The 106,291-nt window shown below is 54.8% G+C and overlaps 3 protein-coding genes and 3 long non-coding RNA genes across 24 annotated transcripts; all 6 read right to left on the minus strand.

Moving 5' to 3' along the window:
- Window positions 1-10,370: 10,370 nt before the first annotated feature.
- On the minus strand, window positions 10,371-37,883 carry LOC129476769 (uncharacterized). 13 transcript variants are annotated; one of them, XR_010119778.1, is made up of 7 exons: window positions 33,415-33,840; window positions 32,710-32,793; window positions 29,968-31,949; window positions 26,516-28,470; window positions 21,386-21,582; window positions 15,456-18,188; window positions 10,371-14,694 (listed from the first exon to the last, which is right to left on the minus strand). XR_010119778.1 is itself a non-coding variant. In XM_063635401.1 (5 exons), the coding sequence occupies exon 4, from the start codon at window positions 27,493-27,495 to the stop codon at window positions 26,521-26,523; it is 975 nt and encodes a 324-aa protein (XP_063491471.1). In that variant the 5' UTR covers window positions 27,496-28,470; window positions 29,968-31,949; window positions 32,710-32,793; window positions 33,415-33,840; the 3' UTR covers window positions 25,008-25,048; window positions 26,516-26,520. The 13 variants fall into 13 exon arrangements, 10 of the variants coding, with proteins under 10 accessions (XP_063491467.1, XP_063491464.1, XP_063491468.1 ...); XR_010119777.1 differs by having other exon boundaries at window positions 18,990-21,582; XR_010119779.1 differs by lacking the exon at window positions 21,386-21,582.
- Window positions 37,884-38,808: 925 nt separating this feature from the next.
- LOC134736082 (uncharacterized) lies at window positions 38,809-54,882 on the minus strand. Its single transcript, XR_010119781.1, has 2 exons — window positions 54,361-54,882; window positions 38,809-39,187 (listed from the first exon to the last, which is right to left on the minus strand). It is a non-coding gene; the product is annotated as an uncharacterized lncRNA (long non-coding RNA).
- On the minus strand, window positions 42,421-45,075 carry LOC134736083 (uncharacterized). The gene is made up of 2 exons (XR_010119782.1): window positions 44,437-45,075; window positions 42,421-42,799 (listed from the first exon to the last, which is right to left on the minus strand). It is a non-coding gene; the product is annotated as an uncharacterized lncRNA (long non-coding RNA).
- On the minus strand, window positions 49,694-53,929 carry LOC134736081 (uncharacterized). Its single transcript, XR_010119780.1, has 2 exons — window positions 51,490-53,929; window positions 49,694-50,110 (listed from the first exon to the last, which is right to left on the minus strand). It is a non-coding gene; the product is annotated as an uncharacterized lncRNA (long non-coding RNA).
- A 6,512-nt stretch (window positions 54,883-61,394) lies between the features above and the next one.
- On the minus strand, window positions 61,395-70,277 carry LOC134736079 (uncharacterized). The gene is made up of 3 exons (XM_063635391.1): window positions 70,262-70,277; window positions 69,146-70,211; window positions 61,395-64,160 (listed from the first exon to the last, which is right to left on the minus strand). The coding sequence occupies exons 1-2, from the start codon at window positions 70,275-70,277 to the stop codon at window positions 69,151-69,153; spliced, it is 1,077 nt and encodes a 358-aa protein (XP_063491461.1). The 3' UTR covers window positions 61,395-64,160; window positions 69,146-69,150.
- A 17,696-nt stretch (window positions 70,278-87,973) lies between these two features.
- On the minus strand, window positions 87,974-98,184 carry LOC134736080 (uncharacterized). Of its 7 annotated transcripts, XM_063635404.1 has the most exons (4): window positions 97,710-98,184; window positions 94,102-96,084; window positions 93,394-93,477; window positions 91,951-92,478 (listed from the first exon to the last, which is right to left on the minus strand). In XM_063635404.1, the coding sequence occupies exon 2, from the start codon at window positions 95,192-95,194 to the stop codon at window positions 94,253-94,255; it is 942 nt and encodes a 313-aa protein (XP_063491474.1). In that variant the 5' UTR covers window positions 95,195-96,084; window positions 97,710-98,184; the 3' UTR covers window positions 91,951-92,478; window positions 93,394-93,477; window positions 94,102-94,252. The 7 variants fall into 7 exon arrangements, with proteins under 7 accessions (XP_063491478.1, XP_063491474.1, XP_063491479.1 ...); XM_063635408.1 differs by lacking the exons at window positions 91,951-92,478; window positions 93,394-93,477 and adding an exon at window positions 87,974-88,977; XM_063635409.1 differs by lacking the exon at window positions 93,394-93,477.
- Window positions 98,185-106,291: the final 8,107 nt, after the last annotated feature.

The raw sequence follows: 106,291 nt of genomic DNA on the forward strand, positions 1-106,291 counted from the left end.
CCATCCTGGCCAACATGGTGAAACCCCGCCTCTACTAAAAATACAAAAACTTCTCCCGGTATGGCGGCGGACGCCTGTAGCCCCAACTACTCGGGAGGCTGAGGCAAGAGAATGGCTTGAACCTGGGAGGCAGAGGCTACGGTGAGCCGATATCACACCACTGCACTCCAGCCTGGGCAACGGGAGCAAAACTCCGTCTCAAAACACAAAAAACAAAAAGAATCAAGTAAGTCGAAGTCACACTGATGACAGCCAATGGTTGTGAACCAAGGAAGTGTCAATTCAAGAATTAACACAGATTTTGACTTTTGCTACCTCTTCTGTGCCAAGCAAGATACAGGCTCTGGGGAATCAGAAACAAAAGGGACTCACTTGTTCCTCTCACAATACTGAGTACTTACTGAGATAAGGACAGAAGAAAATGTCCTGTCTGGAATGCAGGGAAACCGGAACTTCAGGTCAGGGGATATTTCCGTTGAACTGTATGGAGTTGAAGCTTAAAATAGTAACGAGTGTATGGGAGATTCACTTTGCCTTGACTTTCCGCAGCCATCACAGAGAGATCACGCAGCGGGCACCCACGATCGGTTTCATCATCGCTCGCTTCCATTAGATCACCTAGAAATCAGCTCAGATGAGAGTGCTGAGTCTCAGAGGATGGACATCTCACCGCCTGCCATACAGAGAAGTAGAAAGGGTGGTATTCCAAATTCATGGCCAGACTCTAAGTCCCGGGTACTCTACTTCATGGTCTTCCAACTCTCAAAAAGTTGTGGTTTGGGTTTTGTTTTTGTTTTTGCTTTTTTGAGACGGAGTCTCGTTCTGTGGCCCAGGCTGGAGTGCAGTGGAGTGATCTCGGCTCACTGCAGCCTCCGCATCCCAGGTTCAAGCTATTCTCCTGCCTCAGCCTGCCGAGAAGCTGAGAGGACAGGCGCCCACCACTACGCCCGGCTCCTTTTTTTCTATTTTTAGTAGAGACGGGGTTTCCCCGTGTGGTCTAGGCTGGTCTCGAACACCTGACCTTGTGATTCGCCTGCCTCAGCCTCCCAAAGTGCTGGGATTAGAGGGGTGAGCCACCGCGCCCAGCTTCCAAAAGTTGTAAGCAGAGCTCAGAGGTCTTAACCACGGGCGAGTCTGAGGAGCATTTTTTGAAACGCTTTCCAGCTTCCTCAGTAGGAATGGAAGCCAAACTCCGAATCGATGACTCCTTTGAGGCAGCCGAGAGCTGTAAGGAAAGCCAGGAACAGGGGCAAGGGAGAGATGCGTCCCGAACGATCCTGTGCCCATTCTTTCTGGAACCTTTGATGTGATCTCAGCTGCCCTTTCTCTACTTGACACAGTGATTGTGGCACCCACTGGTCTAGCTGTGGTCTACAGGGAACCCCCAAAGGGAAGGGCACAGTGAGCAGGGGCATCGGCCTGAGTGACAAGGATTTGAGAGGGCAGGATGGATGCAGGGAGAGGATCGGCCAAATGCCATGTGTCCGGACTTAGACTGCCTGGTTCAAATTGGACTTCACCCTTTTGGACTTCATGATCTGGTACAAGTCCTATGAAAATGCGTTGCTCCTTCTCTAGTCCGTAAAATCATCATGAAATGTGCACTCGTAACTGGGAAACTACGCAGATGAAATGAAACAAGCTGCATAGAGCACAGAGCTCAGAGCCTGGCCTTTAGGAAACCCTAAGTGAGGGTTCATGATGCCCTGGTGTCTGTCTTCATCCTCTTTATCCTCATCATCACCTTCATCATCTTTGTTGTTCTTAGGGAATAGTTTAGAGGGACTCATTCCCTGCTATCTTGGGTGTGGTGTCTATGAAAAGGACAACTCAGTGGGGGAGGAAGGCAAAAGTTTGAATAAGATTTCTGAGGCCCCCTCACCACAAGCAAGAACAGAAACTCCACAGTCTGCTGAGCTGACAGGTTGCAGCTTGGTCTCCTCCCATCTGCCCACCGCACTGTCCTGTTTGTCCTGAGGATGAGGAAACAAAGCGAGGCTCCCGAACGTCCCTCAGCTGAACTGCCCTTCCCCCCTGCCGGGCCATGACCGCGGAGAACAGGTCCACTGCCCTCCCTGCGTGGTGCACGATGGAGGCTCAGACTCCGTCCTCAAGGCTGGCAAGAAGACAGGGTGAGACATGAGCCTCCTGATACAGGTGATGGGTGTGGAGCCCCCAGGACTGGAACCTCAGACTGCAGGGCTGGAGGCACAGACTGAGTATTGACTATTCTATGGCCTGGGGGGCTCAAGGCACAGAGCTCCTCATTAGCCAAAGTCGCCCAAGCTCCCCAATCTCTAAAGATTTCCTCATAAGACTGCAGGAAGAAGAAGAGAAAAGGGAGTGTCCAAAGAAGCTTTGGGGCTCTCCTGTAATCAGGAGGAAGCTTGTGTGTATTCTTCGCTTCTTTCTTTTCTTTCTAAAGATCCAACTGCTTTCATTTTCATCTTTTATTATGGGAAAATATACCACGTATCAATACTAAAAGTTGTAAATAGATATGATTTCATCTAGAACGGCCGGTATAAACATTGACAATTTCCACTATTTTTCAGTTGACAGTTGAATGACATTAAGTACGTTCACATTGTTTAGCAACCATCACCGCCGTCAACTCCAGAACAGTTTTTTCCTTCAAAATGGAAATGGCACCCATTCACCAAACTCTCCATTCCTCTCTCTCGCCCACCCCGGGGGCCACCATTCTGATTTGCAACTCTATGAGTTTAACTACTCTAGGCACTTGATAGAAGTGGAATCATACTGTGTTGAATTTGTTTTTCTGTTTTTTTTTTTTTTGGAGACAGTCTTTCTCTGTCGCCCAGGCTGGAGTGCAGTGGCGTGATCTCGGCTCACTGCAAACTCCACATCGTGGGTTCAAGCGATTCTTGCGCCCCAGTCTCCCGAGTAGCTGGGATTACAAGTGTGCGCACCCACGCCCAGCTAATTTTTGTGTTTTTAACAGAGACGAGCTTTCAGCATACTGGCCAGGCTGCTCTCGAACTCCTGACCTTAAGGGATCCGCCTGCCTCAGCCTCCCAAAGCGCTGGGGTTACAGGTGTGAGCCACTGAGCCTGGTCGTGTTTATCCTTTTGAGATTTCTTTATTTCACTGACGATAATGTCTTCAAGGTTCATCCATGTTGCAGCCTGTGTCAGAAGTGCCTGTCTGGTTTTGTTTTTTGGTTTTGTTTCATTTTGTTTTGTTTTGTGTTTACATGGAGTCTCACTGTCGCACAGGCTGGAGTGCAGTGGCACAATCTGGGCTCACTGCAACCTCCGCTTCCCGGGTTCAAGCGATTCTTGTGCCTCAGCCTCCCGAGTAGCTGGGACTATAAGCACACGCCACCACGCTGAGCTGATTTTTTGCATTGTCTTTTTTTTTTTTTTTTTGAGACAGAGTCTTCCTCTGTCTCCCAGGCTGGAGTGCAGTGGCACGATCTTGGCTCACTGCAAGCTCCGCCTCCCAGCTTCACGCCATTCTCCTGCCTCAGCCTCCCAAGTAGCTGGGACTACAGCTGCCCGCCACCACGCCCGGCTAATTTTTTGTATTTTTAGGAGAGACGGGGTTTCACCGTGTTAGCCAGGATTGTCTCGATCTCCTGACCTCGTAATCCGCCAGCCTCGGCCTCCCAAAATGCTGGGATGACAGATCTGAGCCACCACATCTGGCCAAGATTTTCTTTTTTGTTCCCATATCTAAGTGAGGACATGTAATATTTGTCATTCTGTGCCTGCCTTACTTCACTTAACATACAGACCCTGCAGTCTCATCCATTTTTTCTGCAGTGGAGAGGATTTTATGCCTTTTTAGGCTGGATAATACCACATAGTGTGTGTATACCACACTTTCTTCATTGAAACAAAATTCTAAAAAGCAAATATTCTTAAGATGTCTCGGAATGTGAAACTTTAGGGATATTGTGCCCATTTTATTCTTTTGTATTTCCCACTTTATTTATATGTAAGTGTATAATAAGGCAGCAATCAATGTGTGTAGAGATCTGTGACTTCAACAAATGTAAAATTAAAATGCTAAGTGGTGGATGGGCACCGTCGCTCACGCCTGTAATCCCAGCACTTTAGGAGGCCAAAGCGGGCGGATCACCTGAGGTCGGGAGTTCAAGACCAGCCTGACCAGTATGGAGAAACAATGTCTCTACTAAAAATACAAAAAAAAAAAAAAAAAAGAAAACTGAACGGGGCGTGGTAGCACATGCCTGTAATCCCAGCTACTCGGAAGTCTGAGACAGGAGAATCGCCTGAATACGGGAGGCAGAGGTTGCAGTGAGCCGAGATTGTGCCATCGCACTCCAGCCTGGGCAACAAGAGTGAAACTCTGTCTCAAAAAAAAGAAAAGCAAGAAAGAAAAAGAAAAAGAAAAGAAGAAAAAAAAGAAAATATTACTCCCATTATCACAGGGGTGTTCAGCCCTGATGATATTGTTTTCTAATATCCAGGGAAGGAGAGTATGATATTACTCCCAGTATTGCAGGGGGTGTACACCTTTTTGTGATATTGTGTCTAATATCCAAGGAAACAGAGGATGACATTACTCCCAATATCGCAGAGGGTGGACAACCCCTTGGGATATGGTTCCGAATATCCCAACGGGGAAAGGATGATATTACTCCCCATATCAACCCTGGAGGGTTATCTTCCGCCCCTACTCTTGGCCACCACTTAGCCGGAGCTGGTCTTCTCTCTTGGCCTGGCTCAGTGAAGAAAAGTCTCCATTCCTGCTCTCGGGGGACCGTAAGGGTCATAGTGACTCCCTTTCCAGGTAGCTTTAGCAGCAAAGAGCCGTGCTCTGTCAAAGAGACAGTGGCTCTCAGCTTGTTAAGCAAGTCCCTCCCCAACAAGGGCAAGGGACAGTCAGGCATGGACAAAAACTGATGAGTCACTGTATGTCCTCCTACAGTGCAAGTCCCAGGCAAGCAGAAAGCTTGCTTTGCTGAAACCCCCGTGGCTCCGATGATGTCAATAGTCTTTCCGGAGAAGGGGGCGACCGGGGCGGTTACTAGCGAATGTCCTGCACCGGTATCTATGAGAAAATCAACGCCTCTACCCCCGACTGTCATTCTGACCATGGGCTCTTCGGGGACACTTGAGCCCGCTCTCCCTCGGTCCAAGAACCCTTCTGCCAGGTTCAGCAGGGCACCTTCCTTGTCCGGGGCCTCCTGCTCTGAGTCACCTTGTTTTCTTTTAAGCTGAGGGCATTTGTTCTTCCAATGTCCTATTTCTTTACAATAAGCACACTGGTTACGCTGCCAACTCTGACAGCCAAGCTGAGTTTCTTTCCCAGGGCCCCCCTTCCCTTGCCGCTTTGGGGGGACCCCTCTGATTCCTGCAGCTAACAGGCAGGTCGGCGTCTCGCCGGGCCTGACGTTCATTCTCTGTGCGGTGTTCCTTACCGCTTACTGCATCCCTGTTTACAAACACCTGCTTAGCTCTTTCTAATAATTGTGATGTATTCGTCCCTGCAAGCCCAGCCTGTTTCTGCAGTTTTCTTCTCATGTCTTCTGCGCTTTGACGGACTCAAGCCATGTGAAGCATGTGCTGATTTTCAAGGCTATCGGGATCAAAGGGAGTATACATATGATAGGCCTCACACAATCTCTCATAGAATTGTGCTGGACTTTCTTCTTTTCCCCGAATGACCTCAGAGACCTTGTTAACGTTTGTGGCCTTCTGAGCTCCCCTCTTGAATGCTTCCAAGAGAGCTTCCCTGTCTCGGTTTAGCCTTTGCGTATCCTCTCTTTCATTTGGGTCCCACTGGGTGCCGTTTACTGGTAACTGGGTCCTTCCATACTCTTGGGGGTTTTGATAATCAGCTGGTGCGTGTTCCTCTAGCCACTTAGTTGCTGCTAGGAGCGCTCTCCCCCTTTCATCTCTGTGAAAGAGAAACATGAGCAACCGGTGGCAATCAGCCCTGGTGGGGTTGTGGGTCTGGATAATAGTTGGGAGCAAATCAATTCGAGCTTGTGGCTTTTCAGTATAGGACGGGGTATGGTTTTTCCAGTTGAGAAGGTCGGCACAGGTGAAGGGCTGGTAGAGAAAAACACGCCTCTCCACCACGTGACCATCCTCATCTATCCCAGTATACCGCTGCTCTGTCAGGGGCATTTGTATCCCCGTTTTGGGTCGTCAACGAGCTGCCAAGGGAGGGGTTTCTCCCGAGGCCTCACCCCCTCTCTTGTCTCCTCTGGGTGGCCTAGGGATACGCTTGTCTTGTGGAGGCGCAAGCACTGTGGGCTCAAGAGTGGGGAGCCTCTTTCCCTGGTAAGGGGAGGGCACCACTGGGATCACTGGTGCCATCTCCTGCAATGGATCTTCTGACGTTGGGTCGAACAGAACTTGAGGAGTTGATTTCCCTGGGCAGGTGGAGCGGGATCCTTCCTTAGCTGTCTGTCCCTTGGCTACTAGTATTGCTGCTGCCTGCCCTCTTAGCCACTCTGGGGGGTCTAGCACCAGCTGTCACCAAGTGTCTATGTATGGGAAGCGGTCTAGGTATCCTTTCCCAGTTACCTTGTGCCACACTTGAGAAACCAGGGACCTGTCCAGGCTTACTTCTGACAGCCAACCCACTTCTAATGTTGGGCAATCTATTGCCCACAAAGTTTGAAGTTCCCCGGTGGTCTGCTGGTTAGGAGTCGGCGCTCTCACCGCCGCGGCCCAGGTTCCATTCCTGGTCATGTGAACCAAAAAGTGGAGCAGGACGAGCCGCAGACAAAACCCCTCAGACGCCGGATTCAAGAAGGAAGAGGTTCCTTTTAATCAGCCGGGGGCGTCAGCAGACTCGCATCTTAAGAGCCGAGCGCCCCGAAGGAAGACAGACTTCCTAGGCCTTTTCTCAGGGCTTACAGCTCTAAGAGGTTCCACGTGAAAGGGTCCTGATGGATTCAGAGCACATGTGCTTAGAGTGGGGGAGGGGGTTCATCTTTTCACCTCAGGCCGGCTCATCAGTGGCAGCGGCTGGTCTTGCCACTGACTTCAATCCTCTTGGTTTTCAACTTTTACTTCCTCCTCCTCCTCAGAGACAGGAGACAGAAAGAGAAATGCCTTCTCTCCTCAGGGCCACAGGATGATATGACTCCCAATAATACTGTGGGGAAGGTCACAATATTACTTATCACAATTAATAATATCAATTATTAATTGACATTAATAATTATCAATATTAATAACTGATCGTATAATTTTTAAAATCAATACTGATAATAATGATAATTAATATTCAACAGTCATACTGACGATAACAATAAATTATTAATATTAACTATTAATAACGCCTGATGTTAACAACTGGGACTGATCACATTCAGTAGAACACAGTAATATTAGCTCCTAATAATTAATATTAACATTAATAACCCGAAAACTTTTCATTAGCAATTATTTCTTAACATTAATATTGGTAATTCATATTAATGTGAATCGTAAATGAGTAACAAGTAATACTAATATGACTCCTAATACCGCAGTGGGTGTACCCCCACCTGCGATAGTGTTCCCAATGTCCAGGGACGGAGAGAGCATGGGATTACTTTCAATATCGCAATAAGTGTACACCCACCTGCCGATATTGATCCGAATAGAATCTCCAGGGGAAGGAGGACCCCCATCACAGGGGGACGAGGTGCCCCCTGCGAGGCGGGGCATAGGAGCCAACACCTCTGCCCCCCGGGCTCTTAGGACCCCCATCGCAGAGGGGCAAGGTGCCCCCCGCGAGGCGGGTGTAAGAGACAGCCCCTGTGCCCCCCGGGCTCTTAGGACCACCATCGCAGGGGGGCGAGGCGAAAGAGCCAGCCCCTCTGCCACCTTGGCTCTTAGGACCCCCGGTGAACTCACAGCCGGTTTATCATATTGTGAGTAATATCATCTCCCCCTCTGGAAATTGTCAACAATTGCACAGACGGGTGTACACCGGCTTTGTACAGAGGACGTACACCCGTCTGTATAGGAGTAATATCATCCTCTTCCTCCCTGAAGATTAAGAATAGTATCACAAGGGTGTTTCTACTCCTTGAGATATTCAGTGTCACGTCCTCCTCTCCCACGTTACAATTAGAACGCTAACCCTAACCCTAACCCTAACCCTAACCCTAACCCCTAACCCCTACCCTAACCCTAACCCTAACCCCTAACCCTAACCCTGACCCCTAACCCCTAACCCTAACCCCTAACCCCAACCCCAACCCCAACCCTAACCCTATCTGAGGGACAAACACTCAGATGCTCGAAGCAGTTTTCTGGAATCCTATGTGAGGGACAAACACTCAGAACCCAACAGCAGTGTCCTGGAATCGTATGTTGATGATCCACTCGGTGAAGCCAGCTGGGCTCCGGAGTCTAGTCGGGACTTGGAGAACCTTTATGTCTAGCTGAGGGATTGTGAATACACCAATCAGCACTCTGTATCTAGCTCAAGATTTGTAAATGAGCCAATCAACACTCTGTGTCCATCTCACGGTTTGAAGATACACCAATCAGCTCTCTGTATGTAGCTAATCTAGTGCGGAGGTGGAGAACTTTTGTGTCTAGCTCAGGGATTGTAAATGCACCAATCAGCACTGTGTCAAAACGGACCAATCAGCTCTCTATAAAACAGACCAATCAGCTCTTTGTAAAATGGACCAATCAGAAGGATGTGCGTGGGGCCAGATAAGAGAATAAAAGCAGGCTGCCCGAGCCAGCATTGGCAACCCGCTCGTGTCCCCTTCCACACTTTGGAAGCTTTGTTCTTTTGCTCTTTGCAATAAATCTTGCTACTGGTCACTCTTTGGGTCCACACTGCCTTTATGAGCTGTAACACTCACCGCGAAGGTCTGCAGCTTCACTCCTGAGCCAGCGAGACCACGACCCCACCAGAAGGAAGAAACTCCGAACACATCTGAACATCAGAAGGAGCAAACTCTGGACACGCCACCTTTAAGAACTGCAACACTCACCGCGAGGGTCCGCGGCTTCAATCTTGAAGTCAGTGAGACCAAGAACCCACCAATTCCAGACACACTAGGACCCTGAGACGGCCCCTGGAGGAGCCCCTGGGCGATAACCCAGTTCACATCTGGGATTTAGGTGACCTGGGACAGTCCAGTAGATGAGCTCCTGGTCTTTAACCCAGTTCCCCTGTGGGGATTTAGGGACCTGGGTCTTCTGTCTTTGGGATCTACTGTCTCTGGGCCACACAGATGTGTCTTCCAACTTCCCTTCACAGGGGGGACCTCAAAGACTGCCTTGAGCTGTTCTGGTGGTTGCTTTTTTGTACTGTTATTTATCTTATTTTTTTCATTGTTAGGGACTGATGCAAACATTTTCTAGGAAAAGGTCTTTTTCATCCACGGAGTCCCCGTCTTTTTGTCCAGGACCCTGTTGACCCAGTCCCTGGCAGGAGCCCCTTCTGCATCTCGAGATCTTACCACTCACTGTCCATCCAGGCCCAGCTCTGCCTGCACCCACCCACCCCTAGGAATCGGGCCTCCCCTCTCTAGCGGTCTGGTCATCAAGCCAGGGGCACGTGGAAGAAGGTATCGTGGCAAAGGGAGCAGTCGTACCCCCAAAATCTGTCGTTGGTTTACCATCACCATGGAAACCGCAGGGTGGGGCTCTAGTTTGGGGATGGAGCTGAGCCCTGTCAGGAGGGAGCTTTCCCCAGCTATGGGTTCTTGGGCCCCTGTGCCCTGAGTTCCTGAGAACTAGGTCTATGAGGAGGGGGGCTGGGGGCTGTGTCTGAGGCTGCCCCACGATTCAGGTATCTCATGGACGGGTCACCACCCCAACCCAACTGTTCATTTGAAATGATGGCTCCAGGTGAAATAATAGGGAGGCCAGGGCTGAAGAGGGAAGGGCAGTCACGGGACAGGAGGGGCGGCTGAGAGGCTCACTAGGGACAGCAGCTTGGGGAACCTCCTTGTTACCCGCCTAGAGCCGGGAAGCAGAAAGGGCAGGTTTGAGAAGTCAGTGTGCAGCGCCTGAGGCCAACAGAGGGGCTGGGCATGGCAGAAGGGTCACCCGCTCTGCTCCTCCTCCTGCTCCTGTCCTCTCCTGGAAGTCAATCCTTGCACACAGAAGGACAACCAGGCACTACGCAGGCTGAAGTGTGTCTGCAAAGGAAGGGCCACTCAGGGACTGAGAAAGAGGAGTTGGCCCTACACCACGTGGGGTCAGGGCATGGGGGCACAACCAGGCATGGAGGCCACACTCAGCCCATTTAGGCACAGTTCAGGGGTCTCCCAGCGTGGGGGCCCCGCCGTGTGCATGGCTAGTTCAGGCACAGTGCCATGATGCCTGCATGTGTGAGGGGGGCCTGGGCTGAGGGCTGGGAGTCCTTTGTGTCTCGTGGCCATGATTGTCCTTCCGAATATGATATGGTGGCCAATTTCTTTTATTCTGTTGTTGAGAGTGAGTAAATGACGCAGAGTTCACACAGAAAAAAAACAACAACAAAAACCAAGGGGATCTAGAATTGGAAAATGCATCACAGCAATGAGTGAAGTAGGTAACACATTTCATCACTTGAAGAAAGACTTTGAGTTGCAAAAGTGCCTTTTGAGTCTTCTTTAAAAAGTAGCAAAATTCACCCCTGAAGAAGCATCTTGGACTTTTTCACGTACTCAGAGTGCTGGTGAAGAACATAAAGATTGCTGAAAAACTAGATAACAGGGTTACAGGGCGTAAAGAACACAGTGGAAAACCTGGTGGTTGCAGTGGACACATTCCAGGAAGTCCTTGCCTGACGTTTTCCCAGTTATGGAATCGTTTCAGACTGGAGGAGGCGATGGAGGGTACGACAGTAATGCCCAACCTCATTTTTACTCACCCTGTTTTTAGACTCTCCCTTTCCTTTAATCACCTAGCCTTGTTCCCACCTGAATGGACTCTCCCTTAGCTAAGAGAGCCAGACAGACTCCATCTTGGCTCCTTCACTGGCAGCCCCTTCCTCAAGGACTTAACTTGTGCAAGCTGCCTCCCAACACATCCAAGAATGCAATTAGCCCATAAGATACTGTGGTGAGCAATATCCACAGTTCCCAGGAATTCGTCCGATTGATAACACCCAAAGCCCCGCCTCTATCACCTTGTAATAGTCTTAAAGCCCCTGCACCTGGAACTGTTTACTTTCCTGTAACCATTTATCCTTTTAACTTTTTGCCTACTTTACTTCTGTAAAATTGTTTTCACTAGACCCCCCCTCCCCTTTCTAAACCAAAGTATAAAAGAAAATCTAGCCCCTTCTGCCGGGCCGAGAGAATTTTGAGCGCTAGCCATCTTTTTGTCCGCCAGCTAAATAAAGGACTCTTAATTCGTCTCAAAGTGTCGCGTTTTCTGTAACTCGCTTGGGTACAACACAACGAGGTGCCTCCAGGATACTAAGCTCTGAGCCGGCCCTGGATCTGATTCTGACCTTAGCCTATATTGCCTCCCCACCGCCCTAAAACTAACCCTAACCCTATTCCTTAACCCCTGCCTGGAACTCCGACCCACACCCTAAGAACCCCAAACCTAAAATCTATAAACCATGTATCTTAGCCCATTTCTGTTGCTATGACAGAATACCACAGAGTGCTTCATAAACGAAGTGTAACCCTTCCAGTTCTCGTGGCTGGGACGGCCCAGAGCATCACAGCATAACAGAGGGCGGCACACGCCCGGGGAGGAGAGAGCGAGACTGTGTGGGCGAGGGTGGGGAGTGCAAGAGTGCGTGTCCGCTCCAGTCTCTCTTCCTCATCTTTTAAAACCACCAGGCCCATGACAGGGGACCCACCCTGATGACCTTATTTAATCCTAATTATCGACCAAGGCCACATCTCCAATCAGGACATGAATTTGGGGATTAAATTGCCAATACATGGCTGGGCACCGTGCCTTGTGCTTTTAATCCCAGCACTTTCAGAGGCCGAGGCGGGTGATCACCTGAGGCCAGGAGCCCAAGACCAGCCTGGCCAACATGGTGAAACCACAACTCTACTAAAAATACAAAAAAAAAAATTAGCCAGGAATGAGGCCCGGTGCCTGTAATCCTAAGGAAGGAGACCACCACTTCTCCTGCTGCCCTTCCCTTCCCCACACCCCTTCTCTAGTTTACAAAACAGGGAAAAAGGGAGAAAGAAAAAGTTAAAAAAAAAAAAAAAAACAGAAGTAAGATAAATAGCTGGACGACCCTGGCACCACCACCCGGCCCTGGAGGTTAAAATAATAATATTAGCCCCTGACCTAAACTATTTGTGTTATCTACAAATTCCAGACACTGTATGAGGAAGCACTGAAAAACTTTCTGTACTGTTATCTGATGCATGTAGCCCCCAGTCACATTCCCCACGCTTGCTCCATCTATCACGACCCTTTCAGGTGAACCCCTTAGAGTAATAAACCTTTAAAAGGGCCAGGAATTTCTTTTCGGGGAGCTCAGCTCTTAAGACGCAAATGTGACGATATTCCTGGCCGAATAAAGCCCGTCCTTCTTTAACCCGGTGTCTGAGGAAAACCACCCCCGGACCCCCGCTCCACCCCTCAGAACCACCCCCGGACCTCCTGCTCCTCCCCTCGGGACCACCCCAGAACCCCGGCTCCTGTCCTCCGGACCACACCAGACTGCTCCTTCCCTCAGGACCACCCCCAGACCCCCGATCCTCCCCTCGGGGCCACCTCCAGACCCCATCCCCGCTCCAAACCTTGGAACCACCCCAGACCCTCCCCCCGCCCCTCCCCTCGGGATCACCCCGAGACCCGCTCACCACCATCAGTCAGGCCGGGTAGTGGGGAGAGGCCTCTCAGGAGAGACCAGACCCAGGAGTGAAGGGAGGAGGACAGAGTCACGGGCAGACCAGAAATAACCGGGGACTGAAGAGACAGCAGGATCGGAGAGTGACGGAAAAGGACTAAGGGCAGGAAAAGTCCCTGAGGCTTTCTCCATGGAGTGCGGGGTAGGGAGCAGCCGGAGAGTGACGGAGAGTGACGAAAGTAGACGATGCCTGACGGAGATGAGCCGAGCGGAGCTAAAGGGCGGCGGAGAGCGACGGAAAGTGGCGAGAATTGACGGAAAGTGACGGGGACTGACGGACAGTGACGAAGAGTCACGAAATTTATCAGAGAGCGACAAAGAGGAAAGCGAAATGGTGAGATGAAGCAGGCCGAGCCTAATCGGAGTTGACGGAAAGTGACGGAGAGGAACGAGGAGCAAAGAGGGGTGACGAAAAGAGCCGAAGCTGGTGGAGGTGAAGAACTGAGTGAGGAAAGATAGCCGAGATTAGCTGGTGAGCTGCAGCCTGGGCAGTCGCCCGAATGGGCGGGACCCCACGGAGTTACCGAGAGGATGCGAACAGCGGCAGCCGGGCAGGACGCGAGCGAGGGAGGGCGTGGAGGGCCGTGGGTCCGCCTGCCCTGATGCAGGCATGGGTGGCACCGAGGTGACCCGGGTGGGAGGTGCACCGCCGCCCCCTGGCAGCCTCTGCGGGGAGCCCAAGCCCGTCGTCTCCGCCCCTTTGCAGACCTCGGCGCCCAGCCTGGACCCTGACCCCCACCCGCGGCCCCACCCAGCGCCCGGGCCCACGAGGCCGAGAAGCAGCGGAGGCTCGCGGCCCCTGGACCCCAAGCAGCACGTGGCCCAGAGCATCCCCGCCCAGTGGAGGGCGGCACATGGCGGGAGGACGGGAGTCCGTGTCCACTCATGGCCGGGGAGGGGAGGGCGAGTTCTGGTGGCTGGGGAGGTCTGCACATGGCAGGGGAGGGGAGAGCGACAGTGCGGGCGAGGGAGGAGAGGGCAAGAGTGCGTGTCTGCTCCAGTCTCTCTTCCTCATCATACAAAGCCACCCACCCTGATGACCTTATTTAATCCTAATGACGTGCCAAGGGCCACATCTCCAATCAGGACATGAATTTGGGGATTAAATTGCCAACACATGGCTGGGCGCCGTGCCTTGTGCTTTTAATTCCAGCAGTTTCAGAGGCCAAGGCGGGCGATCACCTGTGGCCAGGAGTTCAAGACCAGCCTGGCCAACATGGTGAAACCCCATCTCTACTAAAAATACAAAAAAAAAAAGAAAAATTAGCAAGGAATGAAGCCCGGTGCCTGTAATCCTAAGGAAGGAGACCACCACTTCTCCTGCTGCCCTTCCCTTCCCCACACCCCTTCCTTAGTTTATAAAACAGGGAAAAAAGGAGAAAGCAAAAAGCTAAAAAAAAAAAAAAAAAAAACCAGAAGTAAGATAAATAGCTGGACGACCTTGGCACCACCACCCGGCCCTGGTGGTTAAAATAATAATATTAGCCCCAGACGTAAACTATTTGTGTTATCTGTAAATTACAGACACTGTATGAGGAAGCACTGAAAAACTTTCTGTACTGTAATCTGATGCATGTAGCCATCAGTCACATTCCCCACGCTTGCTCCATCTATCACGACCCTTTCATGTGAACCTCTTAGAGTCGTAAACCCTTAAAAGGCCCAGGAATTCCTTTTTCGGGGAGCTCGGCTCTTAAGACGCAAGGGTGCTGACCCTCCTGGCCGAAGAAAGCCCTTCTTTCTTTAACCCGGTGTCTGAGGAATATTTCTGTGGCTCGTCCTGCTACAATGCCAGCTACTGGGAGGCTGAGGTGGGAGAATCGCTTGAACCTGGGAGGCAGAGGTTGCAGTGAGCCTAGATCGCACCATTGCAGTCCAGCCTGGGTGATAGATGACAGAGTGAGACACTATCTAAAAAAAGAAGAAAAAAAATTGCCAAACCATGAAATCCTGAGAACACATTCAACCAATAGCACCATATGAATCTGTACATACCTTGCAAACACTGTAAACCTGTCGTATCTCACCTGAGACCAACCCCCAACCACAAAGCCCAGACCTGGAATTTTCCCAGGACCAAACCCATTTAGATTCTATAACCCGAAACCTCAAAGCCTAACCCTAACCCTAATCCTAACCCCTACAGTTCAGGTCCCCCCGTCCCTGTGGCTCCACGTCAAGACAACCTGCCCCTCCATGGGTTTGCCGGCCCCTTGCTGGGGGTGGGAGCTGGGGACCACACACAGCTCTCTTAGCTTAAGCCATTTTCTTTCTTTCTTCATTCTTTCCTGCATCCCTCCCTCCCTCCGTCCCCCCCTCCCCCTCCCCTCCCTCCTTCCTTCCCTCCCTTTTTTTTCAGGGTCTTGCTCTTTCACCCAGGCAGGAGTGCAGTGGCATGATCACAGCTGACTGCAGCCTCGGCCGCCATAGCTCAAGTGATCTTCCAGTCTCAGCATCCAGAGTAGGTGGGACTACAGGAGTGTGCCACCGCACCCGGCTAATTTCTTAATTTTTATTTTGTAGAGATGAGGCCTCCCGATATTGTCCAGGCCTGGAAGTATTTTTTGAAATTCAAGAAGATCTAGAAGTTCTGGCCTCCTGTCAATATCCCTTTCTAAGACGAAGTGTAAAATCCTCTAATGACCCCAGGATACCTTTTCCAGCTATATTACCATTTCCTTTCAGCCGAGTAGAGTGGAATGTAGGCAAAGAACGGAACTATGCCGGCACAGAGGCAGCTTTCAACTCATTGAGATCTATAGAAGAATTTTTAAAAATTTGCCACAATGAAGAAAAAGTATTTCCAGTGAGCCTCGAGGACAGCCAGGGAAGGCAGCTACTGGGCCCTGCCACTGGCCAGGAACGGGGGAGTCAGAGGTGTCCATTCTCCTATGGATGGGTCGCACATCAGAACTGAACCATGAACCTCTTTCCTACTCCCTTTGGGAACAGGCCGTCACTGCTTCCTTCCCCTCACCTTGACCCTCCCATGCTGCCCCACCTGTCAGGATCACAAGGACCCCCAGCTCAGCAGATGGGAACCGGACCAAAAAGAGAAATAGCCCTGTCCCGCCCATAAGTACCACCCCAGACCCCCTGCTCCACCCTCCAGACCACGGGGAGACCCCATGCTCCACCCCTGAAAACCAAACCGAGACCCCCCGCTCCTCCCCTCGGGACCAACCCCAGACCCTCTCTCCATCCTCCGGACCACAGGGAGACCCCATACTCCACCCCTGAAACCCACACCCAGACCCCCCGCTCCTCCCCTCCGGACCCCCAGACGCCCTGTTCCTGTCCTCCGGATCACACCAGACCGCTCCTTCCCTCGGCGCCACCCCCAGACCCCCGATCCTCTTGTCGGGACCCCCACGGGGCCACCTCCAGACCCTCCTCCCGATCCTCCCCTCGGGACCCTCTCAGGACCACCCCCAGACCCCCGCTCCTCCCCTCGGTATCACCCCGAGACCCGCTCACCACCATCAGTCAGGCCGGGTAGAGGGGAGAGGCCTCTCAGGAGAGACCAGGCCACTCTCCCTGGAGTGAAGGGAGGAGGACAGAGTCACGGGCAGACCAGAAATAACCGGGGACTGAAGAGACAGCAGGATCGGAGAGTGACGGAAAAGGACTAAGGGCAGGAAAAGTCCCTGCGGCTTTCTCCATGGAGTGCGGGGTAGGGAGCAGCCGGAGAGTGACGGAGAGTGACGAAAGTAGACGATGCCTGACGGAGAAAAGCCGAGCGGAGCTAAAGGGCGGTGGAGAGTGACGGAAAGTGGCGAGAATTGACGGAAAGTGACGGAGACTAACGGATAGTGACGAAGATTCACGAAATTTATCAGAGAGCGACGAAGAGGAAAGCAAAATGGTGAGATGCAGCAGGCCAAGCCTAATCGGAGATGACGGAAAGTGACGGAGAGGAACGAGGAGTAAAGAGGGGTGACGAAAAGAGCCGAAGCTGGTGGAGGCGAAGAACTGAGTGAGGAAAGATAGCCGAGATTAGCTGGCGGGCTGCAGCCTGGGCAGTCGCCCGAATGGGCGGGACCCCACGGAGTTACCGAGAGGATGCGAACAGCGGCAGCCGGGCAGGACGCGAGCGAGGGAGGGCGTGGAGGGCCGTGGGTCCGCCTGCCCTGAGGCCGGCATGGGTGGCACCGAGGTGACCCGGGTGGGAGGTGCACCGCCGCCCCCTGGCAGCCTCTGCGCGGAGCACAAGCCCGTCTTCTCCGCCCCTTTGCAGACCTCGGCGCCCAGCCTGGCCCCTGACGCGCACCCGCGGCCCCACCCAGCACCCAGGCCCACGAGTCGCGGGCCCTGGACCCCAAGCAGCACGTGGCCCAGAGCATCCCCGCCCAGTGGAGGGCGGCACATGGCGGGAGGGCGGGAGTCCGTGTCCACTCACGGCCGGGAAGGGGAGGGCGAGTTCTGGTGGTTGGGGAGGGCTGCACATGGCAGGGGAGGGGAGAGCGAGAGTGCCGGCGAGGCAGGAGGGCAAGAGTGCGTGTCCGCTCCAGTCTCTCTTCCTCATCATATAAAGCCACCCACCCTGATGACCTTATTTAATCCTAATTACCTGCCAAGGGCCACATCTCCAATCAGGACATGAATTTGGGGATTAAATTGCCAACACATGGCTGGGCACCATGCCTTGTGCTTTTAATCCCAGCACTTTCAGAGGCCGAGGCGGGCGATCACATGAGGCCAGGAGTTCAAGACCAGCCTGGCCAACATGGTGAAACCCTATCTCTACTAAAAATACAAAAAAAAAAAAAAAATTAGCAAGGAATGAAGCCCGGTGCCTGTAATTCTAAGGAAGGAGACCACCACTTCTCCTGCTGCCCTTCCCTTCCCCACATCCTTCCTTAGTTTATAAAACAGGGAAAAAGGGAGAAAGCAAAAAGCTAAAAAAAAAAAAAAAAAGAGAGAAGTAAGATAAATAACTGGACGACCTTGGCACCACCACCCGGCCCTGGTGGTTAAAATAATAATATTAGCCCCAGACGTAAACTATTTGTGTTATCCGTAAATTCCAGACACTGTATGAGGAAGCACTGAAAAACTTTCTGTACTGTTATCTGATGCATGTAGCCCTCAGTCACATTCCCCACGCTTGCTCGATCTATCACGACCCTTTCACATGAACCTCTTAGAGTCGTAAACCCTTAAAAGGGTCAGGAATTTCTTTTTCAGGGAGCTCGGCTCTTAAGACACAAGGGTGCTGACGCTCCTGGCCGAAGTAAGCCCTTCTTTCTTTAATCCAGTGTCTGAGGAATTTTTCTGTGGCTTGTCCTGCTACAATGCCAGCTACCGGGAGGCTGAGGTTGAACCTGGGAGGCAGAGATTGCAGTGAGCCGAGATCACACCATTGCACTCCAGCCTGGGTGATAGATGACAGAGTGAGACACCATCTAAAAAAAAAAAAAAAGACAAAAATTGCCAACACATGAAATCTGGAGAACACATTCAAGCAATAGCACCATAAGAATCTGTACATACCTTGCAAACACTGTTAACCTGCTGCATCTCACCTGAGAACAACCCCCAACCACAAAACCCAGACCTGGAATTTTCCCAGGACCGAACCCATCTAGATTCTATAAACCGAAACCTCAAAGCATAACCCTAACCCTAACCCTAACCCTAACCCTAACCCTAACCCCGACAGTTGAAGTCCCCCCGTCCCTGTGGCTCCAGCTCAAGACAATCTGCCCCTCCGTGGGTTTGCAGGCCCCTTCGTGGGGGTGGGAGCTGGGGGCCACACACAGCTCTCTGAGCTTAAGCCATTTCCTTCCTTCCTTCCTTCCTTCCTTCCTTCCTTCCTTCTTTCTTCCTTCTTTCCTCCCTCCCTCCCTCCCTTACTTCCCTCCTTCCCTCCCTCCCTTTTTTTTTCTTTCAGGGTCTTGCTCTGTCACCCAGGCTGGAGTGCAGTGGCATGATCACAGCTGACTGCAGCCTCGGCCACTGTAGCTCAAGTGATCTTCCCGCCTCAGCCTCCAGAGTAGATGGGATTATAGGAGTGGGCTATCGCACCCGGCTAATTTCTTAATTTTTATTTTGGAGAGATGAGGACTCCTGATATGGTCCAGGCTTGGAGGTATTTCTTGAAATTCAAGAGGATCTAGAAGTTCTGGCCTCCTGTCGATATCCCTTTCTAAGACGAAGTGTAAAATCCTCTAATGACCCCAGGATACCTATTCCAGCTATATTACCATTTCCTTTCAGCCGAGTAGAGTGGAATGTAGGCAAAGAACGGACCTATGCCTGCACAGAGGCAGCTTTCAACTCATTGACATCTACAGAAGAATTTTTAAAAATTTGCCACAATGAACAAAAAGTATCCTCCAGTGAGCCTCGAGGACAGCCAGGGAAGGCAGCTACTGGGCCCTGCCACTGCCCAGGAATGGGAGAGTCAGAGGTGTCCGTTCTCCTATGGATGGGTCGCACATCAGAACTGAACCGTGAACCTCTTTCCTACCCCCCTGGGACCAGGCCGCCACTCCTTCCTTCCCCTCGCCTTGACCCTCCCATTCTGCCCCACCTGTCAGGATCACAAGGACCCCCAGCTCAGCAGATGGGAACCGGACCAAAAAGAGAAATAGCCCTGTCCCGTCCATAAGTACCACCCCCAGACCCCCTGCTCCACCCTCCAGACCACGGAGAGACCCCATGCTCCACCCCTGAAAACCAAACCGAGACCCCTGCTCCTGTCCTCAGGACCACACCAGACCGCTCCTTCACTTGGCGCCACCCCCAGACCCCCGATCCTCCTGTCGGGACCCCCACGGGGCCACCTCCAGACCCTCCTCCCGATCCTCCCTTCGAGATCACCCCGAGACCCGCTCACCACCATCTGTCAGGCCGGGTAGTGGGGAGAGGCCTCTCAGGAGAGACCAGGCCACTCTCCCAGGAGTGAAGGGAGGAGGACAGAGTCACGGGCAGACCACAAATAACCAGGGACTGAAGAGACAGCAGGATCGGAGAGTGACGGAAAAGGTCTAAGGGCAGGAAAAGTCCCTGAGGCTTTCTCCACCCGGAGTGTGGGGTAGGGAGCACCGGAGAGTGACGAAAGTAGACGATGCCTGACGGAGAAGAGCCGAGCGGAGGTAAAGGGCGGCGGAGAGCGACGGAAATTGGCGAGAATTGAAGGAAAGTAACGGAAACTGACGGACAGTGACGAAGATTCACGAAATTTGTCAGTGCGCGACACAGAGGAAAGGAGATGCAGCAGGCCGAGCCTAATCCGAGATGACGGAAAGTGACGGAGAGGAACGAGGAGTAAAGAGGGGTGACGAAAAGAGCCGAAGGTTGTGGAGGCGAAGAACTGAGTGAGGAAAGATAGCCGAGATTAGCTGGTGGGCTGCAGCCTAGGCAGTCGCCCGAATGGGCGGGAGCCCACGGAGTTACCGAGAGGATGCGAACAGCGGCAGCCGGGCAGGACGCGAGCGAGGGGGGGAGTGGAGGGCCGTGGGTCCGCCTGCCCTGGGGCAGGCATGGGTGGCACCGAGGTGACCAGGGTGGGAGGTGCACCGCCGTCCCCTGGCAGCCTCTGCGGGGAGCCCAAGCCCGTCGTCTCCGCCCCTTTGCAGACCTCGGCGCCCAGCCTGGCCCCTGACGCGCACCCGCGGCCCCACCCAGCGCCCGGGCCCACAAGTCCAAGGAACGGCGGAGGCTCGCTGCCCCTGGACCCCAAGCAGCACGTGGCCCAGAGCATCCCTGCCCAGTGGAGGGCGGCACATGGCGGGAGAGCGGGAGGACGGGAGTCCGTGTCCACTCATGGCCGGGGAAGGGAGGGCGAGTTCTGGTGGCTGGGGAGGGCTGCACATGGCAGGGGAGGGGAGAGCGAGAGTGCCGGCGAGGGAGGAGAGGGCAAGAGTGCGTGTCCGCTCCAGTCTCTCTTCCTCATCATATAAAGCCACCCACCCTGATGACCTTATTTAATCCTAATTACCTGCCAAGGGCCACATCTCCAATCAGGACATTAATTTGGGGATTAAATTGCCAACACATGGCTGGGCGCCGTGCCTTGTGCTTTTAATTCCAGCAGTTTCAGAGGCCAAGGCGGGCGATCACCTGAGGCCAGGAGTTCAAGACCAGCCTGGCCAACATGCTGAAACCCCATCTCTACTAAAAATACACACAAAAAAAAAATTAGCAAGGAATGAAGCCCAGTGCCTGTAATCCTAAGGAAGGAGACCATCACTTCTCCTGCTGCCCTTCCCTTCCCCACACCCCTTCCTTAGTTTATAAAACAGGGAAAAAAGGAGTAAGCAAAAAGCTAAAAAAAAAAAAAAAAAAAACCCAGAAGTAAGATAAATAGCTGGACGACCTTGGCACCACCACCCGGCCCTGGAGGTTAAAATAATAATAATAATATTAGCCCCGACCTAAACTATTTGTGTTATCTGTAAATTCCAGACACTCTATGAGGAAGCACTGAAAAACTTTCTGTACTGTTATCTGATGGATGTAGCCCTCAGTCACATTCCCCACGCTTGCTCCATCTATCACGACCCTTTCATGTGAACCTCTTAGAGTCGTAAACCCTTAAAAGGCCCAGGAATTCCTTTTTCGGAGAGCTCGGCTCTTAAGACGCAAGGGTGCTGACCCTCCTGGCCGAAGAAAGCCCTTCTTTCTTTAACCCGGTGTCTGAGGAATATTTCTGTGGCTTGTCCTGCTACAATGCCAGCTACCGGGAGGCTGAGGTGCGAGACTCGCTTGAACCTGGGAGGCAGAGGTTCCAGTGAGCCGAGATCGCACCATTGCACTCCAGCCTGGGTGATAGATGACAGAGCGAGGCACTATCTAAGAAAAAGAAGGAAAAAAATAGCCAAAACATGAAATCCGGAGAACACATTCAAGCAATAGCACCATACGAGTCTGTACACACCTTGCAAACACTTTAAACCTGCTGCATCTCACCTGAGACCAACCCCCAACCACAAAACCCAGACCTGGAATTTTCCCCGGACCAAACCCATCTATATTCTATAACCCAAAACCTGAAAGCCTAACCCTAACCCTAACCCTAACGTTAACCCTGTAAACCTGCTGTATCTCACCTGAGACCAACCCCCAACCACAAAACCCAGACCTGGAATTTTCCCAGGACCAAACCCATCTAGATTCTATAAACTGAAACCTCAAAGCCTAACCCTAATCCTAACCCCTACAGTTGAGGTCCCCCCATCCCTGTGGCTCCAGCTCAAGACAACCTGTCCCTCCGTGGGTTTGCAGGCCCCTTGCTGGGGGATGGGAGCTGGGGGCCTCACACAGCTCTCTGAGCTTAAGCCATTTCCTTCCTTCCTTCCTTCCTTCCTTCCTTCCTCCCTCCCTCCCTCCCTTTTTTCTTTCAGGGTGTTGCTCTGTCACCCAGGCTGGAGTGCAGTGGCATGATCACAGCTGACTGCAGCCTCGGCCGCCATAGCTCAAGTGATCTTCCCGCCTCAGCCTCCAGAGTAGGTGGGACTACAGGAGTCTGCCACCGCACCCGGCTAATTTCTTAATTTTTATTTTGTAGAGATGAGGCCTCCCGATATTGTCCAGGCTTGGAAGTATTTTTTGAAATTCAAGAGGATGTAGAAATTCTGGCCTCCTGTCAATATCCCTTTCTAAGATGAAATGTAAAATCCTCTAATGACCCCAGGATGCCTTTTCCAGCTATATTACCATTTCCTTTCAGCCGACTAGAGTGGAGCGTAGGCAAAGAACGGACCTATGCCTGCACACGGGCACCTTTGAACTCACTGAGATCTATAAAAGAATTTTTTAAAAATTGCCAGAATGAAAAAAGTATCCTCCAGTGAGCCTCAAGGACAGCCAGGGAAGGCAGCTACTGGGCCCTGCCACTGGCCAGGAATGGGAGAGTCAGAGGTGTCCATTCTCCTATGGATGGGTCACACATCAGAACTGAAGCACAAACCCTTTCCTGCCCCCTTGGGACCAGGCCGCCACTCCTTCCTTCCCGTCACCTTGACCCTCCCATGCTGCCCCACCTGTCAGGATCGCAAGGACCCCCAGCTCAGCAGATGGAAACCGGACCAAAAAGAGAAATAGCCCTGTCCCGTCCATAAGTACAACCCCAGACCCCCTGCTCCACCCTCCAGACCACGGGGAGACCCCATGCTCCACCCCTGAAAACCAAACCGAGACCCCTGCTCCTGTCCTCAGGACCACACCAGACCGCTCCTTCCCTTGGCGCCACCCCCAGACCCCCGATCCTCCCGTCGGGACCCCCACGGGGCCACCTCCAGACCCTCCTCCCGATCCTCCCCTCGAGATCACCCCGAGACCCGCTCACCACCATCAGTCAGGCCGGGTAGTGGGGAGAGGCCTCTCAGGAGAGACCAGGCCACTCTCCCAGGAGTGAAGGGAGGAGGACAGAGTCACGGGCAGACCAGAAATAACCAGGGACTGAAGAGACAGCAGGATCGGAGAGTGACGGAAAAGGTCTAAGGGCAGGAAAAGTCCCTGAGGCTTTCTCCACCCGGAGTGTGGGGTACGGAGCACCGGAGAGTGACGAAAGTAGACGATGCCTGGCGGAGAAGAGCCGAGCGGAGGTAAAGGGCGGTGGAGAGCGACGGAAAGTGGCGAGAATTGACGGAAAGTAACGGAAACTGCGGACAGTGACGAAGATTCACGAAATTTGTCAGAGCGCGACACAGAGGAAAGGAGATGCAGCAGGCCGAGCCTAATCGGAGATGACGGAAAGTGACGGAGAGGAACGAGGAGTAAAGAGGGGTGACGAAAAGAGCCGAAGCTGGTGGAGGCGAAGAACTGAGTGAGGAAAGATAGCCGAGATTAGCTGGTGGGCTGCAGCCTGGGCAGTCGCCCGAATGGGCGGGACCCCACGGAGTTACCGAGAGGATGCGAACAGCGGCAGCCGGGCGGGACGAGAGTGAGGGAGGGCGTGGAGGGCCGTGGGTCCGCCTGCCCTGAGGCAGGCATGGGTGGCACCGAGGTGACCCGGGTGGGAGGTGCACCGCCGCCCCCTGGCAGCCTCTGCGCGGAGCCCAAGCCGGTCTTCTCCGCCCCTTAGCAGACCTGGGCGCCCAGCCTGGCCCCCGACGCGCACCCGCGGCCCCACCCAGCGCCCAGGCCCACGAGTCGCGGGCCCTGGACCCCAAGCAGCACATGGCCCAGAGCATCCCCGCCCAGTGGAGGGCGGCACATGGCGGGAGTCCGTGTCCACTCATGGCCGGGGAGGGGAGGGCGAGTTCTGGTGGCTGGGGAGACCTAGAGCATCACAGCCCAATGGAGGGCTGCACATGGCAGGGGAGGGGAGAGCGAGAGTGCCGCCAAGGGAGGAGAGGGCAAGAGTGCGTGTCCGCTCCAGTCTCTCTTCCTCATCATATAAAGCCACGAGTCCCATGACTGGGACCCACCCTAATGACCTTATCTAATCCTAATTACCTCCCAAAGGCCACATCTCCAATCAAGACATGAATTTGGAGATTAAATTGCCAACACATGGCTGGGCGCCGTGCCTTGTGCTTTTAATCCCAGCACTTTCAGAGGCCGAGGCCGACGATCACCTGAGGTCAGGAGTTCAAGACCAGCCTGGCCAACATGGTGAAACCCCCATCTCTACTAAAAATACAAAAAAAAAAAAAAAAATTAGCAAGGAATGAAGCCCGGTGCCTGTAATCGTAAGGAAGGAGACCATCACTTCTCCTGCTGCCCTTCCCTTCCACACACCCCTTCCTTAGTTTATAAAACGGAAAAAGGGAGAAAGCAAAAAAGCTAAAAAAAAAAAAAAAAAAAAAAAATAGAAGTCAGATAAATAGCTAGACGAACATCATGCCACCACCCGGCCATGGTGGTTAAACATAATAATAATATTAACTCCTGACCTAAACTACTTGTGTTATGTGTAAATTCCAGACACTGTATGAGGAAGCACTGAAAAACTTTCTCTACTGTTATCTGCTGCATGTAGCCCTCAGTCACGTTCCCCACGATTGCTCCATCTATCACGACCCTTTCAGGTGAACCCATTAGAGTCGTAAGTACTTAAAAGGGCCAGGAATTTCTTTTTCGGGGAGCTCGGTTCTTAAGAGGCAACGGTGCCGACACTCCCGGGCGAATAAAGCCCTGACTTCTTTAACCCGGTGTCTGAGGAATTTTGTCTGCGGCTTGTCCTGCTACAATGCCAGCTACCGGGAGGCTGAGGTGCGAGAATCGCTTGAACCTGGGAGGCAGAGGTTGCAGTGAGCCGAGATCGCACTATTGCACTCCAGCCTCGGTGATAGATGACAGAGCGAGACACCATCTCAAAAAAAAAAAGAAAAGAAAAAAAATTGCAAAAACATGAAATCTGGAGAACACATTCAAGGAATAGCACCGTACGAATCTGTACATACCTTGCAAACACTGTAAACCTGTCGCATCTCACCTGAGACCAACCCCCAACCACAAAGCCCAGACCTGGAATTTTCCCAGGACCAAACCCATCTAGATTCTGTGACCCGAAACCTCAAAGCCTAACCCTAACCCTAATCCTAACCCCTACAGTTCAGGTCCCCCCGTCCCTGTGGCTCCACGTCAAGACAACCTGCGCCTCCGTGGGTTTAGAGGCCCCTTGGTGGGGGTGGGAGCTGGGGACCACACACAGCTCTCTTAGCTTAAGCCACTTTCTTTCTTTCTTCCTTCTTTCCTGCATCCCTCCCTCCCTCCTCCCCCCCTCCCCTCCCTCCTTCCTTCCATCCCTTTTTTTTTCAGGGTCTTGCTCTTTCACCCAGGCAGGAGTGCAGTGGCATGATCACAGCTGACTGCAGCCTCGGCCGCCATAGCTCAAGTGATCTTCCAGTCTCAGCCTCCAGAGTAGGTGGGACTACAGGAGTGTGCCACCGCACCCGGCTAATTTCTTAATTTTTATTTTGGAGAGATGAGGACTCCTGATATGGTCTAGGCTTGGAAGTATATTTTGAAATTCAAGAGGATCTAGAAGTTCTGGCCTCCTGTCCATATCCCTTTCTAAGACGAAGTGTAAAATCCTCTAATGACCCCAGGAAACATTTTCCACCTATATTACCATTTCCTTTCAGCCGAGTAGAGTGGAATGTAGGCAAAGAACGGAACTATGCCGGCACAGAGGCAGCTTTCAACTCATTGAGATCTATAGAAGAATTTTTAAAAATTTGCCACAATGAACAAAAAGTATTTCCAGTGAGCCTCGAGGACAGCCAGGGAAGGCAGCTACTGGGCCCTGCCACTGGCCAGAAATGGGAGAGTCAGAGGTGTCCATTCTGCTATGGATGGGTCGCACATCAGAACTGAACCACAAACCCTTTCCTGCCCCCTTGCGACGAAGACGCCACTCTTTCCTTCCCCTCACCTTGACCCTCCCATGCTGCCCCACCTGTCAGGATCACAAGGACCCCCAGCTCAGCAGATGGGAACCGGACCAAAAAGAGAAATAGCCCTGTCCCGTCCATAAGTACAACCCCCAGACCCCCTGCTCCACCCTCCAGACCACGGGGAGACCCCATGCTCCACCCGTGACAACCACACCCAGACCCCTAATCCTCCCCTCCGGACCCCCAGAGCCCTGTTCCTGTCCTCAGGATCACACCACACCGCTCCTTTCCTCGGCGCCACTCCCAGACCCCCGATCCTCCTGTCGGGATCCCCACGGGGCCACCTCCAGACCCTCCCTCCGCTCCTTCCCTCGGGACCCTCTCGGGACCACCCCCAGACCCCCGCTCCTCCCCTCGGGATCACCCCGAGACCCGCTCACCACCATCAGTCAGGCCGGGTAGAGGGGAGAGGCCTCTCAGGAGAGACCAGGCCACTCTCCCAGGAGTGAAGGGAGGAGGACAGAGTCACGGGCAGACCACAAATAACCAGGGACTGAAGAGACAGCAGGATCGGAGAGTGTCGGAAAAGGTCTAAGGGTAGGAAAACTCCCTGAGGCTTTCTCCATGGAGTGCGGGGTAGGGAGCAGCCGGAGAGTGACGGAGAGTGACGAAAGTAGACGATGCCCGACGGAGATGAGCCGAGCGGAGCTAAAGGGCGGCGGAGAGCGACGGAAAGTGGCGAGAATTGACGGAAAGTAACGGAAACTGACGGACAGTGACGAAGATTCACGAAATTTGTCAGAGCGCAACACAGATGAGAGAAGATGCAGCAGGCCGAGCCTAATCGTAGATGACGGAAAGTGACGGAGAGGAACGAGGAGTAAAGAGGGGTGACGAAAAGAGCCGAAGCTTGTGGAGGCGAAGAACTGAGTGAGGAAAGATAGCCGAGATTAGCTGGCGGGCTGCAGCCTGGGCAGTCGCCCGAATGGGCGGGACCCCACGGAGTTACCGAGAGGATGCGAACAGCGGCAGCCGGGCAGGACGCGAGCGAGGGAGGGCGTGGAGGGCCGTGGGTCCGCCTGCCCTGATGCAGGCATGGGTGGCACCGAGGTGACCCGGGTGGGAGGTGCACCGCCGCCCCCTGGCAGCCTCTGCGGGGAGCCCAAGCTCGTCGTCTCCGCCCCTTTGCAGACCTCGGCGCCCAGCCTTGCCCCTGACGCGCACCCGCGTTCCCACCCAGCGCCCGGGCCCACGAGTCCAAGGAGCAGCAGAGGCTCGCGGCCCCTGGACCCCAAGCACCACATGGCCCAGAGCATCCCCGCCCAGTGGAGGGCGGCACATGGCAGGAGGACGGGAGTCCATGTCCACTCATGGCCGGGGAGGGGAGGGCGAGTTCTGGTGGCTGGGGAGGGCTGCACATGGCAGGGGAGGGGAGAGCGAGAGTGCCGGCGAGGGAGGAGAGGGTAAGCGTGCGTGTCTGCTCCAGTCTCTCTTCCTCATCATATAAAGCCACCCACCCTGATGACCTTATTTAATTCTAATTACCTGCCAAGGTCCACATCTCCAATCAGGACATGAATTTGGGGATTAAATTGCCAACACATGGCTGGGCGCCATGGCTTGTGCTTTTAATCCCAGCACTTTCAGAGGCCGAGGCCGACGATCACCTGAGGTCAGGAGTTCAAGACCAGCCTGGCCAACATGGTGAAACCCCCATCTCTACTAAAAATACAAAAAAAAACAAAATTAGCCACGAATGAAGCCCGGTGCCTGTAATCCTAAGGAAGGAGACCACCACTTCTCCTGCTGCCCTTCCCTTTCCCACACTCCTTCCTTAGTTTATAAAACAGGGAAAAAAGGAGAAAGCAAAAAGCTAAAAAAAAAAAAAACCCAGAAGTAAGATAAATAGCTGGACGACCTTGGCACCACCACCCGGCCCTGGAGGTTAAAATAATAATAATAATATTAGCCCCAGACGTAAACTATTTGTGTTATCTGTAAATTCCAGACACTGTATGAGGAAGCACTGAAAAACTTTCTGTACTGTAATCTGATGCATGTAGCCCTCAGTCACATTCCCCACGCTTGCTCCATCTATCACGACCCTTTCATGTGAACCTCTTAGAGTCATAAACCCTTAAAAGGCCCAGGAATTCCTTTTTCGGGGAGCTCGGGTCTTAAGACGCAAGGGTGCTGACCCTCCTGGCCGAAGAAAGCCCTTCTTTCTTTAACCCGGTGTCTGAGGAATATTTCTGTGGCTTGTCCTGCTACAATGCCAGCTACCGGGAGGCTGAGGTGCGAGAATCGCTTGAACCTGGGAGGCAGAGGTTGCAGTGAGCCGAGATCGCACCACTGCACTCCAGCCTGGGTGATAGATGACAGAGGGAGACACCATCTAAAAAAAAAAAAGAAAAAAAATTGCCGAAACATGAAATCTGGAGAACACATTCGAGGAATAGCACCGTACGAATCTGTACATACCTTGCAAACACTGTAAACCTGTCTTATCTCACCTGAGACCAACCCCCAACCACAGAGCCCAGAACTGGAATTTTCCCAGGACCAAACCCATCTAGATTCTGTGACCCGAAACCTCAAAGCCTAACTCTAACCCTAATCCTAACCCCTACAGTTCAGGTCCCCCCGTCCCTGTGGCTCCACGTCAAGACAACCTGCCCCTCCGTGGGTTTGCAGGCCCCTTGGTGGGGGTGGGAGCTGGGGACCACACACAGCTCTCTTAGCTTAAGCCATTTTCTTTCTTTCTTCCTTCTTTCCTGCATCCCTCCCTCCCTCCGTCCCCCCCTCAACCTCCCCTCCCTCCTTCCTTCCCTCCCTTTTCTTTCAGGGTGTTGCTCTGTCACCCAGGCTGGAGTGCAGTGGCATGATCACAGCTGACTGCAGCCTCGGCCGCCATAGCTCAAGTGATCTTCCCGCCTCAGCCTCCAGAGTAGGTGGGACTACAGGAGTGTGCCACCGCACCCGGCTAATTTCTTAATTTTTATTTTGTAGAGATGAGGCCTCCCGATATTGTCCAGGCTTGGAAGTATTTTTTGAAATTCAAGAGGATGTAGAAATTCTGGCCTCCTGTCAATATCCCTTTCTAAGATGAAATGTAAAATCCTCTAATGACCCCAGGATGCCTTTTCCAGCTATATTACCATTTCCTTTCAGCGGACTAGAGTGGAACGTAGGCAAAGAACGGACCTATGCCTGCACACGGGCACCTTTGAACTCTCTGAGATCGATAAAAGAATTTTTTAAAAATTGCCAGAATGAAAAAAGTATCCTCCAGTGAGCCTTGAGGTCAGCCAGGGAAGGCAGCTACTGGGCCCTGCCACTGGCCAGGAATGGGAGAGTCAGAGGTGTCCGTTCTCCTATGGATGGGTCGCACATCAGAACTGAACCGTGAACCTCTTTCCTACCCCCCTGGGACCAGGCCGCCACTCCTTCCTTCCCCTCGCCTTGACCCTCCCATCCTGCCCCACCTGTCAGGATCACAAGGACCCCCAGCTCAGCAGATGGGAACCGGACCAAAAAGAGAAATAGCCCTGTCCCGTCCATAAGTACAACCCCCAGACCTCCTGCTCCACCCTCCAGACCACAGGGAGACCCCATGCTCCACCCCTGAAACCTACACCCAGACCCCCTGCTCCTCCCCTCGGGACCACCCCAGACCCCAGCTCCTGTCCTCAGGACCACACCAGACCCCTCCTTCCCTCTGGAGCCACCCCCAGACCCCCGATCCTCCCCTCGGGGCCACCTCGAGACCCCATCCCCGCTCCACACCTCGGAACCACCCCAGACCCTCCCACCGCTCCTTCTCTCGGGACCCTCTCGGGGCCACCCCCAGACGCCCGCTCCTCCCCTCGGGATCACCCCGAGACCCACTCACCACCATCAGTCAGGCCGGGTAGTGGGGAGAGGCCTCTCAGGAGAGACCAGGCCACTCTCCAGGGAGTGAAGGGAGGAGGACAGAGTCACGGGCAGACCAGAAATAACCAGAGACTGAAGAGACAGCAGGATCGGAGAGTGACGGAAAAGGACTAAGGGCAGGAAAAGTCCCTGAGGCTTTCTCCATGGAGTGCGGGGTAGGGAGCAGCCGGAGAGTGACGGAGAGTGACGAAAGTAGACGATGCCTGGCGGAGAAAAGCCGACCGGAGCTAAAGGGCGGTGGAGAGTGACGGAAAGTGGCGAGAATTGACGGAAAGTGACGGAGACTAACGGATAGTGACGAAGATTCACGAAATTTATCAGAGAGCGACAAAGAGGAAAGCAAAATGGTGAGATGCAGCGGGCCAAGCCTAATCGGAGATGACGGAAAGTGACGGAGAGGAACGAGGAGTAAAGAGAGGTGACGAAAAGAGCCGAAGCTGGTGGAGGCGAAGAACTGAGTGTGCGAAGATAGCCGAGATTAGCTGGCGGGCTGCAGCCTGGGCAGTCGCCCGAATGGGCGGGACCCCACGGAGTTACCGAGAGGATGCGAACAGCGGCAGCCGGGCAGGACGCGAGCGAGGGAGGGCGTGGAGGGCCGTGGGTCCGCCTACCCTGGGGCAGGCATGGGTGGCACCGAGGTGACCCGGGTGGAAGGTGCACCGCCGCCCCCTGGCAGCCTCTGCGCGGAGCCCAAGCCCGTCTTCTCCGCCCCTCTGCAGACCTCGGCGCCCAGCCTGGCCCCTGAGGCGCACCCGCGGCCCCACCCAGCGCCCAGGCCCACGAGGCCGAGGAGCAGCGGAGGCTCGCGGCCCCTGGACCCCAAGCAGCACATGGCCCAGAGCATCCCCGCCCAGTGGAGGGCGGCACATGGCGGGAGGACGGGAGTCCGTGTCCACTCATGGCCGGGGAAGGGAGGGCGAGTTCTGGTGGCTGGGGAGGGCTGCACATGGCAGGGGAGGGGAGAGCGAGAGTGCCGGCGAGGGAGGAGAGGGCAAGAGTGCGTGTCCGCTCCAGTCTCTCTTCCTCATCATATAAAGCCACGAGTCCCATGACTGGGGACCCACCCTGATGACCTTATCTCATCCTAATTACCTCCCAAAGGCCACATCTCCAATCAGGACATGAATTTGGGGATTAAATTGCCAACACATGGCTGGGCACCCTGCCTTGTGCTTTTAAACCCAGCACTTTCAGAGGCCAAGGCGGGCGACCACCTGAGGCCAGGAGTTCAAGACCAGCCTGGCCAACATGGTGAAACCACATCTCTACTAAAAATACACACAAAAAAAAAATTAGCAAGGAATGAAGCCCAGTGCCTGTAATCCTAAGGAAGGAGACCACCACTTCTCCTGCTGCCCTTCCCTTCCCCACACCCCTTCCTTAGTTTATAAAACAGGGAAAAAAGGAGTAAGCAAAAAGCTAAAAAAAAAAAAAACCCCGAAGTAAGATAAATAGCTGGACGACCTTGGCACCACCACCCGGCCCTGGAGGTTAAAATAATAATAATAATATTAGCCCCAGACGTAAACTATTTGTGTTATCTGCAAATTCCAGACACTGTATGAGGAAGCACTGAAAAACTTTCTGTACTGTTATCTGATGCATGTAGCCCTCAGTCACATTCCCCACGCTTGCTCCATCTATCACGACCCTTTCATGTGAACCTCTTAGAGTCATAAACCCTTAAAAGGCCCAGGAATTCCTTTTTCGGGGAGCTCGGGTCTTAAGACGCAAGGGTGCTGACCCTCCTGGCCGAAGAAAGCCCTTCTTTCTTTAACCCGGTGTCTGAGGAATATTTCTGTGGCTTGTCCTGCTACAATGCCAGCTACCGGGAGGCTGAGGTGCGAGAATCGCTTGAACCTGGGAGGCAGAGGTTGCAGTGAGCCGAGATCGCACCATTGCACTCCAGCCTGGGTGATAGATGACAGAGTGAGACACTATCTGAAAAAAAAAAAAAAAAAAAAAATTGCCGAAACACGAAATCTGGAGAACACATTCAAGGAATAGCACCGTACGAATCTGTACATACCTTGCAAACACTGTAAACCTGTCACATCTCACCTGAGACCAACCCCCAACCACAAAGCCCAGACCTGGAATTTTCCCAGGACCAAACCCATCTATATTCTGTGACCCGAAACCTCAAAGCCTAACCCTAACCCTAATCCTAACCCCTACAGTTCAGGTCCCCCCGTCCCTGTGGCTCCACGTCAAGACAACCTGCCCCTCCTTGGGTTTGCAGGCCCCTTGGTGGGGGTGGGAGCTAGGGACCACACACAGCTCTCTCAGCTTAAGCCATTTTCTTTCTTTCTTCATTCTTTCCTGCATCCCTCCCTCCCTCCTCCCCCCCCTCCCCTCCCTCCTTCCTTCCATTCCTTTTTTTTTCAGGGTCTTGCTCTTTCACCCAGGCAGGAGTGCAGTGGCATGATCACAGCTGACTGCAGCCTCGGCCGCCATAGCTCAAGTGATCTTCCAGTCTCAGCCTCCAGAGTAGGTGGGACTACAGGAGTGTGCCACCGCAAGCGGCTAATTTCTTAATTTTTATTTTGGAGAGATGAGGACTCCTGATATGGTCCAGGCTTGGAAGTATTTCCTGAAATTCAAGAGGATCTAGAAGTTCTGGCCTCCTGTCAATATCCCTTTCTAAGACGAAGTGTAAAATCCTCTAATGACCCCAGGATACCTTTTCCAGCTATATTACCATTTCCTTTCAGCCGAGTAGAGTGGAATGTAGGCAAAGAACGGAATTATGCCGGCACAGAGGCAGCTTTCAACTCATTGAGATCTATAGAAGAATTTTTAAAAATTTGCCACAATGAACAAAAAGTATTTCCAGTGAGCCTCGAGGACAGCCAGGGAAGGCAGCTACTGGGCCCTGCCACTGGCCAGGAATGGGAGAGTCAGAGGTGTCCATTCTGCTATGGATGGGTCGCACATCAGAACTGAACCACAAACCCTTTCCTGCCCCCTTGGGACGAAGCCGCCACTCCTTCCTTCCCCTCACCTTGACCCTCCCATCCTGCCCCACCTGTCAGGATCACAAGGACCCCCAGCTCAGCAGATGGGAACCGGACCAAAAAGACAAATAGCCCTGTCCCGTCCATAAGTACCACCCCCAGACCCCCTGCTCCACCCTCCAGACCACAGGGAGACCCCATGCTCCACCCGTGACAACCACACCCAGACCCTGCTCCTCCCCTCCGGACCCCCAGACGCCCTGTTCCTGTCCTCAGGATCACACCAGACCGCTCCTTCCCTCGGCGCCACCCCCAGACCCCTGATCCTCCTGTCGGAACCCCCACGGGGCCACCTCCAGACCCTCCCTCCGCTCCTTCCCTCGGGACGCTCTGGGGACCACCCCGAGACCCCCGCTCCTCCCCTCGGGATCACCGCGAGACCCGCTCACCACCATCAGTCAGGCCGGGTAGAGGGGAGAGGCCTCTCAGGAGAGATCAGGCCACTCTTCCAGGAGTGAAGGGAGGAGGACAGAGTCACGGGCAGACCAGAAATAACCCGGGACTGAAGAGACAGCAGGATTGGAGAGTGACGGAAAAGGTCTAAGGGCAGGAAAAGTCCCTGCGGCTTTCTCCATGCAGTGTGGGGTAGGGAGCAGCCGGAGAGTGACGAAAGTAGACGATGCCTGACGGAGAACAGCCGAGCGGAGCTGAAGGGCGGCGGAGAGTGACGGAAAGTGGCGAGAACTGACGGAAACTGACGGACAATGACGAAGATTCACGAAATTTGTCAGAGAGCGACACAGAGGAAAGGAGATGCAGCAGGCCGAGCCTAATCGGAGATGACGGAAAGTGACGGAGAGGAACGAGGATTAAAGAGGGGTGACGAAAAGAGCCGAAGCTGGTGGAGGCGAAGAACTGAGTGAGGAAAGATAGCCGAGATTAGCTGGCGGGCTGCAGCCTGGGCAGTCGCCCGAATGGGCGGGACCCCACGGAGTTACCGAGAGGATGCGAACAGCGGCAGCCGGGCAGGACGCGAGCGAGGGAGGGCGTGGACGGCCGTGGGTCCGCCTGCCCTGAGGCAGGCATCGGTGGCACCGAGGTGACCCGGGTGGGAGGTGCACCGCCGCCCCCTGGCAGCCTCTGCGGGGAGCCCAAGCCCGTCGTCTCCGCCCCTTTGCAGACCTCGGCGCCCAGCCTGGCCCCTGACGCCCACCCCACGGCCCCACCCAGCGCCCAGGCCCACGAGTCCGACGAGCAGCGGAGACTCGCGGCCCCTGGACCCCAAGCAGCACATGGCCCAGAGCATCTCCGCCCAGTGGAGGGCGGCACATGGCGGGAGGACGGGAGTCCCTGTCCACTCATGGCCGGGAGGGGAGGGCGAGTTCTGGTGGCTGGGGAGGGCTGCACATGGCAGGGGAGGGGAGAGCGAGAGTGCCGGCGAGGGAGGAGGGCAAAAGTGCGTGTCCGCTCAAGTCTCTCTTCCTCATCATACAAAGCCACCCACCCTGATGACCTTATTTAATCCTAATTACCTCCCAAAGGCCACATCTCCAATCAGGACATGAATTTGGGGATTAAATTGCCAACACATGGCTGGGCGCCGTGGCTTGTGCTTTTAATTCCAGCACTTTCAGAGGCAGAGGCGGGCGATCACCTGAGGCCAGGAGTTCAAGACCAGCCTGGCCAACATGCTGAAACCCCATCTCTACTAAAAATACAAAACAAAAAGAAAAATTAGCAAGGAATGAAGCCCAGTGCCTGTAATCCTAAGGAAGGAGACCACCACTTCTCCTCCTGCCGTTCCCTTCCCCACATCCTTCCTTAGTTTATAAAACAGGGAAAAAGGGAGAAAGCAAAAAGCTAAAAAAAAAAAAAAAAAAGAGAGAAGTAAGATAAATAGCTGGACGACCTTGGCACCACCACCCGGCCCTGGTGGTTAAAATAATAATATTAGCCCCAGACGTAAACTATTTGTGTTATCTGTAAATTCCCGACACTGTATGAGGAAGCACTGAAAAACTTTCTGTACTGTTATCTGATGCATGTAGCCCTCAGTCACATTCCCCACGCTTGCTCCATCTATCACGACCCTTTCATGTGAACCTCTTAGAGTCGTAAACCCTTAAAAGGCCCAGGAATTCCTTTTTCGGGGAGCTCGGCTCTTAAGACGCAAGGGTGCTGACCCTCCTGGCCGAAGAAAGCCCTTCTTTCTTTAACCCGGTGTCTGAGGAATATTTCTGTGGCTTGTCGTGCTACAATGCCAGCTACCGGGAGGCTGAGGTGCGAGAATCGCTTGAACCTGGGAGGCAGAGGTTGCAGTGAGCCGAGATCGCACCATTGCACTCTAGCCTGGGTGATAGATGACAGAGTGAGACACTATCTAAAAAAAGAAGAAAAAAAATTGCCAAACCATGAAATCCTGAGAACACATTCAAGCAATAGCACCATATGAATCTGTACATACCTTGCAAACACTGTAAACCTGTCGCAACTCACCTGAGACCAACCCCCAACCACAAAGCCCAGACCTGGAATTTTCCCAGGACCAAACCCATTTAGATTCTATAACCCGAAACCTCAAAGCCTAACCCTAACCCTAATCCTAACCCCTACAGTTCAGGTCCCCCCGTCCCTGTGGCTCCACGTCAAGACAACCTGCCCCTCCGTGGGTTTGCCGGCCCCTTGCTGGGGGTGGGAGCTGGGGACCACACACAGCTCTCTTAGCTTAAGCCATTTTCTTTCTTTCTTCATTCTTTCCTGCATCCCTCCCTCCCTCCGTCCCCCCCTCCCCCCCTCCCCCTCCCCTCCCTCCTTCCTTCCCTCCTTTTTTTTTTTTTTTTTTTTTGAGACGGAGTCTCGCTCTGTCGCCCAGGCTGGAGTGCAGTGGCGCAATCTCGGCTCACTGCAAGCTCCGCTTCCCGGGTTCAGGCCATTCTCCTGCCTCAGCCTCTCCGAGTAGCTGGGACTACAGGCGCCCGCCACCACGCCTGGCTAATTTTTTGTATTTTTAGTGGAGACGGGGTTTCACCGTGGTCTCGATCTCCTGACCTCGTGATCCGCCCGCCTCGGCCTCCCAAAGTGCTGGGATTACAAGCGTGAGCCACCGCGCCCGGCTTCCCTCCTTTTTTTTTCAGGGTGTTGCTCTGTCACCCAGGCTGGAGTGCAGTGGCATGGTCACAGCGGACTGCAGCCTCGGCCGCCATAGCTCAAGTGATCTTCCAGTCTCAGCCTCCAGAGTAGGTGGGACTACAGGAGTGTGCCACCGCACCCGGCTAATTTCTTAATTTTTATTTTGTAGAGATGAGGCCTCCCGATATTGTCCAGGCCTGGAAGTATTTTTTGAAATTCAAGAGGATCTAGAAGTTCTGGCGTCCAGTCAATATCCCTTTCTGAGATGAAATGTAAAATCCTCTAATCACCCCAGGATACCTTTTCCAGCTATATTACCATTTCCTTTCAGCCGACTAGAGTGGAATGTAGGCAAAGAATGGAACTATGCTTGCACACAGGCAGCTTTGAACTCACTGAGATCTATAGAATAATTTTTAAAAATTTGCCAGAATGAAAAAGTATCCTCCAGTGAGCCTCAAGGACAGCCAGGGAAGGCAGCTACTGGGCCCTTCCACTGGCCAGGCATGGGAGAGTCAGAGGTGTCCATTCTCCTATGGATGGGTCGCACATCAGAACTGAACCACAAACCCTTTCCTGCCCCCTTGGGACCAGGCCGCCATTCCTTCCTTCCCCTCGCCTTGACCCTCCCATTCTGCCCCACCTGTCAGGATCGCAAGGACCCCCAGCTCAGCAGATGGGAACCGGACCAAAAAGAGAAATAGCCCTGTCCCGCCGATAAGTACCACCCCAGACCCCCTGCTCCACCCTCCAGACCACGGGGAGACCCCATGCTCCACCCCTGAAAACCAAACCGAGACCCCCCGCTCCTCCCCTCGGGACCAACCCCAGACCCCCTCTCCATCCTCCGGACCACAGGGAGACCCCATGCTCCACCCCTGAAACCCACACCCAGACCCCCCTGCTCCTCCCCTCTGGACCCCCAGACGCCCTGTTCCTGTCCTCAGGATCACACCAGACCGCTCCTTCCCTCGGCGCCACCCCCAGACCCGCGATCCTCCTGTCGGGACCCCCACGGGGCCACCTCCAGACCCTCCCTCCGCTCCTTCCCTCGGGACCCTCTCGGGGCCACCCCCAGACCCCCGCTCCTCCCCTCGGGATCACCCCGAGACCCGCTCACCACCATCAGTCAGGCCGGGTAGAGGGGAGAGGCCTCTCAGGAGAGACCAGGCCACTCTTCCAGGAGTGAAGGGAGGAGGACAGAGTCACGGGCAGACCAGAAATAACCAGGGACTGAAGAGACAGCAGGATCGGAGAGTGACGGAAAAGGTCTAAGGGTAGGAAAACTCCCTGAGGCTTTCTCCATGCAGTGTGGGGTGGGGAGCTGCCGCAGAGTGACGGAGAGTGACGAAAGTAGACGATGGCCGACGGAGAAGAGCCAAGCGCAGCTGAAGGGCGACGGAGAGGGACGGAAAGTGGCGAGAATTGACGGAAAGTAACGGAAACTGACGGACAGTGACGAAGATTCACGAAATTTGTCAGAGCGCAACACAGATGAGAGAAGATGCAGCAGGCCGAGCCTAATCGTAGATGACGGAAAGTGACGGAGAGGAACGAGGAGTAAAGAGGGGTGACGAAAAGAGCCGAAGCTGGTGGAGGCGAAGAACTGAGTGAGGAAAGATAGCCGAGATTAGCTGGCGGGCTGCAGCCTGGGCAGTCGCCCGAATGGGCGGGACCCCACGGAGTTACCGAGAGGATGCGAACAGCGGCAGCCGGGCAGGACGCGAGCGAGGGAGGGCGTGGAGGGCCGTGGGTCCGCCTGCCCTGGGGCAGACATGGGTGGCACCGAGGTGACCCGGGTGGGAGGTGCACCGCCGCCCCCTGGCAGCCTCTGCAGGGAGCCGAAGCCGGTCTTCTCCGCCCCTTTGCAGACCTCGGCGCCCAGCCTGGCCCCTGACGCCCTCCCGCGGCCCCACCCAGCGCCCAGGCCCACGAGTCCGAGGAGCAGCGGAGGCTCTCGGCCCCTGGACCCCAAGCAGCACATGGCCCAGAGCATCCCCGCCCAGTGGAGGGCGGCACATGGCGGGAGGACGGGAGTCCGTGTCCACTCATGGCCGGGGAGGAGAGGGCGAGTTCTGGTGGCTGGGGAGGGCTGCACATGGCAGGGGAGGGGAGAGCGAGAGTGCCGGCAAGGGAGGACAGGGCAAGAGTGCGTGTCCGCTCCAGTCTCTCTTCCTCATCATATAAAGCCACGAGTCCCATGACTGGGACCCACCCTAATGACCTTATCTCATCCTAATTACCTCCCAAAGGCCACATCTCCAATCAGGACATGAATTTGGGGATTAAATTGCCAACACATGGCTGGGCACCGTGCCTTGTGCTTTTAACCCCAGCACTTTCAGAGGCCGAGGCCGACGATCACCTGAGGTCAGGAGTTCAAGACCAGCCTGGCCAACATGGTGAAACCCCCATGTCTACTAAAAATACAAAACAAAAAGAAAAATTAGCAAGGAATGAAGCCCAGTGCCTGTAATCCTAAGGAAGGAGACCACCACTTCTCCTGCTGCCGTTCCCTTCCCCACACCCCTTCCTTAGTTTATAAAACAGGGAAAAAGGGACAAAGCAAAAAGCTAAAAAAAAAAAAAAAAAAAAGAGAAGTAAGATAAATAGCTGGACGTCCTTGGCACCACCACCCGGCCCTGGTGGTTAAAATAATAATATTAGCCCCTGACCTAAACTATTTGTGTTATCTGCAAATTCCAGACACTGTATGAGGAAGCACTGAAAAACTTTCTGTACTGTTATCTGATGCATGTAGCCCTCAGTCACATTCCCCACGCTTGCTCCATCTATCACGACCCTTTCATGTGAACCTCTTAGAGTCGTAAACCCTTAAAAGGCCCAGGAATTCCTTTTTCGGGGAGCTGGGCTCTTAAGACGCAAGGGTGCTGACCCTCCTGGCCGAAGAAAGCCCTTCTTTCTTTAACCCGGTGTCTGAGGAATATTTCTGTGGCTTGTCGTGCTACAATGCCAGCTACCGGGAGGCTGAGGTGCGAGAATCGCTTGAACCTGGGAGGCAGAGGTTGCAGTGAGCCTAGATCGCACCATTGCACTCCAGCCTGGGTGATAGATGACAGAGTGAGACACTATCTAAAAAAAGAAGAAAAAAAATTGCCAAACCATGAAATCCTGAGAACACATTCAACCAATAGCACCATATGAATCTGTACATACCTTGCAAACACTGTAAACCTGTCGTATCTCACCTGAGACCAACCCCCAACCACAAAGCCCAGACCTGGAATTTTCCCAGGACCAAACCCATGTAGATTTTATAACCCGAAACCTCAAAGCCTAACCCTAACCCTAATCCTAACCCCTACAGTTCAGGTTCCCCCGTCCCTGTGGCTCCACGTCAAGACAACCTGCCCCTCCGTGGGTTTGCAGGACCCTTGGTGGGGGTGGGAGCTGGGGACCACACACAGCTCTCTGAGCTTAAGCCATTTTCTTTCTTTCTTCCTTCTTTCCTGCATCCCTCCCTCCCTCCTTCCCCCCTTCCCCCTCCCGTCCCTCCTTCCTTCCCTCCCTTTTTTTTTCAGGGTCTTCTCTCTCATCCAGGCTGGAGTGCAGTGGCATGGTCACAGCGGACTGCAGCCTTGGCCGCCATAGCTCAATTGATCTTCCTGCCTCAGCCTCCAGAGTAGGTGGGACTACAGGAGTGTGCCACCGCACCCGGCTAATTTCTTAATTTTTATTTTGTAGAGATGAGGCCTCCCGATATTGTCCAGGCCTGGAAGTATTTTTTGAAATTCAAGAGGATCTAGAAGTTCTGGCGTCCTGTCAATATCCCTTTCTAAGATGAAATGTAAAATCCTCTAATCACCCCAGGATACCTTTTCCAGCTATATTACCATTTCCTTTCAGCGGACTAGAGTGGAACGTAGGCAAAGAACGGACCTATACCTGCACACAGGCACCTTTGAACTCACTGAGATCTATAAAAGAATTTTTAAAAAATTGCCAGAATGAAAAAAGTATCCTCCAGTGAGCCTCGAGGACAGCCAGGGAAGGCAGCTACTGGGCCCTGCCACTGGCCAGGAATGGGAGAGTCAGAGGTGTCCATTCTCCTATGGATGGGTCGCACATCAGAACTGAAGCACAAACCCTTTCCTGCCCCCTTGGGACCAGGCCGCCACTCCTTCCTTCCCCTCGCCTTGACCCTCCCATGCTGCCCCACCTGTCAGGATCACAAGGACCCCCAGCTCAGCAGATGGGAACCGGACCAAAAAGAGAAATAGCCCTGTCCCGTCCATAAGTACAACCCCAGACCCCCTGCTCCACCCTCCAGACCACGGGGAGACCCCATGCTCCACCCCTGAAAACCAAACCCAGATCCCCCGCTCCTCCCCTGGGGACCAACCCCAGACCCCCTGCTCCACCCTCCAGACCACAGGGAGACCCCATGCTCCACCCCTGAAACCCACACCCAGACCCCCCGCTCCTCCCCTCGGGACCAACCCCAGACCCCCTCTCCATCCTCCGGACCACAGGGAGACCCCATACTCCACCCCTGAAACCCACACCCAGATCCCCCGCTCCTCCCCTCCGGACCCCCAGACGCCCTGTTCCTGTCCTCCGGATCACACCAGACCGCTCCTTCCCTCGGCGCCAACCCCAGACCCCCGATCCTCCTGTCGGGACCCCCACGGGGCCACCTCCAGACCCTCCTCCCGATCCTCCCCTCGGGACCCTCTCGGGACCACCCCCAGACGCCCGCTCCTCCCCTCGGGATCACCCCGAGACCCGCTCACCACCATCACTCAGGCCGGGTAGTGGGGAGAGGCCTCTCAGGAGAGACCAGGCCACTCTTCCAGGAGTGAAGGGAGGAGGACAGAGTCACGGGCAGACCACAAATAACCAGGGACTGAAGAGACAGCAGGATCGGAGAGTGACGGAAAAGGTCTAAGGGTAGGAAAACTCCCTGAGGCTTTCTCCACCCGGAGTGTGGGGTAGGGAGCAACCGGAGAGTGACGGAGAGTGACGAAAGTAGACGATGCCCGACGGAGAAGAGCCAAGCGCAGCTGAAGGGCGGCGGAGAGCGACGGAAAGTGGCGAGAATTGACGGAAAGTAACGGAAACTGACGGACAGTGACGAAGATTCACGAAATTTGTCAGAGCGCAACACAGATGAGAGAAGATGCAGCAGGCCGAGCCTAATCGGAGATGACGGAAAGTGACGGAGAGGAACGAGGAGTAAAGAGGGGTGACGAAAAGAGCCGAAGCTTGTGGAGGCGAAGAACTGAGTGAGGAAAGATAGCCGAGATTAGCTGGCGGGCTGCAGCCTGGGCAGTCGCCCGAATGGGCGGGACCCCACGGAGTTACCGAGAGGATGCGAACAGCGGCAGCCGGGCAGGACGCGAGCGAGGGAGGGCGTGGAGGGCCGTGGGTCCGCCTACCCTGGGGCAGGCATGGGTGGCATCGAGGTGACCAGGGTGGGAGGTGCACCGCCGACCCCTGGCAGCCTCTGCGGGGAGCCCAAGCCCGTCGTCTCCGCCCCTTTGCAGACCTCGGCGCCCAGCCTGGCCCCTGACGCCCACCCCACGGCCCCACCCAGCGCCCAGGCCCACGAGTCCGACGAGCAGCGGAGGCTCGCGGCCCCTGGACCCCAAGCAGCACATGGCCCAGAGCATCTCCGCCCAGTGGAGGGCGGCACATGGCGGGAGGACGGGAGTCCGTGTCCACTCATGGCCGGGAGGGGAGGGCGAGTTCTGGTGGCTGGGGAGGGCTGCACATGGCAGGGGAGGGGAGAGCGAGAGTGCCGGCGAGGGAGGAGGGCAAAAGTGCGTGTCCGCTCAAGTCTCTCTTCCTCATCATACAAAGCCACCCACCCTGATGACCTTATTTAATCCTAATTACCTCCCAAAGGCCACATCTCCAATCAGGACATGAATTTGGGGATTAAATTGCCAACACATGGCTGGGCATCGTGCCTTGTGCTTTTAATCCCAGCACTTTCAGAGGCCAAGGCGGGCGATCACCTGAGGCCAGGAGTTCAAGACCAGCCTGGCCAACATGCTGAAACCCCATCTCTACTAAAAATAGAAAAAAAAAAAAAAAATTAGCAAGGAATGAAGCCCGGTGCCTGTAATTCTAAGGAAGGAGACCACCACTTCTCCTGCTGCCCTTCCCTTCCCCACATCCTTCCTTAGTTTATAAAACAGGGAAAAAGGGAGAATGCAAAAAGCTAAAAAAAAAAAAAAAAGAGAGAAGTAAGATAAATAGCTGGACGTCCTTGGCACCACCACCCGGCCCTGGTGGTTAAAATAATAATATTAGCCCCAGACGTAAACTATTTGTGTTATCTGTAAATTCCACACACTGTATGAGGAAGCACTGAAAAACTTTCTGTACTGTTATCTGATGCATGTAGCCCTCAGTCACATTCCCCACGCTTGCTCCATCTATCACGACCCTTTCATGTGAACCTCTTAGAGTCGTAAACCCTTAAAAGGCCCAGGAATTCCTTTTTCGGGGAGCTGGGCTCTTAAGACGCAAGGGTGCTGACCCTCCTGGCCGAAGAAAGCCCTTCTTTCTTTAACCCGGTGTCTGAGGAATATTTCTGTGGCTTGTCGTGCTACAATGCCAGCTACCGGGAGGCTGAGGTGCGAGAATCGCTTGAACCTGGGAGGCAGAGGTTGCAGTGAGCCGAGATCGCACCACTGCACTCCAGCCTGGGTGATAGATGACAGAGCGAGACACCATCTAAAAAAAAAAAAAGAAAAAAAATTGCCGAAACATGAAATCCGGAGAACACATTCAAGCAATAGCACCATATGAATCTGTACATACCTTGCAAACACTGTAAACCTGTCTTATCTCACCTGAGACCAACCCCCAACCACAAAGCCCAGACCTGGAATTTTCCGAGGACCAAACCCATCTAGATTCTATAACCTGAAACCTCAAAGCCTAACCCTAACCCTAATCCTAACCCCTACAGTTCAGGTCCCCCCGTCCCTGTGGCTCCACGTCAAGACAACCTGCCCCTCCGTGGGTTTGCAGGCCCCTTGGTGTGGGTGGGAGCTGGGGACCACACACAGCTCTCTGAGCTTAAGCCATTTTCTTTCTTTCTTCCTTCTTTCCTGCATCCCTCCCTCCCTCCGTCCCCCCTTCCCCCTCCCATCCCTCCTTCCTTCCCTCCCTTTTTTTTTTCAGGGTCTTCTCTCTCACCCAGGCAGGAGTGCAGTGGCATGGTCACAGCGGACTGCAGCCTTGGCCGCCATAGCTCAATTGATCTTCCTGCCTCAGCCTCCAGAGTAGGTGGGACTACAGGAGTGTGTCACCGCACCCGGCTAATTTCTTAATTTTTATTTTGTAGAGATGAGGCCTCCCGATATTGTCCAGGCCTGGAAGTATTTTTTGAAATTCAAGAGGATCTAGAAGTTCTGGCGTCCTGTCAATATCCCTTTCTGAGATGAAATATAAAATCCTCTAATCACCCCAGGATACCTTTTCCAGCTATATTACCATTTCCTTTCAGCCGACTAGAGTGGAACGTAGGCAAAGAACGGACCTATGCCTGCACACAGGCACCTTTGAACTCACTGAGATCTATAAAAGAATTTTTTTAAAATTGCCAGAATGAGGCCGGGCGCGGTGGCTCACGCTTGTAATCCCAGCACTTTGGGAGGCCGAGGCGGGCGGATCACGAGGTCAGGAGATCGAGACCAAGGTGAAACCCCGTCTCTACTAAAAATACAAAAAATTAGCCGGGCGTGGTGGCGGACGCCTGTAGTCCCAGCTACTCGGAGAGGCTGAGGCAGGAGAATGGCGTGAACCCGGGAGGCGGAGCTTGCAGTGAGCCGAGATCGCACCACTACACTCCAGCCTGGGTGAAAGAGCGAGACTCCGTCTCAAAAAAAAAAAAAAAAAAAAAAAAAAAAAAAAAATTGCCAGAATGAAAAAAGTATCCTCCAGTGAGCCTCAAGGACAGCCAGGGAAGGCAGCTTCTGGGCCCTGCCACTGGCCAGGAATGGGAGAGTCAGAGGTGTCCATTCTCCTATGGATGGGTCGCACATCAGAACTGAACCACAAACCCTTTGCTGCCCCCTTGGGACCAGGCCGCCACTCCTTCCTTCCCCTCACCTTGACCCTCCCATCCTGCCCCACCTGTCAGGATCACAAGGACCCCCAGCTCAGCAGATGGGAACCGGACCAAAAAGAGAAATAGCCCTGTCCCGTCCATAAGTACAACCTCCAGACCCCCTGCTCCACCCTCCAGACCACAGGGAGACCCCATGCTCCACCCGTGACAACCACACCCAGACCCCTGCTCCTCCCCTCAGGACCACCCCTAGACGCCGGCTCCTCCCCTCGGGATCACCCCGAGACCCGCTCACCACCATCAGTCAGGCCGGGTAGAGGGGAGAGGCCTCTCAGGAGAGACCAGGCCACTCTCCCGGGAGTGAAGGGAGGAGGACAGAGTCACGGGCAGACCAGAAATAACCAGAGACTGAAGAGACAGCAGGATCGGAGAGTGACGGAAAAGGACTAAGGGCAGGAAAAGTCCCTGAGGCTTTCTCCATGGAGTGCGGGGTAGGGAGCAGCCGGAGAGTGACGGAGAGTGACGAAAGTAGACGATGCCTGGCGGAGAAAAGCCGAGCGGAGCTAAAGGGCGGTGGAGAGTGACGGAAAGTGGCGAGAATTGACGGAAAGTGACGGAGACTAACGGATAGTGACGAAGATTCACGAAATTTATCAGAGAGCGACAAAGAGGAAAGCAAAATGGTGAGATGCAGCGGGCCAAGCCTAATCGGAGATGACGGAAAGTGACGGAGAGGAACGAGGAGTAAAGAGAGGTGACGAAAAGAGCCGAAGCTGGTGGAGGCGAAGAACTGAGTGTGCGAAGATAGCCGAGATTAGCTGGCGGGCTGCAGCCTGGGCAGTCGCCCGAATGGGCGGGACCCCACGGAGTTACCGAGAGGATGCGAACAGCGGCAGCCGGGCAGGACGCGAGCGAGGGAGGGCGTGGAGGGCCGTGGGTCTGCCTACCCTGGGGCAGGCATGGGTGGCACCGAGGTGACCCGGGTGGAAGGTGCACCGCCGCCCCCTGGCAGCCTCTGCGCGGAGCCCAAGCCCGTCTTCTCCGCCCCTCTGCAGACCTCGGCGCCCAGCCTGGCCCCTGAGGCGCACCCGCGGCCCCACCCAGCGCCCAGGCCCACGAGGCCGAGGAGCAGCGGAGGCTCGCGGCCCCTGGACCCCAAGCAGCACATGGCCCAGAGCATCCCCGCCCAGTGGAGGGCGGCACATGGCGGGAGGACGGGAGTCCGTGTCCACTCATGGCCGGGGAAGGGAGGGCGAGTTCTGGTGGCTGGGGAGGGCTGCACATGGCAGGGGAGGGGAGAGCGAGAGTGCCGGCGAGGGAGGAGAGGGCAAGAGTGCGTGTCCGCTCCAGTCTCTCTTCCTCATCATATAAAGCCACGAGTCCCATGACTGGGGACCCACCCTGATGACCTTATCTCATCCTAATTACCTCCCAAAGGCCACATCTCCAATCAGGACATGAATTTGGGGATTAAATTGCCAACACATGGCTGGGCGCCGTGCCTTTTGCTTTTAATCCCAGCACTTTCAGAGGCCGAGGCCGACGATCACCTGAGGTCAGGAGTTCAAGACCAGCCTGGCCAACATGGTGAAACCCCCATCTCTACTAAAAATACAAAAAAAAAAAAAAAAAAAATTAGCAAGGAATGAAGCCCGGTGCCTGTAATCGTAAGGAAGGAGACCATCACTTCTCCTGCTGCCCTTCCCTTCCACACACCCCTTCCTTAGTTTATAAAACGGAAAAAGGGAGAAAGCAAAAAAGCTAAAAAAAAAAAAAAAAAAAAAAATAGAAGTCAGATAAATAGCTAGACGAACATGATGCCACCACCCGGCCCTGGTGGTTAAACATAATAATAATATTAGCCCCTGACCTAAACTACTTGTGTTATGTGTAAATTCCAGACACTGTATGAGGAAGCACTGAAAAACTTTCTGTACTGTTATCTGCTGCATGTAGCCCCCAGTCACGTTCCCCACGCTTGCTCCATCTATCACGACCCTTTCAGGTGAACCCATTAGAGTCGTAAGTACTTAAAAGGGCCAGGAATTTCTTTTTCGGGGAGCTCGGTTCTTAAGAGGCAAGGGTGCCGACACTCCCGGGCGAATAAAGCCCTGACTTCTTTAACCCGGTGTCTGAGGAATTTTGTCTGCGGCTTGTCCTGCTACAATGCCAGCTACCGGGAGGCTGAGCTGCGAGAATCGCTTGAACCTGGGAGGCAGAGGTTGCAGTGAGCCGAGATCGCACCATTGCACTCCAGCCTCGGTGATAGATGACAGAGCGAGACACCATCTCAAAAAAAAAAAGAAAAGAAAAAAAATTGCAAAAACATGAAATCTGGAGAACACATTCAAGCAATAGCACCATACGAGTCTGTACACACCTTGCAAACACTTTAAACCTGCTGCATCTCACCTGAGACCAACCCCCAACCACAAAACCCAGACCTGGAATTTTCCCCGGACCAAACCCATCTATATTCTATAACCCAAAACCTCAAAGCCTAACCCTAACCCTAACCCTAACGTTAACCCTGTAAACCTGCTGTATCTCACCTGAGACCAACCCCCAACCACAAAACCCAGACCTGGAATTTTCCCAGGACCAAACCCATGTAGATTCTATAAACTGAAACCTCAAAGCCTAACCCTAATCCTAACCCCTACAGTTGAGGTCCCCCCATCCCTGTGGCTCCAGCTCAAGACAACCTGTCCCTCCGTGGGTTTGCAGGCCCCTTGCTGGGGGATGGGAGCTGGGGGCCTCACACAGCTCTCTGAGCTTAAGCCATTTCCTTCCTTCCTTCCTTCCTTCCTTCCTCCCTCCCTCCCTTACTTCTCTCCTTCCCTCCATCCCTTTTTTCTTTCAGGGTGTTGCTCTGTCACCCAGGCTGGAGTGCAGTGGCATGATCACAGCTGACTGCAGCCTCGGCCACCATAGCTCAAGTGATCTTCCCGCCTCAGCCTCCAGAGTAGGTGGGACTACAGGAGTGTGCCACCGCACCCGGCTAATTTCTTAATTTTTATTTTGTAGAGATGAGGCCTCCCGATATTGTCCAGGCTTGGAAGTATTTTTTGAAATTCAAGAGGATCTAGAAGTTCTGGCGTCCTGTCAATATCCCTTTCTGAGATGAAATGTAAAATCCTCTAATCACCCCAGGATACCTTTTCCAGCTATATTACCATTTCCTTACAGCCGACTAGAGTGGAACGTAGGCAAAGAACGGACCTATGCCTGCACACGGGCACCTTTGAACTCACTGAGATCTATAAAAGAATTTTTTAAAAATTGCCAGAATGAAAAAAGTATCCTCCAGTGAGCCTCAAGGACAGCCAGGGAAGGCAGCTACTGGGCCCTTCCACTGGCCAGGAATGGGAGAGTCAGAGGTGTCCATTCTGCTATAGATGGGTCGCACATCAGAACTGAACCACAAACCCTTTCCTGCCCCCTTGGGACCAGGCCGCCACTCCTTCCTTCCCCTCGCCTTGACCCTCCCATGCTGCCCCACCTGTCAGGATCACAAGGACCCCCAGCTCAGCAGATGGGAACCGGACCAAAAAGAGAAATAGCCCTGTCCCGCCGATAAGTACCACCCCCAGACCCCCTGCTCCACCCTCCAGACCACAGGGAGACCCCATGCTCCACCCCTGAAAACCAAACCGAGACCCCCCGCTCCTCCCCTCGGGACCAACCCCAGACCCCCTCTCCATCCTCCGGACCACAGGGAGACCCCATACTCCACCCCTGAAACCCACACCCAGACCCCTCGCTCCTCCCCTCCGGACCCCCAGACGCCCTGCTCCTGTGCTCCGGAACACACCAGACCGCTCCTTCCCTCGGCGCCACCCCCAGACCCCCGATCCTCCTGTCGGGACCCCCACGGGGCCACCTCCAGACCCTCCTCCCGATCCTCCCCTCGGGACCCTCTCGGGACCACCCCCAGACGCCCGCTCCTCCCCTCGGGATCACCCCGAGACCCGCTCACCACCATCAGTCAGGCCGGGTAGAGGGGAGAAGCCTCTCAGGAGGGACCAGGCCACTCTCCCAGGAGTGAAGGGAGGAGGACAGAGTCACGGGCAGATCAGAAATAACCAGGGACTGAAGAGACAGCAGGATCGGAGAGTGACGGAAAAGATCTAAGGGCAGGAAAAGTCCCTGAGGCTTTCTCCACCCGGAGTGCGGGGTAGGGAGCAGCCGGAGAGTGACGGAGAGTGACGAAAGTAGACGATGCCTGACGGAGAACAGCCGAGCGGAGCTGAAGGGCGGCGGAGAGTGACGGAAAGTGGCGAGAATTGACGGAAAGTGACGGGGACTGACGGACAGTGACGAAGAGTCACGAAATTTATCAGAGAGCGAAAAAGAGGAAAGCGAAATGGTGAGATGAAGCAGGCCGAGCCTGATCGGAGTTGAGGGAAAGTGACGGAGAGGAACGAGGAGTAAAGAGGGGTGACGAAAAGAGCCGAAGCTGGTGGAGGCGAAGAACCGAGTGAGGAAAGATAGCCGAGATTAGCTGGCGGGCTGCAGCCTGGGCAGTCGCCCGAATGGGCAGGACCCCACGGAGTTACCGAGAGGATGCGAACAGCGGCAGCCGGGCAGGACGCGAGCGAGGGAGGGCGTGGAGGGCCGTGGGTCCGCCTGCCCTGAGGCAGGCATGGGTGGCACCGAGGTGACCCGGGTGGGAGGTGCACCGCCGCCCCCTGGCAGCCTCTGCGCGGAGCCCAAGCCGGTCTTCTCCGCCCCTTTGCAGACCTCGGCGCCAAGCCTGGCCCCTGACGCCCACCCGCGGCCCCACCCAGCGCCCAGGCCCACGAGGCCGAGGAACGGCGGAGGCTCGCGGCCCCTGGACCCTAAGCAGCACATGGCCCACAGCATCCCCGCCCAGTGGAGGGCGGCACATGGCGGGAGGACGGGAGTCCGTGTCCACTCCTGGCCGGGAGGGGAGGGCGAGTTCTGGTGGCTGGGGAGGGCTGCACATGGCAGGGGAGGGGAGAGCGAGAGTGCCGGCGAGGGAGGAGGGGGCAAGAGTGCGTGTCCGCTCCAGTCTCTCTTCCTCATCATATAAAGCCAGGAGTCCCATGACTGGGACCCACCCTAATGACCTTATCTCATCCTAATTACCTCCCAAAGGCCACATCTCCAATCAGGACATGAATTTGGGGATTAAATTGCCAACACATGGCTGGGCACCGTGCCTTGTGCTTTTAATCCCAGCACTTTCAGAGGCCAAGGCGGGCGATCACCTGAGGCCAGGAGTTCAAGACCAGCCTGGCCAACATGGTGAAACCCCATCTCTACTAAAAATACACACAAAAAAAAAATTAGCAAGGAATAAAGCCCAGTGCCTGTAATCCTAAGGAAGGAGAACACCACTTCTCCTGCTGCCCTTCCCTTCCCCACATCCCTTCCTTAGTTTATAAAACAGGGAAAAAGGGAGAAAGCAAAAAGCTAAAAAAAAAAAAAAAAAAAAAACCCAGAAGTAAGATAAATAGCTGGACGACCTTGGCACCACCACCCGGTCCTGGAGGTTAAAATAATAATAATAATATTAGCCCCAGAAGTAAACTATTTGTGTTATCTGCAAATTCCAGACACTGTATGAGGAAGCACTGAAAAACTTTCTGTACTGTTATCTGATGCATGTAGCCCCCAGTCACATTCCCCACGCTTGTTCCATCTATCACGACCCTTTCATGTGAACCTCTTAGAGTCGTAAACCCTTAAAAGGCCCAGGAATTCCTTTTTCGGAGAGCTCGGGTCTTAAGACGCAAGGGTGCTGACCCTCCTGGCCGAAGAAAGCCCTTCTTTCTTTAACCCGGTGTCTGAGGAATATTTCTGTGGCTTGTCCTGCTACAATGCCAGCTACCAGGAGGCTGAGGTGCGAGAATCGCTTGAACCTGGGAGGCAGAGGTTGCAGTGAGCCGAGATCGCACCATTGCACTCCAGCCTGGGTGATACATGACAGAGCGAGGCACTATCTAAAAAAAGAAGAAAAAAAATTGCCAAAACATGAAATCCGGAGAACACATTCAAGCAATAGCACCATATGAATCTGTACATACCTTGCAAACACTGTAAACCTGTCGCATCTCACCTGAGACCAACCCCCAACCACAAAACCCAGACCTGGAATTTTCCCAGGACCAAACCCATCTAGATTCTATAAACTGAAACCTCAAAGCCTAACCCTAATCCTAACCCCTACAGTTGAGGTCCCCCCATCCCTGTGGCTCCAGCTCAAGACAACCTGTCCCTCCGTGGGTTTGCAGGCCCCTTGATGGGGGATGGGAGCTGGGGGCCTCACACAGCTCTCTGACCTTAAGCCATTTCCTTCCTTCCTTCTTTCCTTCCTTCCTTCCTCCCTCCCTCCCTCCCTTACTTCTCTCCTTCCCTCCATCCCTTTTTTCTTTCAGGGTGTTACTCTGTCACCCAGGCTGGAGTGCAGTGGCATGATCACAGCTGACTGCAGCCTCGGCCGCCATAGCTCAAGTGATCTTCCCGCCTCAGCCTCCAGAGTAGGTGGGACTACAGGAGTGTGCCACCGCACCCGGCTAATTTCTTAATTTTTATTTTGTAGAGATGAGGCCTCCCGATATTGTCCAGGCTTGGAAGTATTTTTTGAAATTCAAGAGGATGTAGAAATTCTGGCCTCCTGTCAATATCCCTTTCTAAGATGAAATGTAAAATCCTCTAATGACCCCAGGATGCCTTTTCCAGCTATATTACCATTTCCTTTCAGCCGACTAGAGTGGAACGTAGGCAAAGAACGGATCTATGCCTGCACACGGGCACCTTTGAACTCTCTGAGATCGATAAAGGAATTCTTTAAAAATTGCCAGAATGAAAAAAGTATCCTCCAGTGAGCCTCGAGGACAGCCAGGGAAGGCAGCTACTGGGCCCTGCCACTGGCCAGGAATGGGAGAGTCACAGGTGTCCATTCTCCTATAGATGGGTCGCACATCAGAACTGAACCACAAACCCTTTCCTGCCCCCTTGAGACCAGGCCGCCACTCCTTCCTTCCCCTCACCTTGACCCTCCCATCCTGCCCCACCTGTCAGGATCACAAGGAACCCCAGCTCAGCAGATGGGAACCGGACCAAAAAGAGAAATAGCCCTGTCCCGTCCATAAGTACAACCCCAGACCCCCTGCTCCACCCTCCAGACCACGGGGAGACCCCATGCTCCACCCCTGAAAACCAAACCGAGACCCCTGCTCCTGTCCTCAGGACCACACCAGACCGCTCCTTCCCTTGGCGCCACCCCCAGACCCCCGATCCTCCCGTCGGGACCCCCACGGGGCCACCTCCAGACCCTCCTCCCGATCCTCCCCTCGAGATCACCCCGAGACCAGCTCACCACCATCAGTCAGGCCGGGTAGTGGGGAGAGGCCTCTCAGGAGAGACCAGGCCACTCTCCCAGGAGTGAAGGGAGGAGGACAGAGTCACGGGCAGACCACAAATAACCAGGGACTGAAGAGACAGCAGGATCGGAGAGTGACGGAAAAGGTCTAAGGGCAGGAAAAGTCCCTGAGGCTTTCTCCACCCGGAGTGTGGGGTAGGGAGCACCGGAGAGTGACGAAAGTAGACGATGCCTGGCGGAGAAGAGCCGAGCGGAGGTAAAGGGCGGCGGGGAGCGACGGAAAGTGGCGAGAATTGACGGAAAGTAACGGAAACTGCGGACAGTGACGAAGATTCACGAAATTTGTCAGAGCGCGACACAGAGGAAAGGAGATGCAGCAGGCCGAGCCTCATCGGAGATGACGGAAAGTGACGGAGAGGAACGAGGAGTAAAGAGGGGTGACGAAAAGAGCCGAAGCTGGTGGAGGCGAAGAACTGAGTGAGGAAAGATAGCCGAGATTAGCTGGTGGGCTGCAGCCTGGGCAGTCGCCCGAATGGGCGGGACCCCACGGAGTTACCGAGAGGATGCGAACAGCGGCAGCCGGGCGGGACGAGAGTGAGGGAGGGCGTGGAGGGCCGTGGGTCCGCCTGCCCTGGGGCAGGCATGGGTGGCACCGAGGTGACCCGGGTGGGAGGTGCACCGCCGCCCCCTGGCAGCCTCTGCGCGGAGCCCAAGCCGGTCTTCTCCGCCCCTTAGCAGACCTGGGCGCCCAGCCTGGCCCCTGACGCGCACCCGCGGCCCCACCCAGCGCCCAGGCCCACGAGTCGCGGGCCCTGGACCCCAGGCAGCACATGGCCCAGAGCATCCCCGCCCAGTGGAGGGCGGCACATGGCGGGAGGGCGGGAGTCCGTGTCCACTCATGGCCGGGGAGGGGAGGGCGAGTTCTGGTGGCTGGGGAGACCTAGAGCATCACAGCCCAATGGAGGGCTGCACATGGCAGGGGAGGGGAGAGCGAGAGTGCCGGCAAGGGAGGAGAGGGCAAGAGTGCGTGTCCGCTCCAGTCTCTCTTCCTCATCATATAAAGCCACGAGTCCCATGACTGGGACCCACCCTAATGACCTTATCTAATCCTAATTACCTCCCAAAGACCACATCTCCAATCAAGACATGAATTTGGAGATTAAATTGCCAACACATGGCTGGGCGCCGTGCGTTGTCCTTTTAATCCCAGCACTTTCAGAGGCCGAGGCGGGCGATCACCTGAGGTCCGGAGTTCAAGACCAGCCTGGCCAACATGGTGAAACCCCATCTCTACTAAAAATACAAAAAAAAAAAAAAAAATTAGCCAGCAATGAAGCCTGGTGCCTGTAATAGTAAGTAAGGAGACCACCACTTCTTCTGCTGCCCTTCCCTTCCACACACCCCTTCCTTAGTTTATAAAACGGAAAAAGGGAGAAAGCAAAAAAGCTAAAAAAAAAATAGAAGTCAGATAAATAGCTAGACGAACATGATGCCACCACCCGGCTCTGGTGGTTAAACATGATAATAATATTAACTCCTGACCTAAACTACTTGTGTTATGTGTAAATTCCAGACACTGCATGAGGAAGCACTGAAAAACTTTCTGTACTGTTATCTGCTGCATGTAGCCCCCAGTCACGTTCCCCACGCTTGCTCCATCTATCACGACCCTTTCAGGTGAACCCATTAGAGTCGTAAGTACTTAAAAGGGCCAGGAATTTCTTTTTCGGGGAGCTCGGTTCTTAAGAGGCAAGGGTGCCGACACTCCCGGGCGAATAAAGCCCTTACTTCTTTAACCCGGTGTCTGAGGAATTTTGTCTGCGGCTTGTCCTGCTACAATGCTAGCTACCGGGAGGCTGAGGTGCGAGAATCGCTTGAACCTGGGAGGCAGAGGTTGCAGTGAGCCGAGATCGCACCATTGCACTCCAGCCTCGGTGATAGATGACAGAGCGAGACACCATCTCAAAAAAAAAAAGAAAAGAAAAAAAATTGCGAAACCATGAAATCTGGAGAACACATTCAAGCAATAGCACCATACGAGTCTGTACACACCTTGCAAACACTTTAAACCTGCTGCATCTCACCTGAGACCAACCCCCAACCACAAAACCCAGACCTGGAATTTTCCCCGGACCAAACCCATCTATATTCTATAACCCAAAACCTGAAAGCCTAACCCTAACCCTAACCCTAACGTTAACCCTGTAAACCTGCTGTATCTCACCTGAGACCAACCCCCAACCACAAAACCCAGACCTGGAATTTTCCCAGGACCAAACCCATCTAGATTCCATAAACTGAAACCTCAAAGCCTAACCCTAATCCTAACCCCTACAGTTGAGGTCCCCCCATCCCTGTGGCTCCAGCTCAAGACAACCTGTCCCTCCGTGGGTTTGCAGGCCCCTTGCTGGGGGATGGGAGCTGGGGGCCTCACACAGCTCTCTTAGCTTAAGCCATTTCCTTCCTTCCTTCCTTCCTTCCTTCCTTCCTTCCTTCCTCCCTCCCTCCCTCCCTCCCTTACTTCTCTCCTTCCCTCCATCCCTTTTTTCTTTCAGGGTGTTGCTCTGTCACCCAGGCTGGAGTGCAGTGGCATGATCACAGCTGACTGCAGCCTCGGCCGCCATAGCTCAAGTGATCTTCCCGCCTCAGCCTCCAGAGTAGGTGGGACTACAGGAGTGTGCCACCGCACCCGGCTAATTTCTTAATTTTTATTTTGTAGAGATGAGGCCTCCCGATATTGTCCAGGCCTGGAAGTATTTTTTGAAATTCAAGAGGATCTAGAAGTTCTGGCCTCCTGTCAATATCCCTTTCTAAGACGAAGTGTAAAATCCTCTAATGACCCCAGGAAACCTTTTCCAGCTATATTACCATTTCCTTTCAGCCGAGTAGAGTGGAATGTAGGCAAAGAACGGAACTATGCCGGCACAGAGGCAGCTTTCAACTCATTGAGATCTATAGAAGAATTTTTAAAAATTTGCCACAATGAACAAAAAGTATTTCCAGTGAGCCTCGAGGACAGCCAGGGAAGGCAGCTACTTGGCCCTGCCACTGGCCAGGAATGGGAGAGTCAGAGGTGTCCATTCTGCTATGGATGGGTCGCACATCAGAACTGAACCACAAACCCTTTCCTGCCCCCTTGGGACGAAGCCGCCACTCCTTCCTTCCCCTCACCTTGACCCTCCCATCCTGCCCCACCTGTCAGGATCACAAGGACCCCCAGCTCAGCAGATGGGAACCGGACCAAAAAGACAAATAGCCCTGTCCCGTCCATAAGTACCACCCCCAGACCCCCTGCTCCACCCTCCAGACCACAGGGAGACCCCATGCTCCACCCGTGACAACCACACCCAGACCCCCTGCTCCTCCCCTCCGGACCCCCAGACGCCATGCTCCTGTCCTCCGGACCACACCAGACCGCTCCTTCCCTCGGCGCCACCCGCAGACCCCCGATCCTCCTGTCGGGATCCCCACGGGGCCACCTCCAGACCCTCCCTCCGCTCCTTCCCTCGGGACGCTCTGGGGACCACCCCGAGACCCCCGCTCCTCCCCTCGGGATCACCGCGAGACCCGCTCACCACCATCAGTCAGGCCGGGTAGAGGGGAGAGGCCTCTCAGGAGAGATCAGGCCACTCTTCCAGGAGTGAAGGGAGGAGGACAGAGTCACGGGCAGACCAGAAATAACCCGGGACTGAAGAGACAGCAGGATTGGAGAGTGACGGAAAAGGTCTAAGGGCAGGAAAAGTCCCTGCGGCTTTCTCCATGCAGTGTGGGGTAGGGAGCAGCCGGAGAGTGACGAAAGTAGACGATGCCTGACGGAGAACAGCCGAGCGGAGCTGAAGGGCGGCGGAGAGTGACGGAAAGTGGCGAGAACTGACGGAAACTGACGGACAATGACGAAGATTCACGAAATTTGTCAGAGAGCGACACAGAGGAAAGGAGATGCAGCAGGCCGAGCCTAATCGGAGATGACGGAAAGTGACGGAGAGGAACGAGGATTAAAGAGGGGTGACGAAAAGAGCCGAAGCTGGTGGAGGCGAAGAACTGAGTGAGGAAAGATAGCCGAGATTAGCTGGCGGGCTGCAGCCTGGGCAGTCGCCCGAATGGGCGGGACCCCACGGAGTTACCGAGAGGATGCGAACAGCGGCAGCCGGGCAGGACGCGAGCGAGGGAGGGCGTGGACGGCCGTGGGTCCGCCTGCCCTGAGGCAGGCATCGGTGGCACCGAGGTGACCCGGGTGGGAGGTGCACCGCCGCCCCCTGGCAGCCTCTGCGGGGAGCCCAAGCCCGTCGTCTCCGCCCCTTTGCAGACCTCGGCGCCCAGCCTGGCCCCTGACGCCCACCCCACGGCCCCACCCAGCGCCCAGGCCCACGAGTCCGACGAGCAGCGGAGACTCGCGGCGCCTGGACCCCAAGCAGCACATGGCCCAGAGCATCTCCGCCCAGTGGAGGGCGGCACATGGCGGGAGGACTGGAGTCCCTGTCCACTCATGGCCGGGAGGGGAGGGCGAGTTCTGGTGGCTGGGGAGGGCTGCACATGGCAGGGGAGGGGAGAGCGAGAGTGCCGGCGAGGGAGGAGGGCAAAAGTGCGTGTCCGCTCAAGTCTCTCTTCCTCATCATACAAAGCCACCCACCCTGATGACCTTATTTAATCCTAATTACCTCCCAAAGGCCACATCTCCAATCAGGACATGAATTTGGGGATTAAATTGCCAACACATGGCTGGGCGCCGTGCCTTGTGCTTTTAATTCCAGCACTTTCAGAGGCAGAGGCGGGCGATCACCTGAGGCCAGGAGTTCAAGACCAGCCTGGCCAACATGCTGAAACCCCATCTCTACTAAAAATACAAAACAAAAAGAAAAATTAGCAAGGAATGAAGCCCAGTGCCTGTAATCCTAAGGAAGGAGACCACCACTTCTCCTCCTGCCGTTCCCTTCCCCACATCCTTCCTTAGTTTATAAAACAGGGAAAAAGGGAGAAAGCAAAAAGCTAAAAAAAAAAAAAAAAGAGAGAAGTAAGATAAATAGCTGGACGACCTTGGCACCACCACCCGGCCCTGGTGGTTAAAATAATAATATTAGCCCCAGACGTAAACTATTTGTGTTATCTGTAAATTCCCGACACTGTATGAGGAAGCACTGAAAAACTTTCTGTACTGTTATCTGATGCATGTAGCCCTCAGTCACATTCCCCACGCTTGCTCCATCTATCACGACCCTTTCATGTGAACCTCTTAGAGTCGTAAACCCTTAAAAGGCCCAGGAATTCCTTTTTCGGGGAGCTCGGGTCTTAAGACGCAAGGGTGCTGACCCTCCTGGCCGAAGAAAGCCCTTCTTTCTTTAACCCGGTGTCTGAGGAATATTTCTGTGGCTTGTCGTGCTACAATGCCAGCTACCGGGAGGCTGAGGTGCGAGAATCGCTTGAACCTGGGAGGCAGAGGTTGCAGTGAGCCGAGATCGCACCATTGCAGTCCAGCCTGGGTGATAGATGACAGAGTGAGACACTATCTAAAAAAAGAAGAAAAAAAATTGCCAAACCATGAAATCCTGAGAACACATTCAAGCAATAGCACCATATGAATCTGTACATACCTTGCAAACACTGTAAACCTGTCGCAACTCACCTGAGACCAACCCCCAACCACAAAGCCCAGACCTGGAATTTTCCCAGGACCAAACCCATTTAGATTCTATAACCCGAAACCTCAAAGCCTAACCCTAACCCTAATCCTAACCCCTACAGTTCAGGTCCCCCTGTCCCTGTGGCTCCACGTCAAGACAACCTGCCCCTCCGTGGGTTTGCCGGCCCCTTGCTGGGGGTGGGAGCTGGGGACCACACACAGCTCTCTTAGCTTAAGCCATTTTCTTTCTTTCTTCATTCTTTCCTGCATCCCTCCCTCCCTCCGTCCCCCCCTCCCCCCCTCCCCCTCCCCTCCCTCCTTCCTTCCCTCCTTTTTTTTTTTTTTTTTTTTTGAGACGGAGTCTCGCTCTGTCGCCCAGGCTGGAGTGCAGTGGCGCAATCTCGGCTCACTGCAAGCTCCGCTTCCCGGGTTCAGGCCATTCTCCTGCCTCAGCCTCTCCGAGTAGCTGGGACTACAGGCGCCCGCCACCACGCCTGGCTAATTTTTTGTATTTTTAGTGGAGACGGGGTTTCACCGTGGTCTCGATCTCCTGACCTCGTGATCCGCCCGCCTCGGCCTCCCAAAGTGCTGGGATTACAAGCGTGAGCCACCGCGCCCGGCTTCCCTCCTTTTTTTTTCAGGGTGTTGCTCTGTCACCCAGGCTGGAGTGCAGTGGCATGGTCACAGCGGACTGCAGCCTCGGCCGCCATAGCTCAAGTGATCTTCCAGTCTCAGCCTCCAGAGTAGGTGGGACTACAGGAGTGTGCCACCGCACCCGGCTAATTTCTTAATTTTTATTTTGTAGAGATGAGGCCTCCCGATATTGTCCAGGCCTGGAAGTATTTTTTGAAATTCAAGAGGATCTAGAAGTTCTGGCGTCCAGTCAATATCCCTTTCTGAGATGAAATGTAAAATCCTCTAATCACCCCAGGATACCTTTTCCAGCTATATTACCATTTCCTTTCAGCCGACTAGAGTGGAATGTAGGCAAAGAATGGAACTATGCTTGCACACAGGCAGCTTTGAACTCACTGAGATCTATAGAATAATTTTTAAAAATTTGCCAGAATGAAAAAGTATCCTCCAGTGAGCCTCAAGGACAGCCAGGGAAGGCAGCTACTGGGCCCTTCCACTGGCCAGGCATGGGAGAGTCAGAGGTGTCCATTCTCCTATGGATGGGTCGCACATCAGAACTGAACCACAAACCCTTTCCTGCCCCCTTGGGACCAGGCCGCCATTCCTTCCTTCCCCTCGCCTTGACCCTCCCATTCTGCCCCACCTGTCAGGATCGCAAGGACCCCCAGCTCAGCAGATGGGAACCGGACCAAAAAGAGAAATAGCCCTGTCCCGCCGATAAGTACCACCCCAGACCCCCTGCTCCACCCTCCAGACCACGGGGAGACCCCATGCTCCACCCCTGAAAACCAAACCGAGACCCCCCGCTCCTCCCCTCGGGACCAACCCCAGACCCCCTCTCCATCCTCCGGACCACAGGGAGACCCCATGCTCCACCCCTGAAACCCACACCCAGACCCCCCTGCTCCTCCCCTCTGGACCCCCAGACGCCCTGTTCCTGTCCTCAGGATCACACCAGACCGCTCCTTCCCTCGGCGCCACCCCCAGACCCGCGATCCTCCTGTCGGGACCCCCACGGGGCCACCTCCAGACCCTCCCCCCGCTCCTTCCCTCGGGACCCTCTCGGGGCCACCCCCAGACCCCCGCTCCTCCCCTCGGGATCACCCCGAGACCCGCTCACCACCATCAGTCAGGCCGGGTAGAGGGGAGAGGCCTCTCAGGAGAGACCAGGCCACTCTTCCAGGAGTGAAGGGAGGAGGACAGAGTCACGGGCAGACCAGAAATAACCAGGGACTGAAGAGACAGCAGGATCGGAGAGTGACGGAAAAGGTCTAAGGGTAGGAAAACTCCCTGAGGCTTTCTCCATGCAGTGTGGGGTGGGGAGCTGCCGCAGAGTGACGGAGAGTGACGAAAGTAGACGATGGCCGACGGAGAAGAGCCAAGCGCAGCTGAAGGGCGACGGAGAGGGACGGAAAGTGGCGAGAATTGACGGAAAGTAACGGAAACTGACGGACAGTGACGAAGATTCACGAAATTTGTCAGAGCGCAACACAGATGAGAGAAGATGCAGCAGGCCGAGCCTAATCGTAGATGACGGAAAGTGACGGAGAGGAACGAGGAGTAAAGAGGGGTGACGAAAAGAGCCGAAGCTGGTGGAGGCGAAGAACTGAGTGAGGAAAGATAGCCGAGATTAGCTGGCGGGCTGCAGCCTGGGCAGTCGCCCGAATGGGCGGGACCCCACGGAGTTACCGAGAGGATGCGAACAGCGGCAGCCGGGCAGGACGCGAGCGAGGGAGGGCGTGGAGGGACGTGGGTCCGCCTGCCCTGGGGCAGACATGGGTGGCACCGAGGTGACCCGGGTGGGAGGTGCACCGCCGCCCCCTGGCAGCCTCTGCAGGGAGCCGAAGCCGGTCTTCTCCGCCCCTTTGCAGACCTCGGCGCCCAGCCTGGCCCCTGACGCGCACCCCACGGCCCCACCCAGCGCCCAGGCCCACGAGTCCGACGAGCAGCGGAGGCTCGCGGCCCCTGGACCCCAAGCAGCACATGGCCCAGAGCATCTCCGCCCAGTGGAGGGCGGCACATGGCGGGAGGACGGGAGTCCGTGTCCACTCATGGCCGGGAGGGGAGGGCGAGTTCTGGTGGCTGGGGAGGGCTGCACATGGCAGGGGAGGGGAGAGCGAGAGTGCCGGCGAGGGAGGAGGGCAAAAGTGCGTGTCCGCTCAAGTCTCTCTTCCTCATCATACAAAGCCACCCACCCTGATGACCTTATTTAATCCTAATTACCTCCCAAAGGCCACATCTCCAATCAGGACATGAATTTGGGGATTAAATTGCCAACACATGGCTGGGCACCGTGCCTTGTGCTTTTAATCCCAGCACTTTCAGAGGCCGAGGCCGACGATCACCTGAGGTCAGGAGTTCAAGACCAGCCTGGCCAACATGGTGAAACCCCCATCTCTACTAAAAATACAAAACAAAAAGAAAAATTAGCAAGGAATGAAGCCCAGTGCCTGTAATCCTAAGGAAGGAGACCACCACTTCTCCTGCTGCCGTTCCCTTCCCCACACCCCTTCCTTAGTTTATAAAACCGGGAAAAAGTGAGAAAGCAAAAAGCTAAAAAAAAAAAAAAAAAAAGAGAAGTAAGATAAATAGCTGGACGTCCTTGGCACCACCACCCGGCCCTGGTGGTTAAAATAATAATATTAGCCCCAGACGTAAACTATTTGTGTTATCTGCAAATTCCAGACACTGTATGAGGAAGCACTGAAAAGCTTTCTGTACTGTTATCTGATGCATGTAGCCCTCAGTCACATTCCCCACGCTTGCTCCATCTATCACGACCCTTTCATGTGAACCTCTTACAGTCGTAAACCCTTAAAAGGCCCAGGAATTCCTTTTTCGGAGAGCTCGGGTCTTAAGACGCAAGGGTGCTGACCCTCCTGGCCGAAGAAAGCCCTTCTTTCTTTAACCCGGTGTCTGAGGAATATTTCTGTGGCTTGTCCTGCTACAATGCCAGCTACCGGGAGGCTGAGGTGCGAGAATCGCTTGAACCTGGGAGGCAGAGGTTGCAGTGAGCCGAGATCGCACCATGGCACTCCAGCCTGTGTGATAGATGACAGAGTGAGACACTATCTAAAAAAAGAAGAAAAAAAATTGCCAAACCATGAAATCCTGAGAACACATTCAACCAATAGCACCATATGAATCTGTACATACCTTGCAAACACTGTAAACCTGTCTCATCTCACCTGAGACCAACCCCCAACCACAAAGCCCAGACCTGGAATTTTCCCAGGACCAAACCCATCTATATTCTGTGACCAGAAACCTCAAAGCCTAACCCTAACCCTAATCCTAACCCCTATAGTTCAGGTCCCCCCGTCCCTGTGGCTCCACGTCAAGACAACCTGCCCCTCCGTGGGTTTGCAGGCCCCTTGGTGGGGGTGGGAGCTGGGGACCACACACAGCTCTCTTAGCTTAAGCCACTTTCTTTCTTCCTTCTTTCCTGCATCCCTCCCTCCCTCCGTCCCCCCTTCCCCCTCCGGTCCCTCCTTCCTTCCCTCCCTTTTTTTTTCAGGGTCTTCTCTCTCACCCAGGCTGGAGTGCAGTCGCATGGTCACACCGGACTGCAGCCTTGGCCGCCATAGCTCAATTGATCTTCCTGCCTCACCCTCCAGAGTAGGTGGGACTACAGGAATGTGTCACCGCACCCGGCTAATTTCTTAATTTTTATTTTGTAGAGATGAGGCCTCCCGATATTGTCCAGGCCTGGAAGTAATTTTTGAAATTCAAGAGGATCTAGAAGTTCTGGCGTCCTGTCAATATCCCTTTCTGAGATGAAATGTAAAATCCTCTAATCACCCCAGGATACCTTTTCCAGCTATATTACCATTTCCTTTCAGCCGACTAGAGTGGAACGTAGGCAAAGAACGGACCTATGCCTGCACACAGGCACCTTTGAACTCACTGAGATCGATAAAAGAATTTTTTAAAAATTGCCAGAATGAAAAAAGTATCCTCCAGTGAGCCTCAAGGACAGCCAGGGAAGGCAGCTACTGGGCCCTGCCACTGGCCAGGAATGGGAGAGTCACACGTGTCCATTCTCCTATAGATGGTTCGCACATCAGAACTGAACCACAAACCCTTTCCTGCCCCCTTGAGACCAGGCCGCCACTCCTTCCTTCCCCTCACCTTGACCCTCCCATCCTGCCCCACCTGTCAGGATCACAAGGACCCCCAGCTCAGCAGATGGGAACCGGACCAAAAAGAGAAATAGCCCTGTCCCGTCCATAAGTACAACCCCAGACCCCCTGCTCCACCCTCCAGACCACGGGGAGACCCCATGCTCCACCCCTGAAAACCAAACCGAGACCCCTGCTCCTGTCCTCAGGACCACACCAGACCGCTCCTTCCCTTGGCGCCACCCCCAGACCCCCGATCCTCCCGTCGGGACCCCCACGGGGCCACCTCCAGACCCTCCTCCCGATCCTCCCCTCGAGATCACCCCGAGACCCGCTCACCACCATCAGTCAGGCCGGGTAGTGGGGAGAGGCCTCTCAGGAGAGACCAGGCCACTCTCCCAGGAGTGAAGGGAGGAGGACAGAGTCACGGGCAGACCAGAAATAACCAGGGACTGAAGAGACAGCAGGATCGGAGAGTGACGGAAAAGGTCTAAGGGCAGGAAAAGTCCCTGAGGCTTTCTCCACCCGGAGTGTGGGGTAGGGAGCACCGGAGAGTGACGAAAGTAGACGATGCCTGGCGGAGAAGAGCCGAGCGGAGGTAAACGGCGGCGGAGAGCGACGGAAAGTGGCGAGAATTGACGGAAAGTAACGGAAACTGCGGACAGTGACGAAGATTCACGAAATTTGTCAGAGCGCGACACAGAGGAAAGGAGATGCAGCAGGCCGAGCCTAATCGGAGATGACGGAAAGTGACGGAGAGGAACGAGGAGTAAAGAGGGGTGACGAAAAGAGCCGAAGCTGGTGGAGGCGAAGAACTGAGTGAGGAAAGATAGCCGAGATTAGCTGGTGGGCTGCAGCCTGGGCAGTCGCCCGAATGGGCGGGACCCCACGGAGTTACCGAGAGGATGCGAACAGCGGCAGCCGGGCGGGACGAGAGTGAGGGAGGGCGTGGAGGGCCGTGGGTCCGCCTGCCCTGGGGCAGGCATGGGTGGCACCGAGGTGACCCGGGTGGGAGGTGCACCGCCGCCCCCTGGCAGCCTCTGCGCGGAGCCCAAGCCGGTCTTCTCCGCCCCTTTGCAGACCTCGGCGCCAAGCCTGGCCCCTGACGCCCACCCGCGGCCCCACCCAGCGCCCAGGCCCACGAGTCCGACGAGCAGCGGAGGCTCGCGGCCGCTAGACCCCAAGCAGCACATGGCCCAGAGCATCCCCGCCCAGTGGAGGGTGGCACATGGCGGGAGGGCGGGAGTCCGTGTCCACTCATGGCCGGGGAAGGGAGGGCGGGTTCTGGTGGCTGGGGAGGGCTGCACATGGCAGGGGAGGGGAGAGCGAGAGTGCCGGCGAGGGAGGAGAGGGCAAGAGTGCGTGTCCGCTCCAGTCTCTCTTCCTCATCATATAAAGCCACGAGTCCCATGACTGGGACCCACCCTAATGACCTTATCTCATCCTAATTACCTCCCAAAGGCCACATCTCCAATCAGGACATGAATTTGGGGATTAAATTGCCAACACGTGGCTGGGCACCGTGCCTTGTGCTTTTAATCCCAGCACTTTCAGAGGCCGAGGCCGACGATCACCTGAGGTCAGGAGTTCAAGACCAGCCTGGCCAACATGGTGAAACCCCCATCTCTACTAAAAATACAAAACAAAAAGAAAAATTAGCAAGGAATGAAGCCCAGTGCCTGTAATCCTAAGGAAGGAGACCACCACTTCTCCTGCTGCCGTTCCCTTCCCCACACCCCTTCCTTAGTTTATAAAACACGGAAAAAGGGAGAAAGCAAAAAGCTAAAAAAAAAAAAGAGAAGTAAGATAAATAGCTGGACGACCCTGGCACCACCACCCGGCCCTGGTGGTTAAAATAATAATATTAGCCCCAGACGTAAACTATTTCTGTTATCTGCAAATTCCAGACACTGTATGAGGAAGCACTGAAAAACTTTCTGTACTGTTATCTGATGCATGTAGTCCTCAGTCACATTCCCCACGCTTGCTCCATCTATCACGACCCTTTCATGTGAACCTCTTAGAGTCGTAAACCCTTAAAAGGCCCAGGAATTCCTTTTTCGGAGACCTCGGCTCTTAAGACGCAAGGGTGCTGACCCTCCTGGCCGAAGAAAGCCCTTCTTTCTTTAACCCGGTGTCTGAGGAATATTTCTGTGGCTTGTCCTGCTACAATGCCAGCTACCGGGAGGCTGACGTGGGAGAATCGCTTGAACCTGGGCGGCAGAGGTTGCAGTGAGCCTAGATCGCACCATTGCACTCCAGCGTGGGTGATAGATGACAGAGTGAGACACTATCTAAAAAAAGAAGAAAAAAAATTGCCAAACCATGAAATCCTGAGAACACATTCAACCAATAGCACCATATGAATCTGTACATACCTTGCAAACAATGTAAACCTGTCGTATCTCACCTGAGACCAACCCCCAACCACAAAGCCCAGACCTGGAATTTTCCCAGGACCAAACCCATTTAGATTCTATAACCCGAAACCTCAAAGCCTAACCCTAACCCTGACCCTAACCCCTACAGTTCAGGTCCCCCCGTCCCTGTGGCTCCACGTCAAGACAATCTGCCCCTCCATGGGTTTGCCGGCCCCTTGCTGGGGGTGGGAGCTGGGGACCACACACAGCTCTCTTAGCTTAAGCCATTTTCTTTCTTTCTTCATTCTTTCCTGCATCCCTCCCTACCTCCGTCCCCCCCTCCCCCTCCCCTCCCTCCTTCCTTCCCTCCCTTTTTTTTCAGGGTCTTGCTCTTTCACCCAGGCAGGAGTGCAGTGGCATGATCACAGCTGACTGCAGCCTCGGCCGCCATAGCTCAAGTGATCTTCCAGTCTCAGCATCCAGAGTAGGTGGGACTACAGGAGTGTGCCACCGCACCCGGCTAATTTCTTGATTTTTATTTTGTAGAGATGAGGCCTCCCGATATTGTCCAGGCTTGGAAGTATTTTTTGAAATTCAAGAGGATGTAGAAATTCTGGCCTCCTGTCAATATCCCTTTCTAAGATGAAATGTAAAATCCTCTAATGACCCCAGGATGCCTTTTCCAGCTATATTACCATTTCCTTTCAGCGGACTAGAGTGGAACGTAGGCAAAGAACGGACCTATGCCTGCACACGGGCACCTTTGAACTCTCTGAGATCGATAAAAGAATTTTTTAAAAATTTCCAGAATGAAAAAAGTATCCTCAAGTGAGCCTCGAGGTCAGCCAGGGAAGGCAGCTACTGGGCCCTTCCACTGGCCAGGAATGGGAGAGTCAGAGGTGTTCATTCTCCTATAGATGGGTCGCAAATCAGAACTGAAGCACAAACCCTTTCCTGCCCCTTGGGACCAGGCCGCCACTCCTTCCTTCCCCTCGCCTTGACCCTCCCATCGTGCCCCACCTGTCAGGATCGCAAGGACCCCCAGCTCAGCAGATGGAAACCGGACCAAAAAGAGAAATAGCCCTGTCCCGTCCATAAGTACCACCCCCAGACACCCTGCTCCACCCTCCAGACCACAGGGAGACCCCATGCTCCACCCGTGACAACCACACCCAGACCCCTGCTCCTCCCCTCCGGACCCCCAGACGCCCTGTTCCTGTCCTCAGGATCACACCAGACCGCTCCTTCCCTCGGCGCCACCCCCAGACCCCCGATCCTCCTGTCGGGACCCCCACGGGGCCGCCTCCAGACCCTCCCTCCGCTCCTTCCCTCGGGACGCTCTCGGGACCACCCCGAGACCCCCGCTCCTCCCCTCGGGATTACCCCGAGACCCGCTGACCACCATCAGTCAGGCCGGGTAGAGGGGAGAGGCCTCTCAGGAGAGATCAGGCCACTCTTCCAGGAGTGAAGGGAGGAGGACAGAGTCACGGGCAGACCAGAAATAACCCGGGACTGAAGAGACAGCAGGATTGGAGAGTGACGGAAAAGGTCTAAGGGCAGGAAAAGTCCCTGCGGCTTTCTCCATGCAGTGTGGGGTAGGGAGCAGCCGGAGAGTGACGAAAGTAGACGATGCCTGACGGAGAACAGCCGAGCGGAGCTGAAGGGCGGCGGAGAGTGACGGAAATTGGCGAGAACTGACGGAAACTAACGGACAATGACGAAGATTCACGAAATTTGTCAGAGAGCGACGCAGAGGAAAGGAGATGCGGCAGGCCGAACCTAATCGGAGATGACGGAAAGTGACGGAGAGGAACGAGGATTAAATAGGGGTGACGAAAAGAGCCGAAGCTGGTTGAAGCGAAGAACTGAGTGAGGAAAAATAGCCGAGATTAGCTGGTGGGCTGCAGCCTGGGCAGTCGCCCGAATGGGCGGGAGCCCACGGAGTTACCGACAGGATGCGAACAGCGGCAGCCGGGCAGGACGCGAGCGAGGGAGGGCGTGGAGGGCCGTGGGTCCGCCTGCCCTGAGGCAGGCATGGGTGGCATCGAGGTGACCCGGGTGGGAGGTGCACCGCCGCCCCCTGGCAGCCTCTGCGCGGAGCCCAAGCCGGTCTTCTCCGCCCCTTTGCAGACCTCGGCGCCCAGCCTGGCCCCTGACGCGCACCCGCGGCCCCACCCAGCGCCCAGGCCCACGAGGCCGAGGAGCAGCGGAGGCTCGCGGCCCCTGGACCCCAAGCAGCACATGGCCCAGAGCATCCCCGCCCAGTGGAGGGCGGCACATGGCGGGAGAGCGGGAGGACGGGATTTCGTGTCCACTCATGGCCGGGGATGGGAGGGCGAGTCCTGGTGGCTGGGGAGGGCTGCACATGGCAGGGGAGGGGAGAGCGAGAGTGCCGGCGAGAGAGGAGGGCAAGAGTGCGTGTCCGCTCCAGTCTCTCTTCCTCACCATATAAAGCCACGAGTCCCATGACTGGGACCCACCCTAATGACCTTATCTAATCCTAATTACCTCCCAAACGCCACATCTCCACTCAGGACATGAATTTGGGGATTAAATTGCCAACACATGGCTGGGCACCGTGCCTTGTGCTTTTAATCCCAGCACTTTCAGAGGCCGAGGCCGACGATCACCTGAGGTCAGGAGTTCAAGACCAGCCTGGCCAACATGGTGAAACCCCCATCTCTACTAAAAATACAAAACAAAAAGAAAAATTAGCAAGGAATGAAGCCCAGTGCCTGTAATCCTAAGGAAGGAGACCACCACTTCTCCTGCTGCCGTTCCCTTCCCCACACCCCTTCCTTAGTTTATAAAACAGGGAAAAAGGGAGAAAGCAAAAAGCTAAAAAAAAAAAAAAAAAAGAGAGAAGTAAGATAAATAGCTGGACGTCCTTGGCACCACCACCCGGCCCTGGTGGTTAAAATAATAATATTAGCCCCAGACGTAAACTATTTGTGTTATCTGCAAATTCCAGACACTGTATGAGGAAGCACTGAAAAACTTTCTGTACTGTTATCTGATGCATGTAGCCCTCAGTCACATTCCCCACGCTTGCTCCATCTATCACGACCCTTTCATGTGAACCTCTTACAGTCGTAAACCCTTAAAAGGCCCAGGAATTCCTTTTTCGGAGAGCTCGGGTCTTAAGACGCAAGGGTGCTGACCCTCCTGGCCGAAGAAAGCCCTTCTTTCTTTAACCCGGTGTCTGAGGAATATTTCTGTGGCTTGTCGTGCTACAATGCCAGCTACCGGGAGGCTGAGGTGCCAGAATCGCTTGAACCTGGGAGGCAGAGGTTGCAGTGAGCCGAGATCGCACCATTGCACTCCAGCCTGGGTGATAGATGACAGAGCGAGGCACTATCTAAAAAAAGAAGAAAAAAAAATTGCCAAAACATGAAATCCGGAGAACACATTCAAGCAATAGCACCATATGAATCTGTACATACCTTGCAAACACTGTAAACCTGTCTTATCTCACCTGAGACCAACCCCCAACCACAAAGCCCAGACCTGGAATTTTCCCAGGACCAAACCCATCTAGATTCTGTGACCCGAAACCTCAAAGCCTAACCCTAACCCTAATCCTAACCCCTACAGTTCAGGTCCCCCCGTCCCTGTGGCTCCACGTCAAGACAACCTGCCCCTCCGTGGGTTTGCAGGCCCCTTGGTGGGGTTGGGAGCTGGGGACCACACACAGCTCTCTTAGCTTAAGCCACTTTCTTTCTTTCTTCCTTCTTTCCTGCATCACTCCCTCCCTCCTCCCCCCCTCCCCTCCGTCTTTCCTTCCATCCCTTTTTTTTCAGGGTCTTGCTCTTTCACCCAGGCAGGAGTGCAGTGGCATGATCACAGCTGACTGCAGCCTCGGCCGCCATAGCTCAATTGATCTTCCTGCCTCAGCCTCCAGAGTAGGTGGGACTACAGGAGTGTGCCACCGCACCCGGCTAATTTCCTAATTTTTATTTTGTAGAGAAGAGGCCTCCCGATATTGTCCAGGCCTGGAAGTATTTTTTGAAATTCAAGAGCATCTAGAACTTCTGGCCTCCTGTCAATATCCCTTTCTAAGACGAAGTGTAAAATCCTCTAATGACCCCAGGATACCTTTTCCAGCTATATTACCATTTCCTTTCAGCCGAGTAGAGTGGAATGTAGGCAAAGAACGGAACTATGCCGGCAGAGAGGCAGCTTTCAACTCATGGAGATGTATAGAAGAATTTTTAAAAATTTGCCACAATGAACAAAAAGTATTTCCAGTGAGCCTCGAGGACAGCCAGGGAAGGCAGCTAGTGGGCCCTGCCACTGGCCAGGAACGGGGGAGTGAGAGGTGTCCATTCTCCTATGGATGGGTCGTACATCAGAACTGAACCATGAACCTATTTCCTACTCCCCTTGGGACCAGGCCGCCACTCCTTCCTTCCCCTCACCTTCACCCTCCCATGCTGCCCCACCTGTCAGGATCGCAAGGACCCCCAGCTCAGCAGATGGGAACCGGACCAAAAAGAGAAATAGCCCTGTCCCGCCGATAAGTACCACCCCCAGACCCCCTGCTCCACCCTCCAGACCACGGGGAGACCCCATGCTCCACCCCTGAAAACCAAACCGAGACCCCCCGCTCCTCCCCTCGGGACCAACCCCAGACCCCCTCTCCATCCTCCGTACCACAGGGAGACCCGATGTTCCACCCCTGAAACCCACACCCAGACCCCCCTCTCCTCCCCTCCGGACCCCCAGACGCCCTGCTCCTGTCCTCCGGACCACACCAGACCGCTCCTTCCCTCGGCGCCACCCCCAGACCCCCGATCCTCCTGTCGGGACCCCCACGGGGCCACCTCCAGACACTCCTGCCGCTCCCTCCCTCGGGACCCCCTCGGGACCACCCCCATACCCCCGCTCCTCCCCTCGGGATCACCCCGAGACCCGCTCACCACCATCAGTCAGGCCGGGTAGTGGGGAGAGGCCTCTCAGGAGAGACCAGGCCACTCTCCCAGGAGTGAAGGGAGGAGGACAGAGTCACGGGCAGACCACAAATAACCAGGGACTGAAGAGACAGCAGGATCGGATAGTGACGGAAAAGGTCTAAGGGCAGGAAATGTCCCTGAGGCTTTCTCCACCCGTAGTGTGGGGTAGGGAGCAGCCGGAGAGTGACGGAGAGTGACGAAAGTAGACGATGCCTGACGGAGAAGAGCCGAGCGGAGGTAAAGGGCGGCGGAGAGTGACGGAAAGTGGCGAGAATTGAAGGAAAGTAACGGAAACTGACGGACAGTGACGAAGACTCACGAAATTTGTCAGAGCGCGACACAGAGGAAAGGAGATGCAGCAGGCCGAGCCTAATCGGAGATGACGGAAAGTGACGGAGAGGAACGAGGAGTAAAGAGGGGTGACGAAAAGAGCCGAAGCTGGTGGAGGCGAAGAACTGAGTGAGGAAAAGATAGCCGAGATTAGCTGGCGGGCTGCAGCCTGGGCAGTCGCCCGAATGGGCGGGACTCCACGGAGTTACCGAGAGGATGCGAACAGCGGCAACCGGGCAGGACGCGAGCGAGGGAGGGCGTGGAGGGCCGTGGGTCCGCCTGCCCTGATGCAGGCATGGGTGGCACCGAGGTGACCCGGGTGGGAGGTGCACCGCCGCCCCCTGGCAGCCTCTGCGGGGAGCCCAAGCCCGTCGTCTCCGCCCCTTTGAAGACCTCGGCGCCCAGCCTGGCCCCTGACGCCCACCCGCGGCCCCACCCAGCGCCCGGGCCCACAAGTCCAAGGAACGGCGGAGGCTCGCTGCCCCTGGACCCCAAGCAGCACGTGGCCCAGAGCATCCCCGCCCAGTGGAGGGCGGCACATGGCGGGAGGGCGGGAGGACGGGAGTCCGTGTCCACTCATGGCCGGGGAGGGGAGGGCGAGTTCTGGTGGCTGGGGAGGGCTGCACATGGCAGGGGAGGGGAGAGCGAGAGTGCCGGCGAGGGAGGAGAGGGCAAGAGTGCGTGTCTGCTCCAGTCTCTCTTCCTCATCATATAAAGCCACCCACCCTGATGACGTTATTTAATCCTAATTACCTGCCAAGGGCCACATCTCCAATCAGGACATGAATTTGGGGATTAAATTGCCAACACATGGCTGGGCACCGTGCCTTGTGCTTTTAATCCCAGCACTTTCAGAGGCCGAGGCCGACGATCACCTGAGGTCAGGAGTTCAAGACCAGCCTGGCCAACATGGTGAAACCCCATCTCTACTAAAAATACAAAACAAAAAGAAAAATTAGCAAGGAATGAAGCCCAGTGCCTGTAATCCTAAGGAAGGAGACCACCACTTCTCCTGCTGCCGTTCCCTTCCCCACACCCCTTCCTTAGTTTATAAAACACGGAAAAAGGGAGAAAGCAAAAAGCTAAAAAAAAAAAGAGAAGTAAGATAAATAGCTGGACGTCCTTGGCACCACCACCCGGCCCTGGTGGTTAAAATAATAATATTAGCCCCAGACGTAAACTATTTGTGTTATCTGCAAATTCCAGACACTGTATGAGGAAGCACTGAAAAACTTTCTGTACTGTTATCTGATGCATGTAGTCCTCAGTCACATTCCCCACGCTTGCTCCATCTATCACGACCCTTTCATGTGAACCTCTTAGAGTCGTAAACCCTTAAAAGGCCCAGGAATTCCTTTTTCGGAGACCTCGGCTCTTAAGACGCAAGGGTGCTGACCCTCCTGGCCGAAGAAAGCCCTTCTTTCTTTAACCCGGTGTCTGAGGAATATTTCTGTGGCTTGTCCTGCTACAATGCCAGCTACCGGGAGGCTGAGGTGCGAGAATCGCTTGAACCGGGGAGGCAGAGGTTGCAGTGAGCCGAGATCGCACCACTGCACTCCAGCCTGGGTGATAGATGACAGAGCGAGGCACTATCTAAAAAAAGAAGAAAAAAAATTGCCAAAACATGAAATCCGGAGAACACATTCAAGCAATAGCACCATATGAATCTGTACATACCTTGCAAACACTGTAAACCTGTCGCATCTCACCTGAGACCAACCCCCAACCACAAAGCCCAGACCTGGAATTTTCCCAGGACCAAACCCATCTAGATTCTATAAACCGAAACCTCAAAGCCTAACCCTAACCCTAATCCTAACCCCTACAGTTCAGGTCCCCCCGTCCCTGTGGCTCCACGTGAAGACAATCTGCCCCTCCGTGGGTTTGCAGGCCCCTTGGTGGGGGTGGGAGCTGGGGACCACACACAGCTCTCTTAGCTTAAGCCATTTTCTTTCTTTCTTCCTTCTTTCCTGAATCCCTCCCTCCCTCCGTCCCCCCCTCCGCCTCCCATCCTTCCTTCCTTCCCTCCCTTTTTTTTCAGGGTCTTGCTCTTTCACCCAGGCAGGAGTGCAGTGGCATGATCACAGCTGACTGCAGCCTCGGCCGCCATACCTCAATTAATCTTCCTGCCTCAGCCTCCAGAGTAGGTGGGACTACAGGAGTGTGCCACCGCACCCGGCTAATTTCTTAATTTTTATTTTGTAGAGATGAGGCCTCCCGATATTGTCCAGGCCTGGAAGTATTTTTTGAAATTCAAGAGGATCTAGAAGTTCTGGCGTCCTATCAATATCCCTTTCTAAGATGAAATGTAAAATCCTCTAATCACCCCAGGATACCTTTTCCAGCTATATTACCATTTCCTTTCAGCGGACTAGAGTGGAACGTAGGCAAAGAACGGACCTATACCTGCACACGGGCACCTTTGAACTCACTGAGATCTATAAAAGAATTTTTAAAAAATTGCCAGAATGAAAAAAGTATCCTCCAGTGAGCCTCGAGGACAGCCAGGGAAGGCAGCTACTGGGCCCTGCCACTGGCCAGGAATGGGAGAGTCAGAGGTGTCCATTCTCCTATGGATGGGTGGCACATCAGAACTGAACCACAAACCCTTTCCTGCCCCCTTGGGACCAGGCCGCCACTCCTTTCTTCCCCTCGCCTTGACCCTCCCATGCTGCCCCACCTGTCAGGATCGCAAGGATCCCCAGCTCAGCAGATGGGAACCGGACCAAAAAGAGAAATAGCCCTGTCCCGCCGATAAGTACCACCCCCAGACCCCCTGCTCCACCCTCCAGACCACGGGGAGACCCCATGCTCCACCCCTGAAAACCAAACCGAGACCTCCCGCTCCTCCCCTCGGGACCAACCCCAGACCCCCTCTCCATCCTCCGGACCACAGGGAGACCCCATACTCCACCCCTGAAACCCACACCCAGACCCCCCGCTCCTCCCTTCCGGACCCCCAGACGCCCTGCTCCTGTCCTCCGGACCACACCAGACCGCTCCTTCCCTCGGCGCCACCCCCAGACCCCCGATCCTCCTGTCGGGACCCCCACGGGGCCACCTCCAGACCCTCCTCCGGATCCTCCCCTCGGGACCCTCTCGGGACCACCCCCAGACCCCCGCTCCTCCCCTCGGGATCACCCCGACACCCGCTCACCACCATCAGTCAGGCCGGGTAGTGGGGAGAGGCCTCTCAGGAGAGACCAGGCCACTCTCCCAGGAGTGAAGGGAGGAGGACAGAGTCACGGGCAGACCAGAAATAACCAGAGACTGACAGAGACAGCAGGATCGGAGAGTGACGGAAAAGGTCTAAGGGCAGGAAAACTCCCTGAGGCTTTCTGCACCCGGAGTGTGGGGTAGGGAGCAGCTGGAGAGTGACGGAGAGTGACGAAAGTAGACGATGCCCGACGGAGAAGAGCCAAGCGCTGCTGAAGGACGACGGAGAGCGACGGAAAGTGGCGAGAATTGACGGAAAGTAACGGAAACTGACGGACAGTGACGAAGATTCACGAAATTTGTCAGAGCGCAACACAGATGAGAGAAGATGCCGCAGGCCGAGCCTAATCGGAGACGACGGAAAGTGACGGAGAGGAACGAGGAGTAAAGAGGGGTGACGAAAAGAGCCGAAGCTGGTGGAGGCGAAGAACTGAGTGTGCGAAGATAGCCGAGATTAGCTGGTGGGCTGCAGCCTGGGCAGTTGCCCGAATGGGCGGGACCCCACGGAGTTACCGAGAGGATGCGCACAGCGGCAGCCGGGCAGGACGCGAGCGAGGGAGGGCGTGGACGGCCGTGGGTCCGCCTGCCCTGATGCAGGCATGGGTGGCATCGAGGTGACCACGGTGGGAGGTGCACCGCCGTCCCCTGGCAGCCTCTGCGGGGAGCACAAGCCCGTCGTCTCCGCCCCTTTGCAGACCTTGGCGCCCAGCCTGGACCCTGACGAGCACCCGCGGCCCCACCCAGCGCCCAGGCCCACGAGTCCGAGGAGCAGCGGAGGCTCGCGGCCCCTGGACCCCAAGCAGCACATGGCCCAGAGCATCCCCGCCCAGTGGAGGGCGGCACATGGCGGGAGGACGGGAGTCCCTGTCCACTCATGGCCGGGGAGGGGAGGGCGAGTTCTGGTGGCTGGGGAGGGCTGCACATGGCAGGGGAGGGGAGAGCGAGAGTGCCGGCGAGGGAGGAGAGGGCAAGAGTGCGTGTCCGCTCCAGTCTCTCTTCCTCATCATATAAAGCCACCCACCCTGATGACCTTATTTAATCCTAATTACCTGCCAAGGGCCACATCTCCAATCAGGACATGAATTTGGGGATTAAATTGCCAATACATGGCTGGGCGCTGTGCCTTGTGCTTTTAATCCCAGCACTTTCAGAGGCCGAGGCGGGTGATCACCTGAGGCCAGGAGTTCAAGACCAGCCTGGCCAACATGCTGAAACCCCCATCTCTACTAAAAATACACACAAAAAAAAAATTAGCAAGGAATGAAGCCCAGTGCCTGTAATCCTAAGGAAGGAGACCACCACTTCTGCTGCCCTTCCCTTCCCCACACCCCTTCCTTAGTTTATAAAACAGGGAAAAAGGGAGAACGCAAAAAGCTAAAAAAAAAAAAAAAAAAAAAACCAGAAGTAAGATAAATACCTGGACGACCTTGGCACCACCACCCGGCCCTGGTGGTTAAAATAATAATATTAGCCCCAGACGTAAACTATTTGTGTTATCTGCAAATTCCAGACACTGTATGAGGAAGCACTGAAAAACTTTCTGTACTGTTATCTGATGCATGTAGCCATCAGTCACTTTCCCCACGCTTGCTCCATCTATCACGACCCTTTCTTTTTTTTTTTTTTTTTTTTTTTTTTGAGACGGAGTCTAGCTCTGTCGCCCAGGCTGGAGTGCAGTGGCGCAGTCTCGGCTCACTGCAAGCTCCGCCTCCCAGGTTCACGCCATTCTACTGCCTCAGCCTCTCCGAGTAGCTGGGACTACAGGCGCCCGCCACCACGCCCGGCTAATTTTTTTGTATTTTTAGTAGAAACGGGGTTTCACTGTGGTCTCGATCTCCTGACCTCGTGATCCGCCCGCCTCGGCCTCCCAAAGTGCTGGGATTACAAGCGTGAGCCACCGCGCCCGGCCTATCACGACCCTTTCATGTGAACCTCTTACAGTCGTAAACCCTTAAAAGGCCCAGGAATTCCTTTTTCGGAGAGCTCGGGTCTTAAGACGCAAGGGTGCTGACCCTCCTGGCCGAAGAAAGCACTTCTTTCTTTTTTTTTTTTTTTTTTTTGAGACGGAGTCTTGCTCTGTCGCCCAGGCTGGAGTGCAGTGGCGCAATCTCGGCTCACTGCAAGCTCCACCTCCCGGGTTCACGCCATTCTCCTGCCTCAGCCTCTCTGAGTAGCTGGGACTACAGGCGCCCGCCACCACGCCCGGCTAATTTTTTGTATTTTTGGTAGAGACGGGGTTTCACTGTGGTCTCGATCTCCTGACCTCGTGATCCACCCGCCTCGGCCTCCCAAAGTGCTGGGATTACAAGCGTGAGCCACCGCGCCCGGCCTAGCCCTTCTTTCTTTAACCCGGTGTCTGAGGAATATTTCTGTGGCTTGTCCTGCTACAATGCCAGCTACCGGGAGGCTGAGGTGGGAGAATCGCTTGAACCTGGGAGGCAGAGGTTGCAGTGAGCCTAGATCGCACCATTGCACTCCAGCGTGGGTGATAGATGACAGAGTGAGACACTATCTAAAAAAAGAAGAAAAAAAATTGCCAAACCATGAAATCCTGAGAACACATTCAACCAATAGCACCATATGAATCTGTACATACCTTGCAAACACTGTAAACCTGTCGTATCTCACCTGAGACCAACCCCCAACCACAAAGCCCAGACCTGGAATTTTCCCAGGACCAAACCCATTTAGATTCTATAACCCGAAACCTCAAAGCCTAACCCTAACCCTAATCCTAACCCCTACAGTTCAGGTCCCCCTGTCCCTGTGGCTCCACGTCAAGACAACCTGCCCCTCCATGGGTTTGCCGGCCCCTTGCTGGGGGTGGGAGCTGGGGACCACACAGAGCTCTCTTAGCTTAAGCCATTTTCTTTCTTTCTTCATTCTTTCCTGCATCCCTCCCTCCCTCCGTCCCCCCCTCCCCCTCCCCTCCCTCCTTCCTTCCCTCCCTTTTTTTTCAGGGTCTTGCTCTTTCACCCAGGCTGGAGTGCAGTTGCATGATCACAGCTGACTGCAGCCTCGGCCGCCATAGCTCAAGTGATCTTCCAGTCTCAGCATCCAGAGTAGGTGGGACTACAGGAGTGTGCCACCGCACCCGGCTAATTTCTTAATTTTTATTTTGGAGAGATGAGGACTCCTGATATGGTCCAGGCTTGGAAGTATTTCCTGAAATTCAAGAGGATCTAGAAGTTCTGGCCTCCTGTCAATATCCCTTTCTGAGATGAAATGTAAAATCCTCTCATCACCCCAGGATACCTTTTCCAGCTATATTACCATTTCCTTACAGCCGACTAGAGTGGAACGTAGGCAAGGAACGGACCTATGCCTGCACACAGGCACCTTTGAACTCACTGAGATCGATAAAAGAATTTTTTAAAAATTGCCAGAATGAAAAAAGTATCCTCCAGTGAGCCTCGAGGACAGCCAGGGAAGGCAGCTACTGGGCCCTGCCACTGGCCAGGAATGGGAGAGTCAGAGGTGTCCATTCTCCTATGGATGGGTCGCACATCAGAACTGAAGCACAAACCCTTTCCTGCCCCCTTCGGACCAGGCCGCCACTCCTTCCTTCCCCTCGCCTTGACCCTCCCATGCTGCCCCACCTGTCAGGATCACAAGGACCCCCAGCTCAGCAGATGGGAACCGGACCAAAAAGAAAAATAGCCCTGTCCCGTCCATAAGTACAACCCCCAGACCCCCTGCTCCACCCTCCAGACCACAGGGAGACCCCATGCTCCACCCCTGAAAACCAAACCCAGATCCCCCGCTCCTCCCCTCGGGACCAACCCCAGACCCCCTCTCCATCCTCCGGACCACAGGGAGACCCCATACTCCACCCCTGAAACCCACACCCAGACCCCCCGCTCCTCGCCTCCGGACCCCCAGACGCCCTGTTCCTGTCCTCCGGACCCCCACGGGGCCACCTCCAGACACTCCTCCAGCTCCCTCCCTCGGGACACCCTCGGGACCACCCCCAGACGCCCGCTCCTCCCCTCGAGATCACCCCGAGACCCGCTCACCACCATCAGTCAGGCCGGGTAGTGGGGAGAGGCCTCTCAGGAGGGACCGGCCCACTCTCCCAGGAGTGAAGGGAGGGGGACAGAGTCACGGGCAGACCAGAAATAACCAGAGACTGAAGAGACAGCAGGATCGGAGAGTGACGGAAAAGGTCTAAGGGCAGGAAAAGTCCCTGAGGCTTTCTCCATGGAGTGTGGGGTAGGGAGCAGCCGGAGAGTGACGGAGAGTGACGAAAGTAGACGATGCCTGACGGAGATGAGCCGAGCGGAGCTAAAGGGCGGCGGAGGGCGACGGAAAGTGGCGAGAATTGACGGAAAGTGACGGGGACTGACGGACAGTGACGAAGAGTCACGAAATTTATCAGAGAGCGACAAAGAGGAAAGCGAAATGGTGAGATGAAGCAGGCTGAGCCTAAACGGAGATGACGGAAAGTGACGGAGAGGAACGAGGAGTAAAGAGGGGTGACGAAAAGAGCCGAAGCAGGTGGAGGCGAAGAACTGAGTGAGGAAAGATAGCCGAGATTAGCTGGTGGGCTGCAGCCTGGGCAGTCGCCCGAATGGGCGGGACCCCACGGAGTTACCCAGAGGATGCGAACAGCGGCCAGCCGGGCAGGACGCGAGCGAGGGAGGGCGTGGAGGGCCGTGGGTCCGCCTGCCCTGAGGCAGGGATGGGTGGCACCGAGGTGACCCGGGTGGGAGGTGCACCGCCGCCCCCTGGCAGCCTCTGCGGGGAGCCCAAGCCTGTCTTCTCCGCCCCTTTGCAGACCTCGGCGCCCAGCCTGGCCCCTGACGCCCACCCGCGGCCCCACCCAGCGCTCAGGCCCACGAGGCCGAGGAGCAGCGGAGGCTCGCGGCCGCTGGACCCCAATCACCACATGGCCCAGAGCATCCCCGCCCAGTGGAGGGCGGCACATGGCGGGAGAGCGGGAGGACGGGAGTCCGTGTCCACTCATGGCCGGGGAGGGGAGGGCGAGTTCTGGTGGCTGGGTAGGGCTGCACATGGCAGGGGAGGGGAGAGCGAGAGTGCGGGCGAGGGAGGAGAGGGCAAGAGTGCGTGTCCGCTCCAGTCTCTCTTCCTCATCATATAAAGCCACGAGTCCCATGACTGGGACCCACCCTAATGACCTTATCTCATCCTAATTACCTCCCAAAGGCCACATCTCCAATCAGGACATGAATTTGGGGATTAAATTGCCAACACATGGCTGGGCGCCGTGCCTTGTGCTTTTAATCCCAGCACTTTCAGAGGCCGAGGCCGACGATCACCTGAGGTCAGGAGTTCAAGACCAGCCTGGCCAACATGGTGAAACCCCCATCTCTACTAAAAATACAAAAAAAAAAAAAAAAATTAGCAAGGAATGAAGCCCGGTGCCTGTAATCGTAAGGAAGGAGACCATCACTTCTCCTGCTGCCCTTCCCTTCCACACACCCCTTCCTTAGTTTATAAAACGGAAAAAGGGAGAAAGCAAAAAAGCTAAAAAAAAAAAAAAAAAAAAAAAATAGAAGTCAGATAAATAGCTAGACGAATATGATGCCACCACCCGGCCATGGTGGTTAAACATAATAATAATATTAACTCCTGACCTAAACTACTTGTGTTATGTGTAAATTCCAGACACTGTATGAGGAAGCACTGAAAAACTTTCTGTACTGTTATCTGCTGCATGTAGCCCTCAGTCACGTTCCCCACGATTGCTCCATCTATCACGACCCTTTCAGGTGAACCCATTAGAGTCGTAAGTACTTAAAAGGGCCAGGAATTTCTTTTTCGGGGAGCTCGGTTCTTAAGAGGCAACGGTGCCGACACTCCCGGGCGAATAAAGCCCTTACTTCTTTAACACGGTGTCTGAGGAATTTTGTCTGCGGCTTGTCCTGCTACAATGCCAGCTACCGGGAGGCTGAGGTGCGAGAATCGCTTGAACCTGGGAGGCAGAGGTTGCAGTGAGCCGAGATCGCACCATTGCACTCCAGCCTCGGTGATAGATGACAGAGCGAGACACCATCTCAAAAAAAAAAAGAAAAGAAAAAAAAATTGCAAAAACATGAAATCTGGAGAACACATTCAAGGAATAGCACCGTACGAATCTGTACATACCTTGCAAACACTGTAAACCTGTCGCATCTCACCTGAGACCAACCCCCAACCACAAAGCCCAGACCTGGAATTTTCCCAGGACCAAACCCATCTAGATTCTGTGACCCGAAACCTCAAAGCCTAACCCTAACCCTAATCCTAACCCCTACAGTTCAGGTCCCCCCGTCCCTGTGGCTCCACGTCAAGACAACCTGCCCCTCCGTGGGTTTGCAGGCCCCTTGGTGGGGGTGGGAGCTGGGGACCACACACAGCTCTCTTAGCTTAAGCCACTTTCTTTCTTTCTTCCTTCTTTCCTGCATCCCTCCCTCCCTCCTCCCCCCCTCCCCTCCGTCTTTCCTTCCATCCCTTTTTTTTCAGGGTCTTGCTCTTTCACCCAGGCAGGAGTGCAGTGGCATGATCACAGCTGACTGCAGCCTCGGCCGCCATAGCTCAATTGATCTTCCCGCCTCAACCTCCAGAGTAGGTGGGACTACAGGAGTGTGCCACCGCACCCGGCTAATTTCTTAATTTTTATTTTGTAGAGATGAGGCCTCCCGATATTGTCCAGGCCTGGAAGTATTTTTTGAAATTCAAGAGGATCTAGAAGTTCTGGCCTCCTGTCAATATCCCTTTCTAAGACGAAGTGTAAAATCCTCTAATGACCCCAGGATACCTTTTCCAGCTATATTACCATTTCCTTTCAGCCGAGTAGAGTGGAATGTAGGCAAAGAACGGAACTATGCCGGCACAGAGGCAGCTTTCAACTCATTGAGATCTATAGAAGAATTTTTAAAAATTTGCCACAATGAACAAAAAGTATTTCCAGTGAGCCTCGAGGACAGCCAGGGAAGGCAGCTACTGGGCCCTGCCACTGGCCAGGAATGGGAGAGTCAGAGGTGTCCATTCTCCTATGGATGGGTCGCACATCAGAACTGAACCACAAACCCTTTCCTGACCCCTTGGGACCAGGCGGCCACTCCTTCCTTCCCCTGGCCTTGACCCTCCCATCCTGCCCCACCTGTCAGGATCACAAGGACCCCCAGCTCAGCAGATGGGAACCGGACCAAAAAGAGAAATAGCCCTGTCCCGTCCATAAGTACCACCCCAGACCCCCTGCTCCATCCTCCAGACCACAGGGAGACCACATGCTCCACCCCTGAAACCCACACCCAGACCCCCCTGCTCCTCCCCTCGGGACCACCCCAGACCCCAGCTCCTGTCCTCAGGACCACACCAGACCCCTCCTTCCCTCTGGCGCCACCCCCAGACCCCCGATCCTCCCCTCGGGGCCACCTCGAGACCCCATCCCCGCTCCACACCTCGGAACCACCCCAGACCCTCCCACCGCTCCTTCTCTCGGGACCCTCTCGGGGCCACCCCCAGACGCCCGCTCCTCCCCTCGGGATCACCCCGAGACCCCCTCACCACCATCAGTCAGGCCGGGTAGTGGGGAGAGGCCTCTCAGGAGAGACCAGGCCACTCTCCCAGGAGTGAAGGGAGGGGGACAGAGTCACGGGCAGACCAGAAATAACCAGAGACTGACAGAGACAGCAGGATCGGAGAGTGACGGAAAAGGTCTAAGGGCAGGAAAAGTCCCTGAGGCTTTCTCCATGGAGTCTGGGGTAGGGAGCAGCCGGAGAGTGACGGAGAGTGACGAAAGTAGACGATGCCTGACAGAGATGAGCCGAGCGGAGCTAAAGGGCGGCGGAGGGCGACGGAAAGTGGCGAGAATTGACGGAAAGTGACGGTGACTGACGGACAGTGACGAAGAGTCACGAAATTTATCAGAGAGCGACAAAGAGGAAAGCGAAATGGTGAGATGAAGCCGGCTGAGCCTAAACGGAGATGACGGAAAGTGACGGAGAGGAACGAGGAGTAAAGAGGGGTGACGAAAAGAGCCGAAGCAGGTGGAGGCGAAGAACTGAGTGAGGAAAGACAGCCGAGATTAGCTGGTGGGCTGCAGCCTGGACAGTCGCCCGAATGGGCGGGACCCCACGGAGTTACCCAGAGGATGCGAACAGCGGCCAGCCGGGCAGGACGCGAGCGAGGGAGGGCGTGGAGGGCCGTGGGTCCGCCTGCCCTGGGGCAGGCATGGGTGGCACCGAGGTGACCCGGGTGGGAGGTGCACCGCCGCCCCCTGGCAGCCTCTGCGGGGAGCCCAAGCCGGTCTTCTCCGCCCCTTTGCAGACCTGGGCGCCCAGCCTGGCCCCTGACGCCCACCCGCGGCCCCACCCAGCGCCCAGGCCCACGAGGCCGAGGAGCAGCGGAGGCTCGCGGCCGCTGGACCCCAAGCAGCACATGGCCCAGAGCATCCCCGCCCAGTGGAGGGCGGCACATGGCGGGAGAGCGGGAGGACGGGAGTCCGTGTCCACTCATGGCCGGGGAGGGGAGGGCGAGTTCTGGTGGCTGGGGAGGGCTGCACATGGCAGGGGAGGGGAGAGCGAGAGTGCGGGCGAGGGAGGAGAGGGCAAGAGTGCGTGTCCGCTCCAGTCTCTCTTCCTCATCATATAAAGCCACGAGTCCCATGACTGGGACCCACCCTAATGACCTTATCTAATCCTAATTACCTCCCAAAGGCCACATCTCCAATCAGGACATGAATTTGGGGATTAAATTGCCAACACATGGCTGGGCGCCGTGCCTTGTGCTTTTAATCCCAGCACTTTCAGAGGCCGAGGCCGACGATCACCTGAGGTCAGGAGTTCAAGACCAGCCTGGCCAACATGGTGAAACCCCCATCTCTACTAAAAATACAAAAAAAAAAAAAAAAATTAGCAAGGAATGAAGCCCGGTGCCTGTAATCGTAAGGAAGGAGACCATCACTTCTCCTGCTGCCGTTTCCTTCCACACACCCCTTCCTTAGTTTATAAAACGGAAAAAGGGAGAAAGCAAAAAAGCTAAAAAAAAAAAAAAAAAAAAATAGAAGTCAGATAAATAGCTAGACGAACATGATGCCACCACCCGGCCATGGTGGTTAAACATAATAATAATATTAACTCCTGACCTAAACTACTTGTGTTATGTGTAAATTCCAGACACTGTATGAGGAAGCACTGAAAAACTTTCTGTACTGTTATCTGCTGCATGTAGCAATCAGTCACGTTCCCCACGATTGCTCCATCTATCACGACCCTTTCAGGTGAACCCATTAGAGTCGTAAGTACTTAAAAGGGCCAGGAATTTCTTTTTCGGGGAGCTCGGTTCTTAAGAGGCAACGGTGCCGACACTCCCGGGCGAATAAAGCCCTTACTTCTTTAACCCGGTGTCTGAGGAATTTTGTCTGCGGCTTGTCCTGCTACAATGCCAGCTACCGGGAGGCTGAGGTGCGAGAATCGCTTGAACCTGGGAGGCAGAGGTTGCAGTGAGCCGACATCGCACCATTGCACTCCAGCCTCGGTGATAGATGACAGAGCGAGACACCATCTCAAAAAAAAAAAGAAAAGAAGAAAATTGCAAAAACATGAAATCTGGAGAACACATTCAAGGAATAGCACCGTACGAATCTGTACATACCTTGCAAACACTGTAAACCTGTCGCATCTCACCTGAGACCAACCCCCAACCACAAAGCCCAGACCTGGAATTTTCCCAGGACCAAACCCATCTAGATTCTGTGACCCGAAACCTCAAAGCCTAACCCTAACCCTAATCCTAACCCCTACAGTTGAGGTCCCCCCGTCCCTGTGGCTCCACGTCAAGACAACCTGCCCCTCCGTGGGTTTGCAGGCCCCTTGGTGGGGGTGGGAGCTGGGGACCACACACAGCTCTCTTAGCTTAAGCCACTTTCTTTCTTTCTTCCTTCTTTCCTGCACCCCTCCCTCCCTCCTCCCCCCCCTCCCCTCCCTCCTTCCTTCCATTCCTTTTTTTTTCAGGGTCTTGCTCTTTCACCCAGGCAGGAGTGCAGTGGCATGATCACAGCTGACTGCAGCCTCGGCCGCCATAGCTCAAGTGATCTTCCAGTCTCAGCCTCCAGAGTAGGTGGGACTACAGGAGTGTGCCACCGCACCCGGCTAATTTCTTAATTTTTATTTTGGAGAGATGAGGACTCCTGATATGGTCCAGGCTTGGAAGTATTTCCTGAAATTCAAGAGGATCTAGAAGTTCTGGCCTCCTGTCAATATCCCTTTCTAAGACGAAGTGTAAAATCCTCTAATGACCCCAGGATACCTTTTCCAGCTATATTACCATTTCCTTTCAGCCGAGTAGAGTGGAATGCAGGCAAAGAACGGAACTATGCCGGCACAGAGGCAGCTTTCAACTCATTGAGATCTATAGAAGAATTTTTTAAAATTTGCCACAATGAACAAAAAGTATTTCCAGTGAGCCTCGAGGACAGCCAGGGAAGGCAGCTACTGGGCCCTGCCACTGGCCAGGAATGGGAGAGTCAGAGGTGTCCATTCTGCTATGGATGGGTCGCACATCAGAACTGAACCACAAACCCTTTCCTGCCCCCTTGGGACCAGGCCGCCACTCCTTCCTTCCCCTCACCTTGACCCTCCCATCCTGCCCCACCTGTCAGGATCACAAGGACCCCCAGCTCAGCAGATGGGAACCGGACCAAAAAGACAAATAGCCCTGTCCCGTCCATAAGTACCACCCCCAGACCCCCTGCTCCACCCTCCAGACCACAGGGAGACCCCATGCTCCACCCGTGACAACCACACCCAGACCCCTGCTCCTCCCCTCCGGACCCCCAGACGCCCTGTTCCTGTCCTCAGGATCACACCAGACCGCTCCTTCCCTCGGCGCCACCCCCAGACCCCTGATCCTCCTGTCGGGACCCCCACGGGGCCACCTCCAGACCCTCCCTCCGCTCCTTCCCTCGGGACGCTCTCGGGACCACCCCGAGACCCCCGCTCCTCCCCTCGGGATCACCCCGAGACCCGCTCACCACCATCAGTCAGGCCGGGTAGAGGGGAGAGGCCTCTCAGGAGAGATCAGGCCACTCTTCCAGGAGTGAAGGGAGGAGGACAGAGTCACGGGCAGACCAGAAATAACCCGGGACTGAAGAGACAGCAGGATTGGAGAGTGACGGAAAAGGTCTAAGGGCAGGAAAAGTCCCTGCGGCTTTCTCCATGCAGTGTGGGGTAGGGAGCAGCCGGAGAGTGACGAAAGTAGACGATGCCTGACGGAGAACAGCCGAGCGGAGCTGAAGGGCGGCGGAGAGTGACGGAAAGTGGCGAGAACTGACGGAAACTGACGGACAATGACGAAGATTCACGAAATTTGTCAGAGAGCGACACAGAGGAAAGGAGATGCAGCAGGCCGAGCCTAATCGGAGATGACGGAAAGTGACGGAGAGGAACGAGGATTAAAGAGGGGTGACGAAAAGAGCCGAAGCTGGTGGAGGCGAAGAACTGAGTGAGGAAAGATAGCCGAGATTAGCTGGCGGGCTGCAGCCTGGGCAGTCGCCCGAATGGGCGGGACCCCACGGAGTTACCGAGAGGATGCGAACAGCGGCAGCCGGGCAGGACGCGAGCGAGGGAGGGCGTGGACGGCCGTGGGTCCGCCTGCCCTGAGGCAGGCATCGGTGGCACCGAGGTGACCCGGGTGGGAGGTGCACCGCCGCCCCCTGGCAGCCTCTGCGGGGAGCCCAAGCCCGTCGTCTCCGCCCCTTTGCAGACCTCGGCGCCCAGCCTGGCCCCTGACGCCCACCCCACGGCCCCACCCAGCGCCCAGGCCCACGAGTCCGACGAGCAGCGGAGACTCGCGGCGCCTGGACCCCAAGCAGCACATGGCCCAGAGCATCTCCGCCCAGTGGAGGGCGGCACATGGCGGGAGGACTGGAGTCCCTGTCCACTCATGGCCGGGAGGGGAGGGCGAGTTCTGGTGGCTGGGGAGGGCTGCACATGGCAGGGGAGGGGAGAGCGAGAGTGCCGGCGAGGGAGGAGGGCAAAAGTGCGTGTCCGCTCAAGTCTCTCTTCCTCATCATACAAAGCCACCCACCCTGATGACCTTATTTAATCCTAATTACCTCCCAAAGGCCACATCTCCAATCAGGACATGAATTTGGGGATTAAATTGCCAACACATGGCTGGGCGCCGTGCCTTGTGCTTTTAATTCCAGCACTTTCAGAGGCAGAGGCGGGCGATCACCTGAGGCCAGGAGTTCAAGACCAGCCTGGCCAACATGCTGAAACCCCATCTCTACTAAAAATACAAAACAAAAAGAAAAATTAGCAAGGAATGAAGCCCAGTGCCTGTAATCCTAAGGAAGGAGACCACCACTTCTCCTGCTGCCGTTCCCTTCCCCACACCCCTTCCTTAGTTTATAAAACAGGGAAAAAGGGAGAAAGCAAAAAGCTAAAAAAAAAAAAAAAAAAGAGAGAAGTAAGATAAATAGCTGGACGTCCTTGGCACCACCACCCGGCCCTGGTGGTTAAAATAATAATATTAGCCCCAGACGTAAACTATTTGTGTTATCTGCAAATTCCAGACACTGTATGAGGAAGCACTGAAAAGCTTTCTGTACTGTTATCTGATGCATGTAGCCCTCAGTCACATTCCCCACGCTTGCTCCATCTATCACGACCCTTTCATGTGAACCTCTTACAGTCGTAAACCCTTAAAAGGCCCAGGAATTCCTTTTTCGGAGAGCTCGGGTCTTAAGACGCAAGGGTGCTGACCCTCCTGGCCGAAGAAAGCCCTTCTTTCTTTAACCCGGTGTCTGAGGAATATTTCTGTGGCTTGTCCTGCTACAATGCCAGCTACCGGGAGGCTGAGGTGCGAGAATCGCTTGAACCTGGGAGGCAGAGGTTGCAGTGAGCCGAGATCGCACCATGGCACTCCAGCCTGTGTGATAGATGACAGAGTGAGACACTATCTAAAAAAAGAAGAAAAAAAATTGCCAAACCATGAAATCCTGAGAACACATTCAACCAATAGCACCATATGAATCTGTACATACCTTGCAAACACTGTAAACCTGTCTCATCTCACCTGAGACCAACCCCCAACCACAAAGCCCAGACCTGGAATTTTCCCAGGACCAAACCCATCTATATTCTGTGACCAGAAACTTCAAAGCCTAACCCTAACCCTAATCCTAACCCCTATAGTTCAGGTCCCCCCGTCCCTGTGGCTCCACGTCAAGACAACCTGCCCCTCCGTGGGTTTGCAGGCCCCTTGGTGGGGGTGGGAGCTGGGGACCACACACAGCTCTCTTAGCTTAAGCCACTTTCTTTCTTCCTTCTTTCCTGCATCCCTCCCTCCCTCCGTCCCCCCTTCCCCCTCGGGTCCCTCCTTCCTTCCCTCCCTTTTTTTTTCAGGGTCTTCTCTCTCACCCAGGCTGGAGTGCAGTCGCATGGTCACACCGGACTGCAGCCTTGGCCGCCATAGCTCAATTGATCTTCCTGCCTCACCCTCCAGAGTAGGTGGGACTACAGGAATGTGTCACCGCACCCGGCTAATTTCTTAATTTTTATTTTGTAGAGATGAGGCCTCCCGATATTGTCCAGGCCTGGAAGTAATTTTTGAAATTCAAGAGGATCTAGAAGTTCTGGCGTCCTGTCAATATCCCTTTCTGAGATGAAATGTAAAATCCTCTAATCACCCCAGGATACCTTTTCCAGCTATATTACCATTTCCTTTCAGCCGACTAGAGTGGAACGTAGGCAAAGAACGGACCTATGCCTGCACACAGGCACCTTTGAACTCTCTGAGATCGATAAAAGAATTTTTTAAAAATTGCCAGAATGAAAAAAGTATCCTCCAGTGAGCCTCAAGGACAGCCAGGGAAGGCAGCTACTGGGCCCTGCCACTGGCCAGGAATGGGAGAGTCACACGTGTCCATTCTCCTATAGATGGTTCGCACATCAGAACTGAACCACAAACCCTTTCCTGCCCCCTTGAGACCAGGCCGCCACTCCTTCCTTCCCCTCACCTTGACCCTCCCATCCTGCCCCACCTGTCAGGATCACAAGGACCCCCAGCTCAGCAGATGGGAACCGGACCAAAAAGAGAAATAGCCCTGTCCCGTCCATAAGTACAACCCCAGACCCCCTGCTCCACCCTCCAGACCACGGGGAGACCCCATGCTCCACCCCTGAAAACCAAACCGAGACCCCTGCTCCTGTCCTCAGGACCACACCAGACCGCTCCTTCCCTTGGCGCCACCCCCAGACCCCCGATCCTCCCGTCGGGACCCCCACGGGGCCACCTCCAGACCCTCCTCCCGATCCTCCCCTCGAGATCACCCCGAGACCCGCTCACCACCATCAGTCAGGCCGGGTAGTGGGGAGAGGCCTCTCAGGAGAGACCAGGCCACTCTCCCAGGAGTGAAGGGAGGAGGACAGAGTCACGGGCAGACCACAAATAACCAGGGACTGAAGAGACAGCAGGATCGGAGAGTGACGGAAAAGGTCTAAGGGCAGGAAAAGTCCCTGAGGCTTTCTCCACCCGGAGTGTGGGGTAGGGAGCACCGGAGAGTGACGAAAGTAGACGATGCCTGGCGGAGAAGAGCCGAGCGGAGGTAAACGGCGGCGGAGAGCGACGGAAAGTGGCGAGAATTGACGGAAAGTAACGGAAACTGCGGACAGTGACGAAGATTCACGAAATTTGTCAGAGCGCGACACAGAGGAAAGGAGATGCAGCAGGCCGAGCCTAATCGGAGATGACGGAAAGTGACGGAGAGGAACGAGGAGTAAAGAGGGGTGACGAAAAGAGCCGAAGCTGGTGGAGGCGAAGAACTGAGTGAGGAAAGATAGCCGAGATTAGCTGGTGGGCTGCAGCCTGGGCAGTCGCCCGAATGGGCGGGACCCCACGGAGTTACCGAGAGGATGCGAAGAGCGGCAGCCGGGCGGGACGAGAGTGAGGGAGGGCGTGGAGGGCCGTGGGTCCGCCTGCCCTGGGGCAGGCATGGGTGGCACCGAGGTGACCCGGGTGGGAGGTGCACCGCCGCCCCCTGGCAGCCTCTGCGCGGAGCCCAAGCCGGTCTTCTCCGCCCCTTTGCAGACCTCGGCGCCAAGCCTGGCCCCTGACGCCCACCCGCGGCCCCACCCAGCGCCCAGGCCCACGAGTCCGAGGAGCAGCGGAGGCTCGCGGCCGCTAGACCCCAAGCAGCACATGGCCCAGAGCATCCCCGCCCAGTGGAGGGTGGCACATGGCGGGAGGGCGGGAGTCCGTGTCCACTCATGGCCGGGGAAGGGAGGGCGGGTTCTGGTGGCTGGGGAGGGCTGCACATGGCAGGGGAGGGGAGAGCGAGAGTGCCGGCGAGGGAGGAGAGGGCAAGAGTGCGTGTCCGCTCCAGTCTCTCTTCCTCATCATATAAAGCCACGAGTCCCATGACTGGGACCCACCCTAATGACCTTATCTCATCCTAATTACCTCCCAAAGGCCACATCTCCAATCAGGACATGAATTTGGGGATTAAATTGCCAACACATGGCTGGGCACCGTGCCTTGTGCTTTTAATCCCAGCACTTTCAGAGGCCGAGGCCGACGATCACCTGAGGTCAGGAGTTCAAGACCAGCCTGGCCAACATGGTGAAACCCCCATCTCTACTAAAAATACAAAACAAAAAGAAAAATTAGCAAGGAATGAAGCCCAGTGCCTGTAATCCTAAGGAAGGAGACCACCACTTCTCCTGCTGCCGTTCCCTTCCCCACACCCCTTCCTTAGTTTATAAAACACGGAAAAAGGGAGAAAGCAAAAAGCTAAAAAAAAAAAAGAGAAGTAAGATAAATAGCTGGACGACCCTGGCACCACCACCCGGCCCTGGTGGTTAAAATAATAATATTAGCCCCAGACGTAAACTATTTGTGTTATCTGCAAATTCCAGACACTGTATGAGGAAGCACTGAAAAACTTTCTGTACTGTTATCTGATGCATGTAGTCCTCAGTCACATTCCCCACGCTTGCTCCATCTATCACGACCCTTTCATGTGAACCTCTTAGAGTCGTAAACCCTTAAAAGGCCCAGGAATTCCTTTTTCGGAGACCTCGGCTCTTAAGACGCAAGGGTGCTGACCCTCCTGGCCGAAGAAAGCCCTTCTTTCTTTAACCCGGTGTCTGAGGAATATTTCTGTGGCTTGTCCTGCTACAATGCCAGCTACCGGGAGGCTGAGGTGCGAGACTCGCTTGAACCTGGGAGGCAGAGGTTCCAGTGAGCCGAGATCGCACCATTGCACTCCAGCCTGGGTGATAGATGACAGAGCGAGGCACTATCTAAGAAAAAGAAGGAAAAAAATAGCCAAAACATGAAATCCGGAGAACACATTCAAGCAATAGCACCATACGAGTCTGTACACACCTTGCAAACACTTTAAACCTGCTGCATCTCACCTGAGACCAACCCCCAACCACAAAACCCAGACCTGGAATTTTCCCCGGACCAAACCCATCTATATTCTATAACCCAAAACCTCAAAGCCTAACCCTAACCCTAACCCTAACGTTAACCCTGTAAACCTGCTGTATCTCACCTGAGACCAACCCCCAACCACAAAACCCAGACCTGGAATTTTCCCAGGACCAAACCCATCTAGATTCTATAAACTGAAACCTCAAAGCCTAACCCTAATCCTAACCCCTACAGTTGAGGTCCCCCCATCCCTGTGGCTCCAGCTCAAGACAACCTGTCCCTCCGTGGGTTTGCAGGCCCCTTGCTGGGGGATGGGAGCTGGGGGCCTCACACAGCTCTCTGAGCTTAAGCCATTTCCTTCCTTCCTTCCTTCCTTCCTTCCTTCCTTCCTCCCTCCCTCCCTCCCTTACTTCTCTCCTTCCCTCCATCCCTTTTTTCTTTCAGGGTGTTGCTCTGTCACCCAGGCTGGAGTGCAGTGGCATGATCACAGCTGACTGCAGCCTCGGCCGCCATAGCTCAAGTGATCTTCCCGCCTCAGCCTCCAGAGTAGGTGGGACTACAGGAGTCTGCCACCGCACCCGGCTAATTTCTTAATTTTTATTTTGTAGAGATGAGGCCTCCCGATATTGTCCAGGCTTGGAAGTATTTTTTGAAATTCAAGAGGATGTAGAAATTCTGGCCTCCTGTCAATATCCCTTTCTAAGATGAAATGTAAAATCCTCTAATGACCCCAGGATGCCTTTTCCAGCTATATTACCATTTCCTTTCAGCCGACTAGAGTGGAGCGTAGGCAAAGAACGGACCTATGCCTGCACACGGGCACCTTTGAACTCACTGAGATCTATAAAAGAATTTTTTAAAAATTGCCAGAATGAAAAAAGTATCCTCCAGTGAGCCTCAAGGACAGCCAGGGAAGGCAGCTACTGGGCCCTGCCACTGGCCAGGAATGGGAGAGTCAGAGGTGTCCATTCTCCTATGGATGGGTCACACATCAGAACTGAAGCACAAACCCTTTCCTGCCCCCTTGGGACCAGGCCGCCACTCCTTCCTTCCCGTCACCTTGACCCTCCCATGCTGCCCCACCTGTCAGGATCGCAAGGACCCCCAGCTCAGCAGATGGAAACCGGACCAAAAAGAGAAATAGCCCTGTCCCGTCCATAAGTACAACCCCAGACCCCCTGCTCCACCCTCCAGACCACGGGGAGACCCCACGCTCCACCCCTGAAAACCAAACCGAGACCCCTGCTCCTGTCCTCAGGACCACACCAGACCGCTCCTTCCCTTGGCGCCACCCCCAGACCCCCGATCCTCCCGTCGGGACCCCCACGGGGCCACCTCCAGACCCTCCTCCCGATCCTCCCCTCGAGATCACCCCGAGACCCGCTCACCACCATCAGTCAGGCCGGGTAGTGGGGAGAGGCCTCTCAGGAGAGACCAGGCCACTCTCCCAGGAGTGAAGGGAGGAGGACAGAGTCACGGGCAGACCACAAATAACCAGGGACTGAAGAGACAGCAGGATCGGAGAGTGACGGAAAAGGTCTAAGGGCAGGAAAAGTCCCTGAGGCTTTCTCCACCCGGAGTGTGGGGTAGGGAGCACCGGAGAGTGACGAAAGTAGACGATGCCTGGCGGAGAAGAGCCGAGCGGAGGTAAAGGGCGGTGGAGAGCGACGGAAAGTGGCGAGAATTGACGGAAAGTAACGGAAACTGCGGACAGTGACGAAGATTCACGAAATTTGTCAGAGCGCGACACAGAGGAAAGGAGATGCAGCAGGCCGAGCCTAATCGGAGATGACGGAAAGTGACGGAGAGGAACGAGGAGTAAAGAGGGGTGACGAAAAGAGCGGAAGCTGGTGGAGGCGAAGAACTGAGTGAGGAAAGATAGCCGAGATTAGCTGGTGGGCTGCAGCCTGGGCAGTCGCCCGAATGGGCGGGACCCCACGGAGTTACCGAGAGGATGCGAAGAGCGGCAGCCGGGCGGGACGAGAGTGAGGGAGGGCGTGGAGGGCCGTGGGTCCGCCTGCCCTGGGGCAGGCATGGGTGGCACCGAGGTGACCCGGGTGGGAGGTGCACCGCCGCCCCCTGGCAGCCTCTGCGCGGAGCCCAAGCCGGTCTTCTCCGCCCCTTAGCAGACCTGGGCGCCCAGCCTGGCCCCTGACGCGCACCCGCGGCCCCACCCAGCGCCCAGGCCCACGAGTCGCGGGCCCTGGACCCCAAGCAGCACATGGCCCAGAGCATCCCCGCCCAGTGGAGGGCGGCACATGGCGGGAGGGCGGGAGTCCGTGTCCACTCATGGCCGGGGAGGGGAGGGCGAGTTCTGGTGGCTGGGGAGACCTAGAGCATCACAGCCCAATGGAGGGCTGCACATGGCAGGGGAGGGGAGAGCGAGAGTGCCGGCAAGGGAGGAGAGGGCAAGAGTGCGTGTCCGCTCCAGTCTCTCTTCCTCATCATATAAAGCCACGAGTCCCATGACTGGGACCCACCCTAATGACCTTATCTAATCCTAATTACCTCCCAAAGACCACATCTCCAATCAAGACATGAATTTGGAGATTAAATTGCCAACACATGGCTGGGCGCCGTGCGTTGTGCTTTTAATCCCAGCACTTTCAGAGGCCGAGGCGGGCGATCACCTGAGGTCCGGAGTTCAAGACCAGCCTGGCCAACATGGTGAAACCCCATCTCTACTAAAAATACAAAAAAAAAAAAAAAAAATTAGCCAGCAATGAAGCCTGGTGCCTGTAATAGTAAGTAAGGAGACCACCACTTCTTCTGCTGCCCTTCCCTTCCACACACCCCTTCCTTAGTTTATAAAACGGAAAAAGGGAGAAAGCAAAAAAGCTAAAAAAAAAAAAAAAAAAAAAATAGAAGTCAGATAAATAGCTAGACGAACATGATGCCACCACCCGGCTCTGGTGGTTAAACATGATAATAATATTAACTCCTGACCTAAACTACTTGTGTTATGTGTAAATTCCAGACACTGCATGAGGAAGCACTGAAAAACTTTCTGTACTGTTATCTGCTGCATGTAGCCCCCAGTCACGTTCCCCACGCTTGCTCCATCTATCACGACCCTTTCAGGTGAACCCATTAGAGTCGTAAGTACTTAAAAGGGCCAGGAATTTCTTTTTCGGGGAGCTCGGTTCTTAAGAGGCAAGGGTGCCGACACTCCCGGGCGAATAAAGCCCTTACTTCTTTAACCCGGTGTCTGAGGAATTTTGTCTGCGGCTTGTCCTGCTACAATGCTAGCTACCGGGAGGCTGAGGTGCGAGAATCGCTTGAACCTGGGAGGCAGAGGTTGCAGTGAGCCGAGATCGCACCATTGCACTCCAGCCTCGGTGATAGATGACAGAGCGAGACACCATCTCAAAAAAAAAAAGAAAAGAAAAAAAATTGCGAAACCATGAAATCTGGAGAACACATTCAAGCAATAGCACCATACGAGTCTGTACACACCTTGCAAACACTTTAAACCTGCTGCATCTCACCTGAGACCAACCCCCAACCACAAAACCCAGACCTGGAATTTTCCCCGGACCAAACCCATCTATATTCTATAACCCAAAACCTGAAAGCCTAACCCTAACCCTAACCCTAACGTTAACCCTGTAAACCTGCTGTATCTCACCTGAGACCAACCCCCAACCACAAAACCCAGACCTGGAATTTTCCCAGGACCAAACCCATCTAGATTCCATAAACTGAAACCTCAAAGCCTAACCCTAATCCTAACCCCTACAGTTGAGGTCCCCCCATCCCTGTGGCTCCAGCTCAAGACAACCTGTCCCTCCGTGGGTTTGCAGGCCCCTTGCTGGGGGATGGGAGCTGGGGGCCTCACACAGCTCTCTTAGCTTAAGCCATTTCCTTCCTTCCTTCCTTCCTTCCTTCCTTCCTTCCTTCCTTCCTTCCTCCCTCCCTCCCTCCCTCCCTTACTTCTCTCCTTCCCTCCATCCCTTTTTTCTTTCAGGGTGTTGCTCTGTCACCCAGGCTGGAGTGCAGTGGCATGATCACAGCTGACTGCAGCCTCGGCCGCCATAGCTCAAGTGATCTTCCCGCCTCAGCCTCCAGAGTAGGTGGGACTACAGGAGTGTGCCACCGCACCCGGCTAATTTCTTAATTTTTATTTTGTAGAGATGAGGCCTCCCGATATTGTCCAGGCCTGGAAGTATTTTTTGAAATTCAAGAGGATCTAGAAGTTCTGGCCTCCTGTCAATATCCCTTTCTAAGACGAAGTGTAAAATCCTCTAATGACCCCAGGAAACCTTTTCCAGCTATATTACCATTTCCTTTCAGCCGAGTAGAGTGGAATGTAGGCAAAGAACGGAACTATGCCGGCACAGAGGCAGCTTTCAACTCATTGAGATCTATAGAAGAATTTTTAAAAATTTGCCACAATGAACAAAAAGTATTTCCAGTGAGCCTCGAGGACAGCCAGGGAAGGCAGCTACTTGGCCCTGCCACTGGCCAGGAATGGGAGAGTCAGAGGTGTCCATTCTGCTATGGATGGGTCGCACATCAGAACTGAACCACAAACCCTTTCCTGCCCCCTTGGGACGAAGCCGCCACTCCTTCCTTCCCCTCACCTTGACCCTCCCATCCTGCCCCACCTGTCAGGATCACAAGGACCCCCAGCTCAGCAGATGGGAACCGGACCAAAAAGAGAAATAGCCCTGTCCCGTCCATAAGTACCACCCCGGACCCCCTGCTCCACCCTCCAGACCACAGGGAGACCCCATGCTCCACCCCTGAAACCCACACCCAGACCCCCTGCTCCTCCCCTCGGGACCACCCCAGACCCCCTGCTCCTGTCCTCCGGACCACACCAGACCGCTCCTTCCCTCGGCGCCACGCCCAGAACCCCAATCCTCCTGTCGGGACCCCCACGGGGCCACCTCCAGACCCTCCTCCCGCTCCCTCCCTCGGGACCCCCTCGGGACCACCCCCAGACCCCCGCTCCTCCCCTCGGGATCACCCCGAGACCCGCTAACCACCATCAGTCAGGCCGGGTAGAGGGGAGAGGCCTCTCAGGAGAGATCAGGCCACTCTTCCAGGAGTGAAGGGAGGAGGACAGAGTCACGGGCAGACCAGAAATAACCAGGGACTGAAGAGACAGCAGGATCGGAGAGTGACGGAAAAGGTCTAAGGGCAGGAAAACTCCCTGAGGCTTTCTCCACCCGGAGTGTGGGGTAGGGAGCAGCCGGAGAGTGACGGAGAGTGACGAAAGTAGACGATGCCCGACGGAGAAGAGCCAAGCGCAGCTGAAGGGCGACGGAGAGGGACGGAAAGTGGCGAGAATTGACGGAAAGTAACGGAAACTGACGGACAGTGACGAAGATTCACGAAATTTGTCAGAGCGCAACACAGATGAGAGAAGATGCAGCAGGCCGAGCCTAATCGTAGATGACGGAAAGTGACGGACAGGAACGAGGAGTAAAGAGGGGTGACGAAAAGAGCCGAAGCTGGTGGAGGCGAAGAACTGAGTGAGGAAAGATAGCCGAGATTAGCTGGTGGGCTGCAGCCTGGGCAGTCGCCCGAATGGGCGGGACCCCACGGAGTTACCCAGAGGATGCGAACAGCGGCCAGCCGGGCAGGACGCGAGCGAGGGAGGGCGTGGAGGGCCGTGGGTCCGCCTGCCCTGAGGCAGGCATGGGTGGCACCGAGGTGACCCGGGTGGGTGGTGCACCGCCGCCCCCTGGCAGCCTCTGCGGGGAGCCCAAGCCGGTCTTCTCCGCCCCTTTGCAGACCTCCGAGCCCAGCCTGGCCCCTGACGCCCACCCGCGGCCCCACCCAGCGCCCAGGCCCACGAGGCCGAGGAGCAGCGGAGGCTCGCGGCCGCTGGACCCCAAGCAGCACATGGCCCAGAGCATCCCCGCCCAGTGGAGGGCGGCACATGGCGGGAGAGCGGGAGGACGGGAGTCCGTGTCCACTCATGGCCGGGGAGGGGAGGGCGAGTTCTGGTGGCTGGGGAGGGCTGCACATGGCAGGGGAGGGGAGAGCGAGAGTGCGGGCGAGGGAGGAGAGGGCAAGAGTGCGTGTCCGCTCCAGTCTCTCTTCCTCATCATATAAAGCCACGAGTCCCATGACTGGGACCCACCCTAATGACCTTATCTCATCCTAATTACCTCCCAAAGGCCACATCTCCAATCAGGACATGAATTTGGGGATTAAATTGCCAACACATGGCTGGGCGCCGTGCCTTGTGCTTTTAATCCCAACACTTTCAGAGGCCGAGGCCGACGATCACCTGAGGTCAGGAGTTCAAGACCAGCCTGGCCAACATGGTGAAACCCCCATGTCTACTAAAAATACAAAACAAAAAGAAAAATTAGCAAGGAATGAAGCCCAGTGCCTGTAATCCTAAGGAAGGAGACCACCACTTCTCCTGCTGCCGTTCCCTTCCCCACACCCCTTCCTTAGTTTATAAAACAGGGAAAAAGGGAGAAAGCAAAAAGCTAAAAAAAAAAAAAAAAAAAGAGAAGTAAGATAAATAGCTGGACGTCCTTGGCACCACCACCCGGCCCTGGTGGTTAAAATAATAATATTAGCCCCAGACGTAAACTATTTGTGTTATCTGCAAATTCCAGACACTGTATGAGGAAGCACTGAAAAACTTTCTGTACTGTTATCTGATGCATGTAGCCCTCAGTCACATTCCCCACGCTTGCTCCATCTATCACGACCCTTTCATGTGAACCTCTTAGAGTCGTAAACCCTTAAAAGGCCCAGGAATTCCTTTTTCGGGGAGCTCGGCTCTTAAGACGCAAGGGTGCTGACCCTCCTGGCCGAAGAAAGCCCTTCTTTCTTTAACCCGGTGTCTGAGGAATATTTCTGTGGCTTGTCGTGCTACAATGCCAGCTACCGGGAGGCTGAGGTGCGAGAATCGCTTGAACCTGGGAGGCAGAGGTTGCAGTGAGCCGAGATCGCACCACTGCACTCCAGCCTGGGTGATAGATGACAGAGCGAGACACCATCTAAAAAAAAAAAAAGAAAAAAAATTGCCGAAACATGAAATCCGGAGAACACATTCAAGCAATAGCACCATATGAATCTGTACATACCTTGCAAACACTGTAAACCTGTCTTATCTCACCTGAGACCAACCCCCAACCACAAAGCCCAGACCTGGAATTTTCCGAGGACCAAACCCATCTAGATTCTATAACCTGAAACCTCAAAGCCTAACCCTAACCCTAATCCTAACCCCTACAGTTCAGGTCCCCCCGTCCCTGTGGCTCCACGTCAAGACAACCTGCCCCTCCGTGGGTTTGCAGGCCCCTTGGTGTGGGTGGGAGCTGGGGACCACACACAGCTCTCTGAGCTTAAGCCATTTTCTTTCTTTCTTCCTTCTTTCCTGCATCCCTCCCTCCCTCCGTCCCCCCTTCCCCCTCCCATCCCTCCTTCCTTCCCTCCCTTTTTTTTTTCAGGGTCTTCTCTCTCACCCAGGCAGGAGTGCAGTGGCATGGTCACAGCGGACTGCAGCCTTGGCCGCCATAGCTCAATTGATCTTCCTGCCTCAGCCTCCAGAGTAGGTGGGACTACAGGAGTGTGTCACCGCACCCGGCTAATTTCTTAATTTTTATTTTGTAGAGATGAGGCCTCCCGATATTGTCCAGGCCTGGAAGTATTTTTTGAAATTCAAGAGGATCTAGAAGTTCTGGCGTCCTGTCAATATCCCTTTCTGAGATGAAATATAAAATCCTCTAATCACCCCAGGATACCTTTTCCAGCTATATTACCATTTCCTTTCAGCCGACTAGAGTGGAACGTAGGCAAAGAACGGACCTATGCCTGCACACAGGCACCTTTGAACTCACTGAGATCTATAAAAGAATTTTTTTAAAATTGCCAGAATGAGGCCGGGCGCGGTGGCTCACGCTTGTAATCCCAGCACTTTGGGAGGCCGAGGCGGGCGGATCACGAGGTCAGGAGATCGAGACCAAGGTGAAACCCCGTCTCTACTAAAAATACAAAAAATTAGCCGGGCGTGGTGGCGGACGCCTGTAGTCCCAGCTACTCGGAGAGGCTGAGGCAGGAGAATGGCGTGAACCCGGGAGGCGGAGCTTGCAGTGAGCCGAGATCGCACCACTACACTCCAGCCTGGGTGAAAGAGCGAGACTCCGTCTCAAAAAAAAAAAAAAAAAAAAAATTGCCAGAATGAAAAAAGTATCCTCCAGTGAGCCTCAAGGACAGCCAGGGAAGGCAGCTTCTGGGCCCTGCCACTGGCCAGGAATGGGAGAGTCAGAGGTGTCCATTCTCCTATGGATGGGTCGCACATCAGAACTGAACCACAAACCCTTTGCTGCCCCCTTGGGACCAGGCCGCCACTCCTTCCTTCCCCTCACCTTGACCCTCCCATCCTGCCCCACCTGTCAGGATCACAAGGACCCCCAGCTCAGCAGATGGGAACCGGACCAAAAAGAGAAATAGCCCTGTCCCGTCCATAAGTACAACCTCCAGACCCCCTGCTCCACCCTCCAGACCACAGGGAGACCCCATGCTCCACCCGTGACAACCACATCCAGACCCCTGCTCCTCCCCTCAGGACCACCCCTAGACGCCGGCTCCTCCCCTCGGGATCACCCCGAGACCCGCTCACCACCATCAGTCAGGCCGGGTAGAGGGGAGAGGCCTCTCAGGAGAGACCAGGCCACTCTCCCGGGAGTGAAGGGAGGAGGACAGAATCACGGGCAGACCAGAAATAACCAGGGACTGAAGAGACAGCAGGATCGGAGAGTGACGGAAAAGGACTAAGGGCAGGAAAAGTCCCTGAGGCTTTCTCCATGGAGTGCGGGGTAGGGAGCAGCCGGAGAGTGACGGAGAGTGACGAAAGTAGACGATGCCTGACGGAGAAAAGCCGAGCGGAGCTGAAGGGCGGTGGAGAGCGACGGAAAGTGGCGAGAATTGACGGAAAGTGACGGGGACTGACGGACAGTGACGAAGAGTCACGAAATTTATCAGAGAGCGACAAAGAGGAAAGCGAAATGGTGAGATGAAGCAGGCCGAGCCTACTCGGAGTTGACGGAAAGTGACGGAGAGGAACGAGGAGTAAAGAGGGGTGACGAAAAGAGCCGAAGCAGGTGGAGGCGAAGAACTGAGTCAGGAAAGATAGCCGAGATTAGCTGGTGGGCTGCAGCCTGGGCAGTCGCCCGAATGGGCGGGACACCACGGAGTTACCGAGAGGATGCGAACAGCGGCCAGCCGGGCAGGACGCGAGCGAGGGAGGGCGTGGAGGGCCGTGGGTCCGCCTGCCCTGAGGCAGGCATGGGTGGCACCGAGGTGACCCGGGTGGGAGGTGCACCGCCGCCCCCTGGCAGCCTCTGCGCGGAGCCCAAGCCGGTCTTCTCCGCCCCTTTGCAGACCTCGGCGCCCAGCCTGGCCCCTGACGCGCACCCGCGGCCCCACCCAGCGCCCAGGCCCACGAGGCCGAGGAGCAGCGGAGGCTCGTGGCCCCTGGACCCCAGACTGCGTCCCGGGAGCCCGTCCGAGCCCCGAGTGGGGCCGTCGCGCGGACTGAGAGGGCGGCGGAGGGGACCGCGGGGCCCGGCCCATCCCGCACCGCGCATGCTGCTTGGGCCAACCCCGTTCCCGCAGCGGCCCATCCCCGGGCGGGAGCCGGCCTGGGGAACGCCCGACCCCGCGCGAGCTGCTCGGCCTGTAGGGGCCTGTAGGCCTCTCCCTCCCTCTCTCCCTAAGACACTTTTTCTTCTTTGTGGCACAATATACAAAACATGGAGTTTGCCATACTGGCCGTTTTCAGGGCACAGGTCGGTGGGACTGAGCACATTCGCGTGGTGCACTCGGCACCACCGTCTGTCTGCAGAACGTTTGCATCTTTCCAAGCGGAACAGCTCTCCATTCCGCCTCCCCCAGCCCGTGACAACCTCCCCTCTACGTTTCGTATCTCAGTTTGACCTACTAGGTACTGAGGTCCCCTAGGTACTGAGATCTCCTCCGTACTGAAGTCTCCTCGGTACTGAGGTCGCCTTGGTGCTGAGACCTCCTAGGTACTGAGGTCTCCTAGGCACAGAGATCTCATAGGTACTGAGACCTCGTGGGTACTGAGGTCTCCTTGTACTGAGACGTTCTAGGCACTGAGGTCCCCTAGGTACTGAGATCTCCTCCGTACTGAAGTCTCCTCGGTACTGAGGTCGCCTCGGTGCTGAGACCTCCTAGGTATTGAGGTCGCCTCGGTGCTGAGACCTCCTAGGTACTGATGTCTCCTAGGCACGGAAATCTCATAGGTACTGAGACCTCTTGGGTACTGAGGTCGCCTAGGTACTGAGACCTTCTAGGTACTGAGGTCTCCTAGGTACTGAGGCCTTCTAGGTACTGAGGTCTCCTAGGTACTGAGGCCTTCCCCTGTCGGAGGTGGGAAACTACTCAGTGGTGAAGCAGAACCAAGACCTTCCTCTGATGGTGGTGGGCTGAGCTGTCTCTTCCTTTCTAGGGGCCTTGTATTCATGCCATCCATGAGAGACCCCCGTACTCTTCTGAGACATTCCCATTTTGCTGAAGACCCTTCGAGTCAGTGTCATCTTTGTGACTGTGCCGTTGCGTGTTCGGGGTGCACTGCAGTATTCTCTTTGCAGCGCATCTAAGGAAGCAGGCGTCGTGCCTAAGAACATGAGTGCTGCAAAAAGGGTGGTTTGTTCCAATCCAACCTTGACCACTCCTGGCCCTCCCACATGGGTCAAGTTCACTAAACTTCTCTGTGCCTCCATTTCCTCGGCAGAAGAACCGGGACAGTAAATGTACCCGTCTGTATGAGTGTTCAGGGCCGCCATAAAGTACCAAGACGGGAGGACTTAACTGAAAATTATCTTCCCACAGACCTGGAGGCTGAGGTCCCAGTGCAGGGCTGGTTTCTCCCCTCCTCGGCCTGCGGACGCCGTCTGGTGCACGCTCATAGGGTGTTTTCACTGTGCTCAAGTATCCCCGGCGTCTCTTCCGTGTGTGTCCACACTTCCTCCCATGAGAACAGCAGGTTGCTGTAGGGCCCACCCTGACAGCCTCGTTCTAACACTATGAGGCCAAATACACTCACGTTCGGAGGCACTGGGGGTTAGGGCTTCAACATCTACATCCCAGACTGGGAGATGATAAATTCCTGTTGACGTACCCACCCGCTTTCTGGTCACTGGTTATGGCAGCCCCAGGAAACCAGCCCTCGGAAACAGCAGTCCCTCCACTTGGCTCTGAGCCAGGATGAAGCCAGTGTAGACCGCCAGCACTCGGGGAATGTGAATGCCTGATACGAAGGAATTCTTTGTACCATATTGTTGCCTTAATGTAACTCTGAAATTGTGTCAAAATAAACATTAATGGCCAGGCGCGGTGGCTCATGCCTGTAATCCCTGCACTTTGGGAGGCCGAGGCAGGTGGATCACGAGGTCAGGAGATCGAGACCATCCTGGCTAACACGGTGAAACCGCGTCTCCACTAAAAATACAAAAAATTCTCTGGGCGTGGTGGGGAGCACCTGTAGTCCCAGCTACCCTGGAGGCTGAGGCAGGAGAATGGCGTGAACCCGGGAGGCAGAGCTTGCAGCGAGCCGAGATTGCACCACTGCACTCCAGCCTGGAGTGAAACTCTGTCTCTAATAAGAAGAAGAAGAAGAAGAAGAAGAAATAAATAAAGGGCCTCAGGGTGAAGAATTTGTTTTGTTTTGTTTTGTTTTCTTGAGACGGAGTTTCACTCTTGATGCCCAGGCCGGAGTGCAATGATGCGATCTCAGCTCACCACAATGTCTGCCTCCGAGGTTCAAGCAATTCTCCTGTCTCAGCCTCCCTAGTAGCTGGGATTACAAGCATGTGCCACCATGCCCAGCTAATTTTGTATTTTTAGTAGAGACGGGGTTTCTCCATGTTGGTCAGGCTGGTCTCGAACTCCCGACATCAGGTGATCCGCCCGCCTCGGCCTCCCAAAGTGCTGGGATTACAGGCGTGAGCCACCGCACCCGGCCAAGGGAGGGGTGAAGAATTTGGGTACTGCTTGAATGAGGGCCACGTGGGGCCACTTCAGCGATAGTTTCTGTGGTTTACGGCCTGTGGTGTCTTCCCTTCCCTGCAACACTCTCGTGGGTGCCGTATTGATGAAACATGAAAACAAGATGGCGTCGTTAGGAGACTCCGAGGGAGGCAGCAGGAAGATCCGTGTGGCATCTCGAAGGTACGGCGTGTTCTCCACAACTCTCCCAGGCCACGAGGAAAGATGAGTCAGCCTGCTCTGAATTCTCCAGGGCAGTCAGGGCACAAGTCAAAGGGCTTCCAATCAGACTTAAAGAGATCACACAGGAAGTCCTGACGTTCACCGCGAGGAGGGCTCTGTGTGGGCCAACATGCCACCCATGGGTGCTCTGGAAAATCGTGTGAAGACGGTCCAGTGGGGAGAGTTAGGGAGCCCTGAAAGCGAGTCTAAGGTCAGATTCTGCCAAGTACCTCATTTGCAAACAAGCCCTAAAGATACCCCCAAAAGATATAGGACCTTATCTGGAAATAGGGTACTTGCAGATATAATCAGGTTAAGATGAGGTCATCCAGGAGTAGGGCAGGCTATAAATCCAGTGCGTGGTGTCCTTATAGGAGAAGAGAAGGGGAAAGACAGAGAAAATGCACAGACAGAAGGCCACGTGGAGACGGACGCAGGGACTGGAGGGAGGCAGCCACAAGCCCAGGGATGCCTGGAGCCGTCGAGGAGCTGGGAGAGGCAGGAAGGGTCCTCCCCTACAGCCTCAAGAGGGAGCACAGCCCTCTGACTTCTGCCCCAGCACTGTAAGGATAAATATCTTTTAAGCCCCCTGTTTGCCAGAGCAGCCCCAGAAAACTCACACACACCCTGTTCTGCAGGCTCCTGGGAGTGTAGGTCTCATTGAGGGCAGACAGAGACCAGACTGTGCAACCTTTAGAGTCCGCACTGGGAATAGCTCTCATTAACGGCAGACAGAGACCAGACTGTGCACCCCTTAGAGTCCGCACTGGGAATAGGTCTCATTGAGGGCAGACACAGACCACACTGTGCACCCTTTAGAGTCCGCACTGGGACCCCAGACATCCTAAATCAGTGTGTGGTCCGAGAACAGTTGGAGAGCCATGTCTGGACCATCCCTGTGGCTGCGGCCTGAGTGCCAGCCTGCACCGGGTCTTATGCTTACAGCCTGAGCCTGCAGGGGTGAGAGGGGCTGGCGTATCTCAGACAACCTCCTGATACTGGGGTAAACCGAAAATAGAATTCTAAGCCCCTCAGCTGACTGAATGGACCCCTTTTTAGCCAAGGGGATCCCAAAGAAATTTGAAAAGCTAGCTCAGGCTGTGACAGGAAGAGGGGGGTCTCTGCATCATAAACAAGGTAAAGAAAAAAGTGCTGTGCTTTTGATGTGCAGATACATAAACACCTCAATGCCTTAAGGAGCAGTATTGCTGCCAGCATGTCCCACCTCCAGCCCTAAGGCGGTTTTCCCCTATCTCAGTAGATGGAACATACAGTCGGCTTTACACCGAGACATTCCGTTGCCCAGGGACTAGCAGGAGACAGATGCCTTCCTCTGATCTCAACTGCAAAGAGGCGTTCCTTCCTCTTTTACTCATCCTCCTCAGCACAGACCCTTTACGGGTGTCGGGCTGGGGAACGGTCAGGTCTTTCCCTTCCCACAAGGCCATATTTCAGGGTATCACATGGGGAGAAACCTTGGACAATACCTGGCTTTCCTAGGCAGAGGTCCCTGCGGCGTTCTGCAGTGTTTGTGTCTCTGGGTACTTGAGATTAGGGAGTGGTGATGACTCTTAACCAAGCATGCTGCCTTCAAGCATGTGTTTAACAAAGCACACCCTGCACAGCCCTTAATCCATTTAACCCTGAGTTAACACAGCACACGTTTCAGGAAGCACAGGGTTGGGGGTAGGGTTACAGATTAACAGCATCTCAAGGCAGAAGAATTTTTCTTAGTACAGAACAAAAGGGAGTCTCTTATGTCGACTTCTTTCTACACAGACACAGTAACAATCTGATCTCTCTTTCTTTTCCCCACACGGGCATACGACTATGACCTGCAGACGGGCAGCATCCGTGGGCACCCGCATCCCCCTTAATCGTGGCCCCAGCCCGCCATCCGCTCACCCCCAAGAGGGCTGATGGGGCAGTGAGGGTCCTGGTGCTTCACTCTGCCCCTCAATGCCTAGGGGAGCTCGGGGTCCTCGCACTGGGGGCTTGATGCTTCAGGGGTTCAGCTCCCTCTCCTATGAGGGTCCTCTGTGGGGTCTGGCAGTGGGGAAGTCCTGTCCCTCGGGCATTTTCCAAACAACCAGCCCCACTCACCAGGCCAGCCATAAGCCAAGGGGCAGCTTTTTCATGCTGTACACACCATAAACGTGCCCTGGGGACAGAATTGTTTTAACACCTTGGCAAGTGCCCAGGACAGCTGAGTTACAGGCTATGAAAAGTGGACCTGTCCATCCACCCTGTGCAGGGAGGGAGCCACGATCCCACGGTGGCTACATCAGGGACACAGGGTCACGGCAGGGTCTGACATTCGCTCTGTGGTCCGTGTCCCCTCTCCTCGTCACCCAGTGTGATCAGATCAGAGATTCTGGGTCGGGTGGGGGCCTGACATCCACTCTTTGTGAGTGTCCCCTCTCCTCATGGTCATGAGTATGTCACACGGTGAGATCACATCACAGATGCTGGGGCCTGAGGTCCACCCTGGGTATCGGTGGGGATGAGGCCATCCTGGATGTTGATTGTGACAAGGTTATCTCTGCTTGTTAGGGGGACAAGGTCATCCCTGGGTGCTTATTGGGACAAGGTCAGTCCTGGATGTTGGTGAGGACAAGGTCATCCCAGATGTTGATGGGGACAAGATTATCCTCGGACATTGGTGAGAACAAGGTCATCTCTGCATGTTTGGTGAATGTTGATGGGGACGAGGTCATCTCCACATGTGGGTGGGGACGAGGTCATTCTGGGTGTTGATTGGGACGAGGTTATCCCTGGACGTTGATTGGGACAAGGTTATCCCTGGATGTTGGTGAGAACAAGGTCATCTCTGCATGTCGGTGGGAACGAGGTCATCCGGGATGGTGATTAGGACAAGGCTATCTCTGCATGTCGGTGGGGACCAGGTGATCCTGGATGTTGATTCGGACAAGGTTATCTCTGCTTGTTGGTGGGGACAAGGTCATCGCTGGGTGCTTATCGGGACAAGATCAGTCCTGGATGTTGGTGAGGACAAGATTATCCCTGGACGTTGGTGAGAACAAGGTCATCTCTGCATGTTTGGTGAATGTTGATGGGGACGAGGTCATCTCCACATATGGGTGGGGACGAGGTCATTCTGGGTGTTGATTGGGACGAGGTTATCCCTGGACGTTGATTGGGACAAGGTTATCCCTGGATGTTGGTGAGACATCTCTGCATGTCGGTGGGAACGAGGTCATCCGGGATGGTGATTAGGACAAGGCTATCTCTGCATGTCGGTGGGGACGAGGTCATCCTGGATGTTGATTGGGACAAGGTTATCTCTGCTTGTTAGGGGGACAAGGTCATCCCTGGGTGCTTATCGGGACAAGGTCAGTCCTGGATGTTGGTGAGGACAAGGTCATCCCAGATGTTGATGGGGACAAGATTATCCTCGGACATTGGTGAGAACAAGGTCATCTCTGCATGTTTGGTGAATGTTGATGGGGACGAGGTCATCTCCACATGTGGGTGGGGACGAGGTCATTCTGGGTGTTGATTGGGACGAGGTTATCCCTGGACGTTGATTGGGACAAGGTTATCCCTGGAGGTTGGTGAGAACAAGGTCATCTCTGCATGTCGGTGGGAACGAGGTCATCCGGGATGGTGATTAGGACAAGGCTATCTCTGCATGTCGGTGGGGACCAGGTGATCCTGGATGTTGATTGGGACAAGGTTATCTCTGCTTGTTAGGGGGACAAGGTCATCCCTGGGTGCTTATCGGGACAAGGTCAGTCCTGGATGTTGGTGAGGACAAGGTCATCCCAGATGTTGATGGGGACAAGATTATCCTCGGACATTGGTGAGAACAAGGTCATCTCTGCATGTTTGGTGAATGTTGATGGGGACGAGGTCATCTCCACATGTGGGTGGGGACGAGGTCATTCTGGGTGTTGATTGGGACGAGGTTATCCCTGGACGTTGATTGGGACAAGGTTATCCCTGGATGTTGGTGAGACATCTCTGCATGTCGGTGGGAACGAGGTCATCCGGGATGGTGATTAGGACAAGGCTATCTCTGCATGTCGGTGGGGACGAGGTCATCCTGGATGTTGATTGGGACAAGGTTATCTCTGCTTGTTAGGGGGACAAGGTCATCCCTGGGTGCTTATCGGGACAAGGTCAGTCCTGGATGTTGGTGAGGACAAGGTCATCCCAGATGTTGATGGGGACAAGATTATCCTCGGACATTGGTGAGAACAAGGTCATCTCTGCATGTTTGGTGAATGTTGATGGGGACGAGGTCATCTCCACATGTGGGTGGGGACGAGGTCATTCTGGGTGTTGATTGGGACGAGGTTATCCCTGGACGTTGATTGGGACAAGGTTATCCCTGGATGTTGGTGAGACATCTCTGCATGTCGGTGGGAACGAGGTCATCCGGGATGGTGATTAGGACAAGGCTATCTCTGCATGTCGGTGGGGACCAGGTGATCCTGGATGTTGATTGGGACAAGGTTATCTCTGCTTGTTGGTGGGGACAAGGTCATCGCTGGGTGCTTATTGGGACAATGTCAGTCCTGGATGTTGGTGAGGACAAGGTCATCCCAGATGTTGATGGGGACAAGATTATCCTCGGACATTGGTGAGAACAAGGTCATCTCTGCATGTTTGGTGAATGTTGATGGGGACGAGGTCATCTCCACATGTGGGTGGGGACGAGGTCATTCTGGGTGTTGATTGGGACGAGGTTATCCCTGGACGTTGATTGGGACAAGGTTATCCCTGGATGTTGGTGAGAACAAGGTCATCTCTGCATGTCGGTGGGAACGAGGTCATCCGGGATGGTGATTAGGACAAGGCTATCTCTGCATGTCGGTGGGGACCAGGTGATCCTGGATGTTGATTGGGACAAGGTTATCTCTGCTTGTTGGTGGGGACAAGGTCATCGCTGGGTGCTTATCGGGACAAGATCAGTCCTGGATGTTGGTGAGGACAAGATTATCCCTG

Source organism: Symphalangus syndactylus, chromosome Y (genome assembly GCF_028878055.3).
Source record: "Symphalangus syndactylus isolate Jambi chromosome Y, NHGRI_mSymSyn1-v2.1_pri, whole genome shotgun sequence".
Lineage (NCBI taxonomy): Eukaryota > Metazoa > Chordata > Mammalia > Primates > Hylobatidae > Symphalangus > Symphalangus syndactylus.

Bases quoted from the DNA above. Each gene is read 5' to 3' on its own strand.
- LOC129476769 (XM_063635393.1), bottom strand. From the start codon at position 31,058: ATGGGACTCGTGGCTTTATATGATGAGGAAGAGAGACTGGAGCGGACA.
- LOC134736080 (XM_063635408.1), bottom strand. From the start codon at position 95,194: ATGGGACTCGTGGCTTTATATGATGAGGAAGAGAGACTGGAGCGGACA.